Genomic DNA, 144,179 nt, shown 5'->3' with positions numbered 1-144,179 from the left:
GGGTGACTTTACGATTCTCAAAATATCTACATCCACATCTACATCCATACTCTGCAAACCACCCGACGGTGTGTGGCAGAGGGTACTTCGAGTACCTCTACCGATTCTCCCTTCTATTCCAGTCTCGTAATGCTCGTGGAAAGAAGGATTGCCGGTATGCCTCTGTGTGGGCTCTAATCTCTCTGATTTTATCCTCACGGTCTCTTCGCGATATATACGTAGGAGGGAGCAATATACTGTTTGACTCTTCGGTGAAGGTATGTTCTCGAAACTTTAACAAAAGCCCGTAACGAGCTGCTGAGCGTCTCTCCTGCAGAGTCTTCCACTGGAGTTTATCTATCATCTCCGTAACGCTTTCGTGATTACTAAATGATCCTGTAACGAAGCGCGCTGCTCTCCGTAGGATTTTCTCTATCTCTTCTATCAACCCTATCTGGTACGGATCCCACACTGCTGAGCAGTATTCCAGCAGTGGGCGAACAAGCGTACTGTAACCTACTTCCTTTGTTTTCGGATTGCATTTCCTTAGGATTCTTCCAATGAACCTCAGTCTGGCATCTGCTTTACCGACGATCAGCTTTATATGATTATTCCATTTTAAATCACTCCTAATGTCTACACCCAGATAATTTATGGAATTAACTGCTTCCAGTTGCTGACCTGCCATATTGTAGCTAAACGATAAAGGATCTTTCTTTCTATGTATTCGCAGCACATTACACTAGTCTACATTGAGAATCAGTTGCCATATCCTGCACCATGCAATTCGTTGCAGATCCTCCTGCATTCCAGTACAATTTTCCATTGTTACAACATCTCGATATGCCACAGCATCATCCGCAAAAAGCCTCAGTGAACTTCCGATGTCATCCACCTGGTCATTTATGTATATTGTGAATAGCAACGGTCCTACGACACTCCCCTGCGGCACACCTGAAATCACTCTTACTTCGGAAGACTTCTCTCCATTGAGAGTGACATGCTGCGTTCTGTTATCTAGGAACTCCTCAGTCCAATCACACAATTGATCTGATAGTCCGTATGCTCTTACTTTGTTCATTAAACGACTGTGGGGAACTGTGTCAAACGCCTTGCGTAAGTCAAGAAACACGGCATCTACCTGTGAACCCGTGTCTATGGCCCTCTGAGTCTCGTGGACGAATAGCGCGAGCTGGGTTCCACACGACCGTCTTTTTCGAAACCCATGCTGATTCCTACAGAGTAGATTTATTGTCTCCAGAAAAGTCATTATACTCGAGCATAATACGCGTTCAAAATTCTACAACTGATAGACATTAGAGATATAGGCCTATAGTTATGCACATCTGTTCGACGTCCCTTCTTAAAAACGGGGATGACCTGTGCCCTTTTCCAATCCTTTGGAACGCCTCGCTCTTCTAGAGACCTACAGTACACCGCTGCAAGAAGGGGGGCAAGTTCCTTCGTGTGCTCTGTGTAAAATCGAACTGTTATCCCATCAGGTCCAGCGGCCTTTCCTCTTTTCAGTGATTTTAATTGTTTTGCTATCCCTCTGTCATTTATTTCGGTATTTACCATTTTGTCATCTGTGTGACAATCTAGAGAAGGAACTATGGTGCAGTATTCCTCTGTGAAACAGCTTTGGAAAAAATGGCGGTATGTTTTGACTGCATTGACTTAGAACCTCAAATGTTTTACACCGCCTAGGGACCGCAGACATTGGTATGTGAAAAATATTTTAAGTCAATATGTTTACTCGTTCCTCTGAAAAACAGTTCTTAACAAGCGGACAACAAAGCAATGTTACAAGGGTCCCGTTCTCAGCGAGTGAGGTACGCACCCTTAAAAATCAATCAACACAAAATGGTTCAAATGGCTCTGAGCACTATGGGACTCAACTGCTGTGGTCATCAGTCCCCTAGAACTTAGAACTACTTAAACCTAACTAACCTAAGGACATCACACACATCCATGCCCGAGGCAGGATTCGAACCTGCGACCGTAGCAGTCGCACGGTTCCGGACTGCGCGCTTAGAACCGCGAGACCACCGCGGCCGGCCAATCAACACATTGCTTACTTCTATGTATATCTCGCGAAAAAACCGTGAAGGCAAAGTTAAACATATTCGCATTCATACTGAAGCTTGCCAACAATAGTTCTTAGATTAGGAAAGTGTGGAAGCGACATGGCAGGCCGAAGTGGCCGAGTGGTTCTAGGAGCTACAGTATAGAACCGCGAGACCGCTACGGTCGCAGGATAGATTCCTGCCTCGGTCATGGACGTGTGTGATGTCCTTAGGGTATTTAGGCTTAAGTAGTTCTAAGTCTACGGGACTGATGACCTCAGATGTTAAGTCCCATAGTGCTCAGAGCCATTCGAACCATTTTGAAGCGAGATGGGTGTACAATGCATTCTCCGCCAGACACCGTAAGTTAGCTTGCGGTGCAGAACTGAAGGTGGTGATGCAGAAACAGCAGTCAGGTGAATTACCGGACACGCCTTTTAGATTAGATTAGTACTTGTTTCATAGATCATGAATACGACACTTCGTAATGATGTGGAACGTGTCAGGTTAATAAAAGGTGTCTATACAAGGTATTATATTACACAAAATATTACACGACACTTAATACTTAATTATTTTTGGGGGGGGGGGGATAGAGGAAATTACCCACTTACTATATCCAAAAATTCATCTAATGAGTAGAAGGAGTTGCCATTAATAAATTCTCTTAGTTTCCTTTTAAATGCTATATGGCTGTCAAACTTTTGATGCTGCTAGGTAAGTGACCAAAGACTTTTGTGGCAGCATAATTTACCCCCTTCTGAGCCAAAGTTAGATTTAACCTTGAGTAGTGAAGATCATGCTTTCTCCTAGTGTTGTAGCCATGTACACTGCTGTTACTTTTGAATTCGTTCGCATTGTTAATAACAAAATTCATAAGTGAATATACACTCCTGGAAATTGAAATAAGAACACCGTGAATTCATTGTCCCAGGAAGGGGAAACTTTATTGACACATTCCTGGGGTCATATACATCACATGATCACACTGACAGAACCACAGGCACATAGACACAGGCAACAGAGCATGCACAATGTCGGCACTAGTACAGTGTATATCCACCTTTCGCAGCAATGCAGGCTGCTATTCTCCCATGGAGACGATCGTAGAGATGCTGGATGTAGTCCTATGGAACGGCTTGCCATGCCATTTCCACCTGGCGCCTCAGTTGGACCAGCGTTCGTGCTGGACGTGCAGACCGCGTGAGACGACGCTTCATCCAGTCCCAAACATGCTCAATGGGGGACAGATCCGGAGATCTTGCTGGCCAGGGTAGTTGACTTACACCTTCTAGAGCACGTTGGGTGGCACGGGATACATGCGGACGTGCATTGTCCTGTTGGAACAGCATGTTCCCTTGTCGGTCTAGGAATGGTAGAACGATGGGTTCGATGACGGTTTGGATGTACCGTGCACTATTCAGTGTCCCCTCGACGATCTCCAGAGGTGTACGGCCAGTGTAGGAGATCGCTCCCCACACCATGATGCCGGGTGTTGGCCCTGTGTGCCTCGGTCGTATGCAGTCCTGATTGTGGCGCTCACCTGCACGGCGCCAAACACGCATACGACCATCATTGGCACCGAGGCAGAAGCGACTCTCATCGCTGAAGACGACACGTCTCCATTCGTCCCTCCATTCACGCCTGTCGCGACACCACTGGAGGCGGGCTGCACGATGTTGGGATGTGAGCGGAAGACGGCCTAACGGTGTGCGGGACCGTAGCCCAGCTTCATGGAGACGGTTGCGAATGGTCCTCGCCGATACCCCAGGAGCAACAGTGTCCCTAATTTGCTGGGAAGTGGCGGTGCGGTCCCCTACGGTAGTGCGTAGGATCCTACGGTCTCGGCGTGCATCCGTGCGTCGATGCGGTCCGGTCCCAGGTCGACGGGCACGTGCACCTTCCGCCGACCACTGGCGACAACATCGATGTACTGTGGAGACCTCACGCCCCACGTGTTGAGCAATTCGGCGGTACGTCCACCCGGCCTCCCGCATGCCCACTATACGCCCTCGCTCAAAGTCCGTCAACTGCACATACGGTTCACGTCCACGCTGTCGCGGCATGCTACCAGTGTTAAACACTGCGATGGAGCTCCGTATGCCACGGCAAACTGGCTCACACTGACGGCGGCGGTGCACAAATGCTGCGCAGCTAGCGCCATTCGACGGCCAACACCGCGGTTCCTGGTGTGTCCGCTGTGCCGTGCGTGTGATCATTGCTTGTACAGCCCTCTCGCAGTGTCCGGAGCAAGTATGGTGGGTCTGACACACCGGTGTCAATGTGTTCTTTTTTCCATTTCCAGAAGTGTATATATACTGTGAGGCTACAGTGAAGATCTCTAGCTCTTTAAATAAGTGCCTGCAGGATTATCTGGAATGAGCTCCGGAAATTATTCTGATTACACGCTTTTGTGTAATGAACACTCTTTTACTCAATGATGAGTTACTCCAGAATATGATGCCATACGAAAGCAGAGAATGAAAATAGGTCTGGTAAACTAATTTACTCAGATGTATATCGCCAAAATTTGCAATGACCCTAATAGCATAAGTAGCTGAACTCAAACGTTTCAGCAGATCTTCAGAGGATTTTTTCCAGTTCAACCCCTCATCAATGTATACATCTAGAAATTTAGAATATTCTACCTTAGCTACCGATCTCTGATGAAAGTCTATATTTATTAATGGTGTCATTTCATTTACTGCGTGGAACCGTATATACTGCGTTTTGTCAAAGTTTAATGGGAGTCCATTGGCAGAGAACCACTTAATGATTTTCTGAACAACATCGTTTCAAATTTCACCAGTTAATTCTTGTCTGTTGGATGTGCCAGCCACACATCATCGGCAAGAAGTACCAGCTTTGCATCTTCGTGAATATAGAATGGCAAGTCATTAATATACCAGATGATCAAAAGATCAGTATAAATTTGAAAACTTAATAAACCACGGAATAATGCAGATAGAGAGGTAAAAATTGACACACGTGCTTCGAATGACATGGGGTTTTATTAGAACCAAAATAAAACAAAGTATTGCTAGATGCGTGAAAGATCTCTTGCGCGCGTCGTTTGGTGGTGATCGTTTGCTTAGCCGCCACTTTCGTCATGCTTGGCCTCCCAGGTTCCCAGACCTCAGTCCGTGCGATTACTGACTTTGGGGTTGCCTGAAGTCGCAAGTGTATCGTGATCGACCGACATCTCTAGGGATGCTGAAAGACAACATCCGACGCCAATGCCTCACCATAACTCCGGACATGATTTACAGTGCTGCTCACAACATTATTCCTCGACTACAGCTATTGTTGACGAATGATGGTGGACATATAGAGCATTTCCTGTAAACAACATCTTCTTTGCTTTGTTTTGTCTTACTTTGTTATGCTAATTATTGCTATTCTGATCAGATGAAGCGCCACCTGTCGGACATTTTTTGAACGTTTGTATTTTTTTGGTTCTAATAAAACCCCATGTCATTCTAAGCATGTGATAGCATATACTGATAGATAAACTCCAGTATTATATCTCGACTACAGGTACTGTTGAGGAATGGTGGTGTACATATTGAGCATTTCCTGTAAACAACATCTTCTTTGCTTTGTTTTGTCTTACTTTGTTATGCTAATTATTGTTATTCTGATCAGATGAAGCGCCACCTGTCGGACATTTTTTGAACGTTTGTATTTTTTTGGTTCTAATAAAACCCCATGTCATTCTAAGCATGTGATAGCATATACTGATAGATAAACTCCAGTATTATATCTCGACTACAGGTACTGTTGAGGAATGGTGGTGGACATATTGAGCATTTCCTGTAAACAGCATCATCTTTGCTTTGTTTTGTCTTACTTTGTTACGCTAATTATTGTTATTCTGATCAGATGAAGCGCCATCTGTCGGACATTTTTTGAACGTTTGTATTTTTTTTTTTGGTTCTAATAAAACCCCATGTCATTCTAAGCATGTGATAGCATATACTGATAGATAAACTCCAGTGGAAGACTCTGCAGGAGAGGTGCTCAGTAGCTCGGTACGGCCTTTTGTTAAAGTTTGGAGAACATACCTTCACCAAAGGGTCGAGCAGTATATTGCTCCCTCGTACCTATATCTCGCGAAGAGACCATGAGGATAAAATCAGAGAGATTAGAGCCCACACAGAAGCATACCGACAATCCTTCTTTCCACGAACAATACGAGACTGGACTGGAAGGGAGAACCGATAGAGGTGCTAAAGCTACCCTCCGCCAAACACAATCAGGTGGCTTGCGGAGTATGGATGCAGATGTAGATTTGTACATTATTTCACTATTTATTCCGTTTTCAAATTTATACTGACTTTTTTGATCACCAGGTATATTAAGAACAGCAGAGGACCCGAGACCGAACCTTTCGACAACCCATTCTTGATTGTTCCGCAGTTTGAGAAATCACCAGCCTAACCCCAGGCAATATGTCAGTGAACTTTAGAAACTTTTTGTCCTTTTTTCCTGACTATCTGTACACCTTTGGTACGCCGCACACCTTCGCGTGTTCGGCTAACGAAGCAAAACTGGCAGCAGTTTGAGTGGTGCCGTTTCCGAGAAACGCCGCCAATTAAGGACAGCTTCAAAGGGCGCCGGCCACAGGTTTTCTTTCCCCTGCTCTCCTTCCCGGCGCACGTCGATTTCCTAGCCGCGTGTGAGTGCGCCCAGTTTTACTGCCGGGGTGAAACCGTTTTCACTTTCCGGGCAGGCGAGGCCCTCTTCAGCAAACACGTTTCAGTACCACTCCTTCCGCCGTAAGAGCCGAGGCGCGTGTCTCAGCTGTCGAACAGGGAGAACAAAGACAAAGTGACGCCTGAAGCGGCCACCGCTTCCCAGGGACTCTAGACGCCTTCTTTATCGGTTATGCGTCTGGGCTCTGGAAGGGTATAGGCATACGGCAGCGCACGCTCGCCTTGTGTGTTGCCTACAGGGTGAACAGTATTTCAACCGACAAACTCTGGGAGGTTGTAGGGGACATCAAAACGAATATTTTTCCATAACGTCATTTTTTCCTATGAGGAGTATTTAAACCGGTGGCGGCCGTATTACGCTCTTCAGTTGTTAGAGGGCGTATTACGCTCTTCAGTTGTAGGCAACTGCTGTCCACCAGTGTAGCAGTGCATTGTCTTTGTTTACCAACAGAGCGATACGCCTCGAGTGAGTACACTGATACGGTTGGTGCTTAGTACGTAGCGCACCACAACGGACGAGCTGCACAGCGGGTTTATCAACAACGATATCCTAATCGCCTTAGCCGGCAGCTGTGGCCGTGCGGTTCTAGGCGCTTCAGTCTGGAACCGCGTGAGCGCTACGGTCGCAGGTTCGAATCCTGCCTCGGGCATGGATGCGTGTGACGTCCTTAGGTTAGTTAGGTTTAAGTAGTTCTAAGTTCTAGGGGACTGATGACCACAAAGTCCCATAGTGCTCAGAGCCATTTGAACCATAATCGCCTTATCCCGCATCAGAGGACCTTTGCTGCTGTGTACCAACGTCTGCGTGAGACCGGGTCATTTTGCAGATTACCTGGAGAGAGACGCCGTCGCTCGGTAAGAACGCTGCAATTTGAGGAAGCTGTCTTGCAGCATGTGGAGCGGGATCCTTCAGTCAGCACTCGTGCAATTGCACGTAACGTGGGGACGAATCAGACCAATGTAGGAACAGACCTTCAAGAGCAATTGTTTCTTCCATTTCAGTTACAGCGTGTCCACAACCTGGAACCAGTTGATTATCCGGCCAGAGCACAGTTTTCGCAGTGGTACCTGAAACAGTGTGAAATTCATGCTACATTTTCATCCCTTGTGTTGTTTACCGATGAAGCAACGTTTGGGCGTGATGGAGTCTTCAACATGCACAATTCGCATTGGAGTGGTGATAACCCACATGCCACAGTTACTAGCGCTCATGTGTGTTGCCTACAGGGTGAACAGTATTTCAACCGACAAACTCTGGGAGGTTGTAGGGGACATCAAAACGAATATTTTTCCATAACGTCATTTTTTCCTATGAGGAGTATTTAAACCGGTGGAGGCCGTATTACGCTCTTCAGTTGTTAGAGGGCGTATTACGCTCTTCAGTTGTAGGCAACTGCTGTCCACCAGTGTAGCAGTGCATTGTCTTTGTTTACCAACAGAGCGATACGCCTCGAGTGAGTACACTGATACGGTTGGTGCTTAGTACGTAGCGTACCACAACGGACGAGCTGCACAGCGGCTTTATCAACAACGATACCCTAATCGCCATAGCCGGCAGCTGTGGCCGTGCGGTTCTAGGCGCTTCAGTCTGGAACCGCGTGAGCGCTACGGTTGCATTTTCGAATCCTGCCTCGGGCATGGATGCGTGTGACGTCCTTAGGTTAGTTAGGTTTAAGTAGTTCCAAGTTCTAGGGGACTGATGACCACAAAGTCCCATAGTGCTCAGAGCCATTTGAACCATAATCGCCTTATCCCGCATCATACAACCTTTGTTGCTGTGTACCAACGTCTGCATGAGACCGGGTCATTTTGCAGATTACCTGGAGAGAGACGCCGTCGCTCGGTAAGAACGCTGCAATTTGAGGAAGCTGTCTTGCAGCATGTGGAGCGGGATCCTTCAGTCAGCACTGGTGCAATTGCACGTAACGTGGGGACGAATCAGACCAATGTAAGAACAGACCTTCGAGAGCAATAGTTACTTCCATTTCAGTTACAGCGTGTCCACAACCTGGAACCAGTTGATTATCCGGCCAGAGCACAGTTTTCGCAGTGGTACCTGAAACAGTGTGAAATTCATGCTACATTTTCATCCCTTGTGTTGTTTACCGATGAAGCAACGTTTGGGCGTGATGGAGTCCTCAACATGCACAATTCGCATTGGAGTGGTGATAACCCACATGCCACAGTTACTAGCGCTCATGAAGTGCGGTTATTCGTTAATGTGTGGGTCGGTGATGTTGGGGACTGTTTAATTGGGCCATATCTGCTACGTAGTTGTTGTCTCTTTTTCACAAACATCTAAACGGTATTAATCCGAAGATTCAGTTTACCATGGAGGAGGAGGCGGCAGAAGGGAGACTTAATTTTCTGGATGTGCTAGTTTACAAGAAACAGGATGGTAGCTTAGGCCATACAGTTTACCGGAAACGCACGCACACGGATCGTTATCTACACCGGGATTCGAACCACCACAAACGTTGGCGGATAGAGCGAGGAACATCTGTGAACCTGGGCTACTGGATACGGAACTGGAACACCTCACTGATGCATTAGTCAGGAATGGTTACTCGGCAGCTGAGATAAAAAGAGCGTTAAGACCGCCGCGTGAAAATCATAGCAATGCACAAGCGCTTGCAAAATCGAAAGCTTTGCTGCCTTTTATTAAGGACGTCACTGACCGCATAGGGAAAATATTGAAAAAACGGAATATCGCGGTGATTTACAAACCTACCCGGAAGATACAAGAACACCTGAGATTGGCTAAGGATGCTCGTAAACCGCTGGAAAAAGCAGGTATTTACAGGATCCCGTGTAGTTGTGGGGAGGTATATGTGGGTACCACAAAAAGAACGGTCAAAAAACGACTAGAAGAGCACAAGGGCAATTGTAGAAGGGGAGAGATTGATAGATCAGCTGTTGCGGAACACGCTTTGCAGTCAGGAGACCACCACATTTATTTTGATAGAACTCAAGTACTGGCAGCCACAAGCGGATATCATGAAAGGCTTTACAGAGAGGCTATAGAGATTATGAAACACCCCAGGAATTTTAATAGGAAGGAGGAGGGCGTGAAATTGAATGACATCTGGATGCCGGTGCTGAAGAAGATGTGTACCAGTCTTCCGCCATGGGATGATAGCAACAGCGGACGGCGGCGACCGACAACGGCCAATTGCGCTCGCGTATTCAAAACATGTGACGTCACGCCTACGCGCGGGAGCACGCGAAAACAAGAATTTGCTGCAGTCAGTAGTGAGACAGTGTGTGTTTCGGAAGTTAACAGAAGCCACGCACCCCCTTGAAGATGGCGTCCGCAGATGGGGACGAAACGTTGGTTTACAATGCGAAATCCATCAGACCACGGCATAATAGCCCGGAAAATAATTTTATTAATCATGTTGTCTCTTGGTCATAAAAAAATGGAAAAGTGTTTGTTGGTTTATTTAATTTGCCTCCAGAGAAATCTTCCTCTATCGGTTTAAATACTCCGAATAGGAAAAAAACGACATTAGGGAAAAATGATTGTTTTGATGTCTCCAACAACCTCCCAGAGTTTATCGGTTTAAATACTTTGCACCCTGTATAATCCAGTCATCTGCTCCATAAAAACTGAATTCTATCCCGACAGGCCATGAAGGCCCAACGGCACCCACCGGCCACCGAGTCATCCTCAGCCCACAGGCGTCACTGGATGCGGTTATGGAGGGATTCTCCCGGCCGCATGTCAGTTTACGAGACCGGAGCCGCTACTTCTCAGTAAAGTAGCTCCTCAGTTTGCCTCACAAGGGCTGAGTGCAGCCCGCTTGCCGACAGCTCTCGGTAGACCGGATGGTCACCCATCCGAGTACTAGCCCAGCCCGACAGCGCTTAACTACGGTGATATGACGAGAACCGGTGTTCCCGCTGCGGCAAGGCCGATGTCAAAGGGGACAGGTAAAACAGAATTAAATTTCCTAATTCGCGTCTAAAATATCTTTCTCCGCTTTATAGACACACACTCTTAAGGTTACCTAGTCGAAAATCTCTGTGTCAGTACAGGGTGTCCCATTTATCTTGACCACCCTAAATAAATGTTTGTCCAGATGAAAATTACAAAATGTTTAATACAAACCATACAAAACTGCACGGAAGTATGTTTTTTACCACAAACCTACGTTTTTTTTTAAAATGGAACCACGTTAGTTTTGTTAGCACATCTGAACATATAAACAAATACGTAATCAGTGCCGTTTGTTGCATTGTAAAATGTTAATTACATCCGGACATATTGTAACCTAAAGTTGACGCTTGAGTACCACTCCTCCGTTGTTCGATCGTGTGTTTCTGAGAGCACCGAATTACGTAGGGATCCAAAGGGAGCGGTGATGGACGTCAGGTACAGAAGAGACTGGAACAGCACATTACGTCCACATGCTAACACCTTTTTATTGGCCTTTTTCACTGACGCACATGTACATTACCATGAGGGGTGAGGTACACGTACACACGTGGTTTCCGTTTTCAATTACGGAGTGGAATAGAGTGTGTCCCGACATGTCTGGCCAATAGATGTTCAATGTGGTGGCCATCATTTGCTGCACACAATTGCAATCTCTGGCGTAATGAATGTCGTACACGCCGCAGTACATCTGATGTAATGTCGCCGCAGGCTGCCACAGTACGTTGTTTCATATCCTCTGCAGGTGTAGGCACATCACGGTACACATTCTCCTTTAACGTACCCCACAGAAAGAAGTCCAGAGGTGTAAGATCAGGAGAACGGACTGGCCAATTTATGCGTCCTCCACGTCCTATGAAACGCCCGTCGAACATCCTGTCAAGGGTCAGCCTAGTGTTAATTGCGGAATGTGCAGGTGCACCATCACGCTGATACCACATACGTCGACGCGTTTCCAGTGGGACATTTTCGAGCAACGTTGGCAGATCATTCTGTAGAAACGCGATGTATGTTGCAGTGCTCTCCGATAAACACGATCGAACATCGGAGGAGCGGTACTCAAGCGTCAACTTTAGGTTACAATATGTCCGGATGTAATTAACATTTTACAATGCAACAAACGGTACTGATTACGCATTTGTTTATATGTTCAGATGTGCTAACAAAACTAACGGGTTTCCATTTTTAAAAAAACGTAGGTTTTTGTTAAAAACCGTACTTCCGTGCATTTTTGTATGGTTTGTATTAACCAATTACGCTAGCCCCTCTCCTCACGTTCGGTCTGTGGAATCGGTTCGTCAGTATTTGATGTGGTTTAAGAAATACATCTAGCGGTAACGTTAGCTGACTCACCCTGTATAGTACAGTACTTTATCCCTTTTAAATACTATTGTGTAGATTAGTCATACAATAAAGGCTGAGCTTCCTACAAACTGCACCAACATAACTTTGTTGTTGAAGCTAGGCGAAATGCTTCAAGCAGCGGATCTGTACAGAGAGCGATATCCTGACAAGAGCCCACCTTCCCGACGGATGTTTTCTCGTCTTGTTGAGATGCTCCAGGAAACGGGAAGTTTCAACCCACGACATCGCAATCGTCGCAGCACTCGCACAGACGAAGCTGCCGAAGTTACCGTTCTCGCTTCCGTTGCTATCAATCCACATGTGAGCACACGACAGCTTGAAAACGAGACTGGCATTCATCTCGTGGTAGTATTCGATGCAGCGCTCAGCGGCAGCTGACTGACCGTGTTGTTTCAGTCGGGTGTGCCGCTCGCTCAGCTCCCCTGACGAAAGTCTGTGCCACGTAAGACGTGGCTCAATCGCAGTGGAATGCAGTACACAACTGGTCTTCGAAGACCTAGATCGTATTTAAAATCACGAAGATGCCTTCTTATCTGTATTGGCAATAGATACAGATAGTGTTTCGAAGGAATGGTTTACTCAGCTTGACAAATGGAACGGGCGTTCCAGTCAACACCTCAGGAAGAGCTATAGTTCAATTCTTTTATCTTGGTGGTTCGCTCATGCCCGCCCAGACGTGGGAGATTGCTGCGTTGCCAGTTGCACGAGCCGAGAGAAGCAGCGCCATAGTACAGTATAGTTCGGAAACTTACGTTTAGGGGGGAGCGCGCAGTTTATGAAGTAAAGCCACCACGGCCGCATTAACCCTTTCGCTGCTACAGAGACGTGCTCCCCGCATTTCGTCATCACAGCACTGCTCGCCTGTGCACACACATGGTGTTTCGACTGCTTTGACACACTTTATCATTCCATTTCATAAAAACTACACTCCTGGAAATTGAAATAAGAACACCGTGAATTCATTGTCCCAGGAAGGGGAAAGATTATTGACACATTCCTGGGGTCAGATACATCACATGATCACACTGACAGAACCACAGGCACATAGACACAGGCAACAGAGCATGCACAATGTCGGCACTAGTACAGTGTATATCCACCTTTCGCAGCAATGCACGCTTCTATTCTCCCATGGAGACGATCGTAGAGATGCTGGATGTAGTCCTGTGGAACGGCTTGCCATGCCATTTCCACCTGGCGCCTCAGTTGGACCAGCGTTCGTGCTGGACGTGCAGACCGCGTGAGACGACGCTTCATCCAGTCCCAAACATGCTCAATGGGGGACAGATACGGAGATCTTGCTGGCCAGGGTAGTTGACTTACACCTTCTAGAGCACGTTGGGTGGCACGGGATACATGCGGACGTGCATTGTCCTGTTGGAACAGCAAGTTCCCTTGCCGGTCTAGGAATGGTAGAACGATGGGTTCGATGACGGTTTGGATGTACCGTGCACTATTCAGTGTCCCCTCGACGATCACCAGAGGTGTACGGCCAGTGTAGGAGATCGCTCCCCACACCATGATGCCGGGTGTTGGCCCTGTGTGCCTCGGTCGTATGCAGTCCTGATTGTGGCGCTCACCAGCACGGCGTCAAACACGCATACGACCATCATTGGCACCAAGGCAGAAGCGACTCTCATCGCTGAAGACGACACGTCTCCATTCGTCCCTCCATTCATGCCTGTCGCGACACCACTGGAGGCGGGCTGCACGATGTTGGGGCGTGAGCGGAAGACGGCCTAACGGTGTGCGGGACCGTAGCCCAGCTTCATGGAGACGGTTGCGAATGGTCCTCGCCGATACCCCAGGAGCAACAGTGTCCCTAATTTGCTGGGAAGTGGCGGTGCGGTCCCCTACGGCACCGCGTAGGATCCTACGGTCTTGGCGTGCATCCGTGCGTCGCTGCGGTCCGGTCCCAGGTCGACGGGCACGTGCACCTTCCGCCGACCACTGGCGACAACATCGATGTACTGTGGAGACCTCACGCCCCACGTGTTGAGCAATTCGGCGGTACGTCCACCCGGCCTCCCGCATGCCCACTATACGCCCTCGCTCAAAGTCCGTCAACTGCACATACGGTTCACGTCCACGCTGTCGCGGCATGCTACCAGTGTTAAAGACTGCGATGGAGCTCCTTATGCCACGGCAAACTGGCTGACACTGACGGCGGCGGTGCACAAATGCTGCGCAGCTAGCGCCATTCGACGGCCAACACCGCGGTTCCTGGTGTGTCCGCTGTGCCGTGCGTGTGATCATTGCTTGTACAGCCCTCTCGCAGTGTCCGGAGCAAGTATGGTGGGTCTGACACACCGGTGTCAATGTGTTCTTTTTTCCATTTCCAGGAGTGTATTTGGCCCAAATTCTTGATTGTTACCTTCCCTCCATAAATGACTTAATTTTGTTTCGATGTTCAACGCAGTTACTGTGCAGCATTAGATGTAGTAAACCATTGCGCGAAATTTTAAAGAGCTTGCAGAGGTAAAAGTTCACAGCGTACACTTCCATATGGTCGATTTTAGTTGCCACTAGAGATTTCAAAAAAAAAATTACATTCATACGATTAAAGTTCATGAAGTAAGACACTTCGATATTGTTTTTAAATAAAGAAAATATTGAGCATCGAACAAGGTTTGAACTCAGAACCTTTCACTTAGCAGCCATACACTTCTTTTTTTAACTCATTTTGTTCGCTTTTGTTCGTTGCATTTGCTCGGGGCAGACGTCGTAAGACATCCCTTTAACTTCGTTGTAGATCGATTAGCTCAGTTTGTTTATTACAGAGGGCAGATAACCCTCTGATCGAACACGCTCACCTACCGTGCCGGCACACTTTAACCATAACGCTAACGCAGCTCGTCATTCAATGTAATTCCCGGAGGACTTTAAAATCTCACCCAAAATACCGACAAACGCTGTTGGTATGACCATAAATTACTCACGTTTCGTCGAAGTACAATAGGAAGTAAACAATTACCGCTGTTCTTTATTGCGAAAAAGACTATAGTGATAATGATACAAACACCTTTTCTTGCTATCGCCTGAATTAGGAGGCTTATTACGTGTTTGATTTAATTAATTAATATAATATGAAGCAATTGGTATAAAGAATGCTTTTTCCAAACTTTCTATGAAACAAACTCTGCTCTCAAGACATTGCTTTTGTTCAGTTACTTTATTTATGACCGAACGTTTCTAAAACTGAAGCCACTCGTCCGTGCTCTGCTCTGCAGTGGAGCTCTGGCAACGTCGTTCTCTGTTCATTGGCTGACTGCCTTTTGTGACGTCAGATGCGCAGAACGAACCTAAACTCGGCCGCCGTCGTAAATGACACGCACTTTAGTCACTCATGAGCGAAACTCCCCAGAGCACAGCCCTCAGTTTTAGTGGTAAGCTGGTCCAGTGGATACCCCGTCAGAAACTGAACACAGATCAAGCATGAAAACAGGAAGAAGGTGTACTGAACTGTGAAAAAAAATCGAAATAAAACTCCGAACGCTCCAAGGGCAAGAAGTTCAATACAGAGCAACCTAAAACATCAATGTCGTCGTGGCCAAGTGCACATGGCGTGGGGCTGCGAAGTGCGCATGCGCCGGTCAGACATAACATGTGGTGCAAATGGCACTGAGCACTATGGGACTTGTTTCCATGTTTTCTCATTCTGGAAACATCCCCCAGGCTGTGGCTAAGCCATGCCTCCGCAATATCCTCTCTTTCAGGGGTGCTAGTTCTGCAAGGTCTGCAGGAGAGCTTCTGTGAAGTTTGGAAGGTAGTAGACGGATACTGGCAGAAGTGAAGCTGTGAGTACCGGGTGTGAGTCGTGCTTCGGTAGCTCAGATGGTAGAGCACTTGCCCGCGAAAGGCAAAGGTCCCGAGTTCGAGTCTCGGTCGGGCACACAGTTTTAATCTGCCAGGAAGTTTCATATCAGCGCACACTCCGCTGCAGAGTGAAAATCTCATTCTGGAAATTTGTGATGTCAGTTTACTTGTCTGAAACGTACATTAAAACTGTGTGCAGGACCGAGACTCGAACTCAGGACCTTTGCCCTTCGCAGGAGAGCTTCTTCCAAGTTTGGAAGGTAGGAGACGAGGTACTGGCAGAAGTAAAGCTGTGAGGACGGGGCGTGAGTCGTGCTTGGGTAGCTCAGTTGGTAGAGCACTTGCCCGCGAAAGGCAGAGGTCCCGAGTGCGAGTCTCGGTCCGGCACACAGGTTTAATCTGCCATGAAGTTTCACTATGGGACTTAGCATCTGAGGTCATCAGTCCCCTAGAACTTAGAACTACTCAAACCTAACTAACTTAAGGACATCACACACATCCATGCCCAAGGCAGGATTCGAACATGCGACTGTAGCCATCTCGCGGTTCCAGGCTGAAGCGCCCAGAATCGCTCGGCCACTTCGTTCGGCGAAATAGTCTTCTTTCAGACTTCATCCAACACTGTTCTAAGTTGTTGATCCCTTCAGAATAATAGGAATTGTCCAAATCTGAAAAATAGCTATTAGTTGATGCAATCACGTCCTCATTTGAATAAAATCTTTGTCCCGCCAGCCGTTCCTTCAAATTGGGGAACAAATAGCAGTCCGAAGGAGCCAAGTCTGAAGAATAGGGGGGGGATGTGAAACGAGTTGGAATCCTGTTTCCAATAATTTTGCCACCACAACTGCTGAGATGTGTGCTGTTGCATTGTCGTGATGGGAAAGGACTTTTTTTGCGGCCCAGTCGCCGCAATTTTTCTTGCAGCTCAGTTTTCAAACGGCCCAGTAACGATGAGTAATATGCACCTATAATAGTTTTAGTCCATGAGGATTATCCCTTTCCGGCCGAAGCAATGGTCTTCGCCTTTTTTGGTGCAGATTCTCCATTGGTAACCCATTGATTAGATTGTTGTTTGGTCTCAGGAGTATATAATGTATCCATGTTTCATCCACAGTGACGAAACGACGCTTAAAGTCCTGCGGATTCTTCCTGAACAGCTGCAAACCATCCTTGCAACACTTCACACGATTCTGTTTTTGGTCAAGCGTGAGCAATCGCGGAACCCATCTTGCGGATAGCTTTCTCATGTCCAAATGTTTATGCAAAGTATTATGTACCCGTTCATTCGAGATGCCCACAGAACTAGCAACCTCACGCACCTTAACTCTTCCGTCATCCATCACCATATCTTCAGAAAATTTTGACACCCCTTACAAACTGTTGTAATCGAAGGTGCAGAGTCACCGTAATGTTTATCAAGCTTCTCTTTAGTCTACTGAAGCGTTTTCCTATTACTCGGAAGGGAGCAACAATGGATGAAGTGTATTTGTCTAAACGGAGTGTTTGTCGAAAAAAAAAAAAAGGTTTACCCCAAACACGTGAGTAGTTTTTATGTTTGCACGGACTTTTCAAACGCCCCTCGTATACTTGATACCTCCTCCTATCCCGTACATGAATGAATCGGTAACATCATTGCGTAGGAGTATTTCAGTTAAAATGTAGATCGAGATTAGCATAAGACCCAATCACGTAAATTTTCAACATGTAGCCAGTATTCGCTAAGATTACGATGTGTTACATTTTTGAGTCTGTTGGCAGGCTGCACTCCGCAGTGAATCGTCGGATATATGTTGTAACACGGAATATGTATCCAAACTAATCTACAATCAAGAGCGAAAACTCCTTTACGGGACCGCGCCGTGAGCGAATCTTCTATGGTTGACCATGCTCAGGTTGGTACACGTTTCTCAAAAACTGTTTCTTCAAATAAAACCGCATTTGAAACACGAAGAAGCTGTCATGTTTTCCGTTAAGTTTATTACTTATATAGTAGTAGCAGTGTTATTACGTTACAAATTCGTAGAAAACATGCGACCTGAACAATTGCCATTAAAAAAATTACGTATTTGTCACATCTTTTATTTCATTTACATAACAGTAAACGAATTTAATAAAAATGATGTAATTAGTTTCTGTACGAAGTTTCATTGATATAGGTGTGCTAGTTTCAGAGAAGACTGCACCAAAAACTAGAAATTTCACACTTTTAGGAATATGCTTTTAGAGCTTTTCGCACGATCTGTTCAGCCAACATTAAAATTTAAACACGCCCGCCTCATAGTTCCTAACTTAACGTTTGGAAGCCCTCATTCCAATTCTGGCCTCTTTCGTCATTATTAGGGCACTTTCCTGGTCTCCCGAACCCTCAGCTGATCACGTGATAGAAGCGCTTTCTTCACGTTCACTCCTCTTTCCATGCCAATATCATTGACAACCACCGAGCAAGGTGGCGCAGTGGTTAGCACACTGGACTCGCATTCGGGAGGACGACGGTTCAATCCCGTCTCCGGCCATCCTGATTTAGGTTTTCCGTGATTTTCCTAAATCGTTTCAGGCAAATGCCGGGATGGTTGCTTTGAAAAGGGCACGGCCGATTTCCTTCCCCATCCTTTCCTAACCCGAACTTGCGCTCCGTCTCTAATGACCTCGTTGTCGACGGGACGTTAAACACCAACCACCACCATTGACAACTTTCAAACTGATGACCGGCGCATTATTGTAACACAAACTGCACCATGACATCAGTTTTTAGTATTCATGACCCCCACAAATACCGCTTTAGGCAAGCGTTCCTACACATAGTTATTGGACCGTTCGTTGCAGATGACGCTGTCGTTTATCGACTAATAAAGTCATCAGAAGATAAAAAAAAACTGCAAAACGATTTAGAATAAATATCGGAATGGTGCAAAAAGTGGCACTTGACCTTAAGTAACGAAAAGTGTGAGGTCATCCAGACGAGTGCTAAAAGGAACTCCTTAAACTTAGGTTACACGATAAATCACTCTAATCTAAAAGCTGTAAATTCAACTAAATACCTAGGTATTACAATTACGAACAAGTTGAATTGGAAGGAACACACAGAAAATGTTGTGGGGAAGGCTAACCAAAGGCTGCGTTTTATTGGCAGGACACTTAGAAAATGTAACATAGCTACTAAGGAGACTGCCTACACTACGCTTGTCCGTCCTCTTTTAGAATACTGCTGCGCGGTGTGGGATACTTACCAGGTAGGACTGACGGAATACATCGAAAAGTTCAAAGAAGGGCAGCACGTTGTGTGGGACTGACTGAGTACGTCGAGAAAGTTCAAAGAAGGAGAGCACATTTTGTATTATCGCTAAATATGGAAGACAGTGTCACAGAATTGGTACAGGATTTGGTTGGTTCAAATGGCTCCGAGCACTATGCGACTTAACTTCTGAGGTCACCAGTCCCAAAGAACTTAGAACTAATTAAACCTAACTAACCTAAGGACATCACACAGATCCATGCCCGAGGCAGGATTCGAACCTGCGATCGTGGCGGTCGCTCGGCTCCAGACTGCAGCGCCTAGAACCGGACGGCATACAGGATTTGGAATGGACAATTAAAAGAAAGGTCTTTTTCGTTGCGTTCTCACGAAATCACCAACTTTCTCCTCCGGATGCGAAAATATTTTGTTGACACCGGCCTACATAGGCAGAAACGATGTCCACGATAAAATATGGGAAATTAGAGCTCGTACGGAAAGATATAGGTGTTCATTCTGTCCGCGCCGTATACGAGATTGGAATAATAGAGAATTGTGAAGCTGGTTCGATTAACCCTCATCCGGACACTTGAATGTGATTTGATACAGATGTAGATGTTGTAGATACAGATGTTGTAGATAGAGATGTAGATGTTGGGATTTTGAGGCCTTCAACGAATGAATTTAACAAGGAAGATTGTGATAGCTAAGTCTGTAGAGACAAGTTTTGTAACATTTGCTACTGACATACATAGAGGGCGGCTATGTCTTTTTCTTACTAGCAGACGGTATAGTAGTAGAACGTTGTGACGCGTTCAGTTGGATAACCCCACAATTGTTGTTGTTGTTGTTGTTGTTGTGGTCTTCAGTCCTGAGACTGGTCTGATACAGCTCTCCATGCTACTCTATCCTGTGCAAGCTTCTTCACCTCCCAGTACCTACTGCAACCTACATCCTTCTGAATCTGCTTGGTGTATTCATCTCTTGGTCTCCCTCTACGATTTTTACCCTCCACACTGCCCTCCAATACTAAATTGGTGATCCCTTGATGCCTCAGAACATGTCCTACCAAACGATCTGTTCTTCTAGTCAAGTTGTGCCACAAACTCCTCTTCTCCCCAATTATCAGTAGAAAAATTTATTACACTCGCGTTTCTGATATGGGTGTTATCTTTAAACTTATTCTTGGCGTCAAGCTTTCTTATCCCACCGACATTTACGATATATGCGGGTATATTATAACAATAATCAAAACAAGATCACTTCCTGAAGTCAAGCGTCTCCTGTATATCACTAAGACGAGTCAGACGTAAACAGAAAGCTGAACTGATGTTCAGCTGTCACCTACATTTACTTTGCACCAGGTTGACCAACATGGCAAGTGGTGATCACGGAATAAATTTAAAAAAAGTCTGCTGCAACCGGGATAAACATTGGTGAACTGACAATAGACAGAAGCGGGCGCGTCGTTGTTTGGAAAATGCTCTTTCTTTCCTACCAATATGCACCAAACATGGAAAAACCATGCATTTTCTGCAAGGACTGCAGAATAACGTAACGCAGTAAAAAAGAAGTGTTTCGACAGTTTGTCATACGATGGTTACCTTTCGCATCTTTAGTTCCGTTACTACCAAATTCAGGTGATGTTTGTCACTAGCAACTGTGCTGACAACATATATATCGCGGTGATAATATGAGTATGCAATATTTCCCGGCCACCAGCGATCACTGCTGAAAAGACACTGCGTAGATGACACTTGATAAGATGATGATGATATTATGTGATGGTGATGGTGATGATGATGATGATGATGATGATGATACCAAGAACGGCAGCGCGAAGTGGCCGCACGGTTTGAGGCGCCATGTCACGGATTGCGCGGCCGTTCCCGCCGGAGGTTCGACTCCTCCCTCGGGCATGATTGTGTGCGTTGTTCTTAGCTTAAGTTAATTTCAGTAGCGTGTAAGTCTACTGCCCGATGATCTCAGCAGTTTTGTCCCTTAGGAATTCACACACATTTGAACATTTTTGAACATCAAGAACGAAACACCTCTTTCAAGAAATAAATGACTGACTCGCAAGGAGTATTGTTTACGCATCGCACTTTGTCTTCGTTCGTTAATCCGAAATCTGCCACAGAAAACATTACAAGCGTGAATCGAGACGAAACTTGCTATTTCTGGATGTTGTCTTTATAGACAGACTATTGCAATAAGATACTTTCCCATACCTATGCATATTTTTTGCCTCCCTTTAACTCCATTGGCGATCCTCCCACTTGTCAAATAATACAGTGTTGTTCGTAAGTACCTCTGGTGTTTCAGAAGACGTACATAAAACAACACATATCAGTGAATAAGACACCTGTCTGGGTTTTTAACTTAGATTACAGGTGATCAATATGGGCACCGTTTGTGACACGCCAAACGCCAAAGCATGAGTCCAATTACCTGAACTCGCTGGCACCGACTGCGATATCAGCCCGCTCTGATAGGCTGTTCACTGTGTTGCCTATTTACAGGCGCCAGCCAATTCGATGCGACAGCACCGAGCGGAAGATATGTCTACTCCAGAGATTTTCTAACTTTTCCTCATGGCGACACGCTTCTAATACCAACACAGAATTTCACGAGGCACCGTACCACTAAATTTAATGAGAGAGATTCTGCTGTAATCAGGCCTGTTGATATTTTTTTAAAATAAGGGTATTCCGATATATCGTTATTTAAAAGAATGCCATAACTGTTACTCGATATATAGATAAACGTACCCTTGTATTGACGGTAAAACTATCGACATGCACTCGGTCTTCAGGCCACAAGTGGCCCATCGGTACCATCCGACCGCCGTGTCATCCTCAGTGGAGGATGCGGATAGGAGGGGCGTGGGGTCGGCACACCGCTATCCCGGGGTTTTATGGTGGTTTTCTTTGACCGGAGCCGCTACTATTTGGTCGAGTATCTCGTCAATTGGCATCACGAGGCTGAGTGCACCCCGAAAAATGGCAACAGCGCATGGCGGCTGGATGGTCACCCATCCCAGTGCCTGCCACGCCCGACAGCGCTTAACTTCGACGTCTTACGGGAACCGGTGTAGCCACTGCAGCAAGGCCGCTGCCTAAAAATATCGACATAACGGTCTATAAAAATACCGGCTACGCGTTCTAAATACACTGCCAGCTTTAGAGCTGTATGTTTCAGTATTGATCTATTATTGGATATTCTGTACATCAACAAGCTAGCACCGTGCTTGTCTCCCTCAGAGCAAGAATTGAAAAGGAAACGATGCACGTTCACGCTTGGCGATGACCACTTTTGCTAACAATGGTAACTGCATATAAGTGACACAGTAAAAGATGTCCTATGGGTCCGTCGTTCTGTTTCGTCACATATGAGGTGTGTTCGGAACACTTCATGTCCACTTCCCCCTTTTTCCTTTTTTTAGCACTTGTAGTGCCAAAACAACGTGGTGAAGTTCAACGTAGCAGTTTGTTTTGGTATCGCCTGCATTAAAAATTGTTTTGTAACCCTATTAGTGTGCTATTTCTTCACAACGGAAAACTTGTTATTCTATTCACGCCATCCCTCCCCCCCCCCCCCCCCCCCTTTGCCCAGTGCAGTCGAACTTTTCTTTGTTTTCACGTATATTTGCTTCACATAATGAAACAGAAAGACTCGGCGGGACGAAAGCTCAAAAAGTAATAAGACACTTTCACATAGTGGAAGTGCAATCATGTTCTGCTACAATCTCAAAGGAAGAAAATTACGAGGAAAATACAATATAAAATAGAAATACTGACACTCGATATTGCTGTTTCGATACCGATACTTCGGTGAAGAAGTGTCGCCGTTATTTTATCAATGACCCTAGCTGCAATTATATTTTAAAGAAATATTAACTTTTGTACTTCATGTCTAAGTGCAATATAAATGTACATGAAATACCATTCCACAGATACAAGTTTTTCAGTGATGCACGTGGGTTTGTCGAGCATTACAAAACTGTCTTATACTATCTAGGATGCTGGACAAGTTCAGACACAGTGCCTCACCTAACTTTCTAAAGCTCACACGTTTAACTCTTTTTATATTAGTCATAACAGAAAATGTGTTGCAGAAACCTACAGCAAGACTCAGGTGAGGGTAATCTTGTTGAACAGAAACCCAGAAGTCGCATAAATCTCATTCTTGGTACTTCAGCTTTAAAGAGCCGTCCTTCTACAGGTCTACCAGTTTCTCCATTTTAACACTCGATGTGTGGTTACCCTGCAAGAAGAGAAGGACGTTTTCCATTGTTTTATCACAAGCTTTCCATTTGTTTTACGTTATGAATTTGCTAGTCTCGCGAGACCCCTGATACACGACACACTGAGCTCTACCAACACCGACTGAAAGGAAAGCCCCGGCGCTTGCTGGTGACGTCACGTCAGCTAGGCAGGGCGAACGCCAGGTCTGTTGCACGCAGAAACGTCTGGGCGCGCTTATCACTGCAAATCTCTTATTTTTGGACAAAGTGTTTGGTATTGTTTTGGATTCTGCAGTTTTATTTAGATGAAAGATTCTCTCACTATCGTAAAGCTACAAATGAAGATCATAGTTCTGTATTACCGAATCCTGTCGAAACAAACGTAGATCAATATGAGAAGATGCTTTGTCCCATTGCAAGCTTCGGAAATCTTACATTCCAGTAACTATATTTACTTGATCCATTTTGTTATCGAAACTTACCCCAACCGCCTTACAATTAACTCGTTTCTTTTATTTATGTATTTATTTTCGTTTGACATCGTCGCTGGAAATGTGAACTAATTTACACGTGTAAATGTCCAACTGTTCCCAGTCATTAGATTACAGTCGTTTTGAACGAAAGGAATTCTAAATAGGAATCAAAATAGCTTCATACACCGAAAGTACTGCAGAGCTTAAACTTTTTTTTAAAACATGGACATTAGAAGATATAAATATTGCCCTCTAGCAACTGAAAGGAGGAACTTTATAAGATCAAAAACATTATTTGATAAATTAAGTATCTCTCTTTTGTCTCTTCTTCTGTCCCCCACCCCCTCCCCAAACGTGTACAATCGCAAGATATTTCATGAACATTCAGTTGCTCCTCACCACACAGTCAACCAAGATACCTAAAGAAGAGCACCAATATGTTCACAGTTTCCTGTAAAAGCAACCCAGTACAAACGTAACTTCCTCAGATTTAGAAATAAGGTAAAGAAGCCCGAATTCTGTCCCTACTGGACCATGAAGTTGTTTTTGTATGTCAATTCTTAAAACAGATGGAAATTTAAGTTCACGAGTACACTATTTGTGAAGACGTATAATGAATTGCACAATTAATTGATCGCAGAAATCTCTCAGAACAATGTGTGTTGGTCAACTACCGCCAATAGTTTCACATTTTCCTGTGTCAGGGAGGGATACACCACCATAATGAGTATGCCTGCAACAGACCTGGCGTTCGCCGTGCCTAGCTGACGTGACGTCACCAACAAGCGCCGGGGCTTTCCTTTCAGTCGGTGTTGGCTCTACCCGCTTAGAGAGCCTGTAGGCCTACCGACTTCATCACAAAACGCTTAATTATTTCAACTCGTATTTAAGACCGCAAACGATAATTACGTACTAAAAACGATATACAACTAAATCGAACATACATGCACATCGCATAACAAGTCTCTCAATAATTGAAATACCTTTTAATCGTTTCCATAAGTCCTCTGAACTTCAATTCAAGTCAAAATGCACGGCGAACACAGGGAGCGCGAGAGACGTTTGGCAAAAAATGGCGGCAAAGCTAATCAACCAATCACGGGCAACTTCACCTATGGCCACTCTCTCTGTATACAGGCTCTCCATTCGGGCTCTGTCACGCCTGCCCCCTGGCGGAGCGCTCTGCAACTACGTTACGGCGAGCGCGTATTGTGAATCTAAGCCAGGACAGACGTCCCTATGTACTAATACGGGTTATTTTTCGTTCTTACGAATAATCTTGTGTTTTTCACTTTTATACTGTACACTTCCTCTTGTACTGAGACTTGCGTTAGTTTTTGCGTGACTTACTCCTACCTCTAGAAGCGCCGTTTACAGCTCAGGAAAACTCGCCAAGTCTAAAGCACCGCTACTCACCTGAAACAAAACAAAAAAACATACCACGAATTACCAACTGGAAATCATACATGCCGATATCGCAAAGAAGCGAGAGTTACAATGACTCTCACTACAGTAGCCATAGGAACAGGACAGGGGGTTAAACAGCATTTGTAGGACACTATTATTGAGCGGTTTTCTCCAAATAGAGGAAAAAGATTAAAAATACCAACCACTGAAACACTGTAAATCAAATTTGTTTGTAGTGTGCTCTTGAAAAGAAGGACGCTGCTACAGAAGAATGCTGGAGTACATGGGTGCTTCCAGTAATTAATGAGGAGCTAGCTATACATTCAAATTCGAAAAAAAAAATTTAATGCACAAAGTTTCAAAAAGAATGTATAGATACGGAATCATCAACAAACTGTCTACACGGTAACTGAGGGAAAAGTGTGTATTTGGGAGGGAAAGACGCGGGGGGTGCGGTAGGAAGGTGGAGGGGGTTAAACTGTAGGAGGAGACCTAAGCAAGGAAACAGAGAAGCAAGATTACGGTTTATCGTTTCAGCGGTATCGAGGCATCGGAGACAGAGAAAACACTTGCGGGTGTTTCCAAGGATGGCGAAGAAAATCGGCTGTGCCGTTCAAAGGAACCAACTGCCTGGAGTAATTCAGGGAACAATCATATAAGTAAGTACACTACTGGCCATTAAAATTGCTACACCAAGAAGAAATGCAGATGATAAATGGGTATTCATTGTACAAATATATTATACTACAACTGACATGTGATTACATCTTCACGCAGTTTGGGTGCATAGATCCTGAGAAATCAGTACCCAGAACAACCACCTCTGGCCGTAATAACGGCGTTGATACGCCTGGGCGTTGAGTCAAACAGAGCTCGGATGACGTGTACAGGTACAGCTGCCCGTGCAGTTTCAACACGATACCACAGTTCGTCAAGAGTAGTGACTGGCGTATTGTGACGAGCCAGTTGCTCGGCCACCATTGATCAGACGTTTTCAATTGGAGAGAAATCTGGAGAATTTGCTGGCCGGGGCAGCAGTCGAACATTTTCTGTATCCAGAAAGGCCCGTACAGGACCTGCGACATGCGGTCGTGCATTATCCTGCTGAAATGTACGGTTTCCTGACATATCAGTACCTGGGTGTTAAAATTACGAACAACTTTAGTTGGAAAGACCACATAGATAATATTGTCGGGAAGGCGAGCCAAAGGTTGCGTTTCATTGGCAGGACACTTAGCAGATGCAACAAGTCCACTAAAGAGACAGCTTACACTACACTCGTTCGTCCTCTGTTAGAATATTGCTGCGCGGTGTGGGATCCGTACCATGTGGGATTGACGGAGGACATCGAAAGAGTGCAAAAAAGGGCAGCTCGTTTTGTATTATCGCGTTATAGGGGAGAGAGTGTGGCAGATATGATACACGAGTTGGGATGGAAGTCATTACAGCATAGACGTTTTTCGTCGCGGCGAGACCTTCTTACGAAATTTCAGTCACCAACTTTCTCTTCAGAATGCGAAAATATTTTGTTGAGCCCAACCTACATAGGTAGGAATGATCATCAAAATAAAATAAGAGAAATCAGAGCTCGAACAGAAAGGTTTAGGTGTTCGTTTTTCCCGCGCGCTGTTCGGGAGTGGAATGGTACAGACATAGTATGATTGTGGTTCGATGAACCCTCTGCCAAGCACTTAAATGTGAATTGCAGAGTAGTCATGTAGATGTAGATGTAGATGTTTCGCAAGGATCGAATCAAGGGTAGAGCCACGGGTCGTAACACATCTGAAATGTAACGTCCACTGTTTAAAGTGCCGTCAATGCGAACAAGAGGTGACAGAGACGTGTAACCAATGGCACCCCGTACCATCACGCCGGGTGATATGCCAGTATGGCGATGACGAATACACGCTTCCAATGTGCGTTCACCGCGATGTCGCCAAACACGGATGCGACCATCGTGATGCTGTAAACAGAACAAGGATTCATCCGAAAAAATTTCGTTTCGCCATTTGTGCACCCAGGTTCATCGTCGAGTACGCCATCGCAGCCGCTCCTGTCTGTGATGTAGCGTCAAGGGTAACCGCAGCCACGTTCTCCGAGCTGATAGTCTGTGCTGCTGCAAACGTCGTCGAACTGTTCGTGCAGATGGTTGTTGTGTTGCAAACGTTCCCGTCTTTTGACTCAGGGATCGAGACGTGGCTGCACGATCCGTTACAGCCGTGCGGATAAGATGCCTGTCATCTCGACTGCTAGTGATACGAGGCCGTTGGGATCCAGCACGGCGTTCCATATTATCCTCCTGAACCCACCGATTCCATATTCTGCTAACAGTCATTGGATCTCGACCAACGCGAGCAGCAATGTTGCGATACGATAAACCGCAATCGCGATAGGCTTATAATCCGACCTTTATCAAAGTCGGAAACTTGATGGTACGCATTTGTCTTCCTTACACGAGGCATGACAACAACGTTTCACCAGGCAACGCCGGTCAACTGCTGTTTGTGTACGAGAAATCGGTTGTAAGCTTCCCTCATGTCAGCACGTTGCAGGTGTCGCCACCGACGCCAATCTTGTGCGAATGCTCTGAAAAGCTAATCGTTTGCATGTAACAGCATCTTCTTTCTGTCGGTTAAGTTTCGCGTCTGTAGCACGTCACCTTCGTGGTGTAGCAGTTTAAATATCCATCAGTGTGTAATAACTTTCTACAGCCAAAATCGCATAAATACTTGTTTATTTAAAACGACCGGTTTACATGAAATTTGCTCCCATCTTCAGGTACTCAGTTTTTTTTTTTTTTTGTGTTTTGTTGGAACCTCACACCAAGTTGTCACGTTCGTGGATAAAATGTAGCACATTATACAAACGTTTGTCATATTTAAATAAATCATTTGAAATCCAAAAGCGCCTTGTGCAAACGGCTATGTCCATATACGGTCTGTTAAGTAAGAGCGTGTGCGGTGTATAGACAGATGGTATTAGTTTTTTCACACCCCAAACAGAGGAAACCTTAAAACTTTTTCCAATTCACAACGGGGTTGGTACTGCGAACAGTATGTATGGCTTGAAGAAACAATTAGTTTTGGTTACAGTGGTACAATTTTTTATAATTTCCCAATGACGTACCTTCGGATTGGCTGGTATTTCATTGGGATGGGTACATGGGATACCGCGCATAAAATAATCCACCCGGTTAAATGATCCTTGTCAAAACTTTAAATCACTAAGTATGTCCTTATTGCGGCATGTGGCGCAGTCTAATGCAAATAATAAGGAATCAGGCTTACAGTAAAGACCGGAGGTGTAGTGCAAATTCTAGCTGCACACATCACATTTAAAGCTTTGACAAGGGGCATTTACCTGCTGGGATATTTTATGCGCGGCATCCTATGTTCCCATCGCTACCAAATATCAACCAACCCGAAGATGCCAAAATGAAGGTGAAGCGCGTCATTCGGAAATAGCAAAAAATAAATAAAATTTAACACTGCAACCAAGACTTCTCGTTTGTGCACAGAGGGGTATCTCTGTCCTTCAGGCAATATCCGTACAGCATTAGTTCACTCTGAGTTCTTGACTGAGACATACAAGAAGAGACATGAGTGCAGCGTACGCTTAGCGTTTATCAAAGATGGTTGATGCCGACTGCCGAATGTTGGTTCATCGACAAAAATGAAGATGGCAAGAGGATAATGATCCAAAGCAACGCAGCAGGATTTGCAGCGACTGGAAAAAGGGGGAGGTGTGCAGGTACTGGATTGGTCCTCAAAGTCGCCTGACGCTAATCCTGCTGAGAACGTTTGGCCTTACATAAAAAAGAAAGCTGCAGGGAAAAGGATCTTCTCTTGGAAGCAGCTGTCAACGCAAATTCGGCGCATTTCGAAGTCTCTCCCACGTGAATACGCGGGAAACTTAGTTTCAAGCATGCCTCGTAGATCCGAAACAATTGCCGACGCTGCGATGACTAAACGTATTATTAGTTGTAATTGCATTTTTGTTCTGTTATATGTGGTGGTTTCTGAAGAAGAGAAATTTGTTAACATCGAGTATAGATTTAAGTGTGAGGAAGACATTTCTGAAAGTATTCGTGTGGAGTGTAGCCATGTATGGAAGTGAAACATGGACGATAAATAGTTTGGACAAGAAGGGAATAGAAGCTTTCGAAATGTGGTGCTACAGAAGAATGCTGAAGATTAGATGTGTAGATCACATAACTAATGAGGAGGTATTGAATAGGATTGGGGAGAAGAGAAGTTTGTGGAACAACTTGACTAGAAGAAGGGATTGGTTGCTAGGACATGTTCTGAGGCATCAAGGGATCACAAATTTAGCATTGGAGGGCAGCGTGGAGGATAAAAATCGTAGAGGGAGACCAAGAGATGAATACAGTTAGCAGATTCAGAAGGATGTGGGTTGCAGTAGGTACTGGGAGATGAAGAATCTTGGACAGGATAGAGTAGCATGGAGAGCTGCATCAAACCAGTCTCAGGGCTGAAGACCACAACAACAACATATGGGGTGGTACAAGTCCATTTAGGTTCATTTTCAGATACAAAGTCCTAAAGTTAAACGAGCGCTGAAACATCTGCATTTGAGATACCAGAAATATTCAAGCATATGGCTTCTTGCTAGAGATGAACCTTTCTTTCTGTTTGTTTGGATCATTAATTTCAGAAACATTATAGGCAAAAAAGTAGAGGTAATGGACTTGTACCACTATTGAAATAAGCCCTTCATATGATGTATGTATATGTTTTACTTTGTTGTCAAATAGATTTTTCTACTGATTAAACCGATTACGACCTTACTTAAGAGACTGTTGTGGCGCTCGTAGATGATTCTTAGGACATAAAAATCACACTACACAATAAAATGCTCAGTAGCACGTATGTTTACAAGTAGAGCATCCACAGGTAAAATAATTATACGTTCTGAAAGGAGCACGGACACAAATTAAAATATACTGAGGTATTGAACTGCTGGTCAAACTGATTGAGAGTACAATTTGCCGCAATTCGCCGCGTTAGCTATTTTATTGTACTCGCTCAAAGAGTAGTATAACTGGTTTCGTATCATGCGGGTACTACAGCGTATTTTTTTAAAATTTTATAAGAACGTTGTTACTGACTCACAAAATTCAGAATTCTCGGTACACAAAAACTAAAATCATAGCGCGCGATTTAATAACAAAAGCCGGTCGGAGTGGCCGAGCGGTTCTAGGCGCTGCAGTCTGGAACCGCTAGACCGCTAAGGTCGCAGGTTCGAATCCTGCCTCGGGCATGGATGTGTGTGATGTCCTTAGGTTAGTTAGGTTTAAGTAGTTCTAAGTTCTAGGGGACTGATGACCTCAGAAATTAAGTCCCATAGTAGTCAAAGCAATTTTTTGGATAACAAAAGGCATGATCCGCTACCGTAAAACTGCTTACAAGATCTTTTTTAACATTTCCTAGTGACGCTATTCAGCTTTATTTACGCATCTTCGGATTGGCTGATATCTGTCCCATGCTACCTAAATGCCTTCATGTGTGTTCCAGTGTGCACCGAGAAGCACTATTTACGCAACCAAGAACGGGAATGAAGCCTAATAAAACCAGCTGTCAACGATAATTTACGTCGGAAGAGCGCTACACGTCCCCAAAATAAAAGTGTAAAATAAAAGTGTTATAAAAGTGATGGAGAGGAATGCCCGACAGTGTCTATAAGTGGACACAAGGAAAGAATAATTAAAACAATAATGTCGGCCTCACACGGGGTAACGTGAAACCTCCTAGATTGCCAATGGACATCTAAATATTGGTATGACAGTCACGCAGGCTAAGTTGTCCTTTATCCGAGGAAGACAATTCTGACGGCCTAACCACTATACGGAATGAATGTTCACCCCGGTTACAAATGTACAGCATCAATTTCTCGTACATCCCGGCCTTGGGCCCTGTTCCCTTCGAATTATTGAGGACGGTGAGAAATTTCGTCTCACGTAATAGACTTTCATTTTAGGGAACACACCTACCATTTCTGATGAGATATAGGTATTGCCAAAACTGGAGCGATGGACACTGGGGTATTCTCCGGTATCATGTCAATATTCAGATGTCCAATAATCTAGGCGGTTTCACGTTACCACATGTCAGTCCGACATTATTGTTTTAATTATTTTTTCAGTGGTACCACTTATAGACGTTGTTGGACGTTCCTTGCCATCACTTTTATAACACTTTTATTTGAGGAACGTCTCATGCATTCCCATCGTAAAGCATCAGTGCAGTTGGCTTTATTAAGTCTGACACCCGCCGCTCGTTTCGCGTGAGTACTGTTCCATACTACACACTGGGGCACACATATGAAGTCATTAACACTGAAGCGCCAAGGGAACTGGTATAGCCACGTTGTTGTTGTTGTTGTTGTGGTCTTCAGTCCTGAGACTGGTATGATGCAGCTCTCCATGCTACTCTATCCTGTGCAAGCTTCTTCATCTCCCAGTACCTACTGCAGCCTACATCCTTCTGAATCTGCTTAGTGTACTCATCTCTTGGTCTCCCTCTACGATTTTTACCCTCCACACTGCCCTCCATAATTAAATTGGTGATCCCTTGATGCCTCACAACATGTCCTACCAACCGATCCCTTCTTCTTCTCAAGTTGTGCCACAAACTCCTCTTCTCCCCAATTCTATTCAATACGTCCTCATTAGTTACGTGATCTACCCATCTAATCTTCAGCATTCTACTGTAGCACCACATTTCGAAACCTTCTATTCTCTTCTTGTCCAAACTATTTATCGTCCATGTTTCACTTCCATACATGGCTACACTCCATACAAATACTTTCAGAAAAGACTTCCTGACATTTAAATCTATATTCGATGTTAACAAATTTCTCTACTTCAGAAACGCTTTCCTTGCCATTGCCAGTCTACATTTTAAATCCTCTCTACTTCGACCATCTTCAGTTATTTTGCTCCCCAAATAGCAAAACTCCTTTACTACTTTAAGTGTCTCATTTCCTAATCTTATTCCATCAGCATCACCCGACTTAATTCGACTACATTCCATTATCCTCGTTTTGCTTTTGTTGATGTTCATCTTATATACTCCTCTCAAGACACTGTCCATTCCGTTCAACTGCTCTTCCAAGTCCTTTGCTGTCTCTGACAGAATGACAATGTCATCGGCGAACCTCAAAGTTTTTATTTCTTCTCCATGGACTTTAATACCTACTCCAAACTTTTCTTTTGTTTCCTTTATTGCTTGCTCAATGTACAGATTGAATAACATCGGGGAGAGGCTACAACCCTGTCTTACTCCCTTCCCAACCACTGCTTCCCTTTCATGCCCCTCGACTCTAATAACTGCCATCTGGTTTCTGTACAAATTGTAAATAGCCTTTCGCTCCCTGTATTTTACCCCTGCCACCTTTAGTATTTGAAAGACAGTATTCCAGTCAATATTGTCAAAAGCTTTCTCTAGCCATGCGTATTCCAATACCGAGATATGTGAACAGGCAGAGGCAGAATATGGCGCTGCGGTCGGCAACGCCTATATAAGACAACAAGTGTCTGGTACAGTTGTTTGGTCGATTAATGCTGCTACAGTGGCAGGTTATCAAGATTTAAGTGAGTTTCAACGTGGTGTCGGTGCACGAGCGATGGGACACAGCGTCTCCGAGGTAGCGATGAAGTGGGGATTTTCCTGTACGGCCATATCGCGAGTGTACCATGAACATGAGGAATCCGGTAAAACAACAAATCTCCGACATCGCCGCGGCCGGAAAAAGACCCGGCAATAACGGGACCAACGACGATTGCAGAGAAAGAAGTGCAACCTTTCCGCAAATTGCTGCAGATTACAATCCTGGCCCATCGACAAGTGTCAGCATGCGAAACATCATCGATACGCGCTTTTGAAGCCAAAGTCCCAACCATTCATAGCCGCACGACACAAAGCTTTACGCCTCGCCTGCGTCCGTCAACGCCGACATTGGTCTGTTGATGACTGGAAACATGTTGCCTGGTCGGAAGAGTCTCGTTTCAAATTTTATCGAGCAGATGGACGTGTACGGGTATGGAGGCAATCTCATGCATTCGTGGACCTTGCATGTCAGCAGGGGACTGTTCAAGCTGGTGGAGGCTCTGTAATGGTGTGGGGCGTGTGCAGTTGGAGTGATATGGGAGCCCTGACACGTCTGGATACGACTCTGACATGTGACGCGTACGCAAATGTGTGATGACCTGCATCCGATGTAGCGAAACATCCTGTCTGATCACCTGCGTTCATTCATGCCCGTTGTCCATTCAGACGGACTTGGGCAATTCCAGCAGGACAATGCGACACCCCACACGTCCTAAACTGCTACAGAGCGGACAGCCGTGGAGGAGTCATGGTGTCAGTTCCCTCTAAGACAACTTGAGACATTATTCGAGTCCATGCCACGTCGTGTTGAGGCATTTCTATGTACTCGCGGGGGCCGTACACGATATTAGGCAGGTGTACCAGTTTCTTTGGCTCTTCAGTGTTGGTATCATGAGACACTGTAAGCAGTTTTATGGTAGCAGTTCATGCCGTTTGTTATTAATTCGCGTGCCATGATTTTTACGTTTTAGTCTTACGAATGCTGAAGTTAGTGATTGAGTAGTAGGCAGTGGGCGATTTGCAGGGGGCGATGGGGGGGGGGGAGGGATTTCCCCCCTCTGCATCAGACCATCCCGTCCTCTGGTTTTAGTTTATGCATCCCAACCTGGGATGTTTATTTCCCACGCACTGGAGTAAAACTTTACATATAATTTAAATTTGTGGAGCCGAACACTGAAAGTTTTTAGTAAGTCTTACTATTAATACTATTAATCTGTATCAGATTCCTAACGTCAGAATAAGTACAGCTTTTCACAAATGTGCCTCTACTTTTTGAATTCCTCTCGTATACCTGTATGTAGATGATTTCGTAAATAAGCTCTCCCCGATGTTATTCAATCTGTATATTGAGCAAGCAGTGAAGGAAACAAAAGAAAAATTCGGAGTAGGTATTAAAATCCATGGAGAAGAAGTAAAAATGTTGAGGTTCGCCGATGACATCGTAATTCTGTCAGGGACAGCAAAGGACTTGGAAGAGCAGTTGAACGGAATGGATAGTGTCTTGAAAGGAGGATATAAGATGAACATCAACAAAAGCAAAACGAGGATAATGGAATGTAGTCGAATTAAGTCGGGTGATGCTGAGGGAATTAGATTATGAAATGAGACACTTAAAGTAGTAAATGAGTTTTGCTATTTGGGGAGCAAAATAACTGATGATGGTCGAAGTAGAGAGGATATAAAATGGAGACTGGCAATGGCAAGGAAAGCGTTTCTGAAGAAGAGAAATTTGTTAACATCGAGTATAGATTTAAGTGTCACGAAGTCGTTTCTGAAAGTATTTGTATGGAGTGTAGCCATGTATGGAAGTGAAACAAGGACGATAAATAGTTTGGACAAGAAGAGAATAGAAGCTTTCAAAATGTGGCGCTACAGAAGAATGCTGAAGATTAGATGGGTAGATCACATAACTAATGAGGAAGTATTGAACAGAATTGGGGAGAAGAGAAGTTTGTGGCACAACTTGACCAGAAGAAGGGACCGGTTGGTAGAACATGTTCTGAGGCGTCAGGGGATCACCAATTTACTACTGGAGGGCAGTGTGGAAGGTAAAAATCTTAGAGGGAGACCAAGAGATGAGTACACTAAGCAGATTCAGAAGGATGTAGGCTGCAGTAGGTACTGGGAGATGAAGAAGCTTGCACAGGATGGAGTAGCATGGAGAGCTGCATCAAACCAGTTTCAGGACTGAAGACCACAACAACAACATGGAGAGCTGCATCAAACCAGTCTCAGGACTGAAGACCACAACAACAACAATATAATGTACTTTTAAAGATATAACGAGGGATGGCTTTTCTGATAGTGCATACGTGGGAATAGTGAGTTTCGGCATTAACATCCATTTATAAATATCTCTTTAACCATGCATAACGCCACGGTCCAAGCTAGTAACATATATAATTCTACTAACCCCCTAAGACATCACCCCCCCCCCCCCCCCACTAGTAAAAGCACAAATCGCACCCTGGTAGCAGTCCTATAAGGTTCTTACAAAGTTAAAAACTTTTTACGCAGAAATACACCTGCATGGTGCGAAACCAGTTCTATCAATCTCTGAGCGATTATAATACAACACCTGACGTGGCAAATTGGACACACTGTCATTTTTAGCAGCGTTTCAGTACCTCACTGTATTTCAACTTCTCTGAGTATTCGTTTCAGTACGTGTAGCGATTTAAGCAAACTAGACGTGGATACAGTAATCAGGTTCAAATGGATGTGGGCCAAAGTAGTTATACGGAGACGGAGAGGCTTGCACAGAACACAGTAGTGTAGAGAACTGCATCAAATCAGTCTTCGGAATGAAAACTCAAGAACGACAAATAATAGATCGATACCGCTGCGCGTCAATCAATGAAGAGTCCGGTAGCCCACAAATGAACTTCCGTCATCATCATCATTTAAGACTGATTATGCCTTTCAGCGTTCAGTCTGGAGCATAGCCCCTCTTATAAAATTCCTCCACGATCCCCTATTCAGTGCTAACATCGGTGCCTCTTCTGATGTTAAGCCTATTACTTCAAAATCTTTCTTAACCGAATCCAGGTACCTTCTCCTTGGTCTGCCCCGACTCCTCCTACCCTCTACTGCTGAACCCATGAGTCTCTTGGGTAACCTTGCTTCTCCCATTCCTGTAACATGACCCCACCATCTAAGCCTGTTCGCCCTGACCGCTACATCTATAGAGTTCATTCCCAGTTTTTCTTTGATTTCCTCATTGTGGACACCCTCCTGCCATTGTTCCCATCTACTAGTACCTGCAATCATCCGAGCTACTTCCACATCCAAAACATCAACTTTATTGATAAGGTAACCTGAATCCACCCAGCTTTCGCTCCCATACAACAAAGTTGGTCGAAAGACTGAACGGTGCACAGATAACTTAGTCTTGGTACTGACTTCCTTCTTGCAGAAGAGAGTAGATCGTAGCTGAGCGCTCACTGCATTAGCTTTGCCACACCTCGCTTCCAGTTCTTCCACTATGTTGCCATCCTGTGAGAATATGCATCCTAAGTACTTGAAACCGTCCACCTGTTCTAACTTTGTTCCTCCTATTTGGCACTCAATCCGTTTATATTTCTTTCCCACTGACATTACTTTCGTTTTGGAGATACTAATCTTCATACCATAGTCCTTACATTTTTGATCTAGCTCTGAAATATTACTTTGCAAACTTTCAATCGAATCTGTCATCACAACTAAGTCATCCGCATATGCGAGACTGCCTATTTTGTGTTCACATATCTTGATCTCACCCAGCCAGTCTATTGTTTTCAACATATGATCCACAAATAATATGAACCACAGTGGAGACAGGTTGCAGCCTTGTCTTACCCCTGAAACTACTCTGAACCATGAACTCAATTTACCATCAACTCTAACTGCTGCCTGACTATCCATGTAAAGACTTTTAATTGCTTGCAAAAGTTTGCCTCCTATTCCATAATCTCGTAGAACAGACAATAAGTTCCTCCTAGGGACCCGGTCATATGCCTTTTCTAGATCTATAAAGCATAGATACAATTCCCTGTTCCACTCATAACACTTCTCCATTATTTGCCGTAAGCTAAAGATCTGGTCCTGACAACCTCTAAGAGGCCTAAACCCACACTGATTTTCATCCAATTGGTCCTCAACTAATACTCGCACTTTCAACAATACCTGAGAAGATTTTACCCACAACGCTGATTAAAGAGATACCTCTGTAGTTGTTACAATCTTTTCTGTTTCCATGTTTAAAGATTGGTGTGATTACTGCTTTTGTCCAGTCTGATGGAACCTGTCCCGACTCCCAGGCCATTTCAATTATCCTGTGTAGCCATTTAAGACCTGACATTCCACTGTATTTGATGAGTTTCGACTTAATTTCATCCACCCCAGCTGCTTTATTGCACTGCAATCTATTGACCATTTTCTCCACTTCCTCAAATGTGATCCTATTTCCATCACCATTCCTATCCCATTCTACCTCGAAATCTGAAACATTACTGATCGTATTTTCACCTACATTGAGCAAATCTTCAAAATATTCCCTCCATCTGCGCAAGGCATCCACAGGATTCACCAGCCGTTTTCCGTCTTACCTCCCTTTCGAAGACTGCTAATTACACTCCAGAATAGTTTTCCAGCAGCTTGACCCATAGTCTCCAACCTGTTTCCAAAGTCTTCCCAAGATTTCTTCTTGGATGCTGCAATTATCTGTTTGGCTTTATTTCTTTCTTCAACATAACTTTCTCTGTCTACCTGAGTTCTAGTATGTAGCCATGTTTGATACGCCTTCTTTTTCCTTTTACAGCCTGCCTTGACCGTGTCATTCCACCAAGCTGTTTGCTTCATCCTAGTTTTACACACTACTGTTCCAAGACATTCTTTAGCCACTTCTAGTACTGTGTCCCTGTACCTTGTCCATTCCTTTTCCAATGACTGTAATTGACTACATTCAACTAACTGGTGCCTTCCTGAGATCGCTGTTATGTGCATGTGCCTGATTTCCTTATCCTGAAGTTTCTCCATTCTTCTCCTACATATGGACCTGACCTCCTGCACTTTCGGCCTCACAATCCCAATTTCACTGCAGATTAAGTAATAATCAGTGTCATCAAATCGCCTGAATACACGTGTGTCCCTCACAGCGTTCCTAAATTCCTGATCTGTTATTATATAGTCAATGACCGATCTGGTTCCCCTGCCTTCCCAAGTGTACCGGTGAATGTTCTTATGTTTAAAAAAGTAGTTTGTGACTACTAAGCCCATACTGGCACAGAAATCCAAGAGTTGTTTGCCGTTGCTGTCGGCCTCCACATCCTCTCCAAATTTACCCATAACTTCCGTACCATTAAAAAAATGTTACGCATTGTCCGCTCGGATTCGAGCGTCAGTTTAGTCAGAGATGGCGAAGCTTTAGCTGGTATGTCGCGGAGCTGGAAAAGAGCCGCTGGACGGGGTACGCAGTCAGCTCCGCGCGGCGCCGTGAAACGCGTCGGAAGCGTCGCTTCCTGGCGTCGGCGAAACCGGCGTCGCTTTCCCCTTTGTCTGCGCGGCCGGGGCCCGAGGTGGCGTAGCGTAGCGTGACTCTGCGCCGATGCCCCGTTGGCCAACCGGTGGCAGGTGCATTCCGACTCGCTCCATCCGTCACCGGCGCTGACTGCCATCCCGTGTCAACAGCCGCCGCGGGATGTCTCCCCAGCACTTTCAAACCGTATCTGCGAGGGCCGTTCAGTAATTACCGTGACAAAAAAAAATGGCACTATGGGACTTAAACTTCTCAGGTCATCAGTGACCTAGAACTTAGAACTACTAAAACCTAACTAAGCAAAGGACATCACACACATCCGTGCCCGAGGCAGGATTCGAACCTGCGACCGTAGCAGCAGCGCGGTTCCAGACTGTAGCGCCTAGAACCGCTCGGACACTCCGCCCAGACACTTTTCTGTCTCGGCCAGGTTCAGTTCAAAAAAAAAAAGATGCGGAATTTGTTTATTTATTTAATTTATTTACACGTCAAGTTCCGTAGGACGAAACTGAGGATAAACCTCCAAGGTCATGGAATGTGTCAGTACATGAAATTACAACATACACTCCTGGAAATTGAAATAAGAACACCGTGAATTCATTGTCCCAGGAAGGGGAAACTTTATTGACACATTCCTGGGGTCAGATACATCACATGATCACACTGACAGAACCACAGGCACATAGACACAGGCAACAGAGCAAGCACAATGTCGGCACTAGTACAGTGTATATCCACCTTTCGCAGCAATGCAGGCTGCTATTCTCCCAAGGAGACGATCGTAGAGATGCTGGATGTAGTCCTGTGGAACGGCTTGCCATGCCATTTCCACCTGGCGCCTCAGTTGGACCAGCGTTCGTGCTGGACGTGCAGACCGCGAGAGACGACGCTTCATCCAGTCGTGCACTATTCAGTGTCCCCTCGACGATCACCAGAGGTGTACGGCCAGTGTAGGAGATCGCTCCCCACACCACGATGCCGGGTGTTGGCCCTGTGTGCCTCGGTCGTATGCAGTCCTGATTGTGGCGCTCACCTGCACGGCGCCAAACACGCATACGACCATCATTGGCACCAAGGCAGAAGCGACTCTCATCGCTGAAGACGACACGTCTCCATTCGTCCCTCCATTCACGCCTGTCGCGACACCACTGGAGGCGGGCTGCACGATGTTGGGGCGTGAGCGGAAGACGGCCTAACGGTGTGCGGGACCGTAGCCCAGCTTCATGGAGACGGTTGCGAATGGTCCTCGCCGATACCCCAGAAGCAACAGTGTCCCTAATTTGCTGGGAAGTGGCGGTGCGGTCCCCTGCGGCACTGCATAGGATCCTACGGTCTCGGCGTGCATCCGTGCGTCGCTGCGGTCCGGTCCCAGGTCGACGGGCACGTGCACCTTCCGCCGACCACTGGCGACAACATCGATGTACTGTGGAGACCTCACGCCCCACGTGTTGAGCAATTCGGCGGTACGTCCACCCGGCCTCCCGCATGCCCACTACACGCCCTCGCTCAAAGTCCGTCAACTGCACATACGGTTCACGTCCACGCTGTCGCGGCATGCTACCAGTGTTAAAGACTGCGATGGAGCTCCGTATGCCACGGCAAACTGGCTGACACTGACGGCGGCGGTGCACAAATGCTGCGCAGCTAGCGCCATTCGACGGCCAACACCGCGGTTCCTGGTGTGTCCGCTGTGCCGTGCGTGTGATCATTGCTTGTACAGCCCTCTCGCAGTGTCCGGAGCAAGTATGGTGGGTCTGACACACCGGTGTCAATGTGTTCTTTTTTCCATTTCCAGGAGTGTAAAAATAATAACAGATAAAAATAAATGTTCATGAACCTGAAAAACGTCAGTCCATAAGTTTAAGTAAACGCTATCAGCAATACAGTAAGAATCAGCTCAGTTTTTCAAGGATTCGAACCTGCGACCGTAGCGGTCGCGTGGTTTCAGACTGTAGCGCATAGAACCGCTCGGCCACTCAGGCCGGCTTCAAGGAACTCCTCCACAGAATAGCCCACGAGGAAAATCTTCAGTTTCGATCTGAACGCGCGTGGATTACTGCTAAGATTTTTGAATTCGAATGGCAGCTTATTGAAAATGTATGCAGCAGTATACTGCTTACCTTTCTGCAGAGAGTTACGGAAGTCCGATCCAAATTCAGGTTTGATTTTTGCCCAGTATTAACCTAGTGAAAGCTGCTTATTCTTGGGAATAAACTAATATTGGTAAAAAGAAACGACAATAAGGAATATACATAGTGAGAGACCAATGTCAAAATACCCAGACTCGTGAACAGAGGTCAACAAGAGGTTCGTGAACTTGCACCACTTATTGCCCGAACCTCCCGTTTCTGAGCCAAAAATATCCTTCGAGAATGGGAAGAGTTACCCCAAAACATAACACCATACGACATAAGCGAGTGAAAATAAGCAAAGTAGACTCATTTTCGTGTCGAAGTATTACTCTCTTCTCATACCGTTCGAATAGTAAAAATGGCAGCATTAAGTGTTTGAACAGGATCCTGAACGTGGGCTTTCCACGACAGTTTACTATCTATCTGAACACCTAGAAATGTGAACTGTCCTGTTTCATTTATCATAAGCCCGTTCTGTGAAATTAAAACGTCAGGTTTTGTGGAATTGTGTGTTGTTAACTGTAAAAAACTCAGTCTTACTCGGATTTAACGTTAGTTTATTTTCTACAAGCCATGAACTGAGGTCATGTACTGCACTATCTGAAACCGAGGCAATGTTGCAAACAACATGCTTTACTACCAAGCTAGTGTCATCAGCAAACATAAATATTTTGGAGTTACCGGTGATACTAGAGGGCATATCATTTATATAAGTATGGAACAGGAGCGGCCCCAACACTGAATCCTGGGGCACCCCCCACTTGACAGTATCCCACTCAGATTCCACATCGCAGCCGATATCAACATTGTGAATAATGACCTTTCGCTGCCTGTTGCTTAAGTAAGAGGTGAACCAATTGTGAGCTACTCCCCGTATTCCATAATGGTCCAACTGTTGGAGCAATATTTTGTAATCAACACAATCAAATGCCTTAGTTAAATATAAAAAATACGCCAAGCGCTCGAAACGTTTTAACCCATCCAGTACCTCACAGAGAAAAAGAATATAGCGTGTTCTGTTCTTAAACGACTTCTAAAGCCGAACTGTACATTTGATAGCAAATCGTATGATTGCTGCGACATCGTGAAATATTCCCTCTTCATCGCCTGTAGTTTCATGAACTTCCAATAGGTGTCAGTGTTATACGTGGCCTTCAAAATGGCGTTCTTAATGGAGACGCATTCCAACCACAGAGCTGTCATTAAATTTCTTTTGGCGGCAAACCGGAGCATCTCAGATATTCGTAGGCGCTTGCTGAATGTCTACAGAGGCTTGTCAGTCAACAAAATCACGGCGAGTCGTTGGGCGATGCGTCTGTCATCATCGCAACAAGGTCACGTAAACCTGTCCGATCTCCAACGCGCGCCGGCCGGCCAAACAGAGCTTTCGCTGCTGCAGTGTTGGAACGTGTGGACACTCTCACTCGAGATGAACGACGGATCACAAACAAACACTTTACTGCTCAACTGGATATCTGATGAGTCTGCATAGCTGAGAGTAGCTCATAAAACTGAGACTGTTCCTTCTTGTTCACCCTACAGCCAAGATCTCACGTCTTCAGACTTCCATCTGTTCGTCCCAATGCAGGATGTATTCTGCAGGAGGTAGTATGTGAGAGATGGGGAAGTTATTGATGTGGCAATACGTTGTCTCCGACGTTGACCAGTAGAGTGGCACCATGCGTGCATACAGGTCTCCCAGTAAGGTGGCATATGCCACTGTACTGAAGTGAGATTATGTGCTGGTGTAAGCTGTCGCCACCACATCGGTCAGCAAAGGTAATTATTAGGCGCTGGATCAAACGCGCCTGTCACGAGAGAGGCCAGAGACACACCAGCAAGCAACACGCCGCCAACGCCCTCTCAACAGCATGTATTTAGGCTGCTGGCGCTGACCAGAGGGCGTCACTCAGTCATCCAGTTTCGCGTCTGTCAGGTTACTCGCAGAGTGGGTTTAGAGCATCACAGACTATGACAGTACACAGCGAACAGATTAGTGTCTACTGTGGGACTAGTTTATCTCAACCACAATTGCACTTTACTAGCAGTGAGAAACTAAAGTTTGTAACAACAACATAAGATTACTGACATTACATCAGTCTGCAAGACTGATGAGCTTGTGCCACAAAATATGGACTCCAAGTTAAGCAAATGTTTCCAGTTCATGTACATAAAAAACCGTATTAATCCACTTGTGCATTTGTGTTGTGGAGAGACCACACTGGCCACCCATAACACGATCTTCTCCCTTGCTTCCTTATGGCACAACACTCAGCAGATTATGTTGAAAAATAAGGGTTCCGTAGCCAAAAGAATGAAGTAAATGGCCTTGCCGCAGTGGTAACACGGATTCCCGCCAGCTCACCAAAGTTAAGCGCCGTCGGGCTGGGCTAGCAATTGGATGGGTGACCAGCCGGTCTGCCGAGCGCTGTTGGCAAGCGGGGTGCACTCAGCCCTTGTGAGGCAAACTGAGAAGCTACTTGGTCCTCGTTTGGTGATTAGTTTCCGTGTTATAACGTGTTCAAAAATGTTCAAATGTGTGTGAAATCTTACGGGACTTAACTGCTAAGGTCATCAGTCCCTAAGCTTACACCCTACTTAAGCGAAATTATCCTAAGGACAGACACACACACCAAGGCCCGAGGGAGGACTCGAACCTCCGCCGGGACCAGCCGCACAGTCCATGACTGCAGCGCCTCAGACCGCTCGGCTAAGCCCGCGCGGCTACAACGTGTTAAATAGGGAAAGTTTAATTATAATCCCTGGGTACGTATTTTAAAGTCCTCCGTCCCGTTTTTGTCTGTATGTTCAGGCGTGTTTCGGGAGCTACTGTACGGATTTAGATACGGTTTCGACTGATCCACGAAGAAGATTTCTGTGTATAGTTCATTACACTTCGCCAGACAAGACGTCCGATCATGGATAAATAGTACTGGCTGTGTGTAGCTAGTCGAATATAGTTTAAAAGTTAATTTTTTTTCCCTAAGGTATTTGCCTGCAGTGTAGGCTTATACGGGAGTTCAAAATCGTTCAAATGGCTCTGAGCACTATGGGACATCTGAGGTCATCAGTCCCGTAGAACTTAGAACTACTTGAACCTAACTAACCGAAGGACATCTCACACATCCATGCCCGAGGCAGGATTCGAACCCGCGACCGTAGCGGTCGCGCGGTTCCAGACTTTAGCGTCTAGAACCGCTCGGTCACTCGGACCGGCAATGTCTAATGACTACTGAGGTCGCTGATATGGACTACCTACTATTAGATGGCAGCACGGTGGATCTAATATGAAAAACGTACGTTTTTGGTGCTGTCCGGATACTTTTGGTATAGTGTATATGGAATGAAGACTTTTCTTAATTTCTTTATGTTCACTTCGGGTTACAATACAGCCAATATGTGTTATAAAGTACCAAAGAAACATAGTCGCAAAAAAAAATCTGAATATCACGGTGACAGGAGGTGAAGGTCCCCACACTCGGCAGTTCCGTGTGTTCACCCCACCGGTCAGAGATAAATGAGCTTCGTCTGTCCACAGCTTGGTCCAGCGCCAGCCCTCGTCCAATCCTTGCGAGAAAGTGGAGAGCGGAGTCAACAGGTGGTTGTGGGTCCTGTGGGTCAAGCTGCTCTATGGTATGGGTCTTGTACTGATGATGTTTGAGAATGGTTCGAAGCATCCTCCGTACGGGATGTTCAGCTGTCGTGACACAGCACGCGCCCCGCCTGAAGGTCGGGAATTGCGCGCAGCGCTGTCTGCCACAGCAACAGCGATCTCAGGAACCACCTGTGGTGCACCCGATGGTCAGTGTCTTCCCGCAACGACGCCGAGTTCTCCAGTAGATTCCAGCTTCTCCATCGTCCTCCGCACGGCAGGTGAAGAAAGAGGATCCTTGCGTAACTCTTTCAGCCTGCGATATTCTCCAAGAGCACCTGCAGCATTGCTGTTGTTTTGAGAACAGACCTTCGCCACTAATACGCTGTTCCTCTTGTCCAAGCTCATGTTGACACGTCAGCGAGTCCACTGCGACCGGTCATGTGTGTGAGACCACCATAGAGCAGAAATACGTCTGGAGCGAGCGCTGCGTCCTGCGCATGTTGTCAACGTTAAACTGGGATTGTCACGTGATCTAGGGACGACGCCGATTGTTTAACGCCAATTCGCGTCCGCCATCAGGTGACGTCACGTCACATCACACAACACCAAAACTTTCTACTATATCTTTCGAATGGAGGCATTCGCACAGGTCGCCAACGGAACGGCACGTCATTTCACGGTACGTCAAGGTATCTCGGGAGGAAAATTTTGACGGTACCAGCCTGTTAAGATCTTAAGTTAACCTATGTTCGCCGCGCTCATTCTCCTTATAATTGTGGATTTTGTACTGTTCATAATCTTTATTTTAATAATAGCGCTATGTTTTAGTGACAAATTGCAGATGTTCCATGACGGCTCGGATATTTTTTCCACTTTCTTACACAACCGGGGTCGTATAGCTGAAGGCGAGAAGTTATTTAGGTTTTACGATAACACAACAGCGCTGACGCCCACAATGTGTATGTATAAGAGCATAAGTAGACGAAGCAAATTCCACCTAATGACATTTTAAGCAAAAAAGTCAGCTTTAATGAAGGAGTAAAACACAGTTGTTTATGACGTTATTAATTACGTAAGGAAGAAATATCATGGATAAGTTTAACAGGCTTCATTAATTCGTTTGAAGCTTTCTTTGATGTGTATTTTCCCTGGCAAATAATTGTCGATGTTTTGAAACGTTGTCTCATTTGTCAGTAATTTACCAAACATAGCTGATCAAGAACATACGTTATAAAGTTTGCTTCGGTCCTTGACAAACTGTGTCGTTGTTAGCTCCTCAGTTCTGATACTATACTCTAACACTTTTTGCATATTAGGTACGGTGACTCAAAACCCCAATTTCGCCGCTCAGTACAGTGTTAAGCAGCTTGAAGAGATGTGACACGAAAGACGTGGTAAATACATGCTGACGTGACGCTTCTGTGACGTCATGCTCGTTCATTTTGCTCTTCAAAGCTAAGAGCCCAATTTATTTCAAATATCAGACATAAACCAGTATGGTGCCTGAAAACGTCTGTACTAAATCCGCAGCACTTACGAAGGGAATCTGTCTTTACTAGCGATATGACAACATTCAAAATTTCTAGGACAAATGTCGGACAAATCTACGGCGTCCCGAGATCACGTGACCATTGCGGCACCGTATGTTGACAACACAAAATCAGTTCCGCGCTTCTGAAAGCTCACTCCAGAGATATTTCTACTCTATGGAGAATACGAATCACGATCACAGGCCTTAGATAGAATTGATTGGTGGCGCTGTGACGAAAGGAAACCATGCATCCAACATTCTGGACAATAATTCTGCCAAATTTGCTACTCGCACGGGAACTACACTCGTGGAAATTGAAATAAGAACACCGTGAATTCATTGTCCCAGGAAGGGGAAACTTTATTGACACATTCCTGGGGTCAGATACATCACATGATCACACTGACAGAACCACAGGCACATAGACACAGGCAACAGAGCATGCACAATGTCGGCACTAGTACAGTGTATATCCACCTTTCACAGCAATGCAGGCTGCTATTCTCCCATGGAGACGATCGTAGAGATGCTGGATGTAGTCCCGTGGAACGGCTTGCCATGCCATTTCCACCTGGCGCCTCAGTTGGACCAGCGTTCGTGCTGGACGTGCAGACCGCGTGAGACGACGCTTCATCCAGTCCCAAACATGCTCAATGGGGGACAGATCCGGAGATCTTGCTGGCCAGGATAGTTGCCTTACACCTTCTAGAGCACGTTGGGTGGCACGGAATACATGCGGACGTGCATTGTCCTGTTGGAACAGCAAGTTCCCTTGCCGGTCTAGGAATGGTAGAACGATGGGTTCGATGACGGTTTGGATGTACCGTGCACTATTCAGTGTCCCCTCGACGATCACCAGAGGTGTACGGCCAGTGTAGGAGATCGCTCCCCACACCACGATGCCGGGTGTTGGCCCTGTGTGCCTCGGTCGTATGCAGTCCTGATTGTGGCGCTCACCTGCACGGCGCCAAACACGCATACGACCATCATTGGCACCGAGGCAGAAGCGACTCTCATCGCTGAAGACGACACGTCTCCATTCGTCCCTCCATTCACGCCTGTCGCGACACCACTGGAGGCGGGCTGCACGATGTTGGGGCGTGAGCGGAAGACGGCCTAACGGTGTGCGGGACCGTAGCCCAGCTACATGGAGACGGTTGCGAATGGTCCTCGCCGATACCCCAGGAGCAACAGTGTCCCTAAGTTGCTGGGAAGTGGCGGTGCGGTCCCCTACGGCACTGCGTAGGATCCTGCGGTCTCGGCGTGCATCCGTGCGTCGCTGCGGTCCGGTCCCAGGTCGACGGGCACGTGCACCTTCCGCCGACCACTGGCGACAACATCGATGTACTGTGGAGACCTCACGCCCCACGTGTTGAGCAATTCGGCGGTACGTCCACCCGGCCTCCCGCATGCCCACTATACGCCCTCGCTCAAAGTCCGTCAACTGCCCATACGGTTCACGTCCACGCTGTCGCGGCATGCTACCAGTGTTAAAGACTGCGATGGAGCTCCGTATGCCACGGCAAACTGGCTGACACTGACGGCGGCGGTGCACAAATGCTGCGCAGCTAGCGCCATTCGACGGCCAACACCGCGGTTCCTGGTGTGTCCGCTGTGCCGTGCGTGTGATCATTGCTTGTACAGCCCTCTCGCAGTGTCCGGAGCAAGTATGGTGGGTCTGATACACCGGTGTCAATGTGTTCTTTTTTCCATTTCCAGGAGTGTAGTTTCCGTGTTATAACGAGTTAGGAAGTTTAATTATAACCAACGGGTAAGTAAGTACCGGCAACGGCCTTGCCGCAGTGGATACACCAGTTCCCGTGAGATCACCAAAGTTAAGCACTGTCGGGCGTGGCCGGCACTTGGATGGGTGACCATCCAGGCCGCCATGCGCTGTTGCCATTTTCCGGGGTGCACTCAACCTCGTTATGCCAACTGAGGAGCTACTCGACAGAATAAAAGCGGCTTCGGTCAAGAATACCATCCGGGAGAGCGGTGTGCTAACCCCACGTACCTCCTATCCGCATCCTCCACTGAGGATGACACGGCGGTCGGATGGTCCCGGTAGGCTACTAGTGGTCTGAAGACGGAAAACCTTTTTGGGGTGTAAATAATTACCACTATCAAAGTTCCAGCCTTCGCAGATGTAAGCGCATATGAATCAGTTTTGTCGGCATTACAAGCCCGGAAGTTCTCCATCAGTCCGACACGTTCGCTCTCCATTCATTGTCTGAGATGTGAGTACGGATCCAAGAATAATACCGGTACTTGGTGGCAGGAGGGGGAATAGGATTGCTAAATGCGTCTGCCCTATTCATCGCTCGCTTCTGTATCGAATGCGGAACTACACTTCGAGTCGCTATTTCTGCGCTACATCTTATTTACGGAAGCTCCATCTAGACCACTGCTTTACAACCTGAGGGATAAAATGGAATCTTCAGAGAAGTAAAAACTAAACAATTCGATTCTGTTTCAGTCACGAAACTAAATTATGACAAGGTATAATTGCTGTTATCACAGTTTTGCAAGACTCTAATACTGATTATATAAATGATCAATGATTAGTTGTTCTCAATTGGTACAGTTAACGCGGTAGAGATTGCAGGTTCCTCACATATGTTGTGCTCTGTCCTGTACATACATATACGCAACAAATCCTAAATATCTCACGAAAATGTCTTCTCCAAGTAGTAGGTAGTATCTGCAGTAGTCCAGAAATTGCTTCATTACTCGCTTCAAAACAGGTAAATGAAGTAATCAACAGCATGAAACAGCAGTAACTACATAAGGGCTCCTATAGTGCTGTGCATAGTATTATTACTATTATTCTTAGTATTACTACAACACTGGCCATTAACATTGCTACACCAAAAACAAATGCAGATGATAAACGGCTATTCATTGGATAAATATATTATACAACTGACATGTAATTACGTTTTCACGCAGAATGGGTGCATAGATCCTGAGAAATCAGTACCCAGAACAACCACCTCTGGCCGTAATAACGGCCTTGATACGCCTGGGCATTGAGTCAAACAGAGCTCGGATGACGTGTACAGGTACAGCTGACCATTCAACTTCAACACGATACCACAGTTCGTCAAGAGTAGTGACTGGCGTATTGTGACGAGCCAGTTGCTCCGCCACCATTGACCAGACGTTTTCAGTTGGTGAGAGATCTGGAGAATGTGCTGGCCAGGGCAGCAGTCGAACATTTTCTGTATCCAGAAAGGCCCGTACAGGACCTGCAACAATGCGGTCGTGCATTATCCTGCTGACATGTACGGTTTCTCATGGATCGAATGAAGGGTAGAGCCACGGGTCCTAACACATCTGAAATGTAACGTCCACTGTTCAAAGTGCCGTCAGTGCGAACAAGAGGTGACCGAGACGTGTAACCAATGGTACCTCATACCATACAGTGTCAAGCGTGACCGCAGCCGCGGTCTCCGAGCTGATAGTCCGTGCTGCTGCAGATGTCGTCGAATTGTTCGTGCAGATGGTTGTTGTCTTGCAAACGTCCTCATCTGTCGACTCAGGGATCGAGACGTGGCTGCACGATCCGTTACAGCCGTGCTGATAAGATGCCTGTCATCTCGATTGCTAGTGATACGAGGCCGTTGGGATCCAGCACGGCGTTCCGTATTACCCTCCTGGACCCACCGATTCCATATTCTGCTAACAGTCATTGGATCTCGACCAACGCCAGCAGCAATGTCGCGATACGGTAAACCGCAATCGCGATAGGCTACAATCCGACCTTTATCAAAGTCGGAAACGTGATGGTACGCATTTCTCCTCCTTACTCGAGGCACCACAACAACGTTTCACCAGGCAACGCCCGTCAACTGCTGTTTGTGTATGAGAAATCGGTTGGAAACTTTCCTCATGTGAGCACGTTGTAGGTGTCGCCACCGGCGCCAACCTTGTGTGAATGCTCTGAAAAGCTAATCATTTGCGTATCACAGCATCTTCTTCCTGTCGGTTAAATTTCGCGTCTGTTGCACGTCATCTTCGTGGTGTAGCAATTTTAATGGCCATTAGTGTATTAGTGGCTGCGGTCCGGCACAAAGTAGTAACAGTCTGGAGTCTTCCAATTACTGCCAGTTCAGAAGGAAGCAGTGCAGAAATACGTTCCAAGAAAAGTCTTTGATTCTACAGTTCAGTTAGATGCTAAAGTTGGTGATAATGTGGGGGAGACGGAGGGGGTAACAGACGAAAGGGGGGGGGGGGGAGGTTGTAGTACTAGCTAATGCCTGATTGCACTCAGAGGTAATGGTCTAAGAAAGGTTAGGAACAACTGATCTAGAGCAAAATCGTGATAGTACTTCTCGCCAGTACGGAGTACTTTCAGGAAAATAACTTTCCTTCTTTCACGAACAGGTCGCTTATAAGGAGGCGAAATGACCACTTGTTGACCCAGTGTTAACGAACACTGCAAGACTACAGTCTCGCTAATCCCCGCTCCCTTTTAGAAAAGCGAGTTTTTCACGCATACCAATATTTATGACGTCATATTTTCTGAACTATGTATCGTACAATGATATAATTTTTGGAGGTACGAGACGTGTTTTTTAATTAAGTACCGTTTTGAAATTAAAAGACACGTGCTAAAATATCTCAATAACTTTATTTCCACATGAAACCTGTACCTTAATCTAGTTTTCGACACAATTTCCGTCAATATTGAGTCACTTGTCATAACGTTGTACCAGTTTTTGAATACGTTCCTCATAGAAAACTGCCGCCTGACTTGTTAACCACTGTATCACCACTGTTTTGACTTCGTCATCGTCTCGAAGACGCTGACCGCCCAGGTGCTTCTCCAAGTGCAGGAACAGATGGTAGTCACTGGGTGCAAGATCGGAGTTGTACGGAGGATGATCTGGAGTTTCCCATCGAAAAAGTGTGATGAGATCTGTGGTCTGATTCGCGACATGCGGACGGGCATTGCCTTGCAGCAAAACGATGCCCTTGCTCAACTTCATTCCGGTGTGACGTAGGCCACCCACGTTTCATCGCCCGTAACAATTTGGCTTTAGAAATCATCACCGTCGTTGTGGTAGCGCTCGAGTAAAGTCAATGCACTGTCTAAACGTTCGGTTTTGTGCACATCCGTCAACATTTTCGGTACCCAACGAGCGCACAATTTTCGACAATTCGCGTGCTCGGTCACAATGGCATACAAAACACTACGAGAAACATTAGGAAAGTCACCCCGCAAGGAGGAAATCGCAAAGCGTCTGTTTTCTCTCACCTTATTGTCCACTTCCTGCACCAAACTTTCATTAATGACCGAAGGAACGCCCACTCAGTTGTTCATCGCGCACATTTGTTCGGCCATCTTTAAATGCTCGCACCCACTTTCTTTCGATTCCATCACTCATAAGGTTTTCTCCGTAAACTGCACAGACCTCACGACGAATATCGATCGCTTTTAGGCCTTTAGCACTAAGAAATCTTATAACAGCCCGTACTTCACAGTCACGATTATCGGAGGCATCTTAAACACTCAGTACACAGCGTAAACAAGGAAGAATCAGACTGTAATGGCGTCAGTGCACAGATTAAGGTACAGGCTTTCATGTAAAAATAAAGTTATTGAGATATCTTAGCACGTCTTTTTTTTAAATTTCAAATCTGTACTTACTTAAAAAAACACGTCTGGTACATTCAACAATACACGTAGGTACGGCCTGAAATATGTGTTGCGAGCAGAGACTGCAGCACAGAAGTGATCAATTGAAACGTTGCGCCAGATGCTGTTTTACTGCACGGCCAGCGAACATACAATAAGCGATAAATTTTTATCTTTCATTATTGGGGTGAGTCAGCATGGAAACATTTCAGAACCGTTTGAAATATGTTAAAGCTTGTGCATTCATTCTCAAACACTGATAAATATTGTCTGTTTATATTTCAGACAAGCGAAACTGACGGTGGGTAATTCATCCGGTTTCTTCGAGTGGTAATTTTTTTTTTCAAGCTTCGATCGGTGGCGAAATGAAAATCACAATGATAATCCAGAGAATCTTTGCGCGGATGCACTGCGATTGTCTCTAGTATGCCCTCTATCGCCTCTCGGCGTACAGTGAGCCCGTAAAGATGCCTAGAAAATTGTGGCTTCTGCCAAGTGCGAATTGCCTCCTGAGGCTTTCGCCTCATTTCAGGCAGGCCATATAACGTAACTGTCATGCATTTTCTTCTTCATGACAATTCAAGACACGCGCGGAAAAACTGACTTACCCTACGTAAAAGGTTACAAATAATTGTTGCCGTCTGTTGCTGGGTACGTGAACTATAAAATGCCGTTGGTCTCACCTCTAAGTGATATTTAGGGGTGAGACCAATGTTGGGTATAGAAACAGTCCCTAAGGCAATCCAAAACACTTGACCTATCTTTTTTATCACCAACAGAACAAAGTATGACCATCGGAAAACCCCTTCCTATGCGTGGCGTTTCGGAACATATGCACACAAAGTCGGATGCAGACCGACTTATGATACGGGTAAAAGTGAAACGTGTTACACTGTGCGATCAAAAGTATCCGGACACCTGGCTGAAAATGAGTTACAAGTTCGTGGCGCCCTCCATCGGTAATGCTGGAATTCAATATGGTGCTGGCCCACCCTTAACCTCGATGACAGCTTCCACTCTCGCAGGCACACGTTCAATGAGGTGCTGGAAGGTTTCCTGGGGAATGGCAGCCCATTCTTCACGAAGTGTTGCACTGACGAGAGGTATCGATGTCGGTCGGTGAGGCCTGGCACGAAGTCGGCGTTCCAAAACATCCCAAAAGTGTTCTATAGGATTCAGGTCAGGACTCTGCGCAGGCCAGTCCATTACAGGGATGTTATTGTCGTGTAAGCACTACGCCATTGGCCGTGCATTATGAACAGGTTATCTATCGTGTTGGAAGATGCAATAGCCATCCCCGAATTGCTCTTCAAGAGTGGGAAATAAGAAGGTGCATAAAACATGTAGGCCTGCGCTGTGATAGTGGCACGCAAAACAACAAGGGGTGCAAGCCCCCTCCACGAAACACACGGCCACGCCATAACACCACCGCCTCCGAATTTTACTGTCGGCACTACACACGCTGGCAGATGACGTTCACCGTAACACCAGCGACTCCGAATTTTACTGTTGACACTACACACGCTGGCAGATGACGTTCGCCGCGCATTCGCCATACCCAGACCCTGCCATCGGTTCGCCACATCGTGTACCGTGATTCGTCACTCGACACAACGTTTTTCCACTGTTCAAACGTACAATGTTTACGCTCCTTACAACAAGCGAGGCGTCGTTTGGCATTTACCGGCGTGATGTGTGGCTTATGAGCTGCCGCTCAACCATTAAATCCAAGTTTTCTCACCTCCCGCCTAACTGTCATGGTACTTGCAGTGGATCCTGAGGCAGTTTGGAATTTCTGTGTGATAGACTAGACAGGTGTCTGCCTATTACACATCACGGCCCTCTTCAACTGTCGGCGGTCTCTGTCAGTCAACAGATGAGATCGGCCTGTGCGCTTTTGTGCTGTACGTGTCCCTTCACGTTTCCACTTCAGTATCACATCGTAAACAGTGGACCTAGGGATGTTTAGGAGTGTGGAAATCTCGCCTACAGACGTGTGACGCAAGTGACACACAATCACCTGACCATGTTCAAAGTCCGTGAGTTCCGCGGAGCGCCCCATTCTGCTCTCTCAAGATGTCTAATGACTACTGAGGTCGCTGATACGGAGCACCTGGCTGTAGGTGGTTGCACAATGCACCTGATATGAGTAACGCCCGGCCGCTGTGGCCGAGCGGTTCTAGTTGCATCAGTCCGGAAACACGCGGTTGCTACGGTCGCAGGTTCGAATCCTGCCTCGGGCATGGATGTGTGTGACGTCCTTAGGTTAGTTAGGTTTAAGTAGTTCTAAGTTCTAGGGGACTGATGACCTCAGGTGTTAAGTCCCATAGTGCTCAGAGCCATTTGAAAAACGTATGTTTTTGGGGCTGTCCGGATACTTTTTATCACATTGTGTATGCGAGTAAAGGGGGAAGGAAATGTAATTAATGTCTTAGAGACAGAGAGGGTGGAGGGGGTTGAGCACCAAATGATGAATCGCTTGCGTGGAAAAATGTTCTCGAATTAGTCGTCCGTCTGTGAGAACGGCTTCGCTTGGCTTTGCGGCGCACTCACGCACAAGTGTAGGCGAAGTGAGTGCTCGGTGGTCGTGAGTGAGAAAGTCAACTGGAGCGAATGCGCTGGCGCGCGGCCACATCCACCCAGCTCGGCGCGTCTTATGCAATGGCGTCGCGTTTGCTCTTGACCTTCGGCCGTGGAAAGCGAGGCCGGGACGGCACGCCCTACCTTAAGCTTCCGCTCGCAAAGACAGCGCCCACACACGACGCTCCAGGGACCGCCTACACCCAGGACGCAATGTGCAAGTAGGCGCCCCAAAGCTGAGTTCCTGTAGGCACAGAAAACTAGCCCATGGGCAAACACCAGTCCCAGCCATTTTGCCTATGGCGACACATTGCTGACACCCTTTCGTCCTACCTGGCACGCAATTTTTTTTTTTTTTTCATCAGCTTACTACATCTCCATCTACAGGTATACTCCGCGAGCATCCATGCGGTGTGTGGTGGAGGGTGTTTTGTGCATCAGTGTCATTTCCCTCGCTTTGTTGTGGCATTCGGGTAGAGTTAGCGAGAACAACGATTGCAGTTATTCCTCAGTGTCACCTAAAATGTCTCTAATATTACCTTCAAGCTCTTTTCCCGAGATATACGTGGGAGAAACTAATCCTTACATACACTACTGGTCATTGAAATTGCTACACCAAGAAGAAATACAGATGATAAACGGGTATTGATTGGACAAATATATTATACTAGAACTGACATGTACACTTTCCTGAGAAATCGGTACCCAGAACAACCACCTCTGGCCGTAATAACGGCCTTAATAAGCCTGGGCATTCAGTCAAACAGAGCTTGGATGGTGCATGCAGGTACAGCTGCCCGTGCAGCTTCAACACGATACCACAGTTCATCAAGAGTAGTGACTGGCGTATTGTGACGAGCCAGTTGATCGATCACCACTGACCAGGCCGGCCGCGATGGTCTAGCGGTTCTAGGCGCTTCAGTCCGGAACCGCGCGACTGCTACGGTCGCAGGTTCGAATCCTGCCTCGGGCATGGATGTGTGTGATGTCCTTAGGTTAGTTAGGTTTAAGTAGTTCTAAGTTCTAGGGGACTGATGACCTCAGATGGTAAGTCCCATAGTGCTCAGAGCCATTTGTACCATTTGTACCACTGACCAGACGTTTTCAATTGGTGAGAGATCTGGAGAATGTGCTGGCCAGGTCAGCAGTCGAATATGTTTTGTATCCAGAAACGCACGTACAGGACCTGCAACATGCGGTCGTGCATTATCCTGCTGAAATGTAGGCTTACGCAGGGATCGAATGAAGGGTAGAGCCACGGGTCGTAACACATCTGAAATGTAACGTCCACTGTTCAAAGCGCCGTCAATGCGAACAAGTGGTGACCGAGGCGTGTAACCGATGGCACCCCATACCACCAACCCGGGTGATACGCCAGTATGGCGGAGACGAATACACGCTTCCAATGTGCGTTCACAGCCATGTCGCCAAACACGGATGCGACCATCGTGATGCTGTAAACAGTACATGGATTCATCCGAGAAAATGACGTTTTGCCAATATTGCACCCAGGTTCGTCGTCGAGTACACCATCGCAGGTGCTCCTGTCTGTGATGCAGCGTCAAGGTTAACCGGAGCCACGGTCTCCGAGCTGATAGTCCGTGCTGCTGCAAACGTCGTCCAACTGTTCGTGCAGATGGTTGTTGTGTTGCAAACGTCCCCATCTGTTGACTCAGGAATCGAGACGTGGCTGCACGATCCGTTACGGCCGTGCGGATAAGATGCCTGTCATCTCGACTGCTGGTGATACGAGGCATTTAGGATCCAGCACCCAGTTCCGTATTACCCTCTTGAACCTACCGATTCCATATTCTGCTAACAGTCATTGAATCTCGACCAACGCGAGCTGCAATGTCGCGATACGATAAACAGCAATCGCGATAGGCTACCTTCCGACCTTTATCAAAGTCGGAAACGTGATGGTACGCATTTCTCCTCCTTACACGAGTCATCACAACAACGTTTCACCAGGCAAGGCCGGTCAACTGCTGTTTGTGTATGAGAAATCGGTTGGAAACTTTCCTCATGTCAGCACGTTGTAGGTGTCGCCACTGGCGCCAACCTTGTGTGAATGCTCTGAAAAGCTGATCATTTGCATATCACAGCATCTTCTTCCTGTCGGTTAAATTTCGCGTCTGTAGCGCGTCATCTTGATCTTCGTGGTGTAGCAATTTTAATAGCCAGTAGTGTATAAAGGGAAATTTTCAGATCCGTCATCACTCAGCCGGAATCACTACCGATGGAAACATGAAATTTGACGAGGACGTTGTTCTTATATTGTAGGCACCGTCAGAATCCCCGATTCTCCTGAGAATTATACTACCATGTATAAAACTGCTTTAAATTCTAATTTCTTTACAAATGTGTTAAAGCAGTAAATAATTAACATTATGATGTTCAGAAAGGTTTGATATTACGTTTAAAGTTTGTTGGAAGCCGGGAAGTGCTCTCATTACGAAAAACTGAATGAGTATGATCTGGGTAATTTGCACCCAATTTGGAGCTAGTTCGTCACGCATATCAGAGTTACATGTAGTAGTGTATATAGATCCTGTCTGCACAGAGTGTTGCGAATAGGATTATTAGTAACGAAGTAATAAATTAATACGTTATGCCTGATGGTGAAGTTTTACTGCATGCCGTTTTACGCAGAACGTGGTTTTTTACTCATCTAAACGTACCTGGCGTCACATGGGTTGTACAATAATATAATTTTGCAGGTATATTCACTGATATATGTAGATACTGTCTGCAAACTATGTTGTGCATACAGTAGGGTAACGAAGAAGTAATAAACTGAAATGTCATGTATGACGCTGAAGTTTTAATGCGCGATCAGTAAATGTAGTGAGCTATAAAGTAGTTTTTTTTCCTCATTTTGTGGGTGACATCAACGAGAAAAAGTTTCGTGCAGGTTTGAAATTGAGTGTAAAGTTTATAGGAAGTCGCTAGGTAATCTCATTCTGAAACACTACATGAATATACTCCGAGTATTTGCGCGTTGTCAGTTAATTGCGCCTCAAAACACGCACACAAACTGTAAACTTGTCTTACTGTGTTAGCCGGCCGGTGTGGCCGTGCGGTTCTAGGCGCTTCAGTTTGGAACCGCGTGACTGCTACGGTCGTAAATCCTGCCTCGGGCATCGCTGTGTGTGATGTCCTTAGGTTAGTTGGGTTTATGTAATTCTAAGTTCTAGGGGACTGATGACCTGAGAATTTAAGTCCCATAGTGCTCAGAGCCATTTTAACCATTTTTTTTATACCACTTTACCTTTCACTACGAGTAGATTTCTGACAGGAAAAGTGGTACGGCAACTTCTAGGGCTCATAAGAAGGAATTTAAGATATAAATAACTAAAATGTCTGCAATAAACGATATTATAATATTTGATTTGTACATTTCATCAAATGAATCACGAATTATTGTTGTTGTTGTTGTATCCAGATCCAGCTACTGCCGGGTGTGGGTTGGTACTACGGATATTTGGCAAAGTTAGTTTTCACAGGGTGGCTGGACGCCCTTCCTGTCTCTACTCAGTACCGCCCCTGACGGAACTAAAGGGCGCGTCATTTATGAGGACGGACGAGTTTAGGTCCGTTCTGCGCACCTGACGTCACAGAACACAGTCGGCCAATGAACAGAGAACGACGTTGCCAGAGCTGGACTGCAGTGCAGAGCACGGACGAGTGTCTTCAGTTTTAGAAACGTTCAGGCATAAATAAAGTAACTGAACATAAGCAATGTCTTGGAAGCAGAGTTTCTTTTATAGAAAGTTTGGAAAAAGCGTTCTTTATACTAATTGCTTCATATTCTGTTAATTAATTAAACCAAACAAGCAATAAGCCTCCTAATTCTGGCGATAGCAAGGAAAGGTGTTTGTATCATTATCGCTAACCGCTTTTTCGCAATAAAGAACAGCGGTAATTGTTTATTTCCTATTGTACTTCGACGAAATGTGAATAATTCATAGTCATACCAACAGCGTTTGTCGGTATTTTGGGTGAGATTTTAAAGTTCTCCGGGAATTACATTGAATGACGAGCTGCGTTATCGTTACGTTTAAAGTGTATGGCTGCTGAGTGAAAAGTTGTAAGTTCAAAATTTGTTCGATGCTTAATATTTTCTTTATTTAAAAACAATATCGAAGTGTCTTGCTTCATCAATTTTAGTCGTTTGATGTAATTTTTTGAAATTTCTAGTGGTAACTAAAATCGACCATACGGAAAGTATACGCTATGGACGTTTACCTCTGCAAACTCTTCAAAATTTCGTTCAATGGTTTACTACATCTAATGCTGCACAATAACTGCGTTGAACATCGAAACAAAATTAAGTCATTTATGGGGGGGGGGGGGGGGAAGGTATCAGTGAAGAAGATGTGTAAAAATCAAATTTTTGGGCCAACTAGTTTTTGTGAAATCGAATGATAAAGTGTGTCAAAGCAGTCGGAACACCATGTGTCTGCGCATGCGAGCAGTGCAGTGTTGACAAAATGCGGGGAGAACGTCTCTGTAGCAGCGAAAGGGTTAATGCGGCCGTGGTGGCTTTACTTCATAAACTTCGCGCTCCCCCTTAAACGTAAGTTTGGCAACTATACTGTACTATGGCGCTGCTTCTCTTGGCGTGTACAACTGGCAACGCAGCAATATCCCGCGTCTGGGCGGGCATGCGCGAACCGCAAACATAAAAGAATTGAACTACAGTGTGCCCAAACTGTCTGCATCTACTGTAAACCATGAAATAGAGCGAACGGGTTTCAAATGTCCACGAGTCGTGTAACTGAGGCGAGACGTGGGGACCAGCCCGGTATTGGCCAAGTGGGATGTGGAAAATCGCCTAAAAACCACACCCATGTTGTCCGGCACACCGGCCCTTCGTCGTTAATCCGACGGGCTGGTTCGATCCGTTGCCGGCACGCCAACACGAGTCCACGAAGCAGCGCATTAGCGCTCTCGGTTAACCTGCCGCGTACGAATTATTATAAAGCATGAATTTACACCAAACGAAACGCAAAACCTATCATTTCTCTGAACTGAGAAAAACTAAGCTCTCCGCGGCTCACACAGGTATAAATCCACGCACACCCCACAAATTCCACTGAGCGCGTGAATTTGTGACCGAGTCGTAAGGCGCAGACGGTGGAGTTAGAAGCGTCGACGTTGACACATCACAGAACGGCAGCGGTAGGGCGACGGCTCGGTCTAATGGGGCACGTCTTCTCCTGGCTTCCCTCCTGAACACGTGCGAGAGCGCACACACACACACACACACACACACACACACACACACACACACACACGCACGCATGTACACACAGGAGGCGGCAGCGAGGGTTCAGGGGATCCCGTGCTATTCTGAGAACCGACCAGAAGACCAACTCGGGCTGCAGCGGTGTGAAATACAAATAAAAAAAAAGGAGGCAAACCGATGGAACTAGGTGGGAAGCAACGAGGCAGCGATAAACGGCGACAGCCGCCGTGGGGCCGGTAAACACGTGGGCGCGCCTAACTCGGGAAACGACTCACTGCAGTCACTAGGGCTGTTGATAAAACATCGACATCAGGACGCACCAGCCACATATCCATATAATCAAGCGACTTCTCACCACAAATCGATATAATAAAGGCAATGTCGACTCCGATATTTTTATTTTATTTTATAATATTTTCACAAATTTCGGAACATACACTCCTGGAAATTGAAATAAGAACACCGTGAATTCATTGTCCGAGGAAGGGGAAACTTTATTGACACATTCCCGGGGTCAGATACAGCATATGATCATACTCACAGAACCACAGGCACATAGACACAGGCAACAGAGCATGCACAATGTCGGCACTAGTACAGTGTATGTCCACCTTTCGCAGCAATGCAGGCTGCTATTCTCCCATGGAGACGATCGTAGAGATGCTGGATGTAGTCCTGTGGAACCGCTTGCCATGCCATTTCCACCTGGCGCCTCAGTTGGACCAGCGTTCGTGCTGGACGTGCAGACCGCGTCAGACGACGCTTCATCCAGTCCCAAACATGCTCAATGGGGGACAGATCCGGAGATCTTGCTGGCCAGGGTAGTTGACTTACACCTTCTAGAGCACGTTGGGTGGCACGGGATACATGTGGACGTGCATTGTCCTGTTGGAACAGCAAGTTCCCTTGCCGGTCTAGGAATGGTAGAACGATGGGTTCGATGACGGTTTGGATGTACCGTGCACTATTCAGTGTCCCCTCGACGATCACCAGAGGTGTACGGCCAGTGTAGGAGATCGCTCCCCACACCATGATGCCGGGTGTTGGCCCTGTGTGCCTCGGTCGTGTGCAGTCCTGATTGTGGCGCTCACCTGCACGGCGCCAAACATGCATACGACCATCATTGGCACCGAGGCAGACGGAACTCTCATCGCAGAAGACGACACGTCTCCATTCGTCCCTCCATTCACGCCTGTCGCGACACCACTGGAGGCGGGCTGCACGATGTTGGGGCGTGAGCGGAAGACGGCCTAACGGTGTGCGGGACCGTAGCCCAGCTTCATGGAGACGGTTGCGAATGGTCCTCGCCGATACCCCAGGAGCAACAGTGTCCCTAATTTGCTGGGAAGTGGCGGTGCGGTCCCCTACGGCACTGCGTAGGATCCTACGGTCTCGGCGTGCATCCGTGCGTCGCTGCGGTCCGGTCCCAGGTCGACGGGCACGTGCACCTTCCGCCGACCACTGGCGACAACATCGATGTACTGTGGAGACCTCACGCCCCACGTATTGAGCAATTCGGCGGTACGTCCACCCGGCCTCCCGCATGCCCACTATACGCCCTCGCTCAAAGTCCGTCAACTGCACATAAGGTTCACGTACACGCTGTCGCGGCATGCTGCCAGTGTTAAAGACTGCGATGGAGCTCCGTATGCCACGGCAAACTGGCTGACACTGACGGCGGCGGTGCACAAATGCTGCGCAGCTAGCGCCATTCGACGGCCAACACCGCGGTTCCTGGTGTGTCCGCTGTGCCGTGCGTGTGATCATTGCTTGTACAGCCCTCTCGCAGGGTCCGGAGCAAGTATGGTGGGTCTGACACACCGGTGTCAATGTGTTCTTTTTTCCATTTCCAGGAGTGTATTTGCAGTTTTACTTTTGATGGTGTAGTAGAGCATAATTTTAAATTCACTGTTTCAAGGAGTCTCACCACTTATTCACCTTTCCACGCCTAAAAATCGCTCTCTTTGACTGTAAGGAACAAATACACTTAAGATTCAGATGGCACTGAGCACTACGCGACTCAACTTCTTAGGTCATTAGTCCCCTAGAACTAAAACCAGTTAATCCTATCTAACCAAAGGACATCACACACATCCATGCCCGAGGCAGGCAGCGGTCGCGCGGTTCCACACTGCAACGCCTAGAACCGCATGGCCACTTCGGCCGGCTACACTGAAGAGCAAAAGAAACGGGTACACCTGTTTAATATAATGTATGGCCACCGCAAGCTTGAAGAAGTAGCGCAACACGACGTGGCATAGACTCGACTAATGTATGAAGGGGTGCTGGAGGGATTTGACACCATAAATCCAGCACGGCTGTCCATTAATCAGTAGCAGTGCGAGGGGTGGAGATATTTTCTGAAGAGCACGTAGCAAGGCATCCCAGATATGCTCAATAATGTTCGTCTTTGGGGACTTTGGTGGCCAGCGGAAGTGTTCAAACTCAGAAGAGTATTCCTGGAGTCATTCTGTAGCAATTCTGAACGTGCGGGATGTCGCATTGTACTGCTGGAATTGCCCAAGTGCGTAGGAACGCACAATGGGCACAAACTCATGCAGGTGATCAGACAGGATGCTTACGTACGTGTCATTTGTCAGAGTCGTATCTAGACGTATCTGGAGTCCCATATGACTCCAAATGCACACGTCCTACACAATTACAAAACTTCCACCAGCTTGAACATTCCCCTGCTGACATGAAGGGTCCATGGATTCATGAGGTTGCCTCCATACCCTTACACGTCCATCCGCTCGATACATTTTGAAACGAGACTGGTCCGACAAAGCAACATGTTTCGAGTCGTCAACAGTCCATTGTCGGTGTTGAGGGGCCCAGGCGAGGCCTACAGTTTTGTGTCGTGCAGTCATCGAGGCTACACGAGTGTGCCTTCGGCTCGGAAAGCCCATATGGATGATGTTTCGTTGAACACTTCGCGGCCGGCCTGAGTGGCCGTGCGGTTCTAGGCGCTACAGTCTGAAACCGCGAGACCGCCGCGGTCGCAGGTTCGAATCCTGCCTCGGGCATGGTTATGTGTTATGTTCTTAGGTTTAAGTAGTTCTAAGTTCTAGGGGACTGATGACCTCAGAAGTTGAGTCCCATAGTGCTCAGAGCCATTTGAACCATTTTTTTGAACACTTCGCGCGCTGACACTTGCTGATGGCCCAGCATTGAATTTGGAAACAATCTGTTGAAGGGTTGCAATTCTCTGACGTTGAACGATTCTCTTCAGTCGTCGATCTTCCCTTTCTCGCAGGATCTTTTACCGGCCGCAGCAATGTCGAAGATTTTACATTTTAAGATATTCCAGATATTCACGGTAAACCCGGGAAATGGCGGTACGGGAAAAAAAAAACCTACTTCATCGCTACCTCGGAGATGCAGTGCCCCATAGCTCGTGCGCCGATTATAGCACCACGATGAAACTCAAATCTTGATAACCTGCCATTGTACCAGCAGTACCCGATCTAACAACTGCTGTTGTTGTCTTATATAGGCGTTGCCGTCCACAGCGCCGTATTCTCACGATCTCTGTATGTGAATAGCACTGTCTTCAGGCCACAAGTGGCCCATCGGTACCATCCGACCGCCGTGTCATCCTCATTTGAGGATGCGGATAGCAGGGGTATGTGGTCAGAACACCGCTCTCCCGGTCGTTACGATGGTTTTCTTTGACCGGAGCCGCTACTATTCGGTCGAGTAGCTCCTCTGTTGGCATCACGAGGCTGAGTGCACCCTGAAAAATGGCAACAGCGCGTGGCGGCCCGGATGGTCACCCATCCAAGTGCCTGCCACGCCCGACAGCGCTTGACTTCGGTGATCCGACGGGAACCGGTGTGTCCGCTGAGGCAAGGCCGTTGCCCGTATCTGAATACGCATGCCTGTACCAGTTTCTTTGGCGCTACAGTGCACATGTGGCAGAAAAGAAAAAGTGCGATTCTACAGGAGGGGAGGATGTGTGGGCGTGTGAGCGGAGGTGGCGTCCCAGTGTGAACGCAATAACAATATTTGCAATTGCGATTTAATTTTTAACGCAGCTAGTGTGCTATTTCGTCACATCGGTATTCTTATACATAGATGCTGAAAATCATGACATTCGACTTTGCAGTGGGGGTGGGCGTGTGGAGGGAAACGCTGACGGAATCGGCGTTCGGCGCTACCAACAGAAACTGCATCGTTTTACTTCACCACCCAATTTCGGCACTACAACTAGTTTTCACACCCAAAGTGTCCCACCCCTGGTCCATTACACTCGAGAGCGCCCACTATTCAACAAATTGCGACACACAGACTAGAAATCTGGGTGCGGGAGAAAGGAGGCAAACCGAACTTAGAAGCGGTTTAAACAGCGTAAAAGAGGGACGAAAGAGTAGTCAAGGAGTTACTGTACGGACGGGGATTCGTGGGAGATGCCCGGTCCCCAACACACTGCTCGAGAGGTGGATTAAAACCTTATCACAGAGAATAAAAATCACTTTCACGGAGAAAACTGAGAATAAGTTCAACCAGAAATTGAGTCGTGCTCCAATTTTAGAGGCAATGAGTCCTGAAGTCCGTACCTAGCACGGACGGCCAAGAGGATGGGGGATTCTAAAAAGATATGAGCTCCTGTCTGCAAGGCGACTCGTTACATAAAAGGAAGCTATGGGTTCAATCTGATATTACCGCGGAGACAACACAGGAATGTGGATTCGTTATGGGAGAAGCGGAAAGACGAGCACCATGATGACGTAGTTTCCTGGATTGTGAGCAGTTCGGCGGGACAGCACCCCATATGAGAGGGCGTTCCATTTACGAGCGATCAGTGATCTCGAATTACTTACACTACTGGCCATTAAAATTGCTACACCGAGAAGAAATGCAGCTGATAAACGGGTGTTCATTGGACGAATGTATTATACTAGAACTGACATGTCATTACATTTTCACGCAATTTGGGTGCATAGATACTGAGAAATCAGTACCCAGAACAAACACCTCTGGCCGTAATAGCGGCCTCGATACGCCTGGCCATTGAGTCAAACAAAGCTCGGATGACGTGTACAGGTACAGCTGACCATGCAACTTCAACACGATACCACAGTTCATGCAGAGTAGTGACTGACGTATTGTGGCGAGCCAGTTGCTCGGCCACCATTGACCAGACGTTTTCAATTGGTTAGAGATCTGGAGAATGTGCTGGCCAGGGCAGCAGTCGAACATTTTCTGTATCCAGAAAGGCCCGCACGGGAGCTGCGACATGCGGTCGTGCATTATCCTGCTGAAATGTAAGGTTTCGCAGGGATCGAATGAAGGGTAGAGCCACGGGTCGTAACACATCTTAAATGTAACGTCCACTGTTCAAAGTGCCGTCAATGCGAACAAGAGGTGACCGAGACGTGTAACCGATGGCACCCCATACCATCACGCCGGGTGATACGCCAGTATGGCGATGACGAATACACACTTCCAATGTGCGTTCACAGCGATGTCGCCAAACACGGATGCGAACATCGTGATGCTGTAAACAGAACCTGGATTCATCCACAAAAATGACGTTTTGCCATTCGTGCACCCAGGTCCGTCGTCGACTACACCATCACAGGCGACCCTCTCTGTGATGCAGCGTCAAGGGTAACCGCAGCCATGGTCTCCGAGCTGATAGTCCGTACTGCTGCAAACGTCGTCGAACTGTTCGTGCAGACGGTTGTTGTCTTGCAAACGTCCCCATCTGCTGACTCAGGGATCGAGACGTGGCTGCAGGATCCGTTACAGCCGTGCGGATAAGATGCCTGTCATCTCGACTGCTAGTGATACGAGGCCGTTGGGATCCAGCACGGCGTTCCGTATTACGCTCCTGAACCCACCGATTCCATATCGTGCTAACAGTCATTGGATCTCGACCAACGCGAGCAGCAATGTCGCGATACGATATAACCGCAATCGCGATAGGCTACAATCCGACCTTTATCAACGTCGGAAACGTGATGGTACGCATTTCCCCTCCTTACGCGAGGCATCACAACGTTTCACCAGGCAACGCCGGTGAACTGCTGTTTGGGAATGAGAAATCGGTTGGAAACTTTCCTCATGTTAGCACGTTGTAGGTGTCGCCACCGGTGCCAACCTTGTGTGAGTGCTCTGAAAAGCTAATCATCTGCATATCACAGCATCTTCTTCCTCTCCGTTAAATTTCACGTCTGTAGCAGGTAATCTTCATCGTGTAGCGATATTAATGGCCAGTAGTGTAGTGAGTTAGTTACGTGTTCATTTGATCAATAGCACGTATATACCGTTATGATGTGGAACGTGTCAAATGCACAAAAAATGCGGACAGGAAACAAGAGTCTTCCTTTTTTTTTTACATTACAGTGTTATACCTAAATATTTCTGTTATCTATCTGATTCCCTTAAATGGCACAAAATGGATATATTACATCCTCAGATTTATTTACTCATATTCAAGAATTCATCTATGGTATAGAAGGAGTATTCAAGCAGGTATGATTTCAGTTTGGTTTTGAAACTACTACTGCTGTCTGTCAGACATTTTATTTCATCTAGTAATTTTTCAAAAAGTTTTATAGCAGCATATTTTAACCCTTTCTGCCATTGGCATCCTTGCTCACCCCTCTCCCTCCCCCTGCCCCTTCTTCCCCTCTCGGCAGGTCCCCAGAGTCATACATCTTACAGACTCGCACACCTTACGTAGACATTCGCGCGCCGGAAATCGTCGCCATCGTTTCTTGTGTGTGTGCCTTCGTGTTTGTGTTTAGTGTTCGCCGTCACGCTCCAACGTTCACGTGTGCCGTCGAAATCATCACTGTCTGTGCGCCGTGCCAACGGAGAGACGTCTACAGACGTTAGAGTAACCTCTGCCGTGCCACAGGGGAGTGTTATGGGACCATTGCTTTTCACAATATATATATAAATGACCTAGTAGATAGTGTCGGAAGTCCCATGCGATTTTTCGCGGATGATGCTGCAGTATACAGACAAGTTGCAGCATTAGAAAATTGTAGCGAAATGCAGGAAGATCTGCAGCGGATAGGCACTTGGTGCAGGGAGTGGCAACTGACCCTTAACATAGACAAATGTAGTGTATTGCGAATACATAAAAAGAAGGATCCTTTATTGTATGATTATAAGGTAGTGGAACAAACACTGGTAGCACTTACTTCTGTTAAATATCTCGGAGTATGCGTGCGGAACCATTTGAAGTGGAATGATCATATAAAATTAATTGTCGGTAAGGCGGGTACCAGGTTGAGATTCATTGGGAGAGTCCTTAGAAAAAGGAGGTGGCTTACAAAACACTCGTTCGACCTATACTTGAGTATTGCTCATCAGTGTGGGATCCGTACCAGGTCGGGTTGGCAGAAGAGACAGAGAACATCCAAAGAAGAGCGGCGCATTTCGTCACAGGGTTATTTGGTAAGCGTGATGGCGTTACGGAGATGTTTAGCAAACTCGAGTGGCAGACTCTGCAAGAGGGGCGCTGTGCGTCGCGGTGTAGCTTGCTCGCCAGGTTTCGAGAGGGTGCGTTTCTGGACGAGGTATCGAATATACTGCTTCCCCCTACTTGTACCTCCCGAGCAGACCACGAATGTAAAATTAGAGAGATTAGAGCGCGCACGGAGGCTTTCAGACAGTCGTTATTCCCGCAAAACATACGCGACTCGAACAGGAAATGGAGGTAATGACAGTGGCAAGTAAGGTACCCTCCGCCACGCACCGTTGGGTGGCTTGCGGAATATAAATGTAGATGTAGATGTTTCAGTGCATTTGTCGTCGAGTATGAACGGCTCCGATTTTTTGTATTCTATGTTTACTGTTTTTTGCCCGTCACTGTGTCTATTACGTATCTTCTTTCTGTTTTATCTTTGTGGACACGAAGGCTGAAGAGCAGCGTAGCAAGCTGCTGCCGCCTACCTGATGTACAGGTATTAAAATTACAATAAAGGAAAAAAAAATGTTAGTCCCGCATAGTTTCCTGCTGTCATGTCGACAGGAGTGACACCATCAGCAGTCGACCAATGGATAGCATATTTTAAATTTACATTATATTAGCTGTTGTATAATGGAGTCCTTCTGACGGATATTTATAATTTCACAGTGTAAACGCCCCCTACGTCGAGTTGAAACCGGTTGGTTCAAATGGCTCTGAGCACTATGGGACTCAACTGCTGTGGTCATCACTCCCCTAGAACTTAGAACTACTTAAACCTAACCAACCTAAGGACATCAGACACATCCATGCCCGAGGCAGGATTCGAACCTGCGACCGTAGCAGTCGCACGGTTCCGGACTGCGCGCCTAGAACCGCGAGACCACCGCGGCCGGCTGAAACCGGTTGGCGGTATAATAAATAATAAATGCGATGAAGACTGTTTATTGAGATAGCTGAGATGTTGACGGAGGTGACAGTAGAACTGTTGGTGCGGGCCACCATTAAACAAGTGGGACTGAGTGGCAGGCAGGCGGCTCACCTCCGGCACGCAGCAGCGCGGCCCGGGGGCGGCGCGCCCCTGCTGGAGGCGGGCCCTGCGGCGCCGCCGCACCAGCTCGGCCGCCGCCTCCGCGCCGCCCCCGGCCACGCCCACGGCCTGCGCCGCCGCCTGGCGCTCCACCGCCGCCGCCAGCCGCCCCCGCTCGCAGCGCCACCAGCGCGCCGCCGCCCGCAGCGTGCGCCGGACGCGGCCGCCCGCGACGCCGCCCCCGGCGCCGCCCCCGGCCCGGACTCCCAGCCGGAACTCGCAGTACTCGAGGTCTTCGTAGTCGCCGGTCGACGTCACCGTCAGGCTTTCGTAGTCGCCGCTGTCCTCCCAGCAGGCGCCGTCCGGGCTGCGGGACGCCGACTTGTACGCCTCCGTGTCGCCTTCCGTCTCCGCAGAGCCTTCGCGACTCGAGAACACCGCTTTCGTCGACTCCCCGTCGGTATCCGCCAAGTTCCGCTCGGTCCCGAACTTCTCTCGGCCTTTCTGGGAACCGTCGGCAGCTTTCGTGTCCTCCCGCCCGTCTTCGGCCATTTCCGGCTCCGTCTGGCTTTTCCCAGCCAACTTCGGCTCTTCCCGGTCGGTGTCGGCCGCCTTCGGACCTACCTCACCCGTTCTCGGCTCTTTCGGGAACTCCCCGGCCGACTCCGGCTCCTTCCGAACCGCGCCGGCGATTCCCGCACCTAACTCGTCCAATTTCGATTCTGCTACATCCTCCCCAGCACACTTCGCCTCTTTCTGATCCACATCGCCATCTGCCACTCTCTTTCCTGCAATCGTCACCACCTTCACTACCACACAACGCTGCTCGGCCTCTTTTACACTTTCTCCACTATCTTCCACAATCTCCCCCTCACCCCTACACACTTTCACCAATTTCTGTGATCCCTCATCACACTTCCCCACATCAATCCCTCCAAGCACCTCACTCTTCTCCACTTCATCAGAGCAGCCCTCAGACTTACCTCCCTTCGGTGACCTCACACCGGCCACGAAGTCTTCAGTTATATTGGTGTACCTTCCAAGGTTTTTCCCCACATCACTCTGCAGTAGACCACCTCTGTCTACTTTCGTACCTCCATCTCCAACTTCCTTAGAATAGTTGGCAGCATTGTCTGCATTACCATATAGATGAGCCGTCTCCTGATTGCTGCAAGGCAGTTCGGCATCACCACACTCTCGTGTATTACTTGAACTGCCGTTTGGGACTGTGACTGACGCCACATTCGTCTGCATTATAACCACCTTTGTGTGACTCCGCGGTATCTCGTACAGAGAAGGCTGATCCTCACCAGCTGGTTGTCCACTACCACCATTTGAAGTTTCGGCCCCATTAGATGTGGTATCATCAGGCACTGCTATCTTGCTTGCAGCCTTTCCTGGCCTCCTCAACTTTTGCAGCACGGTGGTACCATACCGGAGTGTCCATTGGGAAAGACCGTTAACTTTGTCGGCAGCATTCGCCAATGTACGTTTCTCTCCAGTGCGGCCTTCTGTTGCATTCGGAACCCGCTGAGGTACTTCTGGTGGGTCGGGCCGTGCCTCTGCCGTTAGATCGGTCTCCCGTTCAGGTCCGTCGGCGAGTACCAGTCTCTCGTACTGCGCCCCGTCGGTCACTTCTTGCCGAGTTTGTTGGAAAACTGGTGACACCTTCAACTCCTCATAATCAGGTCCGTCGTCATTATCGTAACCTCTGTCTCCTGAAGCAGCAACGTTCAAATATGGCGAGCTCGCCTTTCTACCCTCGAGAGATGCCGACAGGTGACTAAATCCAGCTCTAGACGTCACACTTTGGGAAACTTCTGGGACCGTCCGGCTGCTCATAGAGGACCCCGGACGTGAGCACTCGGTGTCGGTCACTTTCGACACCTGTCTCAAGGAGCCGATTTCCTCGTACCCGGGAAAGCAGTTCGAGTAGCGCTGGTTGTCCCTACAGAAGTCCACAGAGCTCGGCATCGTTTTGCTCCTCAGTCGCGGCGGCTCCACCAGACTTGTGCCGTTTTTGGAATTCTTCACCACCTTGGCATACTCTGGTATTTTGATCTCTGGTGGGTCGTCCCCCAGTGGAACGGTCTGTCCCAGTTCTAGGCTGACCGACGTTCGGAATGTCGTCACAGTCGCCTGAGGATCTCCCGGAGATATCTGGCTGTCTCTGTCGAGGTCTTCCTTGCTGTTGCCGAAGAAGGAGAAGTTTATGTTGGGCATCTGGGCCATTTCGTCCCTCGCTGGGCTGGCCGAGGTGCTTCTCCTACTGCCAGAGCCGGACCCGAAGCTAGCTACGCTTCCTGGTGGTGGAGATGCCCCGCCGCTGGGGGCGCTGGAGGCGCCATCCCCAACTCTGGCGCTGTCCGTCGTGGCGCTGCCGTCGCCCTCACGTGACTGGTAGGTGGAGGTTCGCTGGCGCGCCCACCAGGGCACAGAGCGGCGCCACCATCGCTTCTCCTTCGTCATATTGCACCCAACTTTCTTGTTGCAAAAGCTTCCTACCACAAATTATTATTTTGTTACCAGCTATTGAGACAGCTTTCAGAACTTCAGTTGTGCACTCAAAACTCCATCTACAACACTGAATCTATTTTAAATACTGTGGCAGGTCTACCCTAGAAGTATGAAAATGCCCCAGTTACATCAATGAATTTTGTTGTTCTTGTCGATATTACTGGCTTAATATATGCAGCTACACAACCGATCTTCATTCACTCTAGTTCTTTTTGAATGTACACCACGATGTTCTTCAAATAACCTTGGATTCACTCGAATATGAGATGAATTTCAAGTACTTTATCCAAATAATTATTTTATATCCTCTTGAGGCCTAACAGAAATTGTTCTTCTGTTACCAGCTATTGAGACAGCTTTCAGGAACTTCAGTTGTGCACTCAAAACTCCATCTACAACACTGAATCTATTTTAAATACTGTGGCGGGTCTACCCTAGAAGTATGAAAATGCCCCAGTTACATCAATGAATTTTGTCGTTCTTGTCGATATTACTGGCTTAATGTATGCAGCTACACAACCGACCTTCAATCATTCTAGTTCTTTTTGAACGTACGCCACAAAGTTCTTCAAGTAACCTTGGCTTTCCTCGAGAACGAGGTGGATTTCACGTACTTTTTCCAAATAGTTATTTTATATCCTCTTGATACAAACCGGTATCACAAACAGATGTTGAAATTACTCCATTACGTCCTCAAAATGCACAAGACTGATTTAAGAATTACACATCTGATTTATTGCTTCACATGAGGTTTTTCACCAGCATAATATCCTCATGGTATGTACACGACTAAAATCCGGTTTTCAGCTGCAGCAAATGTATTATAGCATTGCATCTTCATTTAACATAAAGCATTTTTTCCCAATGACTGAAAATTTGCTATCCACACATCCAGTTTCTTGGCAGTGAATCCTTAATGTCTTTCGCGACAGGAGTTTTAGGTGATAGTTATAATGCAAGTTTTACGTTCAATGTTTGATGACCTTTGAGATCTTCTATATTCTTTTCCAGTCTGGAATCTCACATGATCAGCTGTTTGAATTAACTCACAATTTTCGCATGATAGCTTCGAAACTTGCTACGTTGGTTTACACATTTTTGAAATTGTTCTTCACTCACTTTTTAGCTTCCAGGTGTTCTTCATACATACCACAAAGGATATTATCGTCTAGATGCAGTTGCACTTGTCTAGCTTACCTACTAATATCTTACAGATTCATTCAGTGCCAAAGTGTTCAGATAATGAAATGCACTTAGGATGTTCATACCTATCAATATTAAAAACTTACCAAGAGCAGGTAGTATTTCAGAATATGTAATTTCAAAGCAAACAATACGCCGCCATTTCTTGGGTGCTTTCTATTTCAACTTGTGTCAGTGGACGTAACTGGTTGCTAGCCATAACAAATTCGAATAGTGATTTATGTCGAAAAATTGCAGGCGGCTTTCCTCTTAGCTTCCCACTTCTCTTTGCACTTCTTTTAACCCGGGCTCCTCTTCTCAACCTGCTTCTCTTTCAGCAGTCTTCGTCCACATCTAAGATTGCCCAGATGACGTCCTTGACGTAGTTGCGAAATCTGAAAATACACACCTTATAAGATAACATTCTTTTCATTGAGTTGGTAGCACTGGCCATTTCCTCCCGAACCTTATGACGTGTATTGGAAACTCGGAATTTGTGACACGCTGCTAGTAATAAATTTCTTTTTAATCTGTAGCCACTCACCATGCAAAATAAATTGTCCGATTATTTGATGAAAACGAAGTACAGGGATCACAGGATTGACTTAAAATATGAATCGACTCTTGCAGACTATAATCAGATATGAAATTATAATGGAATCTAGACCTTCAGCTGCTTACAGGCATTGATAAATATGGACGGAGATAGTTGAAAAACGTGTGCCCCGGCCTGCAAATGTGGTGTGTGGACAGGAAGTTGGAAAGTGTGGGTCTCAAGTGGAGTGGTGCAGAGATACGTCCCTGCACTCGCAGTCTCTTCTGTGTTCTCGGTGGCTCAGCCGGTTAGAGCGTCTGCCGTATAAGCAGGAGGTCCCTGGTTCGAGTCTCGGTTGGGGCACATATTTTTCAACCCCGTTGATATTTATGAAAGCTTGCAAGCAGCTAAAGCTCTAGATTTCATTCCTCTAGAGCTGCAAGATCACCAATGATATCTCTAGAGATACCGTCTTCATATAATCAGATATGATCACCCAGGTGATGGACAACAGGTATGCACTCACAAGTATGTTTCTTCGATATCTCAGATGTCTTCAATAGCAAACTGTACCAGTGTTAGGTTCATCCGATCACTATACCTGTAGCACATATAATATCCTGTGTAAGGTGTACGAAGACGTGTCAGAAACTACAGGGATTTATTCCTGAAACCAAAATATTAAAGTTTATACGAACATGGATCCGAAAATCCTTCGTTATGGCAGGAAAAGCGAAGAGAGTCCAGCGATATGCAAAGTACACCAATAGCAAGACCTCTACGGCACAACTTCACTTCAATGCGCTATGCCAATGGTGAGATTAACGATGACAACGCCGCTAAAGTGGAGTTAGTAAACACAGGTTTCCGAAATTCTTTCACCTCAGAAGATGGAGTAAATATTCCCGAATTCGAATCAAGAACAGCTACCAACTTCAGTAACTTAGAAGCAGATATCCTCGGTACAACGCACCAGTTTAAATCAATAAAGGCAAATCTTCTCGACCAGATAGTATTCCAGTTGGGTTCTTTCAGAGTATGCTGTCACAATAGTTTAGTACTTGGCAATCATATACGAACGCTATCTCGATGGAAGATCTGTACCTAAAGACAGGAAAATTGCACAGGTCACAACAACAGCCAAGAAAGGAAATAGGAGTAATCAGATGAATTATAGATGCATATCGCCGACGTCGAATTGCAATAGGACTCTGGAACAGAACTTTACAAATTACCTCGCAGAAAACAGTCTATCGGCACACAGTCAGCGTGGATTCAGAAAATATCGTTCTTGTAGTACACAACTAGCACTTTATTCGCACGAAGTTATGAGTGCTATCGAAACGGGATGTCAAACTGATTCCATATTTCAAGACTCCCGGAAGGCTTTTGACAATACTCCTTACAAGAGGCTTCTAATCAAATTGCGTCTTAATTGTGCTACCGGATTCGTAATTCCTGTCGCCTAGGTCACAGTTTGTGGTAATCGACGCAAACTCATCGTATAGAACAGAAGTAATACGAGGGTCGTTTGCAAAGTCCGTGAAAAAATAAAAACTACTTACGTGTTTGGGGTAAGCCTTTTTTTATTTTTCGACACAGTCTCCTTTTTAACTTATACACTTCCTCCAACACCGTTCTAATTTGTTGATCTCTTCCGAATAATAGGAATTGTCCAAGTCTGCAACATAGCTATTAGTTGCTTCCATCACATCCTCATTTGAATAAAATCTTTGTACTGCCAACCATTTCTTCAAATTGGGGAACAAATAGCAGTCCGAGGGAGCCAAGTCTGGAGAATACGTGGGATGTGAATCGTGTTGGAATCTATTTTCCAATAATTTTGCGACCACAACTGCTGAGGTGTGAGCTGGTGCATTGTCGTGATGGAAAAGGACTTTTTTGCTGTCCAAGCGCTGGCGTTTTTATTGCAGCTCGGTTTTCAAACGGTCCAATAATGATGAATAATATGCACCAGTAATGAACAGTTTTACCCTTTTCCAGATAGTCAATGAAGATTATTCCTTGCGAATCGCAAAAGACAGTCGCCAAATCCTTTCCGGCCAAAGGAATGCTCTTCACCTTTTTTGGTGCACATTACCCCTTGGTAACCCCCTTGTTTAGGTTGTTGTTTGGTCTCAAGACTATAGTAGTGTATCCATGTTTCGTCCACAGTGACGAAACGACGCTTAAAGTCCTGTGGGTTCTTCCTGAACAGCTGCAAACTATCCTTGCAACACATCACACGATCCCGTTTTTAGTCAAGCGTGAGCAAACGCAGAACCCTTCTTGCGGATAGCTTTCTCATGTCCAAATGTTTATGCAAAACATTAGGTACCCGTTCATTCGAGATGCCCACAGCACTAGCAATCTCACGCACCTTAACTCTTCCGTCATCCATCACCATATCATGGATTTTATCCATGATTGCTGGAGTCGTAACCTTCACAGGGCGTCCAGAACGTTCAGCCCATATGGCCACTACGAAAATTTTGAAACCCCTTATAAACTGTTCTAATCGAAGGTGCAGAGTCACCGTAATGTTTATCAAGCTTCTCTGTAGTCTCCTGAGGCGATTTGCCTTTCATAAAGTAATGTTTAATCAGCACAAGAAATTCTTTTTCGTTCATTTTTTGACAATCACTCGACTTCCGTGATTCACGCGAATGCCAAACACGAAGAAATTGACCAATATGGCTGAAACTTGGTGTGTGTTCATTCCAAAGATGCTACTAACTAATCATGACCTCGATACTATCCGGTGGTGCCATCTCTCGGACTTTGCATGGACTTTTCAAACGCCCCTCGTATATAGCCCTCCCCAAGGAAGTGTGTAGAACGTCTGCTTTTCCTAATTTATGTAAACGGTTTAGAAGACAATCTGTACCTCTAACTTTGTTAGCAGAGGATGCCGCCATTTATCGTCATCAGTAGATCACAAGCAACTGCAAAATGATTTAGAAAAGGTATCTGTATGGTATACTGCGTACCCTAGATAGGATGGCTCTTCCTGGCCACTGGTCTGGTAATGCAGGATATGTCCTACACTATTAACAAACGGTGAAAACACAACAAAAACTCTTGATATTACAAACTTCAAATTCTGCGGAAAGCACACACACACACACACACACACAGCGAAGTCCCGAAAACACGTGACAATCCTGGTTTAATAACGACAACATGCGCAGAACGCAATGCTCACTCCAGAGATATTTACTCTATGAGTGCCACCAATGACACTGCACATGACATTGCCTGTTAGTGATGCATGTCTGTGATGCCACGTGGAAGCAATTCAGCACGTTGCACGTCGGATGTCACGGCTAGTGTGAGGACGGCTTTGCTGTTCTTGGCCGTAGGAGCGCGGATTCGAAACGGACACATCGAACTCTGTTATTCCGCCGTTGGCTTGCTCGATCAGCCAGAACATTGACGGAGCAAATACCTGCGGTTTTCCGTGCAGCCGCGTCTGTATTCGTCGTTAGCGAAGGTAACGAGGGCGGCCGATGCAAAACGTCCAGCAATGGCCTGGGCGAATGGTGAAGTCGGCGTCTGAAACTGTGGAAGCCGTGTAGCCACAGACACAACGGCGCGAAGGAGCAGTGAGTACGTGGAGAAACGGTACGAGGTGAGTTAAAAACCCAGCATCCGGCTGCTGTTCGTAATTGGACTGTGGACGTGCGGAACACAGCATCCACGATCCGGGCAAACGGCGGGGAATGAGGAAGAAACAGAACAGTGGCAGAGGACAGAGCGGTAATTGAATGCGGGTTTGTTAGGGATTGGATTTTTGTGTACAGCAGAAAAAGAAGGCCGAGCCGGCAGTAGAATGGTGATTTCTGCTAGTAGATACGACAAAGCGGTTTGCTTTCCGTTTTCTGGAAGGAACAAAGGCAGCAACGTTACGGCCAGATTTTGAAGCTCACGACGGAAACGATTGGTTTCTTTCTTTGTGACAGTGAGGTAGGTAGGTAGTTACTAGCATGTTGCAAACATTACTTGCACTACCTTTACCTTAATAATATACGACGAATATGGTAACATGGTATTAGCCTGTGATAAAAGAGTGAACTATTTCATACGACTCGCTGTTTTAGTATGTTGTTGTTGGCAATAACCTATTATCAAAAAGTTTGGCTTCTGGACCACGCGACGCCAACGCATTTTCAAACGTGTCGTGAAACGGAATGCCAGAGAACTACCTGAGTCTAGCTACAACCGTTTATGCAAAGTTAGCAGTATAAATGGTTGATACAATAAGTCAGCAAGTCTTATACTTTTTAAATAATATTTATTGTAACGAATTTTATTAGTAACAGCAATATTGCACGGCAAATATTAAGAAATAAGCTTATGTTGATGTCAGACGTTTTCGAGCGGTTCTAGGCGCTTCAGTCCGGGACCCCGCGGCTGCTACAGTCGCAGGTTCGAATCCTGCCTCGGGCATTGATGTGTGTGATGTCCTTAGGTTAGTTACGTTTAAGTAGTTCTAAGTTCTAGGGGACTGATGACCATAGATGTTAAGTCCCATAGTGCTCAGAGCCATTTGAACCATTTTTATTGGCAACTAGTTTCGATGTTGTTACAACATCATCTTCAGACCCATACTTCTTGACAGTATCCGTGTGTGTGTGTAACTCTGCAGAGTTACTACCTGCCTTGCGCGTGGGACACGCCTACCTCACCACTGACTGACGGATACTGTCAAGAAGTATGGGCCTGAAGATGATGATGTAACAACATCGAAACTAGTTGCCAATAAAACCAACACCTTAATACAGCTGGAGGAATTACGTCATTTTTTTAACATATATTATACCAGCTGACGTCCCAAGTCGTGCGTTTTATTAGTTATGGATATATGAAGAATTATTTTGTAGGACCATCAGTTACGAAAAACGTAAGAGATCCTAAAGGAGTGTCACGATCTAGAATATCAAATAACTTGGGTAGTCCATAAAAAATAGCACTTCGCATTTTCCATGTGTGTTCTGATACGGGCCTACTCGTAGACATCGCTCACCATTTGATGCCAAATACTGGACATGCAGGATTTTCATCGTGAGTAGTAAGCCTATAGACGTCGTATAAGTACAGGGTGAACATAAACTCCACTTTCAATTATTTACTGCACAAGAACCAAACATTGTACAGATATACGTATTCTTGAAGAGAAACCTCGAAACCTTTTTTCATATACACGGCCACAGTGTAGTTTGGTAATTTGCCGATAGTGAGCGCTAGTAGCAAACATGGCGAGTTGAAGTGCGGAGCGAGTTTTCTGTGTGTTGGAGTTCGACAAAAACAAGTGTGCCACAGTTGTTGAGGGGATGTTTAGAACCGAGTACGGTAAGAAGACACAAGCTAGGACGGCCGCTTACCACTGGCACAACAATTTCGTTACGACGGGTTTCTTGTACCTGACAAAGAGAAGCGGACGTCCCAATGTGGGTGAAGTGAATGTGCGCGTATGAGAGCCATTCATGAGTCCAAAGAAATCGGTGCGTCGTGCATCGAATGTTTGTAAAAAAAGCTTTCAGAGCTTCTATTCAAAATGCAATATGTGTGCCATCTGTACATGTTTAGTTCTTGTGCAACAAATAACTGAAAGTGTTTCCGAACTTTATGTACACCCGGTATTTACCGGGCTCTGTGCACTATGGAACCTAACATCTGAGGTCATCAGTCCCCTAGAACTTGGAACTACATAAACCTAAGGACATCACACACGTCCATACCCGACGCAGGATTCGAACCTGCGACCGTAGCGGTCACGCGTTTCCAAACTGTAGTGCCTAGAACCGCTCGGCCACCACGGCCGGCATTTACCATTCACACTAAGAAGCGATATGAAATGTGACCGTCACGTAATATCAGTATTGGGCTAGGTGAATGGAAGCCTTGGATTTAATGCAGAAGTTATGAGAAAGGGGGGTGTATTTTTACGGGAAGTGGCATACAACACGCTAGCACGACCAGTTCTACATCTCCGCAAGCCACTGTGCGGTGCGTGGCGGAGGGTGCATTAAAATTGCTACACCAAGAAGAAATGCAGATGTAAACGGGTATTCATTGGACAAATGTATAATACTAGAGCTGACATGTCAATACGTTTTCACGTAATTTGGGAGCGTAGGTCCTGAAAAATCAGTACCCAAAACAACCACCTTTGGCTGTAATAATGGCCTTGATACGTCTGGGCATTGAGTCAAACAGAGCTCGGATGGCGTGTACAGGTACAGCTGCCCATATACAGCTTCAACACGATACCACAGTTCATCAAGAGTAGTGACTGGCGTATTGTGACGAGCCAGTTGCTCGGCCACCACTGACCAGACGTTTTCAATTGGTGACAGACCTGGAGAATGTGCTGGCCAGGGCACCAGTCGAACATTTTCTGTACCCAGAAAGGCCCGTACAGGACCTGCAACATGGGGTCCTCCATTATCCTGCTGAAATGTAGGGTTTCGCAGGGATCGAATGAAGGGTAGAGCCACGGGTCGTAACACATCTGATCCGTTACAGCCGTGCGGATAAGATGCCTGTCATCTCGACTGCTAGTGATACGAGGCCGTTGGGATCCAGCACGGCGTTCCGTATTACCCTCCTGAACCCACCGATTCCATATTCTGCTAACAGTCATTTGATCTCGACCAACGCGAGCAGCAATGTCGCGATACGATAAAGCGCAATCGCCGGCCGAAGTGGCCGTGCGGTTCTAGGCGCTGGAGTCTGGAACCGCTAGAGCGGTACGGTCGCAGGTTCGAATCCTGGCTCGGGCATGGATGTGTGTGTTGTCCTTAGCTTAGTTCTAAGTTCTAGGGGACTCCCGACCTCAGAAGTTCAGTCCCATAGTGCTCTTAGCCATTTGAACCACTTGAACCATAAAGCGCAATCAAGATAGGCTACAATCCGACCTTTATCAAATGGTTCAAATGGCTGTGAGCACTATGGGACTTAACATCTGAGGTCATCAGTCCCCTAGAACTTAGAACTACTTAAACCTAACTAACCTAAGGACATCACACACAGGAGTCGCGTGGTTCCAGACTGTAGCGCCTAGAACCGCTCGGCTATCACGGCCGACCGACCTTTATCAACGTCCGAAACGTGATGGTACGCATTTCTGCTCCTTACACGAGGCATCACAACAACGTTTCACCAGGCAACGCCGGTCAACTGCTGTTCGTGTATGAGAAATCGGTTTGAAACTTTTCTCATGTCAGCACGTTGTAGGTGTCGCCACCGGCGCCAACCTTGTGTGAATGCTCTGCATATCACAGCATCTACTCCCTGTCGGTTAAATTTCGCGTCTGTAGCATGTCATCTTCGTGGTGTCGCAATTTTAATGGCCAGTAGTGTATACGCGCTGTAACTGCAAGTGTTTCAAATTTTTTCGCATTTTCGGAAGCACCATTTTTGACTATTATAATTTGAAAATGGATCCCGGCCCGAAACTAGTCATCGACTGAATAAAAAAAAAAAGGGAAAATTGCAACTTTGAGCCGATTTTTTGTTGCAATGGTTAACAGTTCGTAAAATTGTTAGACGCCACATCTGTCAAACTACTCTATATAATCGTTTCTTGGATAGCAGTCGAGTTATACGGACAGGAAGAGACGTGGGTCATTTTGTAAGGAGAGAACGTGACAATTTTGCATACGGCAGCGGTCGCTGCGGTGTATTTGTTACGCTGTCACGAACCGTGCGGCACTGTATTTTTCCGCCTGGCGGAGGCCTATATTTTGTTCCGTTCCGGCGTGGGGAGTCGCGAGTGAGACAGGAAGTGGGGACAGCGAAGTACACCGTGGGCTGGAGGCACGGGAAGAGGAGCGGTAAGGGAAGGAACCCTTCCCACAGCTCGGCGGCACAGCTGGCTTCACTTGGCAGTGCCGGGAGAGATCAAATTTTCCGGGCGCCAGCTGCTCCTAATTAAGTGCTAGCTAGCGTTACAGGCGAGCCATCCCGGGTCAGGTGGCGACACGGACCTCGCAGTAAAGTAGCACCTAGCACTGCCGATATTTTTAAAAGGTATAGGCAATCCGATTTATCGACAGTTACAAAAATATAATTTCCGGCCCTCGATACAATGGCAAGTTATCGATATATCGAAGGAAAATATACCCACATATCGCTCTATAAAAATATCGGCTGTACCTTGTTGATATGCTGCCTGTTTTAAGGTGCTTCAAAATGTTCAAATGGCTCTGAACACTATGGGACTTAACATCCGAGGTCATCAGTCCCCTAGTACTTAGAACCACTTAGAACCTAACTAACCTAAGGACATCACAAACATCGATGCCCGAGTCAGGATTCGAACCTGCGACCGTAGCAGCCGCGTGGTTCTAGACTGAAGCGCCTAGAACCGCTCAGACACCGCGGCCGCCCTGTAGAGTAGTATATCGAAGTACTGTACATCAGCATGCTAACAGCCTACCTATCCCCTTGGAGTGAGAAATGAAAGAAAAACACTTAATGTGAAAATTTGTAAGTTAATAATGGGACTTTGTGCTGATGAAAAGTTTGTATTGGAATACTTTCTGGGTCGACTGTTGTGTTGTTAATTGGCAACTGTGTACATGGCGCGGCAGCCGTTGTGGCCGGGCGGTTCTAGGCGCTTCAGTCTGGAACCGAGCGACCGCTACCGTCGCAGGTTCGAATCCTGTTTCGGGCATGGATGTGTGTGATGCCCTTAGGTTAGTTAGGTTTAAGTTCTAGGGGACTGATGACGTCAGATGTTAAGTCCCATAGTGCTCAGAGCCATTTCAACCACTTTGTACATGCTTGTTGCCATGAATACTTCATTCCAGTTAACCTTTCATACACATATTTTTTAAATTTGTTAGGCTATTGTCCAAATAACCCTTTTCTCATGCTGATGTACGAAAACTGCGTGGTGAAGCTAAACGTTGCAGATTCGTTTGGTAGCGCTGAGCGTCGATTACGTCAGCATTTCCCCTCACACGTCTGCGCCCGCCGCAAAGACGAATCTTGTCATTTACACTGTAGTTCATAATTTTCAGCAACTGTTGTAGAAAAATTCCGTCGTGTAGAACCACACGTTTTGTCACTCCATGAACAAGCGTACACTATGTGAGCAAAAGTATCCGGACACCTGGCTGTAAATGTCGTACAAGTTCGTGGCGCCCACCATGTTGGAATTCAGTATGGTGTTGGCCCACCCTTAGCCTTGATGACAGCTTCCACTCTCGCAGGCACACGTTCAATCAGGTGCTGGAAGTTTTTCTGGGGAATGGCAGCCCATTCTTCACGGAGTGCTGGACTGAGGAGAGGTATCGATGTCGGTCGGTGAGGCCTGGCACGAAGTCGGCGTTCCAAAGCATCCCGGAGGTGTTCTATATGTTTCGGGTCACCACCGTAACACCAGCGCCTCCGAATTTTACTGTTGGCGCTACACACGCTGGCAGATGACGTTCACCGGGCATTCGCCATATAGACACCCTGCCATCTGAACGCCACATTGTGTACCGTGATTCTTCACTCCACACAACGTTTTTCCACTGTTCAAGTGTCCAACGTTTACGCTTCTTACTCCAAGCGAGGCGTCCTTTGGCATTTACCGGCTTGATGCGTGGCTTATCTGCTGCTGCTCGACCATGAAATCCAAGTTTTCTCACCTCCCACCTAACTGTCATAGTGTTAATGTGGATCCTGATGCAGTTTGGAATGCCCGTGCGATGGTCTAGATAGACGTCTACCTATTACACAATACGACCCTCTTGAACTGTCAGCGGTCTCTGTCAGTCAACAGACGAGGTCGGCCTGTACGCTTTTGTGCTGTATGTGTCCCTTCACGTTTCCACTTCACTATCACATCGGAAACAGTAGACCTAGGGATGTTAAGGAATGAGGAAATCTCGCGTAGATACGTATGAGACAAGTGGCACCCAATCACCTGACCACGTTCGAAGTCCGTAAGAAGCGCGGAGCGCCCCATTCTGCTCTCTCACGATGTCTAAAGGTCGCTGATATGTAGTACCTGGCAGTAGGTGGCAGCACAATGCACTTAATACGAAAAATGTTGTTTTTGAGGGTCTCCGGATACTTTTGATCACATAGTGTACGCTTGTTCATGATGTGACAAAACATGTGGTTTCGACACCTTAAGAATTTCCTCAGGATGACATTCGGAAGATGTTCGCCACATCCCTCAAGAAATACAATACTGTATTCGTCGTTCCTGTTGGTGTCACACATTACACTGAGATGACAATTTCTGGGATAGCGTTATCCACTTATACAGATGGCGGTAGTACTTAACAATCAGTTAACATGGAATGATTGTTGATGCTAGCCACATGGGACACTCCATTTCGGAAATAATTACGTAATTCAATATTCCAAGACCTACAGTCTCAAGAGCGTAGTGAGAATACCAAATTTCAGGCATTTACTGTCATCACAGTGGCCGACGGACTTCACTTAACGACCGAGAGCAGCGGCGCTTGTGTCGAGTTGTCAGTGCTAACAGACAAGAAACACTGCGTGAAGTAACCCCTCAGAAATGAATGTGAGACGTATGACGAACGCATCCGCTAGGACAGTGCGCCGAAATATGGCGTCAATTGGCTATGGCAGCAGGCGACAGAAGCGAGTGGCTTTGCTAACAGCACGACACCGTCTGCAGTCCCTCTCCTGGGTTGGTAACTATATCAGCTGGACCCTAGACCACTAGAAAACCCTGGCCTGGTCAGATGAATTCCGATTTCAGTCGGTAAGAGCTCATGGTAGGGTGGGAATGTGGCGGAGATCCCATGGACCCAGGTTGTTAACAAGGCACTGTGCGAGCTGGTGATGGCTCAATAACGGCGAGGGCTGGGATGATACAGAACGGACTGAGTCCTCTGGTCCAGCTGAACCAATGGAAATGAGCGTTTGGCGTCATTGGCCGGCAGGCCCCTTGCGGGGCAGGTGTGGCCGCCTTGGTGCAGCTCTTATTACATCCGACGCCATATTGGGCGACCCGCGCGCCGGATGGGGATAAAATGACGACGAAAACAACACTAGTCCCTGAGCGGAGGAAATCCCCGACCCAGCCGAGAATCGAACCCGGGCCCGTAGGACGGCAATCCGTCACGCCCACCAATCAGCTATCGGGGCAAACAGCTGAACCAATCATTGCCTGGAAATGGTTATGTTCGGCCACTTCGAGACCATTTGCAGCTATTCATGGACTTCATGTTCCGAAAGAACGATGGAATTTTTGTGAATCACAATGCACCGTGTCTGCAGACCACAGTTGTTCATTGGAACGAATGATTTGGCATTTCAGATCGCCCGACATGCATCGCACTCAGCATTTATGGGACATAATCGAGAGATCAGTTCGTGCACAAAATCCTGCTCTGGCTACACTTTCGCAATTATGGACGGCTATGGACGTCGCACGCCGCAGTATTTCTGCAGAGGACTTCCAGCGGCTTGCGACACGGTATTATGAAGTAGGTTGAAAAAGGATCAAATGTGTGGGAAATCCTATGGGACTTAACTGCTAAGGGGCCTAAACTTACACACTACTTAAGCTAAATTATCCTAAGGACAAACACAAACACACACCCATGTCCGAGGGAGGACTCGGAACCTCCGCCGGTAACAGCCGCACAATCCATGACTGCAGCGCCTTAGACCGCTCGGCTTATCCCGCGTGGCTTTACGTGGTATCCCTTGACTTTTGATTCCCCAGTGTATACGAGGGCCGTTTCAAAAGTCTGTGCGAAAATAAAAACTACTTACGTGTTTGGCGTAAACATTTCTTGTTTTTGGAAATAGTCTCCTTTCAGACTTATACATTTCGTCCAAAGCTGTTCTAATCTGCTCATCCCTCTCGAATAATAGGAATTGTCAAAGTCTGCAAAATAGCTATTAGTTTCTGCAATCACCTCCTCGATTTAATAAAATCTTTGTGCCGCCAGCTATTTCTTCAAATTGGGGAACAAATAGCAGTACGAGGAAGCCAAGTGTTAAGAATAGGGGGACATGTGAAACGAGTTGGAATCTTATTCCCATTACTTTTGGGACCACAACTGCTGAGTTGTGTGCTGGTGCGTTGTCGTGATGGAAAAGGACTTTTTTGCTGTCCAAGCGCTGGCGTTTTTATTGCAGCTCGGTTTTCAAACGGTCCAATAATGATGAATAATATGCACCAGTAATGAACAGTTTTACCCTTTTCCAGATAGTCAATGAAGATTATTCCTTGCGAATCGCAAAAGACAGTCGCCAAATCCTTTCCGGCCGAAGGAATGCTCTTCACCTTTTTTGGTGCACATTACCCCTTGGTAACCCGTTGTTCAGGTTGTTTTTGGTCTCAAGACTATAGTAGTGTATCCATGTTTCGTCCACAGTGACGAAACGACGCTTAAAGTCCTGTGGGTTCTTCCTGAACAGCTGCAAACTATCCTTGCAACACATCACACGATCCCGTTTTTAGTCAAGCGTGAGCAATCGCAGAACCCTTCTTGCGGATAGCTGTCTCATGTCCAAATGTTTATGCAAAACATTAGGTACCCGTTCATTCGAGATGCCCACAGCACTAGCAATCTCACGCACCTTAACTCTTCCGTCATCCATCACCATATTATGGATTTTATACATGATTTCTGGAGTCGAAACCTTCACAGGGCGTCCAGAACGTTCAGCCCATATGGCCACTACGAAAATTTTGAAACCCCTTATAAACTGTTCTAATCGAAGGTGCAGAGTCACCGTAATGTTTATCAAGCTTCTCTGTAGTCTCCTGAGGCGTTTTGCCTTCCCTAGAGTAATGTTTAATCACCACACGAAATTATTTTTCGTCCACTTTTTGACAATCACTCAACTTCTTTGATTCACACGAATGCCAAACACAAAGAAATAGACCAATATGGCTGAAACTTGGTGTGCATTCTTTTACCAAAGATGCTACTAACTATACATGACCTCGACACGCGTCATCTCTCGGACTTTGCACGGACTTTTCAAACGCCCCTCGTACTCATGTTAACAAAGGTCATCAGTTCCGAATGGATCAATTGAATCTTTACGTGATGAAATTCTCCACTTAGTTTGATACGTATCGGAGTCGCACCCTGCATTTGTGTAACCGTAAATAAAAACATGGTGTACCACTACAGTTTGAGATTTTCGACAAAGTTTATAATCTTGCACTCCACTCTTTGGGACACTGTTTTGTTATGATCTGACTGTAGTTGAATTCTTTTATCTGGGCGGTTCGCGCATGGCCGCCCAGACGCGGGAGATTGCTGCGTTGCCAGTTGTACGCGCCGAGAGAAGCAGCGCCATAGTACAGTATAGTTCGCAAACTTACGTTTAGGGGGGAGCGCGAAGTTTATGAAGTAAAGCCAGCACGGCCGCATTGACCCTTTCGCTGCTACAGACACATGCTCCCCACATTGTCCGATGTGCGCGATTTTGTCGTCTTTGCACTGCTCGCCTGTGCACCCACATGGTATTCGGACTGCTTTGACACACTTTGTCATTCGATTTCACAAAAACTACTTGACCCAAAAATTTGATTGTTACACATCTTGTTGACTGATACCTTCCCCCCCATAAATGACTTAATTTTGTTTCGATGTTCAACGCAGTTATTTTGCAGCATTAGATGTAGTAAACTACTGCACGAAATTTTGAAGAGTTTGCAGAGGTAAAAGTCCATAGCATATACTTTCTGTATGGTCGATTTTAGTTGGCACTAGAAATTTCAAAAAATTACATTCAAACGAATAAAATTCATGAAGTAAGACACTTCGATATTGTTTTTAAATAAAGAAAATATTGAGCATCGAACAAGGTTTGAACTCAGAACCTTTCACTTAGCAGCCATACACTTTTCTTTTATCTCATTTTGTTCGCTCTTGTTCGTTGCACTTGCTCGGGGCAGACGTCGTAAGACATCCCTTTAAGTTCGTTGTAGATCGATTAGCTCAGTTTGTTTATTACAGAGGGCTGCTAACCCTCTGATAGAACACACTGACCTACCGTGCCGGCACACTTTAACTATTACGCTAACGCAGCTCGTCATTCAATACATCTGCCGGAGGACTTTAAACTATCACGCAGAATACCGACAAACGTTGTTGGTATGACTATGAATTACTCACGTTTCGTCGAAGTACAATAGGAAGTAAACAATTACCGCTGTTCTTTATTGCGAAAAAGACTATAGTGATAATGATACAAACACCTTTTCTTGCTATCGCCTGAATTAGGAGGCTTATTACGTGTTTGATTTAATTAATTAATATAATATGAAGCAATTGGTATAAAGAATGGTTTTTCCAAACATTCTATGAAACAAAGTCTGCTCTCAAGACATTGCTTTTGTTCAGTTACTTTATTTATGACTGAACGTTTGTAAAACTGAAGACACTCGTCCGTGCTCTGCACTGCAGTCCAGCTCTGGCAACGTCGTTCTCTGTTCATTGGCTGGCTGTGTTTTGTGACATCAGGTGCGCAGAACGGACATAAACTCGGCCGCCGTCGTAAATGACGCGCGCTTTAGTCATTACTGCAACTTCGGTAATATACTTTTCCATAGTGACCTACGGAAAGTCCGGCGTTGCACATAATCCCGTCCGCCTAACTCATTAACACGTACACACAGACCTCTCCGGCCCCAGCTGCGCCGTTAGCTGGCGCCGTATGTGGCAAAGTATCGCCGTTCTCTTGGAGGCCGAGACTTTAATACCGTTTCTGTGACGGGGGCGTCAAGTTAACTAGCTTCTGCGTTAATGAAATCCCGTTAAACCTCTCAGTTGTGTGAAAGGCAGACACTCGTTTTACGAACCGTGTGCCAGTATTCCGCAGCGGAAAATATTAATTATACGGCTTGCGAAGCCCGCTCGGTGCAAGACCTTTGCTTCTATGTCTACGTTACGGTTTTTTACAGCATGTCCCATACATCTTGGCAACCACAAATAATTTTTTGTCCACAAGGAACTTTTGTTTCGCTCTCAGGGCAACACCAACCACCACGGTACTCTTTCTCCTTACTTTCTTCTTAACGAAATTATGAACAGTGACAAGCGTCTTTTTTTTTTTTTTTTTTTTTTTTTTTTTTAATACCACGTTGTAGTTTTCATTCGGTAGTCGACTTCCTCGCATTGCATAATTTACGTAAACGCCACGTTATTAAAAACGTGACGCGAAACTGACTGCAGTTATACAGGGTGTTACAAAAAGGTACGGCCAAACTTTCAGGAAACATTCCTCACACGCAAAGAAAGAAAATATGTTATGTGGACATGTGTCCGGAAACGCTTACTTTCCATGTTAGAGCTCATTTTATTACTTCTCTTCAAATCACATTAATCGTGGAATGGAAACACACGTCAACAGAACGTACCAGCGTGACTTCAAACACTTTGTTACAGGAAATGTTCAAAATGTCCTCCGTTAGCGAGGATACGTGCATCCTCCCTCCGTCGCATGGAATCCCTGATGCCCTGATGCAGCCCTGGAGAATGGTGTATTGTACCACAGCCGTCCACAATACGAGCACGAAGAGTCTCTACATTTGGTACCGGGGTTGCGTAGACGAGAGCTTTCAAATGCCCCCATAAATGATAGTCGAGAGGGTTGAGGTCAGGAGAGCGTGGAGGTCACGGAATTGGTCTGCCTCTACCAATCCATCGGTCACCGAGTCTGTTGTTCAGAAGCGTACGAACACTTGGACTGAAATGTGCAGGAGCTCCATCGTGCATAAACCACATGTTGTGTCGTACTTGTAAAGGCACATGTCCTAGCAGCACAGGTAGAGTATCCCGTATGAGATCGTGATAAAGTGGTCCATTGAGCGCAGGTGGAAGAACGTGGGGCCCAACCGACAATGCCTGCCCATACGTTCACAGAAAATCTGTGTTGATGACGTGATTGCACAATTGCGTCCGGAGTCTCTTCAGGCCACACATGCTGATTGTGAAAATTTACGATTTGATCGCGTTAGAAGACATACTGACGAAACCAGAATGAGCTCTAACATGGAAATTAAGCATTTCCGGACACATGTCCACATAACATCTTTTCTTTATTTGTGTGTGAGGAATGTTTCCAGAAAGTTTGGCCGTACCTTTTTGTAACGCCCTGTCTATGGCACACAGCACAGGTATACGGGATTATAGCGAAATTCGTCCACTTACTGGCAAAACCAGGTAACACACACTCAGATGCGACAACATCGGCAAGCCAGAGGACATAAGCAATACTGACTGGACATGACAGCTGCTACAATAGTCGATCAACAGGCTACAGCAGGGAAGGCGAGAAACTCGCTCACTAACGCACAAACAAACCGCCAACTCTACCCTACACTGTGAATCCGTTTAATCAGAGGAATTCTGTGCGACGCAGAACGCTACCAGCTACCTTCTTTCCCACGCATTGTCTTCAGAAGGAACGCGATAGCGCGGTGGTGCAGTGGGGGGGGGGGGGGGGGGGGGGGAGGGGGGTGAATATGGAATGCAGTATGTACCCTCCGCCACGCCCCGTTTGGTGTTTGGCAGGTCGCAGATGTTCGTGAGAGGTGTCCAGGATTAGCGCTCGCTCATCGCGTGTCCCTTTTCCTCCGTCCAGCTGCCCAGCAGCAGTTATGAAACGGGCTCTCGGCTGTTGCTGCCGGCTGGATCTTCCGTAATGAGGCGCCAACTGCGGGAAAATAACCTGTGCAGACACGGCCGCAGCCGCTGACGTCACAGCCAAGGCCGTGCAAGGATGTGCGGACGACGTAGCGCTCGGTTGTTTTGACTGGTCCCGACGATGCAAACTGCCCATCACAATCCCGTCATATTCAGTGGTAAAATGGCCCAGTGGGATAGCCCAACAGCAACAGAACACAGATCAAGCGTGAAAACAGGAAGAAGGTGTACTGAACGGTGGAAAAAAAAGAAGCAAAATAGAAAGAGTGAACGGTCCAGTGTCAATATGTGCAACATGGAGCGAATTAGAATAGGTACGGCGTCGTGGATGCTCTGGTCATGGTGTTGGACTGCGAAAGAGGGAAAAACACTGTGTGATCGAAAGTATGCCCGTTGGGCATTTTGATCACAACAGCCATACGTCAACACGGTATCGACCTTTCCGCAATTGGTAAACAGTCCATTTTAACACGGGTTATGTATCACGAAGCAAATACCGTCCGTACTGGCGGAATGTTACGTGATACCACGTACGTTGCGACGTACGTTGTGGCACAACTAGACCAGAAGAAGGGATCGGTTGGTAGGACATGTTCTGAGGCATCAAGGGATCACCAATTTAGTACTGGAGGGCAGTGTGGAGGGTAAAAATCGTAGAGAGAGACCAGGAGATGAATACACTAAGCAGATTCAGAAGGATGTAGGCTGCAGTAGGTACTGGGAGATGAAGAAGCTTGCACAGGATAGAGTAGCGTGGAGAGCTGCATCAAACCAGTCTCAGGACTGAAGACCACAACAACAACCACGTACTTATACGTTTGCGACTATTAAATCTGTCACAAAGCGAAAAAAGCGGTCCAACTAAAACATTCATATTTCTTTACGTACTTCACGAATATGTAATAAAAAATGGGGGTTCCTATTTGAACAAAACGCAGTTGATATCATTTTGACCTACGGCAGCGCCATCTAGCGGGCCAACCATAGCGCTTTCCCCCTTCCTCTACACCTACATTTATACTCCGCAATCCACCCAGCGGTGTGTGGCGGAGCGCACTTTACGTGCCACTGTCATTACCTCCCTTTCCTGTTCCAGTCGCGTACAATTCGCGGGAAGAACGACTGCCGGAAAGCCTCCGTGCGCGCTCTAATCTCTCTAATTTTACATTCGTGATCTCCTCGGTAGGTATAAGTTGGGGGAAGCAATATATTTGATACCTCATCCAGAAACGCACCCTCTCGAAACCTGGACAGCAAGCTACACCGCGATGCAGAGCGCCTCTCTTGCAGGGTCATCCCCGTATCGCTATCACGCTTACCAGACAACCCTGTGACGAAACGCGCCGTTCTTCTTTGGATCTTCTCTGTCTCCTCTGCCAACCCGACCTGGTACGGATCCCACACTGATGAGCAATACTCAAGTATAGGTCGAACGAGTGTTTTGTAAGCCACCTCCTTTGCTGATGGACTACATTTTCTAAGGACTCTCCCAATGAATCTCACCCTGGACGCGCCTTACCAACAATTAATTTTATATTATCATTCCACTTCAAATCGTTCCGTACGCGTACCCCCAGATATTTTACACAAGTAACTAAAAATGGTTCAAATGGCTCTGAGAACTATGGGACTTAGCATCTATGATCATGAGTCCCCTACAACTTAGAACCACTTAAACCTAACTAACCTAAGGACATCACACATCATCTAGTCATCACGAGGCAGAGAAAAGTGAAGTAACTGCTACCAGTGTTTGTTCCGCTATCACATAATCATACAATAAAGGATCCTCCTCTCTATGTATTCGCAATACATTACATTTGTCTATGTTAAGGGTCAGTTGCCACTCCCTGCACCAAGTGCCTATCCGCTGCAGATCTTCCTGCATTTCGCTACAATTTTCTAATGCTGCAACTTCTCTGTATACTACAGCATCATCCGCGAAAAGCCGCACGGAACTTCCGACACTGTGTCTAATTGGTATCCCGTCAGGTCCAGTGGACTTTCCTCTGTTGACTGATTTCAGTTCCTTTTTTATTCCTTGGACACTTATTGCGATGTCAGCCATTTTTTCGTTTGTGCGAGGATTTAGAGAAGGAACTGCAGTGCTGTCTTCCTCTGTGAAACAGCTTTGGGAAAAGGTGTTTTGTATTTGAGCTTTACGCTTGTCATCCTCTGTTCCAATGCCATCATCATCCCGGAGTGTCTGGATATGCTGTTTCGAGCCACTTACTGATATAACGTAAGACCAGAACTTCCTAGGATTTTCTGTCAAGTCGGTACATAGAATTTTACTTTCGAATTCACTGAACGCTTTTCGCATAGCCCCCTCCTTACGCTAACTTTGACATCGTTTAGCTTCTGTTTGAGAGGTTTTGGCTGCGTTTAAACTTGCAGTGAAGCTCTCTTTGCTTTCGCAGTAGTTTCCTAACTCTGTTGTTGAACCACAGTGGGTTTTTCCCGTCCCTCACAGTTTCACTCGGCACGTACCTGTCTAAAACGCATTTTACGATTGCCTTGAACTTTTTCCATAAACACTCAACATTGTCAGTGTCGTAAATTTTCGTTCTTTCTAGTTTGTTCGTTTGACGCTTATTTCGTGAGATATTTGGCCCCGTCACTATCAATTTGCTATTTGGGGGGGGGGGGGGGGCAAAATAACTGATGATGGTCGAAGTAGAGAGGATGTAAAATGTAGACTGGCAATGGGAAGGAAAGCGTTTCTGAAGAAGAGAAATTTGTTAACAACGAGTATAGATTTGTCAGGAAGTCGTTTCTGAAAGTATTTGTATGGAGTGTAGCCATGTATGGAAGTGAAACGTGGACGATAAATAGTTTGGACAAGAAGAGAATAAAAGCTTTCGAAATGTGGTGCTACAGAAGACTGCTGAAGATTAGATGGGTAGATCACATAACTAATGAGGAGGTATTGAATAGGATTGGGGAGAAGAGAAGTTTGTGGCACAACTTGACCAGAAGAAGGGATCGTTTGGTAGGGCATGTTCTCAGGCATCGAGGGATCACAAATTTAGCATTGGAGGGCAGCGTGGAGGGAGACCAGGAGATGAATACACCAAGCAGATTCAGAAGGATGTAGGCTGTAGTAGGTACTGGGAGATGAAGAAGCTTGCACAGCATAGGGTAGCATGGAGAGCTGCATCAAACCAGTCTCAGGACTCAAGACCACAATAACACTTTCAATGGACCACCCTGTATTACCTTGAGACCTGATGTGACGTGACCCTATGACGGGCTGTGGAAAGAACCTGATTGTACAGTACAGAAATTGTTACCCGCAGAGTCGGTGTGGAATCGTGCTGCTTCTTCGCCGCTGAAGCAATTCAGTGGAGGAAGGTGCGTGTCGAGCCGCCAGCCGCGCTGGTCCACTTTGCAGACAGTGGGCCAGTGAGACGGCTGGAACGGGTCGGGCAGCGAGCGTCGCTTAGCGCGGGTGCTTAGCGCTCGTTAGCGGCTCTTACGGCGCCCGGAAGCCGCGCCTGTCTGGCCGCAGATTGCCGTGGAACCGACCGCACGCTCGCGACGCCACGCGGCGGTCGCTTCTCGTCGAAGACACTCCACATCTACAGGGACTTTCCGTAAGAGCGGGCTAAAATGTGACAGGGCGTAGAGAATGCTCCACTGAACAATTTTAGGTAGGGGGCCTGGAGCAGGAGAAGCCAGAGTAAGGAGGTATGGAAGTAAACTTCTCTACCGCTTTGTCTAGTACCAGCGATATTTCCGAACTGTGGCAAAAACTTGACAGTGGCACCCCCCCCCCCCCTCCCCTACAGCGTTTGAGATGACACGCAAAAATTTAAAAACAATATCGATTTTGTAAAATGTAAACTTTCACGGCCGGAACTGTCATGATTAATAAAATTCTTTTCCGGGCTATTATGCCGTGGTCTGATGGATTTCGCATTCTAACCCAACGTTTCGTCCCCATCTACGGAGGACATCTACAAGGGGGTTCGTGGCTTCTGTTAACTTCCGGAACACACACTGTCTCACTACTGACTACCCCCTTGAAGATGTCCTCCGTAGATGGGGACGAAACGTTGGGTTACAATGCGAAATCCATCAGACCACGGCATAATAGCCCGGAAAAGAATTTTATTAATCAATATTGATTTTCAAAAGTATTTTCATTTTTTTAGTGAACATCTTCCTGAAGAGTTTGATATATAAAACATACATGCACGAAGAAATATAAGTCATGTTATTTGTCATTAACTGTGTCACTGCTGTTCACAAAGCATTCTTCTATTGCACGTCACTCTATTTCGCTCTGTGGAACTCAGACGCGTATACAGGGTGAGTCACCTAACGTTACCGCTGGATATACTTCGTAAACCACATCAAATACTGACGAACCGATTCCACAGACCGAACGTGAGGAGAGGGGCTAGTGTAAATGGTTAATACAAACCATACAAAAATGCACAGAACTATGTTTCTAACACAAACCTACGTTTTTTTTAAAAAATGGAACCCCGTTAGTTTTGTTAGCACATCTGAACATATAAACAAATACGTAATCAGTGCCGTTTGTTGCATTGTAAAATGTTAGTTACATCCGGAGATATTGTAACCTAAAGTTGACGCTTGAGTACCACTCCTCCGATGTTCGATCGTGTGTATCGGAGAGCACCGAATTACGTAGGGATCCAAAGGGAACGGTGATGGACGTCAGGTACAGAAGAGACTGGAACAGCACATTACGTCCACATGCTAACACCTTTTTATTGGTCTTTTTCACTGACGCACATGTACATTACCATGAGGGGTGAGGTACACGTACACACGTGGTTTCCGTTTTCAATTACGGAGCGGAATAGAGTGTGTCCCGACATCTCAGGCCAATAGATGTTCAATGTGGTGGCCATCATTTGCTGCACACAATTGCAATCTCTGGTGTAATGAATGTCGTACACGCCGCAGTACATCTGGTGTAATGTCGCCGTAGGCTGCCACAGTACGTCATTTCAAGTCCTCTGGGGTTGTAGGCACATCACGGTACACATTCTCCTTTAACGTACCCCACAGAAAGAAGTCCAGAGGTGCAAGATCAGAAGAACGGGCTGGCCAATTTATGCGTCCTCCATGTCCTATGAAACGCCCGTCGAACATCCTGTCAAGGGTCAGCCTAGTGTTAATTGCGGAATGTGCAGGTGCACCATCATGCTGATACCACATACTTCGACGCGTTTCCAGAGGGACATTTTCGAGTAACGTTGGCAGATCACTCTGTAGAAACGCGATGTATGTTGCAGTGCTCTCCGATACACACGATCGAACATCGGAGGACTGGTACTCAAGCGTCAACTTTAGGCTACCATATCTCCGGATGTAATTAACATTTTACGATGCAACAAACGGCACTGATTACGTATTTGTTTTTATGTTCAGATGCGCTAAAAAAACTAACGTGATTCCATTTTTTTTAAAAAAATGTAGGTTTGTGTTAAAAAACATACTTCCGTGTATTTTTGTATGGTCCTGACGTTCGGTCTGTGGAATCGATTCGTCAGTATTTGATGTGGTTTACGAAATATATCCAGCGGTAAAGTTAGGTGACTCACCTGGTAGTGCAAACCATCAAACCTACATTCAGGACAGTGGAAACTAAAATGTCGTGTAGTGCCTCTCCATCTTCCACTCGGCCAGTTGTACATCCTACACCCTGTAAGATGTCGTGCTCTCCTGACCTTTACTGCTTACATATTCCGCCCTCACAATCATTTTCCGCACGTCAAGACGCTTCATTCGAAACCAAACTCGATAAGATAAAGTCAATCCTTCAAAATCTGCATTTGCAGTGCACACAACCATCAGTAAACATGAAGTAAAAAACATTGAAGACCACATCCAAATACTGTATCACGCTGAGAAAGGTAGCCTCATGAGTCTGCTTGAAGAGATAGAAATATATACACAAAAAAGCTAATAACCACATCATATCCTCAATGAACAGACAGAGCTAGCCAATGCAACCTTCCTACAAAATTTGACCCATAAACACTGCTCCTTTTAACAACAACACGCAATCAATATTCCAAACAAAGTATTACATCACAATACAGCTGCCTGTCCATCACACATAACTGCAACTTTAGAACTGAGGGGAAGAAAAAAAAATGCTGTACTACATTAATATAATTTCTACTGTCACATTATTCATGTACCTCATGTATATGTTGTTGTTGCCTGTTTATGGCATAGTATTTATACAATACCATGTAAGTAACATTCATACGAACTTGCCACCACATTTTTTCCAATTTAATTGTAATTAACGCACACAGAATATGGTATGCTCACAATGTAACATTTATTCTTTGTAATATAAATACCTGTACTGTTACCTTGATTCTTTTCGGAAAAAAAGTGTCCACTGTCAAATTTAAGCAATGTTTATATTGTAATAGAAGCTCCTTGTGCTTCAATTTTCATTATGTTACGTCTGTTCTTTAATAACATACTGTGAAATCAAACAATCTTGATATTGGAATATCTCTGATAGAGAACATCTCTGGCACTGTTGTTTTTGTAAACCTTCAATCTTTGTGTCAACACATGTGGCAAATACTTTTTGGTGTATGTGTGTGTTGCTTTGAACAATATGGTCATTTGCAAATCAAATAAGTGCCGCATATATTATACGGTATTTGAAAAAATGCAGTCCTTCAACTTCGCAAAAAATTTTCGCGGAATTTTCGATGTAAGTACTGTAACCACTTAACCTCACATATTTGTTTACTTTGTATTTCATCGTTTGGAGGTTAGTATGTTCACATAGGACGTTTATAACACTGTTTTCTACCGTAGGGCACCAACACACCAAGAATATTTCGCTGCACTGGAAGCATAAATATCAAAAAACTGATAATTATGTAAAGTCCGTCTTATAAATATTGTGAACAGCCGTCTGAAGATGAACTTTTCAGTTCAAAACCGGTTACGGCGCTATTCACTTAAATAAATAGCTGTATTAATAGTGGCTGGTTGCTGTTTTCTTCTTTGTAAGAATCAACCCACATTAAAGTCAATGTTGTATGAAGTCATGTAAACGATATGCAAATAACGAGTAAGTGCACCGTGGTTGAAACACTCGAGGTTTCCGTACACACATACATTCCAGACACGACGGCCACAGGAGCTTTCAGTACGAGAGAGGCAGAAAGCACGCCGGGAGGCCGGTCCCTTCAGAGGGCGAATCAACCTCGGCCACGTGTGGAGCAGACAGCGTGTGCCCCAGTGAAAGGGTGAACGACCCCGTGTTACGCTTAAAAGCAAACCCCTTAGAAAAAAACTGGGTGGGATTATTTGTGACTCGGAGAATAAGAACACTTCAGAAACTTTGGACTCTTTATTCTATGTTAACTAATACCTTTGTCTTTTGTGTGTCATAAAATTAAATATGTTGTTGTTGTTGTTGTCTTCAGTCCTGAGACTGGTTCGATGCAGCTCTCCATGCTACTCTATCCTGTACAAGCTTCTTCATCTCCCAGTACCTACTGCAACCTACATCCTTCTGAATCTGCTTAGTGTATTCATCTCTTGGTCTCCCTCTACGATTTTTACCCTCCACACTGCCCTCCAATACTAAACTGGTGATCCCTTGATGCCTCAGAACATGTCCTACCAACCGATCCCTTCTTCTAGTCAAGTTATGCCACAAACTTCCCTTCTCCCCAATCCTATTCAGTACCCCCTCATTAGTTATCTGATCTACCCATCTAATCTTTAGCATTCTTCTGTAGCACCACATTTCGAAAGCTTCTATTCTCTTCTTGTCCAAACTAGTTATCGTCCATGTTTCACTTCCATACATGGCTACATTCCAAACAAATAGTTCAACATAAAGACAAGAGACAAGCAAGACAGTACACATTTCCTCAATCCTTAGACCCCAGCACTATTTTCTCAACAGCTGCAGCTCTACATCGCGTGCTCTCCTTTCTGCGATAGAATCTATCACCGCATCAAAGTCCGCCGAATGTTTCGCTGCACGAAAAATCAAAGAAAACAGAGTTATAACAACTTTTTGACGTAATGAAAAACAAAACACTGAATCAAAATACCACGAATACGACGAATAAGACACACGTGAAACAATCGCTTCCGCAAGTCCCCCTTAACGGAAGAAAGTCGACACATCTGAAGGTAATTTCTGGAGTATCCCAAGGGAGCGCGAAAGAACCGGTAGTATTCCGAATATCCGTAAATGATCCAGTAGAAGGCGTCGGATGCTCTCTAAGGGTGTCCGCAGATGATGCGGTTGTTTGCAACAAAGAAGGAACGCCAAAAGATTGGAACGATTTGCAGAATGACTTTCAGAGAAGTGATCAATGGTGCAGACTCTCGCAGTTGACTCTGAACGTAAATAAGCCGCTGCCCCTCCAAATGGTTCAAATGGTTCTGAGCACTATGGGACTTAACATCTGAGGTCATCAGTCCTCTAGACTCGGAACTACTTAAACCTAACTATCTTAAGTACATTACACACATCCACGCCCAAGGCAGGATTCGAACCTGCGACCGTAGCAGTCGCGCGGTTCCAGACTGTAGCGCCTAGAACCGCTCGGCCACAGCAGCCGGCCAAAAAGTACTCTCCGCCGCGTACGTGCCTTGTGGAGTATGAGGTAGATGTAGATTAAGGTAACAAAATATGGTCCATAAACACCCACTCAGATTTATACCGATTATAGAAACGTTCAGTAATTGCGATTTCACCTCAGCACTACGATAACACAGAAACACAAGTCCAAAACAAGTACAGCACTCAGCAGTACGAGTGTACTTTGTACAAAATGTGCCGGGAAAACGAAAAATAACAATCAGTACACAGGATTTGAAGAAATCAAGTTGACTGTGAATAAGAGCTAGACAGTGGCAACAAAGATGAGTAGGACACCCGCACCTTATAACATCACACTGGCAGGAGAGGAGGTTGAATGTGTGAAACGTTTCAGTTATCTCGGTGGTGTCATACCAAGTGATGGAAGTACCAAGCTAGAAGTTTTAAGTAGAGTAGCGAAACGATCCAGCTTCTTGCACTACGTACGAAAACTGATCTGGGACAAAGGAGTACCTTTAAGAGCTAAACAGGTCATGTATTAATCGTATCTTCTGCCAATCATCATATATAGCCTGTAGATTCATAAATACGAGTGTCAGGCACAGACATGCGAAATGAATTTCCGTAGGTCAACTCTGCAAAAACACCCGGAGACCCAGAGTTAGGAAGGATATGTAAGGACAGGCCTGCAGGTGACTTGGGCCGTAGGGAAAAAATGAGTGTTGCAAGATTGAAATGATTAAGTCATGTGAAGCAAAAAACACCTCACTCGGATCTCCGCGTCTATTTGGAGATGGAGGTGCCAGGCAAAAGATCATTTGCGAGTACTAAGAAGAGATGGTCGGAGATTTCAAGAGCAACGTGGGATGCAGTGTAGCAAGGCAGAACGGAAGCATATCGTTCACAAAGTTCCTATCCGGTTTGCTGGAAGGAAATCCTGAAGATGTTGATGATGATACAGGTCGCGCACGACTTTCAGATATCTTTCGATACGTATATCGATTACAAATGACTAATGGGATAGGGACTTCCAAACCTTGGTAAAAAAAAAAGAAGAAAAAACCTGAAATTCGGGATTCTCAAAACAAATGTCTTAGATTTGACGGTAATTAGATAAAAAGGGATGAAATAACAATCGGGGCGCGGGAGTCTCTCGCCCAAATTGGGAGAGCTGGCAGGAATGCAGGTGTGAAGAATCTGAAAGGCTGTACAGAAAATATCACATGTACAATCACTTCGCCACATCTCTTGATAAACCCTACTGAAGCCACCCAGATTAACTGCCGTAGTTCTCCCATATTCAGCACAGCGATAAGGCTGCTAGGAAAGTACTGGCCGCTCTAGATATCAGCACGGAGTTTCTAAATTCCACCCTACGTTTTCTCTTTCTTGTAATCATCTCCTCCAGCTTGTCCTAGCTCATTAGATCCCTTATCCCGCAGTTTACCCCGGCGCCTATAAATGGCTGGACCAGTTAGTACGTACCGGTTCTCCCGCCTCTGATACGGCTCGCTAGCCCCAGGACCTCGAAAATGGTGTCCGGTGTCCATTATGTAAATTGCCGAAAGTGAAGGACCCAACACGATACCCTGCGGTACACCGCTGGAGGCTCCAGTTTCGAAGCTGCGCACGCGCTCCAGCGTTCTTACAGCGCGCACACACACACACACACACACACACACACACACACACACACACACACACACACAGACAGATCAGCAGAGAGTGTAGCGGTCGCTGTTTCTAGACATTGGGACAGCGCACGGGTTGTAGAGTGCGTCAGAACGCCGGCCTCATTCTGCTACGAGATGCAGGGTGGTACGGTACAAGCGTTAAGTGCCGTTACCTCAGACTCCCGTAGGGAAAAGTTGTGTCTGCCTAACCGGTGCCCGCAAGCGGACACATATTGCGTCGTTAACATCAACCACTTTCGCTCGGAAATTCGTTCCTGTATCTAAACTACTCGGACAGTCCTGCTGCTATCTCCATCCACTCTCTGCAAACCACTGTGTAGTGCATGGAAGAGGGTGTAAGGTGTCAGGCAAATCGAGCACCTTCCATGAAAACCCTGACATGATAAGCAAATCCACTAGTATGTCACGTAGCTCCGAATAAATCGTGACATTAAATTAACCAAAGTAATACGAGTAACGAGCGAGCAAATGGAATACCACAGACTAACACAAGAATGCCTAAATGCATGTCGTACCTTCCCACCGTGAGGCAGACGCAGTTCCGAGGGGAGAAACGAGGACAGAAGCGGAGAGCAGAACCGTGTTAAGCTAGGAGGCCCTACGATAAGGGACGGACTGGACACCCACGTCGACAGCTAACCACCAGGACAACGCCAGCTGCAAGTTTTAGCGTGAGACTTTTTCACGTCTCTGTTACGTTAGGACCACCCCCCAGCCCATATTAAAAGCTAGAGCCCTCGAGAAAAACAGTATAGATCTTAAGATAACACAAAAAGGGCCACTACCACCCACAAGTTTTAGCGTGAGACTTTTTCGCGTCTAAGGTACGTCGAAGACCACCCCCCAGCCCATGTTAAAAGATAGAGCCCTCCAGAAAAACAGTATAGATCTTACGATAACGCTAAAAGGACCACACCAGCTGCAGGTTTTAGCGTGAGACTTTTTCGCGTCTCTGTTACGTTGCAAACTTTAAAAACATTGCCCCACCACGAAAAGTATAACGTTTCTCATTGGATAGACAGAATCTTTGTAGGCGGAGCTTAAGATTAACATTGAGACCCTGATTGGTCAGATGAAAACACAGCCAGATAGTTTTTTTAAACTAACTTCGGTAAATTGTAGTAAGGAGAAGTTAGAGGAGGGTGAGTTCCGAGACGGCGGGCTGGATGGCTGCTGCGCCGGCCGCTGCCGCCCTGACGCTGCTTAGACACCGACAAGGTAATGAACGCACGCGATGCTGCATTTTTGAGCGCATAAAGCTTCACTCAGAACTGCAGAAGTCTCATCTGTTACACCCCTTTTTTGCGTAATACTAGTGTCGATCGTTAATTAAAGCTCATGGTGTTCACATTTGCCACTTGAAGTAAAAATCTGAAACGCGATAATTTTTCTGTTATATAGTTATTGAGAAGCCACATCATCCACTGTAATTTACGACAATCTAGATAAGTAATTAAAGATAATTGAGGGACACTGGAGACCATTTTGATAGTTTGCTCTTTTGTGAAACTTAATTTAAAACTAGATTATAGATGTGATATGGCATAGGTCATCCTTCGATCCATTGTAGAACTTGGAAACCCATTCAGGGAATATTCGTTCACATTTTTGTTGGACGCTGCTGGTTTTTACCATCCTGTATTAAAACATCTCCTTTTATCAATAGTGCAATTTATAAAAGATGTTTTGTGAGTAGAATAAAATTTACAATGGTAAACTTAATTGCTTTTTCGACGTTATTTTTACCAGCTAACTAAAAATAGGAAAGCCTTGAACCCTTTCCACTATATTTAGTTAGTATTAAGATTCTTTTACAGGGAGTGCAGTGGAGCTGACTCTGACATCATTTAGTATTTGGTTATATCATCGCTAGTCTCACTGAACTCTTCTGAATTCTACATGTCATGTGCGGTCTGGCGTCTCCTTACCAGCAACAGGTCCCAGGTTCAAACTAGTTAATTCCCTAAAAAAACACGCTCAGAGCGTCGTTGCGCGAAAGTGGTAGGGAGACACGATATAGAACTAACACACCATGAGTGTTTAGAAGGGTACTTTTGAGTCTGCGAGATATTAGGACCTTTTTCCCGTTCCGTTCACGTGGAGCACCATTTACAGGGGAGCGAACACGAGCGAACGAGCGTCAGCGAACGAGAATTCGCTCCGCTGTGAAGAGCCGGCGACCGCGAGCGAAATGCATTCGGTCGTGTTCGGTTCCCATTCGCTACTATTCGCTCGTGCTCCGCTCGCCTGACTCTTTCAGCGAACCATCAAAAAGAAGTTCTTCGGCGCTAGCAGTAGAGAAAGTTTCCCTCTATCTTATCTACTCCTGTTGTCGTTGACGTCAATTGGTTGAGCAGTCGAATGGTCTGAGGAGAACGTAATATTGGTGATTGTAGATATCATAGATGATTGTAGGATCCAAGAGAAGCGCCGGCCAGGCTGGCCGAGAGGTTCTAGGGGCTTCAGCTCGGAATCGCGCTGCTGCTACGGTCGCAGGTTCGAATCCTGCCTCGGGCATGGATGTGCGTGATGTCCTTAGGTTAGTTAGGTTTAAGCAGTTCTAAGTTCTAGAGGACTGATGACCACAGATGTTAAGTCCCATAGCGCTCAGAGACATTTGAACCATTTTGATCTAAGAGACCACAGCAGAAATGCAGAAGGACAAGAAACTTGATTGGATAAATAAAAACCCGAAACTACTCATTAGCAGATAATACAAAGATCTATTTTGTAACGTTGGATGTTTGTCACATTGAGAAAAAAAAAAAAGGCAAGAAACTGCCGAAGGAGTCAAAGGTAAAATTAGTGACGTGAGAAAGAAGGTGAAATTATTCCATCGCCGGCCAGAGTGGCCGAGCGGTTCTAGACGCTGCAGTCTGGAACCGCGCGACCGCTACGGTCGCAGTTTCGAATCCTGCCTCGGGCATGGACGTGTGTGACGTCCTTAGGTTAGTTAAGTTTAAGTAGTTCTAAGTTCTAGAGACTGATGACCTCAGCAGTTAAGTCCCATAGTGCTCAGAGCAATGTGAACCTTTATTCTATCCTTGCATCAGCCGAAAAGAGAGCGAATAAACACAATAAATTTCCTTGAAAGTAAACAACTGTCTGTTATGGGGATCAAACTTTTAAAAATGCGACAGCCTTGATGATTCTCGTTCCTTACGTTCAATGGAGGCTGTAAGCACATGGCGGACGTCTCACGGTTATTTTACATATTTTTGGTAATAAATAAAAATAGTTTATCCCGCGTCAAGACATGTGTCCTCTAACAAAATGTAAGGGGCGATCAGAAAGTTTCAGTTCGAGCGCTGTACAGTCCACAATCGGTATACCAATCAGGCAGTATCGCCGTAAGCATTGACGGAATCATCCGACCGACGCACCAGACTGAAGATACCCGTTTGGTACAACGCCGTGTCCTGGTGCGTAAAATGGCCCGTAACTGCCTGCTGGACATCCTCGTCCGACAGGAACTGTCGACCCTTCAAGGCACGTTTTAAGGGACCGAAGGCGTGATCATCGCATACGGAGATCAGAACTATAAACCGGGTGCTCCAATGTCTCCCACTCGAGCTGGCGTAACTTCTGCATCACGACATTTGCAGATGTGAGGATGTGCCTAATCACCAAGTAGCAACACCCGTAGGCGTGCTACTCCACAACGTTGGTTTTCAAGAGACGTGCTGCCTCATACACACTCTTTATTCTCCAATGGATATCTATCGATGTTTGTCCCTCGGCAGCCAAGAAAAGAATAACAGCACGTTGGTCCCGCTGGAAGGCATTTCGTAATGACGTCGCCATAGTTCACGTTTCCGCGTTTACCGAGCACGTCGGAAAGACACGAATGCCACACTAATTCCCTGCCAACATGTCGGTGCTTATATACCCGCACCAGAGTCGCGCTTCGTTGCACACAGGTTACACGGTAATAACGTCCTGAAACGGAAAATTTTTGATCGCCCTTGATGTATAGCAGATTTTATCAGGTAGCCTATTTGATATCTCGTACGAACTGTATTTCAAATTCTATCTATCTATATCCGAATCCCGCTCCAGCTGCTGCCGGGTCTGGGTGCTGAAGAGTCCTCTCCATTTGGCTCGGCCCTCCCACCACTTTCCTTCCTCCACTTGCTGCCAGGTCACACCTCTCCTTTCCACCGATATTCTCACTCCCATTTTCCACCGTGTTCTTGGGCGCCCTCTAGGTCTTTTCCCATCCATCTTTAGTTCTTCCACAGTTTTGGGGAGTCTCTGCCCATGAATCCTCTTAACATGCCCATACCATCTTAATCTCTTTCTTTCAATTTCTTCTCTCATACTTTCTTGTTTGAGGTCCTTTCGAATCTCTACATTCCTTACTCTGTCCATTCTTGTTTTTCCCTTAACTGCTCTGAGAAATTTCATTTCCCCTGCTTGCAGTCTGCTCCAGTCCCTTTCTGTCATTGTCCATGTTTCTCCACCATAGGTGACAATAGGGATGTAATAATTATTATACATAAGGAGTGTTGCTCTTTCGGAAACCTCATTATTCCAAATCAGATGTTTTATTGTTTGGTAGAAATTGCCTCCCTTCTGTAACTTCCTATTAATTTCGTTAGTTATTCTTCCATGCCTAGATATTTCACTCCCTAAATAAGTGAAACTTTCTACCACTTTGAGGGGTTCTCCAGTCAAGGTAAGATTTCCATTGATTCCTTTCTCTCTTCCAAATACCATTACTTCACTCTTATCTTTATTTATTTTTAATCCATACCTTTTCATTATTTCCTTCCACGCATCAAGCTGTAACTGTACATCTACCTCTTTATCACCCCATATTACCATATCATCTGCAAAAATCATCTTTTTTTTTCTTTTACTATATCTTTAACTGCCCTATTCATTCCCTCCATCACAACATCCCTCCTTCCTTAAGTCCTTGTCTTATTTCGAAGTATTCAGAGTTCCCCAGTGGTGTTCTAATTCTACAATTGTGGCCTCTGTACATTGTCTTTATAACATTAATGTATCCATCTTCTATATCTATCTATCTTTCAAACTCCATTAGTCATATTTTATTGACATTACCTTCCTTAAATGTACTTTGATATGGTCCTTGCAGTGCTTCGCACATGTCGCCCTATACGTCGAAAACGACAGTATATGATCAAACGTATCCGGACGCCCCCAAAACATACGTTTTTCATATAAGGTGCATTGTACTGCCACTAACTGCCAGCTACTGCGACCTTAGTAGTCATTAGACATCGTGAGAAAGCAAAATGGGGCGCTCCGCGGAACTCACGACCTTCGAACGTGGTCAGGTGATTGGGTGTCACTTGTGTCATACGTCTGTACGCCAGATTTCCACACTCCTAAACATCCCTTGATCCACTGTTTATGGTGTGATACTGAAGTGGAAACGGGAAGGGACACGTACAGCACAAAAGCCTACAGGCCTACCTCGTCTGTTGACTGACAAAGACCGCCGTCGGTTGAAGACGGTCGTAATGTGTGATAGGCAGGCGTCTATCCAGACCATCAGACTGGAATTCCAAACTGCATCAGGATCCACTGCAAGTACTATCACAGTTGGGCGGGAGGCGCTAAAACTTGTATTTCATGATCGAAGGGCTGCTCGTAAGCAAGGCACCACGCCTCGCTTGGTGTAAGGAGCGTAAACGCCGGCCGCGGTGGTCTCGCGGTTCTAGGCGCGCAGTCCGGAACCGCGCGACTGCTACGGTCGCAGGTTCGAATCCTGCCTCGGGCATGGATGTGTGTGATGTCCTTAGGTTAGTTAGGTTTATGTAGTTCTACGTTCTAGGGGACTGATGACCAGAGCAGTTGAGTCCCATAGTGCTCAGAGCCATTTGAACCATTTTTTTCAAGGAGCGTAAACATTGGACGATTGAACAGTGCAAAAACGTTGTGTGGAGTGACGAATCACGGTTCACAATGTGGTGATCCGATCGCAGGGTGTGGGTATGGCGAATGCCCGGTGAACGTCATCTGCCAGCGTGTGTAGTGCCGACAGTAAAATTCTGAGGCGGTGCAGTTATGGTGTGTTTTTCATGGAGCGGGCTTGCACGAATTGTTCTTTTGCGTGGCACTATCACAGCACAGGCCTACACTGATGTTTTAAGCACCTTCTTGCTTCCTTCTGTTGAAGAGCAAACCGGGTATAACGATTACATCTTTCAACACGGTCGAGCACCTGTTCATAATGCACGGCCTGTGTCGGAGTGGTTACACGACAATAACATCCCTGTAATTGACTGGCTTGCACAGAAACTGACCTGAATCCTACAGAACACCTTTGGGATGTTTTGGACGCTGACTTCGTGCCAGGCCTCACCGACCGACATCGATACCTCTCCTCAGTGCAGCACTCCGTGAGGAATGGGCTGCCTTTCCTCAATAAACCTTCCAGCACCTGATTGAACGTATGGCTGTGAGAGTGGAAGCTGTCGTCAAGGCTAAGGGTGGGCCAACACCACACTGAATTCCAGCCTTACCGATGGAGGGCGCCAGGTGTCCGAATACTTTTGGTCAGACAGTGTAGTGGTACGGTAGTTGAAATGAAGGGTGGACAACTTTCAGAGGTCGTAGTAAGGACCAAACCAAGAAAAAATGTCCAATAAACATGGGGTCTAAAACGACTACCTGAAGAGGTATGAGCACATACTCAGCTACTGTGAAACTCATCTCCTCTACTGAACAGAGCTCATACCTCGGAGGTTATGAATTTTAGAGCCAATATGTACCAGAATTTTTTTCTTGTTTGGGTCCATGCTACTACAACTGAAAATTGTCAGAACGGTTTTGACTTATAACTTTCAACTCGTTCGTTTCCAGATCGATGCATCTATCCGTCTCCACCGCTCTAGAAAGTTTGTAAGATCGTCACGGGATGATGTTGAATCCGGATAAATCTTGCAGATGTGCAAGATGGGTCCCAAAGGAGTTCACGCGTCTACACAAGGACACATGGCTGAGAGTGTGCACAAAGCTAGAGGAACGATATGAAAGAGAAGGTGAGCACTTCCTCAACAAAATTTTAACTTGTGATGAAACTTGGGTTCACTATGGCGAGCCAGAATCGAAAAGACAAAGCATGGAATGGAAGCACACCAACTTATATATCAAGAAAAAATTCAAAACCCAAGCCTCAGCAGGAAAAGTCGTGTTCACAGTGTTTTGGGACGCTGAAGGTCCAGTTTTTTGTGATTATCTCGAAGAGCAGCGTAAAATGAACAGCCAATAGTACTCGGATTTGTTTTCAAACAAGGTGGAGCCAGCGATGTGAGAGAGATGTCATGGGTCTCAGAGGGTAGGTGTCCTTCTCCAGTAAGGCAACCTACGTTCTCATATCGCTCAACTAACCCATGAAACTGTCGTCAAAATGGGCTGTTTAGTCCCTCATCCCCCTTACAGTCCTGATTTAGCACCTAGTGATTTCCACAGTGTTTGAAAACAAATCCGAGAGGTATTGGCTGTTCATTGTACGCTGCTCTTCGAGATAATCACAAAAAACTGGACCTTCAGCGTCCCAAAACACTGTGAACACGACTTTTCCTGCTAGTGATATCCATTTGTTTGGTGCACTGAAGTTGGCATTACGTGGGAAGAGGTTCCAGTACAACGAGAACGCGAAAAAGTTTGTGGGACATTGGTTCAATCATCAAGATAAAGAGTTCTTTGCAGCCGGAGTAAAAAATTTTGTAGTCCGTTCGAACAAGTGCATAAATGTTCAATGGAGTTATGTTGAAAAAGAGAGTCAGTATAGTTTTGTGCCCGCATCTCGTGGTCGTGGGGCAGCGCTCTCGCTTCCCACGCCCGGGTTCCCAGGTTCGATTCCCGGCGGGGTCAGGGATTTTCTCTGCCTCGTGATGGCTGGGTGTTGTGTGATGTCCTCAGGTTAGTTAGGTTTAAGTAGTTCTGAGTTCTAGGGGACTGATGACCGTAGATGTTAAGTCCCATAGTGCTCAGAGCCATTTGAACCATAGTTTTGTAAAAACAAACACTTTTCCCCCTAAACTGTTTGTCTGTTAAATATTGAATTTATTTATTTATCGTGTCTGAAGTATAGACATATAAAAAATTTTAAGTGTTGACATAATTTTACACAGGTGTAGCTCTCATAAGGTCTTGCATGGTGCAGTTGGTTGGTGACGAGGAAAACAGAAGGAAATGGCTGTTAGTCTGCTCAACGCCACACTGGCCAAGAACTGAGTCCACAGAGAAAACCCAAGTCCGCAGATTGGTCTTGCATCTCGTTATGTTTGATCGTAATCCACTGAGAGACCTCCATACTGACCACTTCTCCGAATGTCCTCGGGGAAGTTCTCCCTGTGGAGCCATCCATTCTCCCAAGTACCGACATGTCTCCCGCCATCGCGAAATCCTTGCGGCATGTTGATTCTCGAAGAGATCCTCAGAAGTGATTTCCCTAAATCGCTCCAGGCAAATGTCGGGATGGTTCCTCTGCAAGGGCACGGCCAACTTCCTTCCCCATCCTTCCCTAATCCGATGAGACCGATGACCTCGCTGTCTGGTCTCCTCCCCCAAACCAACCAACCAACAACAGATCCTCAGTAGTTGTCAAGAAGCCCTTTCTTGATTTCAGCCTAGGATGTGCTGGCCGACGGCCCTATAGTGGATGGGTTTCCTTGGTGGTGGCCTTACTTTTCTCGTATCTCACGCTACCTTACGTCTGATTTCAGGAGGAGCTATGCGAAGCAGAGCAGTTTGTCCACAGGCGTAGGTCTTAAGCAACCCGTGATAATCCGGCAAGACTCACTGAGAGCCACATGTACGTTCCTGGCATGACTGGACTTAAACCATGCCGAATAAGCATATTCAGCAGTGAAATAACATAGTCCACAGCTCGTGGTCCCGCACCAGGGTTCCCGGGTTCGATTCCCGGCGGGGTCAGGGATTTTCTCTGCCTCGTGATGACTCGGTGTTGTGTGACATCCTTAAGTTAGTTAGGTTTAAGTAGTTCTAAGTTCTAGGGGAATGATGACCTTAGATGTTAAGTCCCATAGTCCTCAGAGCAATTCGAACCATTCGGAACAACATAGAGCTATCCCGCTTGAGCGCACAGAGCATTGATTCTTTTGTCTTGGCTCCGGGAAATGGAAAAAAGAACACATTGACACCGGTGTGTCAGACCCACCATACTTGCTCCGGACACTGCGAGAGGGCTGTACAAGCAATGATCACACGCACGGCACAGCGGACACACCAGGAACCGCTGCGTTGGCCGTCGAATGGCGCTAGCTGCGCAGCATTTGTGCACCGCCGCCGTCAGTGTCAGCCAGTTTGCCGTGGCATACGGAGCTCCATCGCAGTCTTTAACACTGGTAGCATGCCGCGACAGCGTGGACGTGAACCGTATGTGCAGTTGACGGACTTTGAGCGAGGGCGTATAGTGGGCATGCGGGAGGCCGGGTGGACGTACCGCCGAATTGCTCAACACGTGGGGCGTGAGGTCTCCACAGTACATCGATGTTGTCGCCAGTGGTCGGCGGAAGGTGCACGTGCCCGTCGACCTGGGACCGGACCGCAGCGACGCACGGATGCACGCCAAGACCGTAGGATCCTACGCAGTGCCGTAGGGGACCGCACCGCCACTTCCCAGCAAATTAGGGACACTGTTGCTCCTGGGGTATCGGCGAGGACCATTCGCAACCGTCTCCATGAAGCTGGGCTACGGTCCCGCACACCGTTAGGCCGTCTTCCGCTCACGCCCCAACATCGTGAAGGCCGCCTCCAGTGGTGTCGCGACAGGCGTGAATGGAGGGACGAATGGAGACGTGTCGTCTTCAGCGATGAGAGTCGCTTCTGCCTCGGTGCCAATGATGGTCGTATGCGTGTTTGGCGCCGTGCAGGTGAGCGCCACAATCAGGACTACATACGACCGAGGCACACAGGGCCAACACCCGGCATCGTGGTGTGGGGAGCGATCTCCTACACTGGCCGTACACCTCTGATGATCGTCGAGGGGACACTGAATAGTGCACGGTACATCCAAACTGTCATCGAACCCATCGTTCTACCATTCCTAGACCGGCAAGAGAACTTGCTGTTCCAACAGGACAATGCACGTCCGCATGTATCCCGTGCCTCACAACGTGCTCTAGAAGGTGTAAGTCAACTACCCTGGCCAGCAAGATCTCCGGATCTGTCCCCCATTGAGCATGTTTGGGACTGGATGAAGCGTCGTCTCACGCGGTCTGCACGTCCAGCACGAACGCTGGTCCAACTGAGGCGCCAGGTGGAAATAGCATGGCAAGCCGTTCCACAGGACTACATCCAGCATCTCTACGATCGTCTCCGTGGGAGAATAGCAGCCTGCATTGCTGCGAAAGGTGGATATACACTGTACTAGTGCCGACATTGTGCATGCTCTGTTGCCTGTGTCTATGTGCCTGTGGTTCTGTCAGTGTGATCGTGCGATGTATCTGACCCCAGGAATGTGTCAATAAAGTTTCCCCTTCCTGGGACAATGAATTCACGGTGTTCTTATTTCAATTTCCAGGAGTGTATATTGCTTCCCCCTACTTATACCTCCCGGGGAGATCACGAATGTAAAATTAGAGAGATTCGAGAGCGTGAACCGCACGCGACTGCAACAGGAAAAGCAGTTAATGACAGTGGCACGTAAAGTGCCCTCCGCCACACACCGTTGGGTGGCTTGCGGAGTATAGATGTAGATGTAGATGTAGAAATGTGCCGTCCGATGTATACGGCTTTATGCGCGAGGTCACAGTGTGACACAAAAACGTGTCGGGAGCGATCTCGTGCAGCACACTACATAAAGGCCCGAGCGAGGAGACAGACAAGCTGCGACAGCCGTGTTGCGCCATCCGCGGACCGCTAACCGCATCGCATCGGCCAGACTCGGCCCCGGTCTCGCATTGCTTCGGCGTCCCCAGTGCTGCGAGCCCACTTCCTGCCCGACAACAGCCCCATAACCCGGCGTGTCTCCTCCTGCGCGCACGAGCCTTGCCAACTTTTCCTCCCGCCGGCAGCCCGCTGGCTTTTATTTCTGGACCGTTGGCCCCCTTTTGTCTGCCCCTCCTTTTTTTTATTATTTCCCTCCCCCGCTTCGGCGTCCTCGGGCCGCGGAGTTGTGTTCGCCGAGGTCTGGTTTTGGTGGTCCAGCCAACGCCTGCCGGCGCCGACGTCGTACACACCGCATCTGGGGCAGGAAACGCGAGAACAGCACCGCAGCGAACGGCCCCAACAGCCAGCGGCTATAACGACTGCCCGCTGCACCTCTGCACCCGCTATGGCTCAAATGGCTCTGAGCAGTATGGGACTGAACCAGGTCATCAGTCCCCTAGAACTTAGAGCTACTTAAACCTGACTAAGGACATCACACACACATCCCGAGGCAGGATTCGAACCTGCGACAGTAGCGGTCGCGCGGTTCCAGACTGTAGCGCCTAGAACCGCTCGGCCACTCTGGCCGGCACACCCGCTATAATACGGGGGGGGGGGGGGAGGGGGGGAGCAGTGCGTCATCACCGGACTTGACAACGCTTTCCCACTGGGATTAGCTCAGTGGGAAAGGCCAGCAAAATTTGGTTCGTTTCTTCTGGCACACCTGCCACGCTACACGTCGGGTAGTCATAGTAACATATTAAAAGTATTATCAAAGTCTAACAGTAGTAGAAAACTCAATCCAATCAGCATAACAACATGCGTAGTAGAATAGTCCCCAAGTGGTGAAGGGGTTGGGGGTTGTGTTGATTTGCCGGGAAGAGACCAGACAGCGAGGTCATCGGTCACATCCGATTAGGTAAGAAAGTCGGCCGTACCCTGTCAAAGGCACCATCCCAGCATTTGCCCAAAGCGACTTAGGGAAATCACGGAAAACCTAAATCAGGGTGGCCGGAGACGGAATTGAACCGTCGTCCACCAGAATGCGAGTCCAGTGTGCGCCACCTCGCTCGGTCAAGTGGTGAAGGCATTATAGTATTAAGCTGTAGTGTTAGAAAGTAAAAGCTGCAGAGTGTCAATTGTAATAGTTACAAATAGGACCTACTGATGTACTTAGGTACTAGGTTAATTTGTATAATTATAATGATTTGAATATAGCGGCAACTTTCCGGCGTCGAAAGGGGACCTCCTCCTGAAACCGAAGTACAGCTTTTCTACTCGTTACGGAATTCTCTTAAACTTGCCGACGACATTTTAAGTCTGTCAGAGACAGCAAAGGACGTGGAAGAGCAGTTGAACAGAATGGACAGTGAAACTTCCTGGCAGACTAAAACTGTGTGCCAGGCCGAGACTCGAACTCGGGACCTCTGCCAACTGAGCTATCCAAGCACGACTCACGCCCCGTCCTCACAGCTTTACTTCTGCCACTACCTCGTCTCCTACGTTCCAAACAGTTTTAATCTGCCAGGATGTTTCATATCAGCGCTCACTCCGGTGCAGAGTGAAAATCTCATTCTGGAAACATCCCCCAGGCTGTGGCTAAGCCATGTCTCCGCAATATCCTTTTTTTCCAGGAGTGCTAGTTGTGCATGGTTCGCAGGAGAGCTTCTGTAAAGTTTGGAAGGTAGGAGGCGAGGTACTGGCAGAAGTAAAGCTGTGGGTACCGGGCGTGAGTCGTGCTTCGGTAGCTCAGATGGTAGAGCACCTACCCGCGAAAGGCAAAGGTCCAGAATTCGCCACACAGTTTTTATCTGCCAGGAAGTTTCATATCAGCGCACACTCCGCTGCAGAGTGAAAATATCACAATGGACAGTGTCTTGAAAGGCCGATATAAGATGAACATCAACACAAGCAAAGCGACGATAGCACATTGCAGTCGAATTAAATCAGGTGATGCTAAGGGAATTATATTAGGAAATGAGACACTTAATGGGGACCACACCGTGGTTCAGGTCGAGAAGAATCGATTTTCGGTCATATTTGGATAGATTAAAGTTTTATTTAAGTACTCTGAAAAGGATTTTGCTGAAAAATTTTTTTTCGAGCATTTAAAGAGCATTTTCCTACCACGTGTGTTTATGTGCCACGCACACTTTTCTGTCACCCACTTTTTTGCATATACTGGGTGATGAAAAAGTCAGTATAAATTTGAAAACTTAATAAACCACGGAATAAGAACATAGAGAGGAATGAGATGGGGCTTTATTAGAACAAAAAAAAAGTTCACAAAATGTCCGGCAGATGGCGCTGAACAGCAATGCTACCGTGACGGGTGAGAGGTACGCCGATATGTTACAGAACCGCATCATCCCCAGCCTGGCTGATAAACGCCTGCTGGAACGTACGATGTTTATGCAGGATGGCGCTCCACCCCATACTGCTAGACGCGTGAAAGATGTCTTGCGAACGTCGTTTGGTGATGATCGTGTGCTCAGCCGCCACTTTCGTCATGCTTGGCCTCCCAGGTCCCCAGACCTCAGTCCGTGCGATTATTGGCTTTGGGGTTACCTGAAGTCGCAAGTGTATCGTGATCGACCGACATCTGTAGGGATGCTGAAAGACAACATCCGACGCCGATACCTCACCATAACTCCGGACATGCTTTACAGTGCTGTTCACAACGTTATTCCTCGACTACAGCTGTTGTTGAGGAATGATGGTGGACATATTTAACATTTCCTGTAAAGAACATCATCTTTGCTTTGTCTTACTTTGTTATGCTAATTATTGCTATTCTGATCAGATGAAGCGCCATCTGGGGGATATTTTTTGAACATCTGTATTTTTTCTAATAAAACCCCATGTCATTCCAAGCATGTGTGTCAATTTTTACCTCTTTAACTACATTATTCCGTGATTTATTCAGTTTTCAAATTTATACTGACTTTTTGATCACCCGGTGTTTTAGATATTTATATCCCCTACATTGCACATTAGGGTTTCTTTTTTATTCCAGAATGTGTTGACTATCCTTGGAATGCAATGGTCAGTATTCTTTTGTTGGTGCTGTTTGTAAACAACACTCTTCCAAACACATGGTTAGTTTTGTTCAAGTGTGATTTCGAATAGTTGTTATACTTACATTTGCAGTTGTTGTTTATGTCAGGTGGCTTGCGGAGTACGGATGTAGATGTAGATGTAGATGTATTGAAGTTGACGAAAGTAAAGGCATTTTCAAGCAACGACAATTTAGAGGAAACAAGTTTAGAAAGCTTTCTGTACAAGAGGTTATGTCGCCTGGCAGCGATGTTTCTAATTGTAATTCTTCAACAAGTGCATCATCAAAGAAGCTCTCACCATTTCATGAGAGCGTGCCTACAGTTCACAACGAGATCACAAGGCAATTGGATCTATGAGGTCCGACAATAAAGTAATGAGACTGAGTTTCTTTGCAAGATGTGGCAACCCTGCAGGCTTGTGTAGGCACAATATCTTTGAGCTTGGTCCGTAAGCTGCTTCTAGTCCAAGCGGCACATCGATGCAACTGCTCAGTCGTGAGCTGTGCCGTAATAAGTTAACTCGTGTTTGTGTCTCTCGTCACGGAAGTGGAACCGCATAATATTGCGCAACGTTATGCCATTTCTTTTTGGATTAAATTGGATGAAAACGCGAGGACAACTTACGGTAAGCTTCAGAAGGCTTTTGGAGAGGTGGTTATGTCAAGATCTCAAGTTTTTCGTTGGCATAAAATGTTTAGTGAAGGCAGAACGAATGTCGAAGATGAAGCCGCAGTGGACGACCATCAACCTCACGGACTGATGTCAACTTGGCCAGATTGCGGGAACTCGTAAGCTCTCATCGAACATTATCCATGAAAATGATTGCAGAAGAACTGAACATCAATCGAGAAACGTTTCGTCTAATAATAAGTGAAAATCTCGGTATGGGAAAGATTTGTGCAAAAATGGTCCCCAAAAATCTCACACCACAACAGCGAGAAACACGAAAAAATGTGGCAGCTGATCTGTTAGAGCGAACGGAAATCAATCCAGAAGTGTTCAGCCGTGTTATCACTGGTGATGAAAGATTTTTTTTTTTCATTACGATCCAGAGACAAAACGCCAAAGTTCGCAATGGTGCTCAAAGAGATCACTCATACCAAAAAAAAATCTCGCACGTCAAAGTCAAAAGTGAAATGCTTGCTTGTGTGCTTCGTTGATTCCAAGACAAATGGTCATAAAGAGTGGGTGCCTCATGGACAAACAGTTGACTAATATTACTACAAAGAAATTTTAAAAAGAGGTCTCTGTGTCCATGCCAACATTGCTGATAATTGGATCCTGCATCATGATAATGCTCCATCCCACACTGCTCTGCCACTACAGCAATTTTTAACCTCAAAACAAATTCCAGTACTACCACAGCCACCTTACTCACCAGATATAGCTCTGTGCGACTTTTTTCTACTTCCAAAAGTGAAAACAGCGGTCAGGGGACACCATTTTCAAACTACACAAGATGTACAAAAAGTTGTGACGTGTGTCTTGGAGGATACTACAGAAGATGAGTTCCAGAAATGTTACCATCAATGGCACAAGCGATGGAAAAACTGTCTGCAATCAGAAGGGAACAACTTTGAAGGAGACAACACTAAACTTGACTAAAACGGTAAGCAACATTTCTGTTCAACATCAGTCTCATTACTTTATTGTCCGATTGCCTGGTGATTATATATATCCAAGGTGATCGTTACCAGGCCAAATATCTCACGAAATAAGCGCCAAACGAAAAAACTGCAAAGAACGAAAGTCATCTAGCTTGAAGGGGGAAACCAGATGGCGCTATGGTTGGCCCGCTAGATGGCGCTGCCATACGTCAAACGGATATCAACTGCATTTTTTTAAATTGGAACCCCCATTTTTATTACATATTCGTGTATTACGTAAAGAAATATGAATGTTTTAGTTGGAACACATTTGTCGCTTTGTGATAGGTGGCGCTATAATAGTCACAAACATATGGCTCACAATTTTAGACCAACAGTTGGTAACAGGTAGGTTTTTTAAAATTAAAATACAGGCCGTAGGTACGTTCGAACATTTTACTTCGGTTGATCCAATGTGATACATGTACCTCTGTGAACGTATCATTTCTGAGAACGCATGCTGTTACAGCGTGATTACCTGTAAATACCACATTAATGGATAAATCCTCAAAATTATGTCCGTCAACCTCAATGCATTTGGCAATACGTGTAACGACAATCCTCTCAACAGCGGGTAGTTCGCCTTCCGTAATGTTCGCACATGCATTGACAATGCATGCTGACGGAGGATCACGATAGCAAATGTCCTTCAACTTTCCCCGCAGGAAGAAATCCGGGGACGTCTGATCCAGTGAACGTGTGCGCCATGGTATGGTGCTTCGACGACCAATCCACCTGTCATGAAACATGCTATTCAATGCCGGTTAGGTAGGTTTAAGTAGTTCTAAGTCTAGGGGACTGATGACCTCAGCAGTTAAGTCCCATAGTGCTCAGAGCCGTTTTTGCTATCAATACTGCTTCAACCATACGCGGCTATGTGCCGGACATCCATCATGTTGGAAGTACGTCGCCATTCTGTCATGCAGTGAAAAATCTTGTAGTAACATCGGTAGAACATTAACGTAGGAAATCAGCAAACATTGTACCATTTAGATTGCCATCGATAAAATGGGGCCGAGTTATCCTTCCTTCCATAATGCCGCACCATACATTAACCCGCCAAGGTCGCTGATGTTCCAGTTGTCGCAGCCATCGTGGATTTTCCGTTGCCCAATAGTGCATATTATGCCGGTTTGCGTTACCGCTGTTGGTGAATGACGCTTCGTCGCTAAATAGAACGCGTGCAAAAAATCTGTCATCGTCCCGTAATTTCTCTTGTGTCCAGTGGCAGAACTGTACACAAGATTCGAATTCGTCGCCATGCAATTCCTGCTGCATAGAAATATGGTACGGGTGCAATCGATGTTGACGTAGCATTCTCAACACCGACGTTTTTGAGGTTCCCGATTCTCGCGCAGTTTGTCTGCTACTGATGTGCGGATTTGCCGGGACAGCAGCTAAAACACCTACTTGGGCATCATCATTTGTTGCAGGTCGTGGTTGACGTTTCACACGTGGCTGAACACTTCCTGTTTCCTTAAATAACTGAACTATCCGGCCAACGGTCCGGACACTTGGATGATGTCGTCCAGGATACCGAGCAGCATACATAGCACACACCCGTTGGGGATTTTGATCACAAGAGCTATACATCAACACGATATCGACCTTTTTCGCAGTTGGTAAACGGTCCATTTTAACACGGGTAATGTATCACGAAGCAAATACCGTCCGTACTGGCGGAATGTTACGTGATACCACGTACTTACACGTTTGTGACTATTACAGCGCCGTCTATCACAAAGAGAAAAAAGTGGTCCAACTAAAACATACACATTTCTTTACGTACTACGCGAATATGTAATAAAAATGGGGGTTCCTATTTAGAAAAACGCAGTTGATATCCGTTTGACCTATGGCAGCGCCATCTAGCGGGCCAACCATAGCGCCATCTGGTTTCCCCCTTCAAGCTAGACGAGTTTTGTTCTTTGTAGTTTTCTCGTTTGGTGCCTATTACGTGAGATATTTGGCTCGATCACTATCAATGGACCACCCTTTATATTAGATGAATTTTACGTTATGTGACGCAGGTATTCGATGTGAGCGAAAAATTAAACCAAGAAGTAGGCCAGAGTTAAATTCGAAGCAGCGATGTACTGTCTACCGTTCTCCAACGATAACGAGTGGGTCACGCAAACTGTCAGGAAAACTTTCCTTCTTCGTCAGTCAATTACCAGTCGTATTCTTACGGTATTATGGACAGACCTGCACGATACATGGTGTATGTTCCCACCAGCTCTAATCCATACCAGGCCGAATGAGATTTTCACTCTGCAGCGGAGTGTGCGCTGATATGAAACTTCCTGGCAGATTAAAACTGTGTGCCCGACCGAGACTCGAACTCGGGACCTTTGCCTTTCGCGGGCAAGTGCTCTACCAACTGAGCTACCGAAGCACGACTCACGCCCGGTACCCACAGCTCATTTTGGAAACATCCCCCAGGCTGTGGCTAAGCCATGTCTCCGCAATATCCTTTGTTTCAGGAGTGCTAGTACTGCATGGTTCGCAGGAGAGCTTCTGTAAAGTTTGGAAGGTAGGAGACGAGTTACTGGCAGAAGTAAAGCTGAGGGTACCGGGCGTGAGTCGTGCTTCGGTAGCTCAGTTGGTAGAGCACTTGCCCGCGAAAGGCAAAGGTCCCGAGTTCGAGTCTCGGTCGGGCACACAGTTTTAATCTGCCAGGAAGTTTCATACCAGGCCGTCTTGCGGCACTTCTGCGTACTCGCGGGAGCCCTACACGATATTAGTCAAGTGTAGCAGTTTATTTGGGTCTTCAGCGTATTATCAAATTTATTTTGTCCTGCCAGTGGTAATAACCACTGTTCGGAACCGACGCCTTGACAACAGGTCGTCGCTTTCGTCGGCGCCTCGACATTCCCAGGCCAGCAATTTGGAACAAGGGTGAAGTTCTCCGTCGTCGCGAAACTGAAAGCCGACACCGCACTGCCAGAAGCCGTAAGCCCTGTGACCTGGCGAGGCGTCAGCGGATGGCAAGCGAGCCGGGACAGCTGCCAGGCAGCGCCGCGATGTGCGCTGACGTAACGCAATTGCCGAGGTCCGAGTCTTGAACCGCGTGGGAGACTCGGCGACAGCCAGGCTGCGGGAACTCGCTGTGACAAGTGTGGGTTGCTGGCGTGAGCGGTCCGGAATACTAGACGGGACACGCCACGGATCAAGGACAACAGACTTCCCTCGCTTTCCGGTGAGTACACTCCTGGAAATGGAAAAAAGAACACATTGACACCGGTGTGTCAGACCCACCATACTTGCTCCGGACACTGCGAGAGGGCTGTACAAGCAATGATCACACGCACGGCACGGCGGACACACCAGGAACCGCGGTGTTGGCCGTCGAATGGCGCTAGCTGCGCAGCATTTGTGCACCGCCGCCGTCAGTTTCGGCCAGTTTGCCGTGGCATACGGAGCTCCATCCCAGTCTTTAACACTGGTAGCATGCCGCGACAGCGTGGACGTGAACCGTATGTGCAGTTGACGGACTTTGAGCGAGGGCGTATAGTGGGCATGCGGGAGGCCGGGTGGACGTACCGCCGAATTGCTCAACACGTGGGGCGTGAGGTCTCCACAGTACATCGATGTTGTCGCCAGTGGTCGGCGGAAGGTGCACGTGCCCGTCGACCTGGGACCGGACCGCAGCGACGCACGGATGCACGCCGAGACCGTAGGATCCTACGCAGTGTCGTAGGGGACCGCACCGCCACTTCCCAGCAACTTAGGGACACTGTTGCTCCTGGGGTATCGGCGAGGACCATTCGCAACCGTCTCCATGAAGCTGGGCTACGGTCCCGCACACCGTTAGGCCGTCTTCCGCTCACGCCCCAACATCGTGCAGCCCGCCTCCAGTGGTGTCGCGACAGGCGTGAATGGAGGGACGAATGGAGACGTGTCGTCTTCAGCGATGAGAGTCGCTTCTGCCTTGGTGCCAATGATGGTCGTATGCGTGTTTGGCGCCGTGCAGGTGAGCGCCACAATCAGGACTGCATACGACCGAGGCACACAGGGCCAACACCCGGCATCATGGTGTGGGGAGCGATCTCCTACAGTGGCCGTACACCTCTGGTGATCGTCGAGGGGACACTGAATAGTGCACGGTACATCCAAACCGTCATCGAACCCATCGTTCTACCATTCCTAGACCGGCAAGGGAACTTGCTGTTCCAACAGGACAATGCACGTCCTCATGTATCCCGTGCCACCCAACGTGCTCTAGAAGGTGTAAGTCAACTATCCTGGCCAGCAAGATCTCCGGATCTGTCCCCCATTGAGCATGTTTGGGACTGGATGAAGCGTCGTCTCACGCGGTCTGCACGTCCAGCACGAACGCTGGTCCAACTGAGGCGCCAGGTGGAAATGGCATGGCAAGCCGTTCCACAGGACTACATCCAGCATCTCTACGATCGTCTCCATGGGAGAATAGAAGCGTGAATTGCTGCGAAAGGTGGATATACACTGTACTAGTGCCGACATTGTGCATGCTCTGTTGCCTGTGTCTATGTGCCTGTGGTTCTGTCAGTGTGATCATGTGATGTATCTGACCCCAGGAATGTGTCAATAAAGTTTCCCCTTCCTGGGACAATGAATTCACGGTGTTCTTATTGCAATTTGCAGGAGTGTATTTGACACGGTCCCCCACTATAGGAGCCGCGCGGGGTATCCGCGCGGTCTTAGGCGCCTTGCACGGTTCGCGTGGCTCGCCCGTCTTAACATCGAGTCCTCGCTCGGCCACGGATGTGTGTGTTGTCCTTAGCGCAAGTTAGTTTAAGTTCGACTAAGTAGTATGTAAGCCTAGGGTCCGATGAATGGCTCTGAGCACTATGGGACTTAACATCTGAGGTCGTCAGTCTCCCAGAACTCAGAACTACGTAACCCTAACTAACCTAAGGACATCGCACACATCCACGCCCGAGGCAGGATTCGAATTCTGCGACCATAGAAGTTTTCGCGGTTCGGGACTGAATTTAGTTACTTTCATTGGAAGAATCCTAAGGAAATGCAGTCCGACAACAAAGGAAGTAGGTTACAGTACGCTTGTTCGCCCACTGGTCGAATACTGCTCAGCAGTGTGGGATCCGTACCAGATAGGGTTGATAGAAGAGAGAGGGAAGATCCAACGGAGAGCAGCGCGCTGCGTTACAGGATCATTTAGTAATCGCGAAAGCGTTACGGAGATGATAGATAAACTCCAGTGGAAGAGTCTGCAGGAGACACGCTCAGTAGCTCGGTACGGGCTTTTGTTAAAGTTTCGAGAACATAGCTTCACCGAAGAGTCAAGCAGTATATTGCTCCCTCCTACGTATATCTCGCGAAGAGACCATGAGGATAAAATCAGAGAGATTAGAGCCCACACAGAAGCATACCGACCATCCTTCTTTCCACGAACAATACGAGACTGCAATAGAAGGGAGAACCGATAGAGGTACTCAGGGTACCCTCCGCCACACACCGTCAGGTGGCTTGCGGAGTCTGGATGTAGATGTAGATCTAGTTGTCAAATAGATTTTTCTACTGATTAAACCGATTACGACTTTACTTAAGAGACTGTTGTGGCGCTCGTAGATGATTCTTACGGCATAATAATCACACTACACAATAAAATGCTCAGTAGCACGTATGTTTACAAGTAGAGCATCCATAGGTAAAATAATTATACGTTCTGAAAGGAGCACGCACACAAATTAAAATTCTCAAAGGAACACTCAGACTAATTAATATTTACTGAGGAGTTGAAATTCTGGTAAAACTGTAGCGCCTAAAACCGCTCGGCCACTCCGGCCGGCTTAGGGACCGATGATCTCAGCAGTTTGGTCCCAATAGGAACTTACCACCAATTTTCCCACTGTAGGCTGCTAATGAAAATCCAAGCATACGGAATAAGTTTCTAGACATGTGAGTGGCTCAAAGACTTCTTAAGAAACAGAAGCCAATAGGTTGTTCTCCCCAGACAGTGTTCATCAGAGACAACGGTGTCGTCAGGAGTGTCCCAGGAAAGTATAATACAAGAAGAATCACCCCATTTAAAAAAAATCATAACTATTAATTTAATTGAGATGTGTGCGTTGGGAAAAGCAAACTGTCGAATTTTAGACGGTTCCCTCTAGGTATCAGGAGTGTGCTCCCACTTCAGTTCTACTAAAAATGGTGTCGCGACAACAGAAATCGTTTTGCGCAATTCAGCGTGAGTTTCGTTGTAAGTCTGGTGTGGATGCTGCTACGGCACGGAGAATTAGCCGGCCGAAGTGGCCGAACGGTTCTAGGCGCTACAGTTTGGAACCGCGCGACCGTTACGGCCGCAGGTTCGAATCCTGCCTCGGGTATGGATGTGTGTGATGTCCTTAGGTTAGTTATGTTTTAAGTACTTCTAAGTTCTAGGGGACTGGTGACCTCAGAAGTTAAGTCCCATAGGGCTCAGAGCCATTTGAACTTTTTTTTTTTTTTTTTTTTTTTTTGTAAACAGGCAGAATAAGGTGCTGCGGTCAGCTACGCCTATATAAGACAGCAATGCCTAGCGAACGCAAGAAATGCAAAGTGGCTAAGCTGCACAAGAATTTCCAGTTGCAACTTGCCTATACAGGGCCTTCCATAGGCCACAAAAATGAGACTTCCAGTATCTCATATAATTATTGAACGACATTGAAAATTGAAAACGCTGTCATACTCAACTCGTTAAGAGCTACAGTCTTACGTTACAGACTGAACGCAATAAGGCAGTGTATCTCGCGCCGCTCTAATTAATCCGACTTCCTTCGTAAGAAAAGGAATGAGAACACTTAGGGACTTTGTACATAACTTGAAACGTTTTCGAAACTTTTTCTCGCCGGCGACTCCGCAAAACAATAATACGAAAAAACTTTGTCACTTACTAGATGCTGGTATTTTAGTTCTGAGTAACAGGTATTTTTGGTGTATCTTTCGCCTCGCTTATAACACGTTCTTTTTTAACCAATAACCGGTTGAAAAAATTAAATATCATTTAGTCATAGCAGCAGTCCTAAAATTTTCGTTTTTTAAACAAACATGTTTTAAAAAGGAGTACTTTTTATTCGTAAAATTTGCACTGGTTTGGAATATTGAGTTATTGTAAAAAATGGGAAAAGCTATCAGCGCTATTTTAATAATAATGCCGAAAGAAACTGGCAATAAACACTTGCCGTGTTGCCGTGTGTCATGGCTTCAGGTAGGCGTATACCTCCAGAGTGCGAGACTTTCCCCTCCCGCAGCTCTCTTCGGACATCCGTTGTATTGCAGAATGACACAGACCCTAGTCTGACGTAGCAATGAAGTACAGTGCTTCATTTTCTTTACAAGACTCAAGATTGGTCTGTCATCTCTATGAAATAATAATACAGGAAGGAAATCGTGGTAAAGTTGTTGTTGTTGTTGTTGTTGTTGTTGTTGTTGTGGTCTTCAGTCCTGAGGCTGGTTTGATGCAGCTCTCCATGCTACTCTATCCTGTTAAGCTGCTTCATCGAATAACTACTGCAACCTACATCCTTCTGAACCTGGTCAGCATATTCATTTACGATTTTTACCCTCCACGCTGCACCCCCAACTGTAAATTAGTGATCCCTTGATGCCTCAGAACATGTTCTACCAACCGATCCCTTCTTCTTGTCAAGTTGTGCCACAAGCTCCTCTTCTCCCCAATTCTATTCAATACCTCCACATCAGTTATGTGATCTACCCATGTAATCTTCAGCATTCTTCTGTAGCACCACATTCCGAAAGTAAAAAGTGGTGAAGTAATAAAATAAAAACTTCTAAATAATTCGTTCATACGGGAGCTGATTTGCTGCCTGTGTCTACTCAACAGATTTGATAAAGTTATTTTGATATTTAAATAATAAGAAGCGAAATTTATAATCAGTGTCATATAGAACCGAAGATCAGTGTTCATCTACATCTACATCTACATCCATACTCCGCAAGCCACCTGACGGTGTGTGGCGGAGGGTACCCTGAGTACCTCTATCGGTTCTCCCTTCTATTCCAGTCTCGTATTGTACGTGGAAAGAAGGATTGTCGGTATGCTTCTGTGTGGGCTCTAATCTCTCTGATTTTATCCTCATGGTCTCTTCGCGAGATATACGTAGGAGGGAGCAATATACTGCTTGACTCTTCGGTGAAGGTATGTTCTCGAAACTTTAACAAAAGCCCGTACCGAGCTAGTGAGCGTCTCTCCTGCAGAGTCTTCCACTGGAGTTTATCTATCATCTCCGTAACGCTTTCGCAATTACTAAATGATCCTGTAACGAAGCGCGCTGCTCTCCGTTGGATCTTCTCTATCTCTTCTATCAACCCTACCTGGTGCGGATCCCACACTGCTGAGCAGTATTCAAGCATTGGGCGAACAAGCGTACTGTAACCTACTTCCTTTGTTGTCGGATTGCATTTCCTTAAGATTCTTCCAATGAATCTCAGTCTGGCATCTGCTTTACCGACGATCAACTTAATATGATCATTCCATTTTAAATCACTCCTAATGAGTACTCCCAGATAATTTATGGAATTAACTACTTCCAGTTGCTGACCTGCTATTTTGTAGCTAAATGATAAGGGACCTATCTTTCTATGTATTCACATCACATTACACTTCGCTACATTGAGATTCAATTGCCATTCCGTGCACCATGCGTCAATTCGCTGCAGATCCTCCTGCATTTCAGTACAATTTTCCATTGTTGCAACCTCTCGATACACCACAGCATCATCTGCAAAAAGCCTCAGTGAACTTCCGATGTCATCCACCAGGTCATTTATGTATATTGTGAATAGCAACGGTCCTATGACACTCCCCTGCGGCACACCTGAAATCACTCTTACTTCGGAAGACTTCTCTCCATTGAGAATGACATGCTGCGTTCTGTTATCTAGGAACTCCTCAATCCAATCACACAATTGATCTGATAGTCCGTATGCTCTTACTTTGTTCATTAAACGACTGTGGGGAACTGTGTCAAACGCCTTGCGGAAGTCAAGAAACACGGCATCTACCTGTGAACCCGTGTCTAAGGCCCTCTGAGTCTCGTGGACGAATAGCGAGAGCTGGGTTTCACACGACCGTCTTTTTCGAAACCCATGCTGATTCCTACAGAGTAGATTTCTAGTCTCCAGAAAAGACAGAAAAGGTTCAGAAGGGAATCTCTACTGATTCGCACAGTATCGATATACCACCGCTGCTTCGCGTGTGGAGCTGCTCGGCTGAAACGTGCAGTGTCTCCCGGCACTGCCTCGCTCTGCGCCTGACGTATCCCTGCTCCAATAAGCAGCAGCCGGCCGTGGCTATTGTGGCCCACTTGGCACACAATTGCAGACTCGGCCACGACACGCAGCGAGACTTGCGTAACGACGCACCCGCTGCGCTCTGCCGGTCACACCACCAGACACGCCCACCTCTCTCTCCTCTTCCTCCTCCTGCACTTCCTCTACCAAACAATTCACCCCACGCCACCTCCCGCCTTCACTGGCTGTCCAAAGCCACTACCTCCTTCTCTATTTCCTTATTCTAATCACAGGTAAATTCGCCTCCCATTCTTTCTTGTTCGTTCATGTTTCTCGTTAGTTCAAGAGCCTCTCATCCATTCATAAACGGCCTATGTTACTCCTCTTTCTCCTCGTCCTTTCCTGCGATTTTGTTCTTCTCACTACTTCAGCAAATAGCTCACTCCTGCCACTCATATTCTTCCACTCTTTCTCACACTTCTCCTCCCATTGCCCCTAATTTCCTCATACTCCTCACTACCTCAAATATACACTAATGGTCATTAAAATTGCTAAACCAAGAAGAAATGCAGATGATAAACGGTCATTCATTGGACAAATATATTATACTAGCAATGACATGTCATTCCATTTTCACGCAACTTGGGTGCATAGATGCTGAGAAATCAGTACCCAGAACAACAACCTCTGGCCGTAATAACGGCCTTGATACGCCTGGGCATTAAGTCAAACACAGCTCGGATGGCGCGTACAGGTACAGCTGCCCATGCAGCTTCAACACGATACCACAGTTCATCAAGAGTAGTGACTGGCGTATTGTGACGAGCCACTTGCACGGCCACCAATGACCAGACGTTTTCAATTGGTGAGAGATCTGGAGAATGTGCTGGCCAGGGCAGCAGTCGAACATTTTCTGTATCCAGAAACGTCCGATCGTGCATTATCCTGCTGAAATGTAGGGTATCGCAGGGATCAAATGAAGGGTAGAGGCACGGGCCGAAACACAGCTGAAATGAAACGTCCACTGCTCAAAGTGCCGTCAGTGCGAACAAGAGGTGACCGAGACGTGTAACCGATAGCACCCCATACCGTCACGCCGGGTGATACGCCAGTATGGCGGTGACGAATACACGCTTCCAATGTGCGTTCACCGCGATGTCGTCAAACACGGAAGCGACCATCGTGATTTAAGCACAACCTGAATTCATCCGAAAAAATGACGTTTTGCCATTCGTGCACCCAGGTTCGTTGTCGAGTACACCATCGCAGGCGCTCCTGTCTGTGATGCAGCGTCAAGGGTAACCGCAGCCACGGTCTCCGAGCTGATAGTCCGTGCTGCTGCAAACGTCGTCGAACTGTTCGTGCAGATGGTTCTTGTCTTGCAAACGTCCCCATCTGCTGACTCAGGGATCGAGACGTGGCTGGACGATCCGTTACAGCCGTGCGGATAAGATGCCTGTCATCTCGACTGCTAGTGACACGAGGCCGTTGGAATCCAGCACGGCGTTCCGTATTACCCTACTGAACCCACCGATTCCATATTCTGCTAACAGTCACTGGATCTCGACCAACGCGAGCAGCTATGTTGTGATACGATAAAGCGCAAACAGCGAAGTCATCGGTCCCACTTCTAAGCAGCCATTCCGTCATTTGCCTGAAGCGATTCAGGACAATTGCGAACGCAGGTTCGAAACGACCCCCCGAATCCGATTTCAGTGCGTAAGATGGTGTTTTGTGCAGATGCTATTGGCTGTGTTGATATTTGTAACGGAAACTGATCTATTTGAAGAACTGTGATAAAAGAGACAGTTGTTAGGGAAAAGTGTCTACCTCTCCGATGGCAACACTGTGGAGTCGTAGAATGTTCATTGGATAGCCGCGGTGTGCTATGTTGAGTGCGGAATGCAATGCGTGGACGGACTTTTGGAACTTCACTATGTGACCACAAGTACACGGACGCCTGGCTGAAAATGAGTTACAAGTTCGTGGCGCCCTCCATCGGTAATGCTGGAATTCAATATGGTGTTGGTCTACCCTTAGCGTTTATAACAGCTTCCACTCTCGGAGGCATACGTTCTGTCAGGTGCTGGAAGGTTTCCTGGGGAATGACAGCCCATTCTTCACCGGGTGCTGCACTGAGGAGAGGTATCGATGTCGGTCGGTGAGGCCTGGCACGAAGTCGGCGTTCCAAAGCATTCCAAAGGTTTTCTGTAGGATTCAGGTCAGGACTCTGTGCAGGCCAGTCCATTACAGGGATGTTACCGTCGTGTAACTTCTCAGCCACAGGCCGTGCATTATGAACAGGTGCTGGGTCGTGATGAAAGATGCAATCGCCATCCCAGAATTTCAACAGTGGCAAGAATGAAGGTGCTTAAAACATCATTGTAGGCCTATGCTGTGATAGTGGCACGGAAAAAACAAGGGGTGCAAGCCCCCTCCATGAAAAACACGACCACACCATAACACCACCCCCTCCGACTTTTACTGTTGGCACTACACACGCTGGCAGATGGCGTTAACCGGGCATTCGCCATACCAAGAGCCTGCCATTGGATCACCACATTGTGTATCGAGATTCAACGTTTTACCACTGTTCAGTCGTCCAATGTTTACGCTCCTTACACCAAGCGAGGCGTCGTTTGGCATTTCCCGGTGTAATGTGTGGCTTATGAGCAGCCGCTCGTCCATGAAATCCAAGTTTTCTCACCTCCAGCCTAACTGTCATAGTACTTGCAGAGAGGATCCTGATGCAGTTTGGAATTCCTGTGTGATGGGCTGGTTAGACGTCTGCCTATTACACATTACGACCCTCTTCAACTGTCTGCGGTCTCTGTCAGTCAACAGACGAGATCGGCCTGTACGCTTTTGTGCCGTACGTGTCCCTTCACGTTTCCACTTCACTATCACATCGGAAACAGTGGACCTAGAGATGTTTAGGAGTGTCGAAATCTCGCGTACAGACGTATCACACAAGTGACACCCAATCACCTGACCAGGTTCGAAGTCGGTGAGTTCTGCGGAGCGCCCCATTCTGCTTAATTGTAAGTACGCTCTTTTGGTTTTTATGTTGGTAACGCCATGTAGCGCTCTGTATGAAAATCGTTGACTGCGCTGTGCGTAGTCTGTGGCTGGTTGGACTTATTGCTCAAATATACGCTATTGTAGTGTTGGACAGTTTCATGTGCAGTTGGAGGTGAGCCGCCAGCAGTGGTGGATGTGGGGAGAGAGATGGCAGAATTTTAAGAGCGGACGATCTGGACGTGTGTCCATCAGAGACAGTAAATTTTGTAAGACTGGATCCCATGAACTGATATATACAGTATGACTTTGGAACACTATAAAGGTAAATACATTGTTTCTTCTCTATCAAAATCTTTCATTTGCTATCAGTAGTTAGTGTCTTCAGTAGTTTGAATCTTTTATTTAGCTGGCAGTAGTGGCGCTCGCTGTATTGCAGTAGTTCGAGTAACGAAGATTTTTGTGAGGTAAGTGATTCATGAAAGGTATAGGTTATTGTCAGTCAGGGCCATGCTTTTGTAGGGATTTTTCAGAGTCAGATTGGTTTGCGCTTAAAAATATTGTGTGTCGGTTTAAACACAGTCATTTATAATTTTCCTAACGGGGCGTCTCATAATGACTGCTGAGGTCGTTGGTATGCTGTACCTGACAGTAGATGGCATCAGTGCACCTAACATGAAAAACCTATGTTTTGGGGGGTATCTGGATATTGGATCGCATAGTGTACGTGAGCTGCAAATTTATTACGAAGAACAATGGTTGGGCAGCATACTGACGTAAAAAATGTTTTGAAATGAAGAACAAGGTATTAGTTGATGAGGTAACAGGTTTATTTTTACGTTTGTATACTTGCATTGTTGGTCCACTTGACCCTCGCCAAAGTCCAGTTTTTTTATAATTATTCCATAGATCGATCTTCTGGGCTAATTTACTGTACCATGGAAGTTACTAGATAAAATGAATTTTAATATTAGCGTCTGTAGTTTTTTTATAAGGTCTTTCCTAAGTGAAATTTCAGAACTTAAAGATTGACTCATGTATTTCACGGGCACTTCTGTGTCAAGATTACAAACCCACTTACCCTGGACCAAATTCAGTTAGTTTTTAGCAGTATTTTTTTTTTTTTTTTTTTTTTAGCTGTTGCGGTGTTTTGCTGTGTTGCTGTTTCTACCACTACTTCATTTTTCAGGTGAGATTCACAACAGGTAATTGTTTCGTTTCCCTTGCGCAATGTAAATTCTCTCAGTTTGTTTAATTTACGAGGGCCGTATGTCAGCGCAGAAATTTTCGTTTGTTTCATGTCACATTCTTATGCAGATCGACAATACAATTAGGTTTTTTTTTTTTTTTTTTTTTTCAAACAGTTCTCACTGACCAAGTCTACTGAGCGTGAAATTACTGGTTTGCTTGTTTATTGGCTTATGAACGACATCGGTTTTCACACACGCCGAATTCTTTTGAGTGTGATTTGGCTTTGAGCTCAGTAGCACATTTAGTTGTCAGTTCACAGTGCCACATGTGTATGTACGATAACTCACACAGAAGTCTGCTAATCGCTGCGCCACCTCGCTGGGTTATATACTTTGTGTACGGAATGCTATCGCCATCCGAATATACGTACGTCGCTGTCCAGTGACGTTTGTCACGTCAGCATGATCCAGCTCGTTCTGCGTCACGAACGTAGCCGGCTGACGGGCTCTTCCTTAGGCAGGAGTCAGGCCTTTTAAGGACGCGCCGGCAACGGCGGTGTGCTGCCTCGAAAGGGCACCCCGGCTCTCGCAGTAAGGATCCCTGCATCGGTCACTTGCCCTGCCACCCTGGTCGACCTTTGGAGTCACCACTGCCGCAGAAGCTGCAAAACCGCTTTACCACGCGCGCACTCTAAATGCAGGTTTATACCGAAGCTGACACAAGCGAAGGTGCATCGGGAGCTGTCTCTGGTTTAAACCCTAGGCGAGTGCAAGTGGACCGCATTCGGTCGTGTTCGGTTCGCATGCGCTAGTGTCCGCTCGTGTTTCGACGGTTCTCGGATTTTCGGGGAACCATCGAAAGCAAGTTCGCGTCCTCTCCGCTTCGCCACTAGCAGTACACAAAGCTTTCCTCTCCTCCCTTGTCTACTTCTGTAGCTGTTGTTGACACGAGTTGCGTGAGGGATGGATTGGTCTGAAGGGAGTATAATGTGAAACAATAATATCAGAAACTGAGTACGCCTTGATGCAAAACACCTTGTTATTCGTTTATTTATTTATTCTCCCAAACTAGGTTCGGCGACAAATGTCACCATCATCAGTGTTTTTTTTTTTTTTAATCTAAAATATGCAGAAAATAGCATGGTTATACAAACACAGTCTATCTAGAAAAGTTTTCACTCAGTTTAACGAAGGCGATGTTGGCCTGATATATTCGACGATACCCTTCGGCTACACTGACTAAAGGATTATTCTAAGAAATACCAAATTAAAATAACCTGAAGATGCCTAAATAAGGCGAAACGCGTCGCTGAAAAATTAAAAACTAAAATTGCAACCAAGGATGTTTTTAACCAAAACACAGTTAAGAAATAGCAAATTAAGATAACCTGAAGATGCCTAAATAAGGCGAAACGCGTCGCTGAAAAATAAAAACTGAAATTGGAACCAAGGATGTTTTTAACCAAAACACAGTAGCACATTATTACATTTTTACTATTAGTTTTTTGAAATATAGTTTTCTATGGATAATTTGTCAGTACCTTATTTATTGTATGCTACAGCATGTTTTAAGGATTAATGTCGCTGTTTGCGGCATATTTTCTGTGCGCTTTACTCAGCGAACATCACCTTAAGTAAGCGGCTATTATTAAACAAAATACTAAAAGGTGAACAGCGATAATAATTCTTAAAACGTACAATAAATAATGAAAGTATCCATAGAAAACTATATTTCAAAAAAAACTAACAATAAAAATGTGATAGTGTGCTACTATGTTGGTATAACAATGCTATTTTCTGCATCTTTTAGATTAAAACGAAAAGAACCACTGATGATGGCGATATCTGTAGCCGAAACTAGTGTGGGAGAATAAAGAAATAAACGATTAACAAGGTGTTTTGCATCAAGGCGGACTCAGTTTGTGATATTGTTGTTTTTCTATGCAAACGCGAACGAAATAGAAGAGTTCCAAGTTAAAATTATTGGAATATAATGTTGCCGATACAAGAATATATATATATATATATATATATATATATATATATATATATATAATACGTGCTACTGGTATCCGACAGATATCCAGCCCGAAAGCGGAACCAAAAGAAATATATACGACGCTTACGATGCATGCATCTCCAAAGGGACTTCGCGTCGTAATCAGAATAACACGGGCACTACAATATCGTATTTCTCTGCCGACACCGGGCAAGCGTCTTTCCAGTACAATGTCTGACCTATACGGGAACACACACAACGGATGTACGAGTACAGGTCATAGACGCATAGGTGACGACATTTGGAAAGTTTGGGTCTGGCTAAATGGTAGTAGCTGAGTGGTCCGCGCGACAGAATGTCAATCCTAAGGGTCCGGGTTCGATTCCCGGCTGGGTCGGAGATTTTCTCCGCTCAGGGGCTGTGTGTTGTGTTGTCCTAATCATCGTTATTTCATCCCCATGGACTCGCAAGTCGCCGAAGTGGCGTCAGATCGAAAGACTTGCACCCGGCTAACGGTCTACCCGAAGGGGGCCCTGGTCACGTGGCATTTACATTTGTTCTACATTTGGCGGCACGGTAGCTCAGCTTGTTCAGTGAGAGGGACAGCTGCCCTTTGGAAAAAAAAAAACTGAGGGAATGGAAGAACGAGAAACTTGAACAGGTGTCATTGGACGTCCGCCCCGAACAAATACAACGAACAAAATTAGATTAAAAAAATGGTAAGGATAAGCGGGAAATTCTGGTTCGAACCCCGCTCCGGCATAAAGTTTCATTACTGTATTTTCATTCTACAACTGATGGTAGCCCTTATTCCCAACTGCGAATACATTTTTGTATTTAATGTAGAAAAGAAATATGGTCGGTTGAAAATTACCGATGCACTCAAAGGTTCTACTGGGCACGTGAGAAACACAGTAAATTCATAGGATTTTTCCACAAGGCGGCAAAGGAGCGAATTGTTTTTATTAAAACGCCAAATTTCCTTGTAAGTATACAAGTGCGAATATCTGTTATACTGATGAAATTGGACAAGTATACAAAAGCCCTTATCATTTTCGCTGTTTACGTTCACGATGGCTGGTAGCTCTAATTTCATGGTTGATACATCACTGCAATGCTAGAGATAGTAATGAACATGGTATGCCCGGGATGACGCTATCTGCCGTCTAACAAACGATACCGCAGGTTCTATCAAGTAGTCTGTCACAGGTCATACGTTTATTTCACCGTTCACTAACCATACTTAACTGACACTGTAAGTAGGCTGTTTAGGTTTTTATGTTGGTAACGGTACGTAGCGCTCTATATGAAAATCACTGGCTGTGCTGTGTGCAGTCTGTGGCTGGGTTGCATTGTTGGAATTTGCTATTGTAGTGTTGGGCTGTTGGCTGTTAACAGCGCGTAGCGTTGCGCAGTTGGAGGTGAGCCGCCAGCAGTGGTGGATGTGGGGAGAGACATGGCGGAGTTTTGAGAGCAGACGATCTGGACGTGTGTCCATCAGAGACAGTAAATTTGTAAGAGTGGATGCCATGAACTGCTATATATATTATGACTCTTCAACATTGTTAAGGTAAATACATTGCTTGTTCTCTATCAAAATCTTTCAAAAATGATTCAAATGGCTCTGAGCACTGTGGGACTTAACATCTGAGGTCATAAGTCCCCTAGAACTTAGAACTACTTAAACCTAACTAACCTAAGGACATCACACGCATCCATGCCAGAGGCAGGATTCGAACCTGCGACCGTAGCAGTCGCACGGTTCCGGACTGTACGCCTAGAACCGCGAGACCACCGCGGCCGGCCAAAACCTTTCATTCGCTAACTATGCCCATCAGTAGTTAGTGCCTTCCGTAGTTTGAATCTTTTATTTAGCTGGCAGTAGTGGCGCTCGCTGTATTGCAGTAGTTCGAGTAACGACGATTTTTGTGAGGTAAGTGATTTGTGAAAAGTATAGGTTAATGTTAGTCAGGGCCATTCTTTTGTAGGGATTATTGAAAGTCAGACTGCGTTGCGCTAAAAAAATATTGTGTGTCAGTTTAGTGTTGATCAGAATAAGTAAAGAGAGAAATGTCTGAGTACGTTCAGTTTTGCTTAGCTCTTTGAAAATCAAATAACGTAAGAGGTTTACCAGCACAGTAATTCATAAATTTTTCTAAGGGGACGTTACAACATTATTATCTTCTTCATATGTACTTTAATGAAATCCTTGTGCATCGTATATGTCATTGCAGAAGCAAAACATTTTCAAGTATACAGCAACTATTCAAATCCGAAACAATCACCAATGTAAAAGTCCCCAGTTTCTAGTAACTAAAAGCCGGCCCGGGTGGCCGAGCGGTTCTAGCCGCTACAGTCTGGATCGCTGCGGTCGTAGGTTCGAATCCTTCCTTGGGCATGGATGTGTGTGATGTCCTTAGGTTAGTTAGGTTTAAGTAGTTCTAAGTTCTAGGGGGAGTCATGACCTCAGATGTTAAGTCACATAGTGCTCAGAGCCATTTAAACCATTTTTTTGACTAGCAAACGCCATCCTCGAGTTGGAATTGTTCGCAAGTCTCCGCGAACAAGCCGTGTGTCCGCAACTTTTCCCGTACCGCCGCGACCTAACGTCTCTCCACAACTTCAATATGTATTGATGTACTGACAGCGCTATCTGTCATGCAACATACTGAAGCCACTGTCACAGCATCAATAGATACACTGTACCGCCAAACGAAACTGGTACTCAAATATAGAGACATGTAAACAGGCTGCGGTCGGAAACGTCTATGTAACACAACAAGTGTCTGGCAGACTTGATAGATCCGTTACTGCTGCTGCAATGGCAGGCTATCGAGAGTTAAGTGAGTTTGAACGTGGAGTTTATAGTCGGCGGACGAGCGATGGGAGCGATCAAGTGGGGATTTTCCTGTACGACCATTCCATATCAGGAATCCGGTAGAACATGATATCTCCAACACCGCTGCGGCCGGAAAATGATCCTGCAAGAACGGGACCAACTGCGAGTGAAGAGAACCGTTCAGAGTGACAGAAGTGCAACTCTTTCGGAAACTGCTGCAGATGTCGATGCTGGGCCATCAACAGGTGTCAGACCACGAACCATTCGACGAAACATGATCGATATGGGCTTTCACAGCCGAAGACCCACTTACGTACCCTGGATGACTGCACGACACAAAGCTTTACGCCTCGCCCGGGCCCGTCAACACCGACACTGGACTGTTGATGACTGGAAACATGCTGCCTGCTCGGACGAGTCTCGTTTCAAATTGTATCGAGCGGATGGACGCGTATGGGAATAGGGAAGACCTCATGAATCCGCTCACCCAGCAGGACAGCAGGGGACTGTTCAAGCTGGTGGAGCCTCTCTAATGGTGTGAGGCGTGTTCAGTTGGAGTGATATGGGACCCCTGACACGTCTAGATACGGCTGTGACACGTGACACGTACGTAAGCATCCTGTCTGATCACCTGCATCTATTCATGTCCATTGCGCAATTCCAGCAGGACAATGCGACACCCCACACCTCCAGAACTGCTAGAGACGGACAAACACTCTCCTGAGTTTAAACACGCTGGCCTCCAAACTCCCCAGACATGAACAGTATTGAGCATATCTGGGATGCCTTGCTGCGTGCTGTTCATAAGACACCTCCACCCCCCCTCGTACTGTTACGGATTTACGGACAGCCCTTTAGGATTCATGGTGTCAGTTCCTTCCAGCACTACTTCAGACATTAGTCCAGTCCATGCCACCTACACGATATTAGGACAGGTGTACCAGTTTCTTTAGCTCTTCAGCCTACATCACCTCAGATCCCCTTCGATTATTTTACGACAGTGCAAAATTCAGAACAGAGAAGGAACATTAAAGGAAGGTGGGCTAGCGTTTAACGTAACGTAGACGATGCGGCATTAGACACGGAGAAAAAGCTGGCATTAAGGAAGGAAATCGGCTGTACCTTTTTTTAAAGGAGCCGTCGGAGAATTCGGCTTGCTCGGTGTGTGGAAACCTCGAGAAAGCTGGATGGTCGGTGGGGGATATGAACCGTCGTCCTCCCGAATGCGAGTCCAGATATTTTCTCTCGTCAAATTTGTTACAAATGTGAAATCTTAAGGGACTTAACTCCTAAGGTCATCAGTCCCTAAGCTTACACACTACTTAACCTAAGTTATCCTAAGGACAAACACAGATAGCCATGCCCGAGGGAGGACTGCAGCGCCTCAGACCGCTCGGCTGATCCCGCACCTCTAACCCAGTATAAGTCAGAACTACTAATGGGGTAATTACAGCACCAGAAGAAAAAATGGCCTTCATCGCTGTTAATTAAAACTGTTTTAGCTCAGACAGGGGCGGATAATGTTGTTATCAAAATTTTTAATCAGTTTCTCAATTATGTTAAATTTTGACGCTAGGTCTTACAAGTCAGTCATGCGACCCATCCTAGAATATTGCTCTTGTGTGTGGGATCCGTACCGTATGGGACTAACAGGGGATATTGTATGTATACAGAGAAGGGCAGCATGGGCGATCACAGGTTTGTATAATCCGTGGGAGAGCGTCACAGAGATACTAAGGGAACAGAACTGGAATACTCTTGCGGATAGGGGTAAACCATCCCGAGAAAGTCTGTTAACCAAGTTTGAAGAACCGGCTTTAAACCACTACTACTGTAGGGGTATACTACAAGCCCCATACCTATCGCTCACATGGGCATCCTGAGGATAAGATTAGAATAATTACTGCACACGCAGAGGCGTTCAAACAAGCATTTTTTCCGCGCTCCATACGTGAATGGAACGAGAAGAAACCCCGATAACTGACACAGTTGGCGCTGCAGAGAATATATTTTCCCCCGACCACCATGCAGGAAATGGTTCTTCGTACCTACTGGTAACTTAGAGAGTACTGTACGTCAGTTGGTGGGTGTCTCCCGTCCTGAAAAATACGGCACGATATCAGATATTCGAGACGAGCTGCTACGGTTCTTCCACACTTTAGGCAGAAGAATCGAAAAAAGTAGGTGTACTTTGCGGCAGCAGCTCAGAGTGGCGTCTGCTATCGGTGAATTCCGGATGAAATCCTTTTATCTGTCAGTGAAAAATATAGGTAAACACGGTATTATCTCCTAGCGTCTGAGATGCGGCCAGCTCAAGTTTAGATAAAACTAATAGCTACGCTTTCAGCGCTGTTTACCGACGTAAAGGTATCGCACGCGAGCGACTTCTATGCTTGCTACTCGGGCAGCAACACGTTCTGTGGGTCGCTTTGCACGATATATCGTAATATCGTCGAAAGTGTTACAGAATATTACCTTGATTGCTATTTAAATATAGTTGCTAGCTGATGAGTTCGCACAACATGAAACAATAGGGCCTCTTTAATTTAACAACAAATCTGAGAATGTATCGCTATTGCTGTATATTAAATACAAGTTTGAAAATAAAAATTGTTCTGTCAAACAGAAGGAATTAGGCAGTAGGATTTTTTACGCCTACATCTACATCTGTACAACAACCATGGGATGCATGGCAGAGGGTACGACACACTGTGTCAGTTGTAAGACGTGTATATTTCTATTGTATATTATCAAACTACAATTTATGAAAGATGTTTATATTTCATTAATAGGATTAAGTAGGAATAATTAATATTTGTCATGTTGGAAATAATTGTGGTAGCAGGGAATGTGTGCACCAAAGTATTGTTGGTGGGAGAGACCGCATATTGATATAATTTTAAAATGGGGCGAGTGAGACCGCGTATGGATACGTTTTAAGAAAAGAGCGGCAAAGACCGCGCATTGATACATTTTGTAATGGTAGCAGGGATTGTCTGCACCAGAAAGCATTGTTGGCAGCAGAGACCGCACTTTAGCTTTCGTGAGAAGTCAGTCAGTAAGCGAGAAGTGAAGCGAGTCGGTAGCAGGTCTGAAGCGAGAGGTTGAGAGGAGCGGTGTGCCTGCCAGCCACCAGCTGTCACTTACAACAGATTATAAACGGATCTACAGAGACAGCAGCTAACTATTATCATAAGAGGAACTAATATTATTGCATTATTTGTTTTGAGAAACTCAAGACTACTGAAGGTATGTTTGCGCAATGCTAGTGGTAAGATTATTGTAAAAACTAAGTTCCTTTTGAACGTTTGTACAATCATTTCATTCAGGATATAATTAATTTTTGCCAGCAATATTGCATTACTGATTGTAATCCATCTCAAAAACCATCAACGTAAAACTCTGCAAAATTTTATTGTTGCTCTGCAAGATTTTATTGTTGCCAAGAAAAAGTTTAGCTATGAATTAGGTAACTTCAGTCAAATTAATGAAAGAATAACGTCAGCTGTGGTAATAAATGCAGCCACTTATTATGTCAGCCCACCAGCGGCTAATAGAGTATAGTAAACCAGAGTAAGTATATTCATGTCGCAGTTAGATGTAGCAGTCAGATGGCGATCCAGTAACAGTAGAAAAGGCGAGGAACAGTTTTGGGTTATTGCAGGTAAACGACTGAGGGCCACGACGCCGACACATTCTGTGTTTCGCCGGAATAATCAGAAAATCACTTTTAATAAGCAGCAATTAAATTTGTGTGCGAAGATTGAGAAAGAGAATAAATTTCAAAGGGAAGATTTCATTTGGTATTATTAAGCAAGAGATAGAAATCCTAAGGAAAGGTTTCATAGGTTATTGTAGAAGTGAAGGTTGCGTAAGAAAAAAAAAAGAGATATAGAGGAGACGGGAAGGTTTCAGAGTTATCAGGGTTTCTTCCCGTTCCATACACGTATGGAGCGCGAGAAGAACGCCTCTGTGTGTGCAGTAATTATTATAATCTTATGCTCACGATTCCTGTGTCAGTGATAGATAGGGGTTTGCAGTACATCTCCACAGTAGTCATTTAAAACTGGTTCTTGAAACTTGGTTAACAGACTTTCTCGGGATGGTTTACGTCTATCCGTAAGAGTCTGTTCCCTTAGTATCTCTGCGACACTCTCCCATGGGTTATACAAACCTGTGATCATCCCTTCTCTGTATACACAAAATAACTCCTGTTAGTCCTATACGGTACGAATCCCACCTCACTAGACCAATATTCTACGACAGGTCGCATGAGTGATTTGTAAGACCTACTTTCAAATTTAACATCATTGAGAAAATGATTTAAAAGTTTGACAACAACATTATCCGCCCCTTCTTGATGAGCTAAAAAGTGTTAATTGACAGCGATGAAGGCCATTTTTTCTTCTGGTGCTGTAATTATCCCATTAGTAGTTCTGAATTCTACTGGGTTATTTGCAACAAATTTCACGAGAGAAAATATGTGACGCTGCAATTAAACTAACTGCCTTTTGGGAGCTATCTACGAGATGATCGAGAGTGAACATCACATACTAATCTTATGCTACGTTTTTCCATAACGAACACTTTATTTCTTAACGGTGACTTACCCAAGAGTATAGTCCTATGTCATATTACTTAGTCAAAATACAAATTAACTCACTGATTTATCTCTATAGAAGGCTTGCAGTAACATGAAGTGCAAAAGCGTCTAAACCGAATTGATTAAGAAAGTCTAAAACGTCTGTTTTTCCATTTACAATTGTCAACAACGTATACATCCATGTTAGCAAGCTTGTGAATCCCCGCAAATCACGTTTGTCGCATCGGTGCACTCAAATGGCTCTGAGCACTATGGGACTTAACATCTGAGGTCATCAGTCCCCTAGAACTTAGAACTACTTAAACCTAACTAACCTAAGGACATCACACACATACATGCTCGAGGCAGGATTCGAACCTGCGACTGTAGCGTTCGCGTGGTTCCAGACAGTAGCGCCTAGAACCGCTCGGTCACACCGGCCAGCGCATCGGTGCACAGCTGCTTCCAGACGAATCCAATGTTGCCAGATTGTTACTTTCTTGCGGCACCGCATATATGGCCATTTTTAATACTGGCGGCAATTTTAAATCAAATACGGGATTTTTTAAATATTAGTTTCCAGTATAAGACGCACATGAATTTTGGAGACAATTTTTCGAAGAAATAAGACGCATCTATTCAATCTGTATGTTGAGCGAGTACTAAAGGAAACAAATGAAAGATTCGGAGTAGGTATTAAAATCCATGGAGAAGAAATAAAAACTGAGGTTCGCTAATGAAATTGTAACTCTGTCAGAGACAGCAAAGGACATGGAAGAGCAGTTGAAGGGAATGGACAGTGTCTTGAAAGGAGGATATAAGATGAACATCAACAAAAGCAAAGCGAGCATAATGGAATGTAATCGAATTAAGTTGGGTGATGCTGAGGGAATTAGGTTAGGAAATGAGACACTTAAAGTAGTAAAGGAGTTTTACTATTTGGGGTGCAGAATAACTGATGGTGGTCGAAGTAGAGAGGATATAAAATATAGACTGGTAATGGCGAGGAAAGCGTTTCTGAAGAAGAGAAATTTGTTAACATCGAGTATAGATTTAAGTGTCAGGAAGTCATTTCTGAAAGTATTTGTATGGAGTGTAGCCATGTATGGAAGTGAAACGTGGACGATAAATAGTTTGGACAAGAAGAGAATAGAAGCTTTCGAAATGTGGTGCTACAGAAAAATGCTGAAGATTAGATGGGTAGATCATATAACTAATGAGGAGGTATTGAATAGGATTGGGGAGAAGAGACGTTTCTGCTACAACTTGACTAGAAGAAGGGATCGGTTGGTAGGACATATTCTGAGGCATCAAGGTATCACCAATTTAGTACTGGAGGGCAGTGTGGAGGGTAAGAATCGTAGAGGGAGACCAAGAGATGAATACACTAAGCAGATTCAGAAGGATGTAGGCTGCAGTAGGTACTGGGAGATGAAGAAGCTTGCACAGGATAGAGTAGCATGGAGAGCTGCATCAAACCAGTCTCAGGACTGAAGACCACAACAACAACAAGACGCATCTGACATTTGGAGGCGATTTGTCGAACAAAAAAGTGTCTGTTATAGTCTTGTAACGGACGAAGAGAGGTTCATTCTTTGAACAGACTAAAAAAAGCCATTGAACTGAACAATGATCCCTGTGGTACACATCTACAACACCTTTCATTTATTCCATATGGAAGTCTCTGTTTCAAGAATTTATCTGCAGTGTCTAGAAAAAATAGTTGACTTGATTACCTACGAATGTAGAAATAAATGTACCACATTTTCTAGAGGAAGTAGTAAAGCCCTCACGTCTATGTAACAAAGTTTTTGTCGAAATTAATTACATTCCAACTCGGCACTAATAGATAATCCAGACCACGAAAAACAGCAAACAAATAAAAATGCAAGGTTTTGTGGCCCTTAAAATTACTGGACTTTGTGTCATTTGGCAAGTCAGTTTGACGAGCAACAACAACATTACAGGACTCGAGAGGAAAATAGCCAGTGTGCAAAACGCAAATAAATGTAATAATAATAATAGTTTCAGGCAATCAGAAATACCAGTTTTGTGAAGAAACGCACCTTTTACGTGATCCGCATGCAGCCACGCATAGTTCTTCAATATATTCACTTGGTGCATTTTCTTTTGCTTCTCGCTCAGTTCTTTCCCTGCCTGCTTTCCAGTCTTCTGTCCTTCTCATCACACCAACATTTATTTTCGTAGCTCACTGTTGTGTTCCGAGTCGGGCTACAGTGTATTCCGTCAGTCCACGCTCGCAAACTCCATTTAGCACTCTCGACGCGCTAATTAATCACCATCGCTCTTTCACATGTCCTGACAACTGGTGCTCGCAGAAATGTGTTGATATCCACAAGCACCAGAGGTGAAGATGGCACTGCAAAGCTTCAAAGCAAGTTTCGGTAGGTCTGGCCTACTGGATTGGCTGTAATGCTTTCAGCGAAAATAACTTCTTTCTCCCCACACATTACGCGGCAATTTTTGTTGAGTTCTTCACTAAGAATTTTTTCTTTCTCCTTTCTTTTTCCAAGATGTGGAGGAGAAGAGATTTGTGGATCAGTGACAAGGAAGCGAAAACACTGTGGCTGCGAAAGAAAATGTGAAAAAGTGCTTTCCCCCCTAGGTGGTTAAAAAGTTCCACATTAGAGCAGATAGTTTCTCAGCATCGATTTGCGTAGCAATTTTTACGTTATACGTACAATCAAATTTGTCTTTAGAAGGTATATCATCAAAAAACAGAGAAGAAAAATTAAATTTTGTAGCTCAGTATACGCTACTGTCGAGACTTTTAATTTATCGTCCAAAATTGTGCTCATTCAATTTCGCTCGTCGCCTTACAGAACGCAGCGCCAGCTTCGCTTGTCTTTTTCAAAAGCTCTCCAAAGGAATCGAGAGAGTGGATAAAGAGAACGAATAAATGGTTGACCTGCAATGTTACGCTGGCGGGAGGAAAGAAAGTTAATAGACACAGTGATTCGGTGTCACATCCGTGCTTCGTAGCTAATGCGCATGCGCTGTAGATAAACGCTAGATCGCTATTGCTCCTTTAGATGCCCCATCTAACTGCCGAGTATCACTGTTGCGCATGCGCCCTAGACAAATGCCGGACAGCGATTACACGTTCACCTGCCCCATCGAACTGCCGAATATCATTACTGCGCATGCGCTAGCGCTAACGCGCGACTGGTGCCTCTTCTTCAAATGCTCCTTCGAATTTCGGTTTCTTTCGCGGCGCGCAGCACATCAGACACGCACTCGCATGCACGCACGTCGTTGTTGACGCGGCGGCCACACACATTAAACTGGCAGCGCGGAGCTGCGACCGATTTAGTCCCAGCGCTTCTGGCCAGGGGGGGGCGTTGTCCCTCCAAAGCAGTTCTATTTGTGACGCTCCGCGACTCCCGCTACACCGCCGTGCGCGCATGCGCGCCAGGAAGCAGCAGATGCGCCCGCCTTTTGTTTTCGTATCTGGCGCAGCGGGGCACCGCGCATGCGCGGGCGACCTGCCGCTTACGTCACGGGCGCCGCGCTCTGCACTCGCCTTGCAGAAAGGACGCGGCAGCGTTTTGTTTTTCAGCGAGCTAGTGTTTTGTTTTCTGCAAGCCACAGGTGGCAGTTTCTTCTGTAGCGAGTTCTTCTGCCTCCCCTCCCCACTCTCCCACTTTTGTTTCTCCCCTACATCTTCTTGCTTCTCGTGTTACGTAGGCATTACACGAGATCTACAGACGTCACGGGAATCGAGTTACAAAACCGGCTGCGAGGATGAAACATAAAAACGTGGAAGATGCGATGTACAAAAAAAAGAATAAGAGATACACGCCATCGTTCTCATATGCCTGTTTCCAGTCGATTATGAACGGAACAACATACTCACAATTTCCATCTACATGCTTAAAGTGCAGCATCATGAATCCTCTGTCTATAATAATAGATAGAGGATTGATGATGCCGAAATTGAAAGCTGACAAGAAAGATATAGTTCTAACACGGGTCTGCATGCGAAACAACCAACACAATGACGATGATTTAAAAGTGCTACAGCAGAACTGAGTCGCTGGTGGAGAGAGAGCTTGCATCATACTGAAGTGTGGTAAGAAGGCGGTGGTCGGCGGTAGGAAAGAGAGAGAGGTGGTTAAGTTTTGATTTGGTAAAGGAAACGGGAGAGGTGCAAGAATGATCAGATTTTGTAACGAAAACTCGTTAGTAGTTGGAAATACCCTTCTCGAAAATCACAAGAGAAGACGGTGCACATGGATACTGAGTATGGATGTAACCAGATAGATTATATTTACACGGAGTATATCCCGGATGTGCAAGAGGTTCAAATGCTTCAAATGGCTCTAAGCACTATTGGACTCAAGGTCATATTCGCCCTAGACTTAGAACTACCATAACCTAACTAACCTAAGGACATCACGCACATTCTTGCCCGAGGCAGGATTCGAACCTGCGACCGTAGCAGCAGCAGTGGTTCCGGACTGAAGCGCCTAGAACCGCTCGGTCACAGCGGCCGGCTATGCAAGAGGAATGCAAAGAAGCCGACGGGAACCGAGACAAAGCCACCAAGATGGCGCAGCTTGTTTTATTTCTCTGAATTGTACACTCATTGTATCGGCGTTCCGGAGTTTTACATATGCCAGTAATTGGAACCAGCCAAGGATAACCGCTTCACTTCCAGTTTATATGAATATTTTAATTAATACTTCTTATTGATAAACTGAAATTTTGCTGCTTCTGCACGCAGCAATGACTTTGATCTGCTTTTTCGGTATCTTCCTGCGATTGGATAATTTCACGACTTACTACACTACTGGCCATTAAAATTGCTACACCAAGAGGAAATGCCGATGATGAACGGGTGTTCATTGCACAAATATATTATACTAGAGCTGACATGTGATTACATTTTCACGCAATTTGGTTGCATAGATCCTGAGAAATCAGTGCCCAGAACAACCACCTCTGGCCGTAATAACGGCCTTGATACGCCTGGGCATTGAGTCACACAGAGCTTGGATGGCGTGTACAGGTACAGCTGGCCGTGCAGCTTCAACACGATACCACAGTTCATCGAGAGTAGTGACTGGCGTATTGTGACGAGCCAGTTTCTCGGCCACCATAGACCAGACGTTTTCAATTGGTGAGAGATCTGGAGAATGTGCTGGCCAGGGCAGCAGTCGAACATTTTCTGTATCCAGAAAGGCCCGTACAGGACCTGCAACAATGCGGTCGTGCATTATCCTGCTGAAATGTAGGGTTTCGCAGGGATCGAATGGAGGGTAGAGCCACGGGTCGTAACACATCTGAAATGTAGCGTCCACTGTTCAAAGTGCCGTCAATGCGAACAAGAGGTGACCGAGACGTGTAACCAATGGCACCCCATACCATCAAGCCGGGTGATACGCCAGTATGGCGACGACGAATACACGCTTCCAATGTGCGTTCACCGCGAAGTCGCCAAACACGGATGCGACCATCGTGATGCTGTAAACAGAACCTGGACTCATCCGAAAAATGACGTTTTGCCATTCGTGCACCCAGGTTCTTCGATGAGTACACCATAGCAGGCGCTACTATCTATGATGCAGCGTCAAGGGTAACCGCAGCCACGGTCTCCGAGCTGATAGTCCGTGCTGCTGCAAACGTCGTCGAACTGTTCGTGCAGATGGTTGTTGTCTTGCAAACGTCCCCATCTGTTGACTCAGGGATCGAGACGTGGCTGCACGATCCGTTACAGCCGTGCGGATAAGATGTCTGTCATCTCGACTGCTAGTGATACGAGGCCGTTGGGATCCAGCACGGCGTTCCGTATTACCCTCCTGAACCCACCGATTCCGTATTCTGCTGACAGCAGAGCAATGTCGCGATACGCTAAACAGCAATCGCGATAGGCTACAATCCGACCTTTATCAAAGTCGGAAACGTGGTGGTACGCATTTCTCCTCCTTACACGAGGCATCACAACAACGTTTGACCAGGCAACGCCGGTCAACTGCTGTTTGTGTATGAGAAATCGGTTGGAAACTTTCCTCATGTCGCCACCGGCGCCAACCTTGTGTGAATCCTCTGAAAAGCTCATCATTTCCATTTAATAGCATCTTCTTTCTGTCGGTTAAATTTCGCGTCTGTAGCACGTCATCTTCGTGGTGTAGCGATTTTAATGGCCAGTAGTGTATTGAACAAGTTGTAAACACGTTATGTTGTTAGGTTCCTCTTCCAGAGCTCTTACAGTTGACACTGAAAACAATAATTAAGTCGGTTTGATTATTTGGTAGCTATGAACGATAAAAATTTGGTGAAGCTGGCCGCCGAAGTTTACCGAAAAATGCAGCTGTATATCCATATTAGTAAATGGTTAAAACAGTCAGCCGATCACACACTCCCAGTTTCGAAGATGCCTGTTTAACGGGCTCCAGGGGCGACAATAATTAGTTTTTCAGTATTTCATATAACTATTAACCAAATTTAGGAATTAGGAATTAAGAAGTACAATCTTACGTCAAAGCTTTAGCACAGTAATACCAGTATTACAGTTGAAAACTGTAGCAATTACCTCACGACGCTGAAATTGCGACTATATTCATAGTCTTTGAGCAGGAGGGCACTTAACGATGTCCACTTTAGGCATGATTTAAAACCCTTTCGAATGTTTTTCTCGGTAACAACGCTCCCCTCCCTGCACAAAAAATCGCTTACGGCCCTTTCGCTGTTTATGCAGTAAAATTACAGTATCACGCATGACCTTTTAATTTATCACTTGTTTGCTACTAATTCTACTCGCAACACGTTTTGCAGACAGTATCCACGTAACACCATTCAATCGAACTGCAGAATTATCTCACTGTAAAAGACATATTTCAGGGAACATGACGTCATAAAAATTGAAATGCTTGCAAACTGCCGCACCGTGCACGACTTTCAAATTTATGACTTCTTTGGTATGTCGCTGAAGAAAACAGTAAGTGTAGAAAGATCATGAACATATTTGTATCAACAAATTTGACG

At 46.1% G+C, this 144,179-nt stretch overlaps 1 protein-coding gene and 2 pseudogenes across 1 annotated transcript; 1 reads left to right on the top strand and 2 right to left on the bottom strand.

Annotated features, from left to right (window-relative positions):
• Nucleotides 1-25,241: 25,241 nt before the first annotated feature.
• Nucleotides 25,242-140,706, bottom strand: LOC126295026 (uncharacterized). Its single transcript, XM_049987277.1, has 3 exons — nt 139,238-140,706; nt 67,759-71,659; nt 25,242-25,245 (listed from the first exon to the last, which is right to left on the bottom strand). Exons 2-3 carry the CDS (start codon nt 70,032-70,034, stop codon nt 25,242-25,244), a joined length of 2,280 nt encoding a protein of 759 aa, XP_049843234.1. The 5' UTR covers nt 70,035-71,659; nt 139,238-140,706.
• Nucleotides 47,422-47,539, top strand: LOC126295580 (5S ribosomal RNA; annotated as a pseudogene).
• LOC126295514 (5S ribosomal RNA) lies at nt 62,854-62,971 on the bottom strand (annotated as a pseudogene).
• Nucleotides 140,707-144,179: the final 3,473 nt, after the last annotated feature.

Source organism: Schistocerca gregaria, chromosome 11, assembly GCF_023897955.1.
Source record: "Schistocerca gregaria isolate iqSchGreg1 chromosome 11, iqSchGreg1.2, whole genome shotgun sequence".
Classification (NCBI taxonomy): Eukaryota; Metazoa; Arthropoda; class Insecta; order Orthoptera; family Acrididae; genus Schistocerca; species Schistocerca gregaria.
The sequence above is the reverse complement of the archived record's forward strand: the minus strand, read 5'-3'. Positions and strand labels throughout refer to the sequence as shown.

Excerpts from the sequence above, each read along its gene's own strand:
- LOC126295026 (XM_049987277.1), bottom strand. The coding sequence starts at position 70,034 with ATGACGAAGGAGAAGCGATGGTGGCGCCGCTCTGTGCCCTGGTGGGCG.